The following is a 140,843-nucleotide window of genomic DNA, read 5'->3' as shown; positions in this document are numbered from 1 at the left end:
GAGCCCCTCTGTCACTGGGGCCCATTGTGACACCATGGAGACCCCCGCTTGTCCTCAGGGTCCATTGTGACATCCTGGGCACCCCCCATTTTCCCCAGGACCCATTGTGACATCCTGGCCACCCCATTGCTCGCAGGGCCCGTTGTGGCACCATGGGGACACCCCCTTTGTCCCCAGGACCCATTGTGACATCCCAGGAACCCCCTTTGTCCCCAGGGCCATTGTAGCACCATTGGGACCGCCTTTGACCCCAGGGCCCATTGTGGCACCATGGCAACCCCTTTTGTCCCCAGGGCCCATGGTGACATTCTTGGACCCCACTTTGTCCCCAGGGCCTATTGTGACACCATGGGGACCCCTCCTTGTCACTGGGGACCAATTGTGACACCATGGGGACCCCCCCTTGTCCTCAGGACTCATTCTCACATCCTGGACACCCCCATTGTCCCCAGGGCCCATTGTGACATCCACTGCACCCCCTTGTCCCCAGGGCCCATTGTGACATTCAGGGGACCCCTCTTTGTCCCCAGGGCCCATTGTGACATCCTGGGGACCCCCCCTTGTCCCCAGGGCTCATTGAGACATCCCACGACCCCCCACTGTCCCCAGGGCCCATTGTGACATTCAGGGGACCCCCTTTGTCCCCAGGGCCCATTCTGATACCGTGGGGACCCCCTTTGTCCCCAGGGCCCATTGTGACATGCTGGGGACGCTCTTTGTCCACAGGGCCCATTGTGACATCCTGGGGACCCTCCTTGTCCCCAGAGCCCATTGTGACATCCAGGGGACCCCCTTTGTCCCCAGGGCCCATTGTGGCACCATGAGGACCCTCTTTGTCACGGGGGCCCATTGTGACATCCCAGGACCCCCCTTTGTCCCCAGGGCCCATTGTGACATCCTGTGGACCCTCCTTGTCCCCAGAGCCCATTGTGACATCCCAGGACCCCACTTTGTCCCCAGCGCTTATTGTGACACCATGGGGATCTCCCTTGTCCCCAGGGCCCATTGTGACATCCCATGACCCCCCTTTGTCCCCAGTGCTATTGTGAAATCCTGAGGACCCCTTTTGTCCCCAGGGCCCATTTGGACACCGTGGGGAACCCCTTTGTCACTGGGGGCCATTGTGACATTCCAGGATTTCACTTTGTCCCCAGGGCTCGTTCTGACACCTTGGGGACTCCCATTGTCCCCAGGGGCCATTGTGACATCCTGGGGATCCCTCCTTGTCCCCAGGGCCCATTGTGACATTCAGGGGACCCCTCTTTGTCCCTAGGGCCCATTGTGACATCCTGGGGATCCCTTCTTGTCCCCAGGACCCATTGTGACGTCCCAGGATCCCCATTGTCCCCAGGACCTATTGTGACATTCAGGGGACCCCCTTTGTCACTGGGGCCCATTGTGACACCATGGAGACCCCCGCTTGTCCCCAGGGCCCATTGTGACATCCCAGGACCCCCCTTTGTCCCCAGGGCCATTGTAGCACCATGGGGACCCCCTTTGACCCCAGGGCCCATTGTGGCACCATGGCAACCCCTTTTGTCCCCAGGGCCCATTGTGACATTCTTGGACCCCACTTTGTCCCCAGGGCCTATTGTGACACCATGGGGACCCCTCCTTGTCACTGGGGACCCATTGTGACACCATGGGGACCCCCCCTTGTCCTCAGGACTCATTCTCACATCCGGGGCACCCCCCATTGTCCCCAGGGCCCATTGTGACATTCCAGGACCCCCCATTGTCCCCAGGGCCCATTGTGACATCCTCGGCACCCCCTTGTCCCCAGGGCCCATTGTGACATCCTGGGCACCCCCCCGTGTCCCCAGGGCCCATTGTGACATTCAGGGGACCCCTCTTTGTCCCCAGGGCCCATTGTGACATCCTGGGGAACCCCCCCTTATCCCCAGGGCCCATTGTGACATCCCAGGACCCCCCATTGTCCCCAGGGCCCATTGTGACATCCTGGGGATCGCTCCTTGTCCCCAGGGCCCATTTTGACGTCCCAGGACCCCCCATTGTCCCCAGGAGCCATTGTGACATTCAGGGGGACCCCCTTTGTCTCTGGGGCCCATTGTGACATCCCAGGACCCCACATTGTCCCCAGGGCCCATTGTGACATCCTGGGGACCCCACTTGTCCCCAGGACCCATTGTGACACTATGGGGACATCCACTTGTGCCCAGGGCCCATTGTGGCACTGTGGGTACCACCCTTGTCCGCAGGGCCCATTGTGACATCCCAGGACCCCCCATTGTCCCCAGGGCCCATTGTGACATTCAGGGGACCCCCCTTTCTCGCCAGGGCCCATTCTGATACCGTGGGGACCCCGTTTGTCCCCAGGGCCCATTGTGACATCCTGGGGACCCTCCGTGTCTCCACAGCCCATTGTGACATCCAGGGGACCCCCTTTGTCCCCAGGGCCCATTGTGGCACCATAGGGACCCACTTTGTCACTAGGGCCCATTGTGACATCCCAGGACCCCCCCTGGTCCCCAGGGCCCATTGTGACATCCAGGGGACCCCCATTGTCCCAAGACTTCATTGTGACATCCTGGGGACGCCCCTTGTCCTCAGGGTCCATTGTCACAGCCCAGGACCTTACTTTGTCCCCAGGGCCCATTGTGATATCTGGGGGACCCCCTTGTTCCCAGGGCCCATTGTGACATCCTGGAGACACCCCCTTGTCCCCAGGGCCCATTGTGACGTCCCAGGTCCCCCCATTGTCTCCAGGGCCCATTGTGACATCCTGGGGATCTCTCTTTGTCCCCAGGGCCCATTGTGACATCCGGCGGACCCCCCTTTGTCCCTAGGGCCCATTGTGACATCCTGGGGACCCGTTTCTCCCCACGGCGTATTGTGGCACCATGGGGACTCCCCCTTGTCACTGGGGGCCCATTGTGACACCATGGAGACCCCTGCTTGTCCTCAGGGTCCATTGTGACATCCTGGGCACCCCCTTGCTCCCAGGGCCCATTGTGGCACCATGGGGATACCCCCTTGTCCCCAGGGCCCATTGTGACATTCTAGGACCCCACTTTGTCCCCAGGGCCTATTGTGACACCATGGGGACCCCTCCTTGTCACTGGGGACCCATTGTGACACCATGGGGACCCCTCCTTGTCCTCAGGACTCATTCTCACATCCTGGGTACCCCCCATTGTCCCCAGGGCCCATTGTGACATCCTGGGGACCCCACTTGTCCCCAGGACCCATTGTGACACTATGGGGACCCCCCCTTGTCCCCAGGGCCCATTGTGACATTCAGGGGACCCCACATTGTCCCCAGGGCCCATTGTGACATCCTGGGGACCCCACTTGTCTCCAGGACCCATTGTGGCACTATGGGGACCCCACCTTGTGCCCAGGGCCCATTGTGACACCGTGGGTACCACCCTTGTCTGCAGGGCTCATTGTGACATCCCAGGACCCCCCATTGTCCCCAGGGCCCATTGTGACATTCAGGGGACCCCTTTTGTCCCCAGGGCCCATTGTGACATCCTGGGGACCCCACTTGTCCTCAGGGTCCATTGTGACAGCCCAGGACCTTACATTGTCCCCAGGGCCCATTGTGTTATCTGGGGGAACCCCTTGTTCCCAAGGCCCATTGTGACATCCTGGGGACCCCCCCTTGTCCCCAGGGCCCATTGTGACATCCCAGGACCCCCCATTGTCCCCAGGGCCCATTGTGACATCCTCGGCACCCCCTTGTCCCCAGGGCCCATTGTGACATTCAGGGGACCCCTCTTTGTCCCCAGGGCCCATTGTGACATCCTGGGGATCCCTCCCTTGTCCCCAGGGCCCATTGTGACATCCTGGGGACCCTCCCTTGTCCCCAGGGCCCATTGTGACATCCTGGGGATCCCTCCTTGTCCCCAGGGCCCATTGTGACTTCCCAGGACCCCCCACTGTCCTCAGGACCCATTGTAACATTCAGGGGACCCCCTTTGTCACTGGGGCCCATTGTGACATCCCAGGACCCCACATTGTCCCCAGGGCCCATTGTGACATCCTGGGGACCCCATTTTCCCCAGGACCCATTGTGACACTATGGGTACCCCCCTTTGTCCCCAGGGCCCATTGTGACATCCTGGGGACGCCCTTTGTCCCCAGGGCCCATTTTGACACCGTCGACACCTCCCTTTGTCACTGGGGCCCATTGTGACATCCTGGGGACCCCCTTTGTCCCCAGGGCCCATTGAAATGTCCCAGGACCACCATGGCCCATTGTGGCACCATGGGGACCCCGTTTGTCACTGGGGCCCATTGTGACATCCCAGGACCCCACTTTGTCCCCAGGGCTTATTGTGACACCATGGGGATCTCCCTTGTCCCCAGGGCCCATTGTGACATCCCATGATCCCCCCTTTATCCCCAGTGCTATTGTGAAATCCTGGGGAACCCCTTTGTCACTGGGGACCATTGTGACATCCCAGGATTCCACTTTGTCCCCAGGGCTCGTTCTGACACCTTGGGGACTCCCATTGTCCCCAGGGCCCATTGTGACATCCTGGGCAACCCCATTGTCCCCAGGGCCCATTGTGACATCTGGGGAACGCCCTTGTCCCCAGGACCAATTGTGGCACTGTGGGGACCCTCCTTGTCACTTGGGCCCATTGTGACACCATGGGGACCCCCCCATTGTCCCCAGTGCCCATTGTGACATCCTGTGCACCCCCCTTTGTCCCCAGGGCCCATTGTGAAATCCCAGGACCCCACATTGTCCCCAGGGCCCATTGTGACATCCTGGGGACCCCACTTGTCCCCAGGACCCATTGTGACACTATGGGGACCCCCCCTTGTGCCCAGAGCCCATTGTGACACTGTGGGTACCACCCTTGTCCGCAGGGCTCATTGTGACATCCCAGGACCCCCCTTTGTCCCCAGGGCCCATTGTGACATTCTAGGACCCCACTTTGTCCCCAGGGCCTATTGTGACACCATGGGGAACCCTCCTTGTCACTGGGGACCCATTGTGACACCATGGGGACCCCCCCTTTGTCCCCAGTGCCCGTTGTGACATCCTGCGCACCCCCCTTTGTCCCCAGGGTCCATTGTGACATCCTGGGCAACCCCATTGTCCCCAGGGCCCATTGTGACATCTAGGGGGACGCCCTTGTCCCCAGGACCCATCATGGCACCGTGGGGACCCCCATTGTCCCCAGGGCCCATTGTGACGTTTCAGGACCCCCATTCTCCCCAGGGCCCATTGTGACATCCAAGGACCCCACTTTGTCCCCAGGGCTTGTTGTGACACCATGGGGATCTCCCTTGTCCAAAGGGCCCATTGTGACATCCTCGGCACCCCCTTGTCCCCAGGGCCCATTGTGACATTCAGGGGACGCCTCTTTGTCCCCAGGGCCCATTGTGACATCCTGGGGATCCTTCCTTGTCCCCGGGGCCCATTGTGACGTCCCAGGACCCCCCATTGTCCCCAGGGCCCATTGTGACATTCAGGGGCCCCCGTTTGTCACCAGGGCCCATTGTGACATCCCAGGACCCCACATTGTCCCCAGGGCCCATTGTGACTTTCAGGGGACCCCTCTTGTCCCCAGGACCCAGTGTGACACTATAGGGACCCCCCCTTGTGCCCAGCGCCCATTGTGACACCGTGGGTACCACCCTTGTCCGCAGGGCCCATTGTGACATCCTGGGGACACCCCCGTGTCCCCAGGGCCCATTGTGACATCCTGGGAATCCCTCCTTGTCCCCAGGGCCCATTGTGACATCCAGGGGACCCCCCATTGTCCCCAGGGCCCATTGTGACGTCCCAGGACCCGCCATTGTCCCCAGGGCCCATTGTGACATCCTGGGGATCCCTCCTTGTCCCCAGGGCCCATTGTGACATCCCAGGACCCCCCATTGTCCCCAGGGCCCATTGTGACATTCAGGGGCCCCCGTTTGTCACTGGGGCCCATTGTGACATCCCAGGACCCCACACTGTCCCCAGGGCCCATTGTGACTTTCAGGGGACCCCACTTGTCTCCAGGACCCATTGTGACACTATAGGGACCCCCCCTTGCGCCCAGTGCCCATTGTGACACCGTGGGTACCACCCTTGTCCGCAGGGCCCATTGTGACATCCTGGGGACACCCCCTTGTCCCCAGGGCCCATTGTGAAATCCCAGGACCCCACATTGTCCCCAGGGCCCATTGTGACATTCTGGGGACACCTCCCATTTTCCCCAGTGCCCATTGTGACATCCTGCGGACCCGCCTTTGTCCCCAGGGCCCATTTTGACATTCAGGGGACCCCTCATTGTCCCCAGGGCCCATTGTGATATCCTGGGGACCCCACTTGTCCCCAGGACCCATTGTGACACTATGGGGACCCCCCTTTGTCCCCAGGGCCCATTGTGACACCGTGGGTACCACCCTTGTCCTCAGGGCCCATTGCGAGGTCCCAGGACCCCCCATTGTCCCCAGGGCCCATTGTGACATCCTCGGCACCCACTTGTGCCCAGGGCCCATTGTGACATTCAGGGGTTCCCCTCTTTGTCCCCAGAGCCCATTGTGACATCCTGGGGACCCCCCCTTGTCCCCAGGGCCCATTGTGACGTCCCAGGACCCGCCATTGTCCCCAGGGCCCATTGTGACATCCTGGGGACCCCTCCTTGTCCCCAGGGCCCATTGTGACGTCCCAGGACCCCCCATTGTCCCCAGGGCCCATTGTGACATTCAGGGGCCCCCGTTTGTCACTGGGGCCCATTGTGACATCCCAGGACCCCACATTGTCCCCAGGTCCCATTGTGACTTTCAGGGGACCCCACTTGTCCCCAGGACCCATTGTGACGTCCCAGGACCCGCCATTGTCCCCAGGGCCCATTGTGACATCCTGGGGACCCCTCCTTGTCCCCAGGGCCCATTGTGACGTCCCAGGACCCCCCATTTTCCCCAGGACCTATTGTGACATTCAGAGGACCCCCTTTGTCACTGGGGCCCATTGTGACACCATGGAGACCCCCGCTTGTCCTCAGGGTCCATTGTGACATCCTGGGCACCCCCCATTTTCCCCAGGACCCATTGTGACTTTCAGGGGACCCCACTTGTCCCCAGGGCCCATTGTGACATCCTGGGGATCCCTCCTTGTCCCCAGGGCCCATTGTGACATCCCAGGACCCCCCATTGTCCCCAGGGCCCATTGTGACATTCAGGGGCCCCCGTTTGTCACTGGGGCCCATTGTGACATCCCAGGACCCCACACTGTCCCCAGGGCCCATTGTGACTTTCAGGGGACCCCACTTGTCTCCAGGACCCATTGTGACACTATAGGGACCCCCCCTTGCGCCCAGTGCCCATTGTGACACCGTGGGTACCACCCTTGTCCGCAGGGCCCATTGTGACATCCTGGGGACACCCCCTTGTCCCCAGGGCCCATTGTGAAATCCCAGGACCCCACATTGTCCCCAGGGCCCATTGTGACATTCTGGGGACACCTCCCATTTTCCCCAGTGCCCATTGTGACATCCTGCGGACCCGCCTTTGTCCCCAGGGCCCATTTTGACATTCAGGGGACCCCTCATTGTCCCCAGGGCCCATTGTGATATCCTGGGGACCCCACTTGTCCCCAGGACCCATTGTGACACTATGGGGACCCCCCTTTGTCCCCAGGGCCCATTGTGACACCGTGGGTACCACCCTTGTCCTCAGGGCCCATTGCGAGGTCCCAGGACCCCCCATTGTCCCCAGGGCCCATTGTGACATCCTCGGCACCCACTTGTGCCCAGGGCCCATTGTGACATTCAGGGGTTCCCCTCTTTGTCCCCAGAGCCCATTGTGACATCCTGGGGACCCCCCCTTGTCCCCAGGGCCCATTGTGACGTCCCAGGACCCGCCATTGTCCCCAGGGCCCATTGTGACATCCTGGGGACCCCTCCTTGTCCCCAGGGCCCATTGTGACGTCCCAGGACCCCCCATTGTCCCCAGGGCCCATTGTGACATTCAGGGGCCCCCGTTTGTCACTGGGGCCCATTGTGACATCCCAGGACCCCACATTGTCCCCAGGTCCCATTGTGACTTTCAGGGGACCCCACTTGTCCCCAGGACCCATTGTGACGTCCCAGGACCCGCCATTGTCCCCAGGGCCCATTGTGACATCCTGGGGACCCCTCCTTGTCCCCAGGGCCCATTGTGACGTCCCAGGACCCCCCATTTTCCCCAGGACCTATTGTGACATTCAGAGGACCCCCTTTGTCACTGGGGCCCATTGTGACACCATGGAGACCCCCGCTTGTCCTCAGGGTCCATTGTGACATCCTGGGCACCCCCCATTTTCCCCAGGACCCATTGTGACTTTCAGGGGACCCCACTTGTCCCCAGGGCCCATTGTGACATCCTGGGGATCCCTCCTTGTCCCCAGGGCCCATTGTGACATCCCAGGACCCCCCATTGTCCCCAGGGCCCATTGTGACATTCAGGGGCCCCCGTTTGTCACTGGGGCCCATTGTGACATCCCAGGACCCCACACTGTCCCCAGGGCCCATTGTGACTTTCAGGGGACCCCACTTGTCTCCAGGACCCATTGTGACACTATAGGGACCCCCCCTTGCGCCCAGTGCCCATTGTGACACCGTGGGTACCACCCTTGTCCTCAGAGCCCATTGCGAGGTCCCAGGACCCCCCATTGTCCCCAGGGCCCATTGTGACATCCTCGGCACCCACTTGTGCCCAGGGCCCATTGTGACACCGTGGGTACCACCCATGTCTGCAGGGCTCATTGTGACATCCCAGGACCCCCCATTGTCCCCAGGGCCCATTGTGACATTCAGGGGACCCCCCTTTGTCCCCAGGGCCCATTCTGATACCGTGGGGACCCCCTTTGTCCCCAGGGCCCATTGTGACATGCTGGGGACGCTCTTTGTCCCCAGGGCCCATTGTGACATCCCAAAACCCCCCATTGTCCCCAGGGCCCATTGTGACATTCAGGGGACCCCTCTTTGTCCCCAGGGCCCATTGTGAGATCCTGGGGACCCCCCCTTGTCCCCAGGGCCCATTGTGACGTCCCAGGATCCCCCATTGTCCCCAGGGCCCATTGTGACATCCTCGGCACCCCCTTGTCCCCAGGGCCCATTGTGATATCCTGGGGATCCCTCCTTGTCCTCAGGGCCCATTGTGATGTCCCAGGACCCCCCATTGTCCCCAGGGCCCATTGTGACATCCTCTGTACCCCCTTGTCCCCAGGGCCCATTGTGACGTCCCAGGACCTGACATTGTCCCCAGGGCCCATTGTGACATCCTCTGCACCCCCTTGTCCCCAGGGCCCATTGTGACGTCCCAGGACCCCCCATTGTCCCCAGGGCCCATTGTGACATTCAGGGGACCCCCCTTTGTCCCCAGGGCCCATTCTGATACCGTGGGGACCCCCTTTGTCCCCAGGGCCCATTGTGACATGCTGGGGACGCTCTTTGTCCCCAGGGCCCATTGTGACATCCTGGGGACCCTCCTTGTCCCCAGAGCCCATTGTGACATCCAGGGGACTCCCATTGTCCCCAGGGCCCCTTGTGGCACCATAGGGACCCCCTTTGTCACTGGGGCCCATTGTGACATCCCAGGATCCCCCCTAGTCCCCAGGGCCCATTGTGACATCCTGGGGACGCTCTTTGTCCCCAGGGCCCATTGTGACATCCTGGGGACCCTCCTTGTCCTGAGAGCCCATTGTGACATCCAGGGGACCCCCTTTGTCCCCAGGGCCCATTGTGGCACCATAGGGACCCCCTTTGTCACTGGGGCCCATTGTGACATCCCAGGACCCCCCCTGGTCCCCAGGGCCCATTGTGACATCCTGGGGACCCCCCTTGTCCTCAGGGTCCATTGTGACAGCCCAGGACCTTACTTTGTCCCCAGGGCCCATTGCGATATCTGGGGGACCCCCTTGTCCCCAGGGCCCATTGTGATACCATGGGGACCCCCCTTTGTCCCCAGGGCCCATTGTGACATCCTGGGGTCCCCCCTTTGTCCCCAGGGCCCATTGAAATGTCCCAGGACCACCCTTTGTCCCCAGGGTTCATTGTGACATCCTGGGGACCCCATTTGTCCCCACGGCCCATTGTGGCACCATGGGGACCCCGTTTGTCACTGGGGCCCATTGTGACATCCCAGGACCCCACTTTGTCCCCAGGGCTTATTGTGACACCATGGGGATCTCCCTTGTCCCCAGGGCCCATTGTGACATCCCACGACCCCCCTTTGTCCCCAGTGCTATTGTGAAATCCTGGGGACCCCTTTTGTCCCCAGGGCCCATTGTGGCACCATGGGGAACCCCTTTGTCACTGGGGGCCATTGTGACATTCCAGGATTCCACTTTGTCCCCAGGGCTCGTCCTGGACATCCTGGGGCCTCCCATTGTCCCCAGGGCCCATTGTGACATTCCAGGATTCCACTTTGTCCCCAGGGCTCGTTCTGAACACCTTGGGGCCTCCCATTGTCCCCAGGGCCCATTGTGACATCCTGGGCAACCCCATTATCCCCAGGGCCCATTGTGACATCTGGGGGACGCCCTTGTCCCCAGGACCCATCATGGCATCGTGGGGACCCTCCTTGTCACTTGGGCCCATTGTGACACCATGGGGACCCCCCCTTTATCCCCAGTGCCCATTGTGACATCCTGCGGACCCCCCTTTGTCCCCAGGGCCCATTTTGACATTCAGGGGACCCACCATTGTCCTCAGGACCCATTGTGACACTATGGGGACCCCCCCTTGTGCCCAGGGCCCATTGTGACACCATGGGTACCACCCTTGTCCCCAGGGCTCATTGTGACATCCCAGGACCCCCCATTGTCCCCAGGACCCATTCTGACACCGTGGGGACCCCCTTTGTCCCAAGACTTCATTGTGACATCCTGGGGTCCCCCCTTGTCCTCAGGGTCCATTGTGACAGCCCAAACCTTACATTGTCCCCAGGGCCCATTGTGATGTCTGGGGGACCCCCTTCTTCCCAAGGCCCATTGTGACATCCTGGGGACCCCCCCTTGTCCCCAGGGCCCATTGTGATATCTGGGGGACCCACCCTTGTCCCCAGGGCCCATTGTGACATCCCAGGACCCCCCATTGTCCCCAGGGCCCATTGTGACATCCTCGGTACCCCCTTGTCCCCAGGGCCCATTGTGACATCCTGGGGATCCCTCCTTGTCCCCAGGGCCCATTGTGACGTCCCAGGACCCCCCACTGTCCCCAGGACCTATTGTGACATTCAGGGGACCCCCTTTGTCACTGGGGCCCATTGTGACACCATGGAGACCCCCGCTTGTTCTCAGGGTCCATTGTGACACCCTGGGCACCCCCCATTTTCCCCAGGACCCATTGTGACATCCTGGCCACCCCCTTGCTCCCAGGGCCCGTTGTGGCACCATGGGGACACCCCCTTTGTCCCCAGGGCCCATTGTGACATCCCAGGACCCCCCTTTGTCCCCAGGGCCCATTGTAGCACCATGGGGACCCCTTTTGTCCCCAGGGCCCATCGTGACATTCTTGGACCCCACTTTGTCCCCAGGGCCTATTGTGACACCATGGGGACCCCACCTTGTCACTGGGGAACCATTGTGACACCATGGGGACCCCCCCTTGTCCTCAGGACTCATTCTCACATCCTGGACACCCCCCATTGTCCCCAGGGCCCATTGTGACATCCACTGCACCCCTTTGTCCCCAGGGCCCATTGTGACATTCAGGGGACCCCTCTTTGTCCCCAGGGCCCCTTGTGAGATCCTGGGGACCCCCCCTTGTCCCCAGGGCCCATTGTGACGTCCCAGGATCCCCCATTGTCCCCAGGGCCCATTGTGACATCCTCGGCACCCCCTTGTCCCCAGGGCCCATTGTGACATCCTGGGGATCCCTCCTTGTCCTCAGGGCCCATTGTGATGTCCCAGGACCCCCCATTGTCCCCAGGGCCCATTGTGACATCCTCTGTACCCCCTTGTCCCCAGGGCCCATTGTGACGTCCCAGGACCTGACATTGTCCCCAGGGCCCATTGTGACATCCTCTGCACCCCCTTGTCCCCAGGGCCCATTGTGACGTCCCAGGACCCCCCATTGTCCCCAGGGCCCATTGTGACATTCAGGGGACCCCCCTTTGTCCCCAGGGCCCATTCTGATACCGTGGGGACCCCCTTTGTCCCCAGGGCCCATTGTGACATGCTGGGGACGCTCTTTGTCCCCAGGGCCCATTGTGACATCCTGGGGACCCTCCTTGTCCCCAGAGCCCATTGTGACATCCAGGGGACTCCCATTGTCCCCAGAGCCCCTTGTGGCACCATAGGGACCCCCTTTGTCACTGGGGCCCATTGTGACATCCCAGGATCCCCCCTAGTCCCCAGGGCCCATTGTGACATCCTGGGGACGCTCTTTGTCCCCAGGGCCCATTGTGACATCCTGGGGACCCTCCTTGTCCCGAGAGCCCATTGTGACATCCAGGGGACCCCCTTTGTCCCCAGGGCCCATTGTGGCACCATAGGGACCCCCTTTGTCACTGGGGCCCATTGTGACATCCCAGGACCCCCCCTTTGTCCCCAGGGCCCATTGTGGCACCATAGGGACCCCCTTTGTCACTGGGGCCCATTGTGACATCCCAGGACCCCCCCTGGTCCCCAGGGCCCATTGTGACATCCTGGGGACCGCCTTTGTCCCAAGACTTCATTGTGACATCCTGGGGACGCCCCTTGTCCTCAGAGTCCATTGTGACAGCCCAGGACCTTACATTGTCCCCAGGGCCCATTGTGATATCTGGGGGACCCCCTTGTTCCCAAGGCCCATTGTGACATCCTGGGGACCCACCCTTGTCCCCAGGGCCCATTGTGACATCCCAAAACCCCCCATTGTCCCCAGGGCCCTTTGTGACATCCTCGGCACCCCCTTGTCCCCAGGGCCCATTGTGACATCCTGGGGACCCCCCCTTGTCCCCAGGGCCCATTGTGACGTCCCAGGACCCCCCATTGTCCCCAGGGCCCATTGTAACATCCTGGGGATCCCTCCTTGTCCCCAGGGCCCATTGTGACGTCCCAGGACCCCCCATTGTCCCCAGGGCCCATTGTGACATCCTGGGCAACCCCATTGTCCCCAGGGCCCATTGTGACATCTGGGGGATGCCCTTGTCCCCAGGACCCTTCCTGGCACCGTGGGGACCCTCCTTGTCACTTGGGCCCATTGTGACACCATGGGGACCCCCCCTTTGTCCCCAGTGCCCATTGTGACATTCTGCGGACCCCCCTTTGTCCCCAGGGCCCATTGTGACATTCAGGGGACCCACCATTGTCCCCAGGGCCCATTGTGACATCCTCGGCACCCCCTTGTCCCCAGGGCCCATTGTGACATTCAGGGGACCCCTCTTTGTCCCCAGGGCCCATTGTGACATGCTGGGGATCCCTCCTTGTCCCCAGGGCCCATTGTGACGTCCCAGGACCCCCCATTATCCCCAGGACCTATTGTGACATTCAGGGGTTCCCCTTTGTCACTGGGGCCCATTGTGACACCATGGAGACCCCCGCTTGTCCTCAGGGTCCATTGTGACATCCTGGGCACCCCCCATTTTCCCCAGGACCCATTGTGACATCCTGGCCAACCCCTTGCTCCCAGGGCCCGTTGTGGCACCATGGGGACACCCCCTTTGTCCCCAGGGCCCATTGTGACATCCCAGGACCCCCCTTTGTCCCCAGGGCCCATTGTGACATTCTTGGACCCCACTTTGTCCCCAGGGCCTATTGTGACACCATGGGGACCCCTCCTTGTCACTGGGGACCCATTGTGACACCATGGGGAACCCCCTTGGCCTTCAGGACTCATTCTGACATCCTGGACACCCCCCATTGTCCCCAGGGCCCATTGTGACATCCAATACACCCCCTTGTCCCCAGGGCCCATTGTGACATTCAGGGGACCCCTCTTTGTCCCCAGGGCCCATTGTGAGATGCTGGGGACCCCCCCTTGTCCCCAGGGCCCATTGTGACGTCCCAGGACCCGACATTGTCCCCAGGGCCCATTGTGACATCCTCTGCACCCCCTTGTCCCCAGGGCCCATTGTGACGTCCCAGGACCCCACATTGTCCCCAGGGCCCATTGTGACATTCAGGGGACCCCCCTTTGTCCCCAGGGCCCATTCTGATACCGTGGGGACCCCCTTTGTCCCCAGGGCCCATTGTGACATGCTGGGGACGCTCTTTGTCCCCAAGGCCCATTGTGACATCCTGGGGACCCTCCTTGTCCCCAGAGCCCATTGTGACATCCAGGGGACCCCCTTTGTCCCCAGGGCCCATTGTGGCACCATGAGGCCCCTCTTTGTCACTGGGGGCCATTGTGACATCCCATGACCCCCCTTTGTCCCCAGTGCTATTGTGAAATCCTGGGGACCCCTTTCGTCCCCACGGCCCATTATGACACCATGGGGAACCCCTTTGTCACTGGGGGCCATTGTGACATTCCAGGATTCCACTTTGACCCCAGGGCTCGTTCTGACACCTTGGGGACTCCCATTGTCCCCAGGGCCCATTGTGACATCCTGGGCAACCCCATTGTCCCCAGGGCCCATTGTGACATCTGGGGGACGCCCTTGTCCCCAGGACCCATCGTGGCACCGTGGGGACCCTCCTTGTCACTTGGGCCGATTGTGACACCATGGGGACGCCCCCCTTTGTCCCCAGTGCCCATTGTGACATCCTGCGGACCCCCCTTTGTCCCCAGGGCCCATTGTGACATTCAGGGGACCCACCATTATCCTCAGGGCCCATTGTGAGGTCCCAGGACCCCCCATTGTCCCCAGAGCCAATTGTGACATCCTCGGCACCCCCTTGTCCCCAGGGTCCATTGTGACACTATGGGAACCCCCCTTGTGCCCAGGGCCCATTGTGACACCGTGGGTACCACCCTTGTCCCCAGGGCTCATTGTGACATCCCAGGACCCCCCATTGTCCCCAGGACCCATTGTGACGTTCAGGGGACCCCCCTTGTCCCCAGGGCCCATTCTGACACCGTGGGGACCCCCTTTGTCCCCAGGGCCCATTATGACATCCTGGGGACCCCCTTTGTCCCAAGACTTCATTGTGACATCCTGGGGTCCCCCCTTGTCCTCAGGGTCCATTGTGACAGCCCAGGACCTTACATTGTCCCCAGGGCCCATTGTGACATCCTGGGGATCCCTCCTTGTCCCCAGGGCCCATTGTGATGTCCCAGGACCCCCCATTGTCCCCAGGGCCCATTGTGACATCCTCTGCACCCCCTTGTCCCCAGGGCCCATTGTGACATTCAGGGGACCCCTCTTTGTCCCCAGGGCCCATTGTGACATCCTGGGGACCCCCCCTTGTCCCCAGGGCCCATTGTGACGTCCCAGGACCCCCCATTGTCCCCAGGGCCCATTGTGACATCCTGGGGATCCCTCCTTGTCCTCAGGGCCCATTGTGATGTCCCAGGACCCCCCATTGTCCCCAGGGCCCATTGTGACATCCTCGGCACCCCCTTGTCCCAAGGGGCCCATTGTGACATTCAGGGGACCCCTCTTTGTCCCCAGGGCCCATTGTGACATCCTGGGGACCCCCCCTTGTCCCCAGGGCCCATTGTGACATCCCAGGACCCGCCATTGTCCCCAGGGCCCATTGTGACATTCAGGGGACCCCCCTTTGTCCCCAGGGCCCATTCTGATACCGTGGGGACCCCCTTTGTCCCCAGGGCCCATTGTGACATGCTGGGGACCCTCCTTGTCCCTAGAGCCCATTGTGACATCCAGGGGACCCCCTTTGTCCCCAGGGCCCATTGTGGCACCATGAGGCCCCTCTTTGTCACTGGAGGCCATTGTGACATCCCATGACCCCCCTTTGTCCCCAGTGCTATTGTGAAATCCTGGGGACCCCTTTCGTCCCCAGGACCCATTATGACACCATGGGGAACCCCTTTGTCACTGGGGGCCATTGTGACATTCCAGGACCCCCCATTGTCCCCAGGGCCCATTGTGACATCCTGGGGATCCCTCCTTGTCTTCAGGGCCCATTGTGATGTCCAAGGACCCCCATTGTCCCCAGGGCCCATTGTGACATCCTCTGCACCCCCTTGTCCCCAGGGCCCATTGTGACATCCCAGGACCCGCCATTGTCCCCAGGGCCCATTGTGACATTCAGGGGACCCCCCTTTGTCCCCAGGGCCCATTCTGATACCGTGGGGACCCCCTTTGTCCCCAGGGCCCATTGTGACATGCTGGGGACCCTCCTTGTCCCTAGAGCCCATTGTGACATCCAGGGGACCCCCTTTGTCCCCAGGGCCCATTGTGGCACCATGAGGCCCCTCTTTGTCACTGGAGGCCATTGTGACATCCCATGACCCCCCTTTGTCCCCAGTGCTATTGTGAAATCCTGGGGACCCCTTTCGTCCCCAGGACCCATTATGACACCATGGGGAACCCCTTTGTCACTGGGGGACATTGTGACATTCCAGGACCCCCCATTGTCCCCAGGGCCCATTGTGACATCCTGGGGATCCCTCCTTGTCTTCAGGGCCCATTGTGATGTCCGAGGACCCCCATTGTCCCCAGGGCCCATTGTGACATCCTCTGCACCCCCTTGTCCCCAGGGCCCATTGTGACATCCTGGGGATCCCTCCTTGTCTTCAGGACCCATTGTGTCGTCCCAGGACCCCCCATTGTCCCCAGGACCTATTGTGACATTCAGGGGACCCCCTTTGTCACTGGGGCCCATTGTGACACCATGGAGACCCCCGCTTGTCCTCAGGGTCCATTGTGACATCCTGGGCACCCCCCATTTTCCCCAGGACCCATTGTGACATCCTGGCCACCCCCTTGCTCCCAGGGCCCGTTGTGGCACCATGGGGACACCCCCTTTGTCCCCAGGGCCCATTGTGACATCCCAGGACCCCCCTTTGTCCCCAGGGCCCATTGTAGCACCATGGGGACCCCTTTTGACCCCAGGGCCCATTGTGGCACCATGGCAACCCCTTTTGTCCCCAGGGCCCATTGTGACATTCTTGGACCCCACTTTGTCCCCAGGGCCTATTGTGACACCATGGGGAGCCCTCCTTGTCACTGGGGACCCATTGTGACACCATGGGGACCCCCCCTTGTCCTCAGGACTCATTCTCACATCCTGGACACCCCGCATTGTCCCCAGGGCCCATTGTGACATCCACTGCACCCCCTTGTCCCCAGGGCCCATTGTGACATTCAGGGGACCCCTCTTTGTCCCCAGGGCCCATTGTGACATCCTGGGGACCCCCCCTTGTCCCCAGGGCCCATTGTGACGTCCCAGGACCCCCCATTGTCCACAGGGCCCATTGTGACACTATGGGGACCCCCCCTTGTGCCCAGGGCCCATTGTGACACCGTGGGTACCACTCTTGTCCGCAGGGCTCATTGAGACATCCCAGGACCCCCCATTGTCCCCAGGGCCCATTGTGACATTCAGGGGACCCCTCTTTGTCCCCAGGGCCCATTCTGATACCATGGGGACCCCCTTTGTCCCCAGGGCCTATTGTGACATGCTGGGGACCCTCCTTGTCCCCAGCGCCCATTGTGACATCCTGGGGACCCTCCTTGTCCCCAGAGCCCATTGTGACATCCTGGGGACCCCCCCTTGTCCCCAGGGCCCATTGTGATGTCCCAGGACCCCCCATTGTCCCCAGGGCCCATTGTGATATGCTGGGGAGCCCTCTTTGTCCCCAGGGCCCATTGTGAAATTCAGGGGACCCCAACTTGTCCCCAGGGCCCGTTGTGACATCCTGGGGACCCCATTGTCACCAGAGCCCATTGTGATATCCTGGCGACCACCCTTTGTCCCCAGGGCCCATTGTGATATCCTGAGGACCGCCCTTTGTCCCCAGGGCCCATTGTGACATCCCAGGACCCTCTTTGTCCCTGTCGAGGGTTAGGATTGCGGGGTGACAATCAAACCCTGGCAGATGTGTTGTCAACCTCCTCTCCCCCCCCAATTCCCGCTTTTGCCCCTCCCTCTCCCCCCTTCCCACTCAGCAGAGGCGATTGGGAGGGGAAGAAGCACAGAGGGAAGAGAGCTGGAAAAGTTCAAGATGTTTTACTGATGCTACTGATAAGAACAGAGAAAATGATACAAATATACAAAACCCATCTTGTAACTCTGAGCAACTGCAGAGCCAGCACCCAAAGTCCTGGATCAGACTCTGCAGCCAACCGGAGCTGGATTCAGTCTCTCACTGGCCTCCGTTCACAGGGACGACCAGCAAGGTCCTCTCCTGATGTCGGCCATGAGGAGAAAAGGGCCGAGATCCTCGTGATCTCCCGCTTTTATATGAAGTATTCACGTGAACGGAATGTTATACACAGTTGGTCACCGGTTTCTCGTTGCCCCTCTCGCGAGATGTGCATCCGTGCTTATCAATAAGTTTTCATTCCCTTGCTGGGTTTAACCAAAACATGTGTCCGGTTCTCCAGGAAAATGCAGCTGATATGAAGCTTGAGCTGACAGGTAAATTCACTAAAAGAGAAACTTGTTTTTACCAAAACCAGGACATTCCACCCCTTATAATATGACATTCACTGAATACTTAAACCTTATCAATACAATCTATCAATACAATCTAATTAATCACTACTACTATATATATATATATACATATGTACATATATACACAGGAGTAATTAATCAGTGGACCATCCTTTGAAAAGTTCATTAAGTTCATTTTGTCACCACAGTCTCCCAGGGCAGGGAAAATGGTCCAAGTGCATCTCATGACCCCTGTTGGTGGGTTAAGGACACCAACTTCCAAGAAGGTGTCGGGCGCCACTCGAAGAAGCCAGCGCTGGTTTCATCACCATTGTCTTGATCTGAAAGACACTTATTAAACATTGTTAGTGCGGCAATTCACATCGTACAGTTCAGCATTGCATATTTTCACCTAAAATCAAATCCCCTTGAGGTGCACACCGAACTTCTCCATCCTTGAGCATCACCCACCAGGTGCTGCCAGGTCCCTGGGCAAAAACAATCCCACGAATAGGTTTGCCTGTGCCTGAGGCAGGAGGAACCCAGACTGCCTTTCCTAAGATATTTTCCATGTGTACTACAGGGACTTTATCTCCTTCTACAGTCCATAGAATTTCTGATTGGGCAGGCCCGGCTCCATTGGTTGATCCCCTGGTGTTGACCAACCAAGTGGCTTTTGCTAAATGTGAATCCCAGTTTTTAAAGGCTCCACCACCCAGTGCCTTTAGTGTAGTTTTTAACAAACCATTGTACCTTTCAATTTTCCCAGAGGCTGGTGCATGATATGGAATATGATATACCCACTCAATACCATGTTCTTTGGCCCAATTGTCTATAATACTGGTTTTGAAATGAGTACCATAGTCTGATTCAATTCTTTCTGGCGTACCCGGCCACCAAAGGACTTGCTTCTCAAGGCCCAAGATGGTATTTCGGGCTGTAGCATGAGGTACGGCAGATGTTTCCAACCATCCAGTGGTTGCTTCCACCATTGTAAGTACATAACGCTTACCTTGGCGTGTTTGTGGAAGTGTAATATAATCAATCTGCCAAGCTTCTCCATACTTATACTTTAACCATCGCCCCCCACATAAGGACCCCCCATCTAAGGACCCCCCAGTTGTGCCCAGGGCTCATTGTAACATATCAGGACGCCCCATTGTCCCCAGGGCCCATTGTGACGTCCCAGGACCCCCCGTCATCCCCAGGGCCCATTGTGACATCCTGGGGACCTCCCTTTGTCCCCAGGGCCCATTTTGACACCGTGGGTATCCCCCTTGTCCCCAGGGCCCATTGTGACATCCTGGGGACCCCCAGTTGTCCCCAGGACCCATTGTGACAACCTGGGGACCAACCTTTGTCCCTAGGGCCCATTGTGACATTCCAGGACCCCCCATTGTCCCCAGAGCCCATTGTGACATCCTGGGGACCATCCTTGATCCTCAGGGCCCATTGTGACATCCCAGGACCCCACTTTATACTGAAGGCCCATTGTGACATCCTGGGGACCCCCATTGTCCCCAGGGCCCATTGTGACATTCAGGGGACAGCCTTTTTCCCAAGGGCCCATTGTGACATCCCAGGACCCCCCTTTATCCCCAGGGCCCATTGTGGCATCCTGGGGACTCCCCTTGTCACTGGGGACCCATTGTGGCACCGTGGGGACCCCCCATTGTCCCCAGGGCCCATTGCGACATCTCAGGACCCCCCAGTTGTCCCGAGGGCCCATTGTGGCATCCGAGGACCCCCCTTTGTCCCCATGGCCCATTGTGACACCATGGGGACCCCCTTTGTCACTGGGGCCCATTGTGACATCCCAGGACCCCCTTTGTCCCCAGCTCCCATTGTGACAGTCAGGGGACCCCACTTTGTCCCCAGGGCCCACTGTGACATCCTAGGACCTCCCTTTGTCCCCAGGGCCCATTGTGACATCCGGTGGACCCCGTTGTCCGCAGGGCCCATCGTGGAACCATGGGGACCCTCCTTGTCACTTGGGCCTATTGTGACACCATGGGGACCACCCCTTTCTCCCCAGAGCCCATTGTGACATCCTGGGGACCCCCATTGTCCCCAGGGCCCATTGTGACATTCAGGGGACAGCCTTTTTCCCAAGGGCCCATTGTGACACCGTCGGAACCCTCGTTGTCCCCAGGGCCCATTGTGATATCCTGGGGACCCTCTTGTCCCCAGGGCCCATAGTGGCACCCTGGGGACCCCCTCTTTCTTCCCAGTGCCCATTGTGACATCCCAGGACACCCCATTGTCCTCAGGGCCCATTGTGACACCATGGGGACACCCCTTTGACTCCAGGGCCCATTGTCACATCCTAGGAGCCCCCTTTGCCCCCAGGGCCCATTGTGACCTCCTGGGGACCCGCCCTTGTACGCAGGGCCCATTGTGAAGTCCCAGGACCCCCTTTGTCCCCAGGGCCCATTGTGACATCCTGGGGACCCTCTTTGTCACTGGGGACCCATTGTATACACCATGGGGACCCCCACTGTCCCCAGGGCCCATTGTGCCATCCTGGGGACCCCCCTTTGTCCCAAGGACCCATTGTGACATCTCAGGACCCCACTTGTCACTGGGGACCCATTGTGACACCATAGGGACCCCCGTTTGTCCCCAGGGTCCATTGTGACACCATGGGGACCCCCCCTTGTCCTCAGGGCCCATTGTGACATCCTGGGCACACCTCATTGTCCCCAGGGCCCATTGTGACATCATGGGGACCGCCTCGTCCCTCTGGCCCATTGTGGCACCATGGGGACCCCCCTTATCACTCGGGACCCATTGTGACACCATGGGGACCCCCCTTGTCCCCAGAGCCCATTGTGACATCCTGGGGTCGCCCTTTTTCTCCAGGACCCATTGTGGCACGATTGGGACCCCCTTTGTCACTGGGGCCCATTGTGACGTCCCAGGACCCCCCTTTGTCCCCAGGGCCCATTGTGACGTTCCCGGACCCCCCATGGTCCCCAGAGCCCATTGTGACATCCTGGGGACCCCCATTGTCCCCAGGGCCCATTTTGACATTCAGGGGACAGCCTTTGGCCCAAGGGCCCATTGTGACACCGTCGGGACCCCCGTTGTCCCCAGGGCCCATTGTGAAATCCTGGGGACCCCCATTGTCCCCAGGGCCCATTGTGACATCCTGGGGAACCCTTTGTCCCCAGGGCCCATTGTGACGTCCCAGGACCCCCCATTGTCCCCAGGGCCCATTGTGACATCCTGGGGATCCCTCCTTGTCCCCAGGGCCCATTGTGACATCCCAGGACCCCCCACTGTCCCCAGGGCCCATTGTGACATCCTCTGCACCCCCTTGTCCCCAGAGCTCATTGTGACATTCAGGGAACCCCTCTTTGTCCCCAGGGCCCATTGTGACATCCTGGGGACCCCCCCTTGTCCCCAGGGCCCATTGTGACGTCCCAGGAACCCCCATTGTCCCCAGGGCCCATTGTGACATCCTGGGGATCCCTCCTTGTCCTGAGGGCCCATTGTGACATCCCAGGACCCCCCATTGTCCCCAGGACCTATTGTGACATTCAGGGGACCCCCTTTGTCACTGGGGCCCATTGTGACACCATGGAGACCCCCGCTTGTCCTCAGGGTCCATTGTGACATCCTGGGCACCCCCCATTTTCCCCAGGACCCATTGTGACATCCTGGGGACCCCCATTGTCCCCAGGGCCCATTTTGACATTCACGGGACAGCCTTTGGCCCAAGGGCCCATTGTGACACCGTCGGGACCCCCGTTGTCCCCAGGGCCCATTGTGAAATCCTGGGGACACCCATTGTCCCCAGGGCCCATTGTGACATCCTGGGGAACCCTTTGTCCCCAGGGCCCATTGTGACGTCCCAGGACCCCCCATTGTCCCCAGGGTCCATTGTGACATCCTGGGGACCCCTCTTTGTCCCCACAGCCCATTGTGAGATCCTGGGGGCCCCCTTGTCCCCAGGGCCCATTGCAACATCTCCGGACCCCCCAATTGTCCCCAGAGCCCATTGTGGCACCATGGGGACCCCCATTGTCCCCAGGGGCCATTGTGACATCTCAGAACCCCCCAATTGTCCCCAGGGCCCATCAAGACATCATGGGGAACCCCTTGTCACTAGGGAGCCATTGTGACACCATGGGGACCCCCCCTTGTCCTGAGGGTCCATTGTGACATTGCAGGATTCCACTTTTTCCCCAGGGCCCGTTCTGACACTGTGGGTACCCCCATTGTCCCCAGGGCCCATTGTGTCACCCTGGGGATCCCCCATTATCCCCAGGGGCCATTGTGACGTCCCAGGACACCCCGTTATCCCCAGGGCCCATTGTGACATCCTGGGGACCCCCTTAGTCCCCAGAACCTATTGTGACATTGCAGGTCCCCCCTTGTCCCCAGGGCCGATTTTGAGATCCTGGGGACCCTCCTTTGTCGCCAGGGGCCATTGTGACACCATGGGGACCGCCTTTGTCCCCAGGGCCTATTGTGACGTCCCAGGACCCCCTTTGTCCCCACGGCCCATTGTGACATCCTGGGTACCCCTATGTCCCCAGGGCCCATTGTGACGTCCCAGGACCCCCCATTGTCTCCAGGGCGCATTGTGACATTCAGGGGACCCCTCTTTGTCCCCAGGGCCCATTGTGACATCCTGGGGACCCCTTTGTCTCCAGAGCCCATTGTGACATCCTGGGGAGCCCCCTTTGTCTCCAGGGCCTATTGTGACATCCCAGGACCCCCCTTTTTCCCTAGGGCCCATTGTGCCGTCCCAGAACCCCTCATTGTCCCCAGGGCCCATTGTGACATCCTGGCAACCTCTCTTTGTCCCCAGGGCCCATAGTGACATCCCAGGACCCCCAATTGTCCCCAAGGCCCATTGTGACACCATGGGGAACCCCCTTGTCACTGGCGATGCATTGTGACACAATGGGGACCCCCCCTTTGTCTCAGGTGCCCATTGTGACATCCTGGGGACCCCCCTTGTCCCCAGGGTCTATTGTGACATCCTGGGGACCCCCTTTATCCCCAGGACCAATTGTGACGTCCCAGGACCCCTCATAGTCCCCAGAGGCCATTGTGACATCCTGGGGACCCCTCTTTCCCCCAGGGCCTAATGTGACATCCTGGGGACTCCTCTTTGTCCCCTGGGCCCATTATGACATCCTGGGCCCCCCGTTTGTCCCCAGGGCCCATTGTGACATCCCAGGGCCCCACTTTGTCCCCAGGGCCCATTGTGACATCCTGGTGACTCCCTTTGTCCCCAGGGCCCATTGTGGCACCATGGGGACCCTCTTTGTCACTGGGGCCCATTGTGACATCCCAGGACCCCACTTTGTCTTAGAAGGTCACTGATCGGACTACTGGTGCATCCTGACTCTGCTTTCTCAATAAACATTGAAGAACACCTGGGGTTTGTTTGCTCCAAGGGAAAACTTCCCTGCCACGGTTCCTGGTTCCCGGTCCTGTTTCCCGGTCCGGTTTGGCTTCGCTATCAGAACAGCTGCTGCCTCCACAGCCGCGCTCAAAGTCCCCGTTGTGACACCGGGATGGCGGGAGAAGGGGGGTGGCGGGGGCGGCAGCGGCGGCGATTGGGGGGGGGCAGTCGGGGCTGGGCGGACAAGCGGCGGCTGCTGCGGCTCCTCAGGCAGCGACAGCAGCAGCGATCGGGGGGACGTGGGGGGCGGACAAGCGGCGGCTGCTGCGGCTCCTCAGGCAGCGACAGCAGCAGCGATCGGGGGGACGTGGGGGGCGGACAAGCGGCGGCTGCTGCGGCTCCTCAGGCAGCGACAGCAGCAGCGATCGGGGGGACGTGGGGGGCGGACAAGCGGCGGCTCCTGCGGCTCCTCAGGCAGCGACAGCAGCAGCGATCGGGGGGACGTGGGGGGCGGACAAGCGGCGGCTCCTCCGGCCGCGGCCAGGACTTGGCTTCGCCGGCACCGGGGCCCGAGACCGCGCGCTGTGGGGCTGCGGGGCGGGTGTGGGGCCGGGGGTCTCCGGGGGTCCCGCAGCGGCCGCTGTGGGGCGGGATGGGGCGGCTGTGGAATTACCTGTGGGGCACTCATGGGGCTGCTGTAGGGGCTCTAAAGAGGCATGTCTGGAGCACTTATGGGGCGACTATGGGGCAGGTGCTGGGCTGCTACAGCGGGACCTGTGGGGCACCCACGTATGTGCACCCAGCACCGCGTGCACGCACACGCAGCTACACACTGATGTGTAAGCAAACACGTGGCCACACACACGCACACTTCAACAAGCGTGCCCAGTCCCATCTATTGACAGAAAGACGTACGTGAAATGTACTGACACGCTTGAGGGTAAACACGTGCGTGGATGTTTGGCACACTGCACACACGCACACGTCTGAACGATGATGCTCCAGCTTTAGCATAAATGGAGCTGACATCAAGGCACTCACATGTGGACAGACCAACGTTTATAGGCACTAAGGCTTTCGCGCACAGGTTCGTCCAAGAACAGGCACATACCTGCAGGCACCTCCGAATGTGTGTTCTGTGCATTCTCTTAAGGGACGCTAGATGGCAGCAAAGACCATGAAATTATTAACCTCAGTCTAACCCTAGGTTTATGACATTTTTTCTTACTATAGATGCGTTTGATGCTAAAAATTCCCCCAAATTGTAATGAATATGCGATAATTGTGTGAATACAAGCATCGCAAGAGCATCCAGTTTTTGGAGCACTTATGGAACATGATAAAGCCATGCAGAGCCTGACAAAGCGCGACAGAGCCCAACAGGGCTTGACAGAGCCTGATAGAACTCAACAGGGGCCGACAAATCCCGACAGCGCCTGACAGCGAACAGTGGAGTCTGGCAGGGCCTGACAGAGGCTGTCAAAGCACGACAGAGCCAGAGGAGCCTGACAGAGCCCAGCAAACCCGACAGGAATAGACAAGGCCTGGGTGCACAGACCTGGGTGCGTGTGGAAAGGTTTCTGCCTGTTTTCCAGTGAGGAATGGTGTGTGTGCACGTGGACAAACAGAAGGCGAAGCAGCTCGGTTCCGACACTGAAGAAGGCTGTACAGTCACGTAGACACGGGGGCTGCTCCACTCCTGCTCTCCTGCTCTCTTGCAGGACACAGAGGCCTCAGAGCCCTGTTCAGTTCAGTTCAGTTCCATACAATGTTCACTGACTGCAAGAAAATCCCTCAAATCCCCCACAATGTGGGGCTCAAAAGGGAGTCCCCCTGAAAAGAGGGGGTCACAGTCCAAAAATGCCTGAAAATTCCTGGGGGAGGATAAAACTTATTAAACCCTGTAAATATGAGCGTGAGAATTTCAAACAGAGAGAAGTCTGTCGTTTGTATTTATATATTGCAGAATGGTATTCATGTAGATATAAAATGATTTTAAAATAAAACCCCTTTTCTACTCTGTTATATAAAGGATTTGAGAATGTAAAAAATTTCTGTTGATGGTTTTAAGAATACAAACATCTTATCTATTTGTAGATTAAAAAGTGAAGGACTTGAAAAAGAAAAAAATATCTAGATAGGAACTTAAAATAGAAAAAAGTGTGAGTAGGCAGAGCTATGTATAATTACTACGTGTTACATAGTCTAAATAGGTAATAAATATCATCTATATATATCCACTCACACCCGTATACATACCTTTAATTTATTAATAAATGTAAATCGATATCCCAGTCTAAATATATATAATTGTAAATATGTCAAAATCTGTAAATTTGAAAAGATACCTGAGTGTTAAAATGGAAGTTTAAATGTATTTAAGTGTAAATAGACACTGGATCAGAGCGCAGCGCGGGGCAAACGGGGACGGGTGATGATAGGCGGAGAGAATGGAAATTGACGTGCTTAGCTGGCCAATCAGATTGCGGAGAGGGAAGAGAAGGGGCGGGCCGCGGGGGAAGGGTTGTCTCGAGGGCTTCCCAATGCGCATGCGCAGAAATGGGCGCTGCGAGGTGCACGGGGCGCTCTCGGCGGCCACGTGCGCGCACCGTTGGAGCCCGGAGCGGACTCGCTGCGCCGCTGTTTCTGCGAGGCCCCGGGGAGTGCCCGGCCCGGCCCCGCCCGGCCCGCTCCGCTCCGTCTCAGAGCCGCCTGGAGAGCCGGGTCGGGCAGCCCCTTCTCGGCTCCACCTCTTCCCGAGCTAAGCCACGCCCCCTTGGGGCCGTGCCATGTTGACCGCACCCTCTCCCTACCCCAAGAGGCTCCTCCCATGGGGGCGTGCCCCAGAGAATGCCCGCCCCCAGACCACCTCCCATGGGGCGTGACACAGAGGCTCCGCCCCCCCGAGGGGCTCCCCGTGGGCGTGCCCTCTCAGTACCCGCCCCTCGGCACTGACCCCACCCCATGTAGGCGGGGCCACACCCAGCTGCCCCCTCCCATCTGTGACCCATAACCAACCCCATAGCAGCCCTATGGCTGCCCCACAGGTCCCGCTGTAGCAGCCCAGCACCTGCCCCATAGTCGCCCCATAAGTGCTCCAGACATGCCTCTTAAGACCCCTACAGCAGCCCCATGAGTGCCCCACAGGTAATTCCACAGCCGCCCCATCCCGCCCCACAGCGGCCGCTGCGGGACCCCCGGAGACCCCCGGCCCCACACCCGCCCCGCAGCCCCACAGCGCGCGGTCTCGGGCCCCGGTGCCGGCGAAGCCACGTCCTGGCCGCGGCCGGAGGAGCCGCCGCTTGTCCGCCCCCCACGTCCCCCCGATCGCTGCTGCTGTCGCTGCCTGAGGAGCCGCACCAGCCGCCGCTTTTCCGCCCCCCCACGTCCCCCCGATCGCTGCTGCTGTCGCTGCCTGAGGAGCCGCAGCAGCCGCCGCTTGTCCGCCCCCCACGTCCCCCCGATCGCTGCTGCTGTCGCTGCCTGAGGAGCCGCAGCAGCCGCCGCTTGTCCGCCCCCCCACGTCCCCCCGATCGCTGCTGCTGTCGCTGCCTGAGGAGCCGCAGCAGCCGCCGCTTGTCCGCCCAGCCCCGACTGCCCCCCCCCAATCGCCGCCGCTGCCGCCCCCGCCACCCCCCTTCTCCCGCCATCCCGGTGTCACAACGGGGACTTTGAGCGCGGCTGTGGAGGCAGCAGCTGTTCTGATAGCGAAGCCAAACCGGACCGGGAAACAGGACCGGGAACCAGGAACCGTGGCAGGGAAGTTTTCCCTTGGAGCAAACAAACCCCAGGTGTTCTTCAATGTTTATTGAGAAAGCAGAGTCAGGATGCACCAGTAGTCCGATTAGTGACCTTCTAAGACAAAGTGGGGTCCTGGGATGTCACAATGGGCCCCAGTGACAAAGAGGGTCCCCATGGTGCCACAATGGGCCCTGGGGACAAAGGGAGTCACCAGGATGTCACAATGGGCTCTGGGGACAATGGGGGGTCCGGGGATGTCACAATGGGCCCTGGGGACAAAGAGGGGTCCTGGGACGTCACAATGGGCCCTGGTGACAAAGGGGGGTCCTGGGATGTCACAATGGGCCCTGGGGACAAAGGGGGCTCACCAGGATGTCACAATGGGCTCTGGGGACAAAGGGGTCCCCAGGATGTCACAATGGGCACTGGGGAGAAAGGGGTGGTCCCCATGGTGTCACAATGGGTCCCCAGTGACAAGGGGAGTCCCCAGGATGTCACAATGGGCCCCGGGGATAAAAGGAGTACCCAGGATGCCACAATGGGCCCTGGGGACAACTGGGCGGTCCCCAGGATGTCACAATGGGCCCTGGAAACAATTGGGGTGTCCTGAGATGTCACAATGGGCCCTGGGGACAAAGGGGGATCCTGGGACATCACAATGGCCCCTGGGGACAAAGGGAGTCCCCACCCTGTCACAATGGGCCCTGGGGACAAAGGGGGGTCCTGGGACGTCACAATGGGCCCTGGGGACAAAGGAGGTCCCCAGGATTTCACAATGGGCCATGGGGACAAGGGGTGTCCTGGAATGTCACAATGGGCCCTGGGGACAAAGGGGGTGCCCAGGATTTCACAATGGGCCCTGGGGATGACGGGGGGTCCTGGGACGTCACAATGGGCCCTGGGGACAATGGGGGGTCTTGGGATGTCACAATGAGCCCTGGGCACAACTGGGAGGTCCCTAAATGTCACAATGGGCCCTGGGGACAAAGGGGGTCCCCACGGTGTCACAATGGGCCCAGGGGACAGAGGGGAGTCCCCAGGATGTCACAACGGGCTCTGGGGACCAGGGGCGTCCCGAGGATGTCACAATGGGCCCTGGGGACAAAGTGGGGTCCTGGGAGGTCACAATGGGCCCTGGGGACAAAGGGGGTTTCCAGGATGTCACAATGGGCCTTCAGTATAAAGTGGGGTCCTGGGATGTCACAATGGGCCCTGGGGATCAAGGATGGTGCCCTGGATATCACAATGGGCTCTGGGGACAATGGGGGGTCCTGGAATGTCACAATGGTCCCTAGGGACAAAGGGGGGTCCCTTGGATGTCACAATGGGGCTGGGGACAAAGGGGGTCCTGGGATGTCACAATGGGCCCTGGGGACAAAGGGGGTCCCCAGGTTGTCACAATGGGCCCTGGGGACAAAGGGGGTCCCCACGGTGTCACAATGGGCCCTGAGGACAAAGGGGGTCCCCAGGTTGTCACAATGGGCCCTGGGGACAAAGGGGGTCCCCACGGTGTCACAATGGGCCCTGGGGACAAGGGGGTCCTCAGGATGTCACATTGGGCCGTGGGGACAAAGAGGGGTCCCCAGGATTTCACAATGGACCCTGGGGACAAAGGGGGGTCCTGGGACGTCACAATGGGCCCTGGGGACAAAGGGTTCCCCAGGATGTCACAATGGGCTCTGGGGACAAAGGAGGTCCCCAGGATGACACAATGGGCCCTGGGGACAATGGGACGTCCTGATATGTTACAATGAACCCTGGGCACAATTGGGGGGTCCTTAGATACCACAATGGGCCCTGTGGACAAAGGGGGTCCCCACGGTGTCACAATGGGCTCTGGGGACAAAGGGGAGTCCCCAGTATGTCACAATGGGCCCTGGAGACAATGGGGGGTCCTGGGATGTCACAATGGGCCCTGGGGACAACGGGGGTCCCGACGGTGTCACAATGGGCCCTAGGGACAAAGGCTGTCCCCTGAATGTCACAATGGGCCCTGTGGACAATGGGGGTCCCCAGGATGTCACAATGGGCTCTGGGGACAATGGGGGATCCGGGGACGTCACAATGGGCCCTGGGGACAAAGGGGGTCCCCAGGACGTCACAATGGGCCCCAGTGACAAAGGGGGTCCCAATGGTGCCACAATGGGTCCTGGGGAAAAAGGGGGTCCCCAGGATGTCACAATGGGCTCTGGGGACAAGGGGGGGTCCCCATAGTGTTACAATGGGTCCCCAGTGACAAGGGTGGTCCCCAGGATGTCACAATGGGCCCTGGGGACAAAGGGGGTCCTGGGACTTCACTATGGGCCCTGGGGACAAGGGGGTCCCCAGGATGTCACAATGGGCCCTTAGGACAAGCGGGGTCCCCAAGGTGTCACAATGGGCCCTGGGGACAATGGGGAGTCCTGGGACATCACAACAGGCCTGGGGACAAGGGGGATCTCCACCCTGTCACAATGGGCCCTGGGGACAAAGGGGGGTCCTGGGATGTCACAATTGGCCCTGGGGACAAAGGGGGTCCCCATGGTGCCACAATGGGCCCTGGGGACAAAGGGGAGTCCCCAGGATGTCACAATGGGCCCTGAGGACAAGGGGAGGTCCCCATGGTGTCACAATGGGTCCTCAGTGAGAAGGGGGTCCCCCATGGTGTCACAATGGGCCCTGGGGACAAGGGGGATCCCCAGGGTGTCACAATGGACCCTGGGGACAAGGGGTTAGGGGGTTGTGTTAGGGGGTTGGAGGATTAGGTGGTGCAGGATTTGCGGGTGCAAGGATTTTGCGGGGCCTGATTTGTGGCTGCAGAGTCTGGGGTTGCAGGTTCCAGGGGTGCAGGATTTGGGGGTTCAGGGTTTAGGGCAGTAGGATATTTGGGTGCAGGAGTTTGGGGTGCCAGGTTTGGGGGCCAGGATTTGGGGTTGCAGGATTTAGGGGTGCAGTGGTTTGGAGTGCAGTGTTTTGGGGTGCAGGGTTTGGGGAAGGAGGATATGGGGGTGCAGGGTATAGGAGAGCAGGATCTTGGGGTGCAGGGGTTTGGGGTGGGGGGCTTGGTAGGGCAGGATTTGGGGGTGGAAAGTTTAAGCGGTAGGGCTGGGGGTGCAGGATTTGGGGGTGAAGGGGTTGTGGGGTGCAGGGTTGTGGGGTGCAGGGTTTGGGAGATCGGTACGTGGGGCTGGAGGATTTGGGGGTGCAGGGTTTGGAGCAGCAGGATCTGGGGGTGCAAGATTGGGGGTAGCAGGGTTTTGGGGAGCAGGGTTTCGGGGTCAGGCTTTACGGGGACAGGGTTTGGGGGCAGGGTTGGGAGGGATGATTTTGGGGTGCAGGGTTTAGGGCAGCAGGATCTTGGGGTGAAGGGGTTTGGTGTGAAGGGTTGGGTAGGACAGGATTTGGGGTGCAGGTTTTTAGGGTGCAACTTGTGGGGGTCAGGATTTGGGGTACAGGGTTTGGGGGTGCAGGGTTTAGTGGTGCAGGGTTTGGGGGTGCAGGTCTTGGGGAGGCAGAATTAGGGTGCAAGACTTGAGGGTGCAGGGTTTGGGGGTTTGGGACATGGGGCTGGAGGATTTGGGGGTGCAGGATTTGGGGTGCAGTGTGTGGGGGTGTGTCCTGGTTTTGTTAAAAACAAGTTTCTCTTTTAGTGAGTTTGCCTGTCAGCTCAAGCCTTCATGTCAGCTGCATTTTCCTGGAGAACCCAACACATGTTTTGGCAAACCCAGCAAGGGAATGCAAACTTATTGATAAGCACGGATGGACATCTCGCGAGAGGGGCAATGAGAAAACTGATGACTGAGAGACTGACCAACTGTGTATAACATTCCGTTCACGTGAATACTTCATATAAAAGTGGGAGATCACGAGGATCTCGTCCCCTTTGCCTTTTCCCTTTTCTCCTCATGGCTGACATTAGGAGAGGACCTTGCTGGTCGTCCCTGCGAACTGAGGCCAGTGAGAGACTGAATCCAGCTCCGGTTGGCTGCAGAGTCTGATCCAGGACTTTGGGTGCTGGCTCTGCAGTTGCTGAGACTTACAAGATGGGTATTGTATATTTGTATTATTTTCTCTGTTCTCATCAGTAGCATCAGTAAAACATCTTGAACTTTTCCAGCTCTCTCCCCTCTGTGCTTCTTCCCCTCCCGATCGCCTGTGCTGAGTGGGAAGGGGGGAGAGGGAGGGGCAAAAGGGGAAAGTGGGGGGGAGAGGAGGTTGACAACACATCTGCCAGGGTTTGATTGTCACCCCGCAATCCTAACCCTCGACAGATAATTGGCACCCAACGTGGGGCCAGAGAACGGGGTAAATTTGGAGATTTTTGGCTTTTCTACTGCTCTGACGTACCTTTCAATTTTCTTGGCACGGTGCTAGCTCATAGAGTTGTGATACTCGCGCGTCTGTTTGATTCGGATATTATTTAGTCGTGATGATGATCCTGTGTGGTTTGGCACTGGTTTATTTCATTATACTGCAGCTGCTAATGAATTTCTACTCGCTTCTGCTTTACCTTGAAAAACCTCCAGGAGAGATTAAAGAGCAGAATGGCTCTATATTTGCTAATTGGTCAAGCGAATCTTTAGAAAGGCTGACTAACAATACTTTTGTGATTTCGCTGGGACAGTTTGCAAATGTGTTAGAGAACTTTGAATACCCTTGGAGCTTTGATAGAACTGTGATGGTGTTATCTGGTTTGCTGAATGTGTGTCAGTTTGTGTTACTGTTAAGAGAAATGAGGTTCAATAGGAGGTTTGCGTCTCTTCTTAGTCCTGAGATTTGCGGTGCGCCTTCGGAAGCTTTAGCAAAAAGCACTCCTGGCCGCTCGAGAAAAGGCAAAACAGCCAAAGCTGCTGCTGCAGCCACTGCCCCCCAACCGCGGCTTCGCAGGCTGAAGCTCCAGCTCCTCCGCATTGCTCCTCTGCCAAGGGCGCTGCAGATAACGTTACTTCTCCAGCCTCAAAGGCTGACAAGGCAGCCCCCCCGCCTTCACACACTGGGCACTGTTGCTGCTGTAACCACAGCAATCACTGGGACAGTCATTCAGACTCTGGAAATGAATCAGATGATGGTGAACCCATATCAGCATCAGTTGCTGGTTGTAAGAAAGTCACTAGAAAGACCACCCGTGCAGCAGGTGATGGCACAGGGCCAACATCAACCCAAGAGGCATCATCATCAGGACAGGGTGGAGATGAAGTGACCACCACTCGGTCCTTTTCTCCAGGTGAGCTGAGAGACCTGCGAAAAGACTTCAGTCGTCGTGAAGGTGAGAATATTTTAACCTGGCTGCTGCGATGCTGGGACAACGGGGCAGAAACAATTGAATTGGAAGGTGGTGAATCCAGGCAGCTGGGATCTCTGTCAAAAGATTCCACCATTGACAGGGCAATTTCAAGAGAGTCTAATGCCACTACTCTCTGGACCCGACTCCTGCAGCTATGAAAGTCAGATTTCCCTACAAGGAAGATTGTATATCCACGTTAGGGAAATGGAATACTATGGAGAGAGGTATCCAGTTCCTGAGAGAATGAGCTGTGCGAGAGATCATCTATCTAGGACCAAACAGCCAAGAGGGGACAGACCCAGATAGAATCAATTGTACAAAATCTATGTGGCGCAGATTTGTACAAAGTGCACCACCTGCATATGCTAAGTCATTGGCAGGAATGGTCTGGTCAGCTAGAGGTGCACAAGAAATTAATGAAGTGATTGAGCAGCTCCGGAACTTTGAGGACAGCCTTGCTGGTTCTCTACGGGCTTGTGTCTCCGCTGTGGAGAAACTGTGTGAAAAATCTGATGACCGGTTTGAAAAGCTGTTGCAAGAAATCCAAGAGCTCAGAGCAGACTCGTACCGTTCACGACCTGCACAAACCTATGTTTCAGCTGTTAGGAGAAGGCGTTTCCAATCTCGAGAGAGAGGGCAGAGACAGCCCACAAAAAGAGGTTCACTGTGGTTCTTCCTACATGAGCAGGGAGAAAACATGAACAAGTGGCATGGAAGGCCGACCTCAGAACTTCAGGAACGAGTACGTGAGATAAAAGGAAAAACTCCTAGGAAGGTGGTTGCTCCAGTTTACAAAAGGAGCAGAAGAGATTCTGATGCTCTTGAAGGAACCTCTAATTCACACCCAGAGACTGTGCAAAACAGGAATTAGAGGTGCCCTGCCTCCAACCAGGTGGAGGAAAGGGATAACAGAGTTTATTGGACTGTACAAATACTATGGCCTGGTACAACACAACCCCAGGAGTACAAAGCTTTAGTGGACACTGGTGCTCAGTGCACAATAATTCCTTCTAATTATAAAGGAACACAATCCATCAATATTGTTGGAGTGACTGCGGGATCCCAGGAACTGACTGTTGTAGAGGCTGAAATGAGCCTAACTGGAAAAAACTGGCAAAAGCATCCCATTGTGACTGGTCCAGATGCTCCGTGCATCCTTGGTATAGACCACCTCAGGAGAGGGTATTTTAAGGACCCAAAAGGGTATAGGTGGGCATTTGGTATAGCAGCTGTGGACACTGAGAAAATTGAACAGCTGTCCGATTTACCTGGTCTTTCAGATGACCCTTCTGTTGTAGGACTGCTGATGGTTGACGATCAGCAGGTGCCAATTGCTACCACGACGGTGCATCGCCGGCAATATCGCACCAGTCGAGACTCTTTGATTCCTATCCAGAAGCCGATCCGTCAATTGGAAAGCCAGGGTGTGATCAGTAAGACTCGCTCACCTTTTAACAGCCCAGTCTGGCCAGTGCGTTAGCCTAGTGATGAGTGGAGACCAACTGTAGGCTATCGTGGCCTGAATGAAGTTACAGCACACTGAATGCTGCTGTGCCTGACATGCTAGAGCTGCAATTTGAACTGGAGTCAAAGGCAGTGAAGTGCGATGCTACAATTGACATTGCTCATGCATTTTTCTCTATTCCTGTAGCAGCAGAGTGCAGGTCGCAGTTTGCTTTCACCTGGAGGGGCATCCAGTATACATGGAATCGCTTGCCCCAGGGGTGGAAACACAGTCCTACCATCTGCCATGGGCTGATCCAGACCACGCTGGAGCAAGGTGAAGCTCCAGAACACTTGCAATACATTGATGACATCATCGTATGGGGCGACACAGCGAAAGAAGTCTTCGAGAAAGGTGAGAGAATAATTCATATTCTTTTGGATGCTGGTTTTGCCATAAAACGGAGCAAGGTCAAGGGACCTGCACGAGAGATCCAGTTTTTAGGAATAAAATGGCAAGATGGCCGTCGTCAGATCCCAATGGATGTGATCAACAAAATTGCAGCAATGTCTCCACCTACTAATAAGAAGGAGACACAGACTTTCTTGGCCGTTGTAGGTTTTTGGAGAATGCATATTCCTGACTACAGCCACATTGTGAGCCCTCTCTATCGAGTGACTCGTAAAAAAGAACCAATTTGAGTGGGGCCCTGAACAACGACAAGCCTTTGAACAAATTAAGCGTGAGATAACTCATGCGGTGGCCCTTGGACCAGTCCGAACTGGAGTAGATGTTAAAAATGTGCTCTACACCGCAGCCGGAGATAATGGACTTACCTGGAGCCTCTGGCAGAAAGCACCAGGAGAAACCCGAGGTCGACCCTTAGGTTTTTGGAGTCGAGGATACAAAGGATATGAGGCCAACTGTACTGCAACTGAAAAGGAGATACTGGCAGCATATGAAGGAGTTCGAGCTGCTTCAGAAGTGATGGGCACTGAAGCACAGCTCCTCCTGGCACCTCGACTGCCGGTGCTGAGCTGGATGTTCAAAGGGACGGTTCCCTCTCCACATCATGGCACCGAAGTTACATGGAGTAAATGGATTGCACTGATCACGCAACGAGCTCGAATTGGAAGTCCCAACCGTCCAGGGATATTAGAAGTGATTACAGACTGGCCAGAAAGCAAAGACTTTGGGATGTCTCCAGATGAGGAGGAAGTAAAACGTGCTGAAGAAGCACCACCATATAATCCGCTTTCAGAGACTGATAAGCAGTGTGCACTGTTCACAGGTGGATCCTGTCGTCTGTAGGAAAACATCGACGGTGAAAGCTGCTGTGTGGAGTCCCACACGACAAGTTACAGAAGCCACTGAAGGACAAGGTGAATCCAGTCAGTTTGCAGCAGTGAAAGCCATCCAGCTGGCTTTGGACATTGCCGAACGAGAGAAGTGGCCAATGCTTTGTCTCTATACTGACTCATGGATGGGAGCAAATGCCTTGTGGGGGTGGCTACGGCAATGGAAGAAAAGCAACTGGCAGCGCAGAGGTGAAACCATTGGGAACCACGCTGTGGGAAGACATTGCTGCTCGGCTGGAGAGCCTGCCTGGGGAAGTTGGTCATGTAGATGCTCATGTGCCTAAAAGTCAAGCCACCGAGGAACATCGAAACAACCAACAAGCAGATCAAGCTGCTAAGATTAAAGTAGCTGAGGTGGACTTGGACTGGCAACATAAAGGTGAACTTTTCCTAGCTCGGTGGGCCCATGGTGCTTCAGGGCATCAAGGTAGAGATGCAACATGAAAATGGGCTCGTGATCGAGGGGTGGATTTAACTATGGACACTGTTTCACAGGTTATTCATGAATGTGAAACTTGCGCCGAAATCAAACAAGCAAAACGGTTAAAGCGTGTATGGTATGGGGGGCGATGGTTAAAGTATAAGTATGGAGAAGCTTGGCAGATTGATTATATTACACTTCCACAAACACGTCAAGGTAAGCGTTATGTACTTACAATGGTGGAAGCAACCACTGGATGGTTGGAAACATCTGCCGTACCTCATGCTACAGCCCGAAATACCATCTTGGGCCTTGAGAAGCAAGTCCTTTGGAGGCCGGGTACGCCAGAAAGAATTGAATCAGACTATGGTACTCATTTCAAAACCAGTATTATAGACAATTGGGCCAAAGAACATGGTATTGAGTGGGTGTATCATATTCCATATCATGCACCAGCCTCTGGGAAAACTGAAAGGTGCAATGGTTTGTTAAAAACTACACTAAAGGCACTGGGTGGTGGAGCCTTTAAAAACTGGGATTCACATTTAGCAAAAGCCACTTGGTTGGTCAACACCAGGGGATCAACCAATCGAGCCGGGCCTGCCCAATCAGAAATTCTATGGACTGTAGAAGGAGATAAAGTCCCTGTAGTACACATGGAAAATATGTTAGGAAAGGCAGTCTGGGTTCCTCCTGCATCGGGCACAGGCAAACCTATTCGTGGGATTGTTTTTGCCCAGGGACCTGGCAGCACCTGGTGGGTGATGCTTAAGGATGGAGAAGTTCGGTGTGCACCTCAAGGGGATTGGATTTTAGGTGAAAATATGCAATGCTGAACTGTACGATGTGAATTGCCGCACTAACAATGTTTAATAAGTGTCTTTCAGATCAAGACAATGGTGATGAAACCAGCGCTGGCTTCTTCGAGTGGCGCCCGACACCTTCTTGGAAGTTGGTGTCCTTAACCCACCAACAGGGGTCATGAGATGCACTTGGACCATTTTCCCTGCCCTGGGAGACTGTGGTGACAAAATGAACTTAATGAACTTTTCAAAGGATGGTCCACTGATTAATTACTCCTGTGTATATATGTACATATGTGTATATATATATATATATATATAGTAGTAGTGATTAATTAGATTGTATTGATAGATTGTATTGATAAGGTTTAAGTATTCAGTGAATGTCATATGATAAGGGGTGGAATGTCCTGGTTTTGTTAAAAACAAGTTTCTCTTTTAGTGAATTTGCCTGTCAGCTCAAGCCTTCATGTCAGCTGCATTTTCCTGGAGAACCGGACACATGTTTTGGTTAAACCCAGCAAGGGAATGCAAACTTATTGATAAGCACGGATGGACATCTCGCGAGGGGGGCAATGAGAAACTGGTGATCGAGAGACTGACCAACGGTGAATAACATTCCATTCACGTGAATACTTCATATAAAAGTGGGAGATCACGAGGATCTCAGCCCTTTGCCCTTTTTCCCTTTTTTCCTCATGGCCGACATCAGGAGAGGACCTTGCTGGTCGTCCCTGCGAACGGAGGCCAGTGAGAGACTGAATCCAGCTCCGGTTGGCTACAGAGTCTAATCCAGGACTTTGGGTGCTGGCTCTGCAGTTGCTGATCCTTACAAGATTGGTTTTGTATATTTTGTATTATTTTCTCTATTCTTATCAGTAGCATTAGTAAAACATCTTTAACTTTTCCAACTCTCTTCTCTCTGTGCTTCTTTCCCTCCCAATCGCCTGTCCTGAGTGGGAAGGGGGGAGAGGGAGGGGCAAAAGGGGGAAGTGGGGGGCAGAGGAGGTTGACAACACATCTGCCAGGGTTTGATTGTCACCCCGCAATCCTAACCCTCGACAGATAATTGGCGCCCAACGTGGGGCAAGAGAAGGGGGTAAATTTGGAGATTTTTGGCTTTTCTACTGCTCTGACGTACCTTCCAATTTTCTTGGCACGGTGCGAACTCATAGAGTTGTGATACTCGCACGTGGGTTTGCTTTGGATATTATTTAGTGGTATTACGGCAAAGTGAATTACATTGATTTAAAGATGTTATGGCAAAAGTTGTATCACAGTATCACAGTATCACAGTATGTTTGGGATTGGAAGGGACCTCAAAAGATCATCTAGTCCAATCCCCCTGCTGGAGCAGGAACGCCTAGGTGAGGTCGCACAGGAAGGTGTCCAGGCGGGTTTGAATGTCTGCAGGGAAGGAGACTCCACAACCTCCCTGGGCAGCCTGGGCCAGGCTCTGTCACCCTCACTGAGAAGAAGTTCTTTCTCAAATTTAAGTGGAACCTCTTGTGTTCCAGCTTGATCCCATTGCCCCTTGTCCTATCATTGTTTGCCACTGAGAAGAGCCTGACTCCGTCCTCGTGGCACTCACCCTTTATATATTTATAAACATTAATAAGGTCACCCCTCAGTCTCCTCTTCTCCAAACTAAAGAGCCCCAGCTCCCTCAGCCTTTCTTCATAAGGGAGATGCTCCACTCCCTTAATCATCTTTGTTGCCCTACGCTGGACCCTCTCCAGCAGTTCCCTGTCCTTCTTGAACTGAGGGGCCCAGAACTGGACACAATATTCCAGATGGGGTCTCACCAGGGCGGAGTAGAGGGGAAGGAGGACCTCTCTCGATCTACTGACCACCCCCCTTGTAATACACCCCAGGATGCCATTGGCCTTCCTGGCCACAAGGGCACAGTGCTGGCTCATGGTCATCCTGTTGTCCACCAGGACCCCCAGGTCCCTTTCCCCTACACTGCTCTCTAATAGGTCATGCCCCAACCTATACTGGAACTTGGGGTTGTTCCTGCCCAGATGCAGGACTCTACACTTTCCCTTGTTAAATTCCATCAGGTTATCCCCCGCCCAACTCTCCAGCCTGTCCAGGTCTCTGGATGGCAGCACAGCCTTCTGGCGTGTCAGCCACTCCTCCCACCTTAGTGTCATCAGCAAACTTGCCGATAGTACACTCAATTCCCTCGTCTAAATCATTAATGAATATATTGAATAATATTGGCCCCAGTACTGACCCCTGAGGCACTCCACTAGATACTGGCCTCCAACTGGACTCCGCACCATTGACCACCACTCTCTGGCTTCTCTCTTTAAGCCAGTTTGCAACCCACCTCACTACTCTGTTGTCGAGACCACACCTCCTCAATTTAGCTGTGAGGATGCTGTGAGGGACTGTGTCAAAGGCTTTACTGAAGTCAAAGTAGACCACATCCACCGCTCTGCCATCATCCATCCACCTTGGTACATTCTCATAAAAGGCTATGAGGTTGGTCAAGCATGACTTCCCCTTGGTAAAGCCGTGCTGACTGCCCCTAATGACCCTCTTATCCCTGATGTGCCTTGAGATGGCACCAAGGATAAGCTGTTCCATTACTTTCCCAGGGACAGAGGTGAGGCTGACCGGTCTATAATTACCCGGGTCCTCCTTCTTGCCCTTTTTGAAGAGTGGAGTGACATTTGCTTTCCTCCAATCCTCGGGCACCTCTCCCGTTTCCCAAGACTTGGCAAAAATGATGGAGAGCGGTCCAGCAATGACTTCAGCCAGCTCCCTCAGCACCCGCGGATGCATCCCATCTGGACCCATGGATTTATGGATGTCCAGACTACTTTATTGTTCCCTAACCCAGTCCTCATCGACTAAAGCAAACTCCTCCATTGACCTGGCTTCATCCGGGGTCTCAGGGGTACAGGGTTCCCCAGGACAGCCTCCAGCGGAGTAGACAGAGACAAAGAAGGCATTCAGCAATTCTGCCTTCTCTGTGTCTTCTGCCACCAGGGCACCCACCTCATTCATCAGTGGGCCTACATTGCCTCTGGTATTAGTTTTATCTGCTATGTATTTGAAAAGGTTCTTCTTGCTGTCCTTGACCCCTCTCGCCAGCTGTAATTCTAAGGAGGCCTTGGCTACCCTAGCTGCCCTCCTGCATCCTCTATCAGCAGCCTTATATTCCTCCCAAGTGGTCAGCCCCTGCTTCCATGACCTGTAAACTCGCCTCTTCTGCTTCAGCATACCCAACAGATCCCTATTGAACCACGCAGGCCTCCTGGCTCCCTTCCTCGACTTCCTACGTGTGGGGATGCTCTGATCCTGAGCATGGAAGAAGCAATCTCTGAATGCAATCCAGCTCTCTTGGGCCCCTTTTCCTTCAAGCAGTCTTGCCCATGGGATTTCCCCCAGCAATTGCTTGAAAAGGCCGAAATTAGCCCTGCCAAAGTCCAGGGTTGCAATTCTACTTGCTATTCTGTTCCTGCCACACGAGATGCTGAACTCCACCATCTCGTGGTCACTGCAACCCAGGCAGCCCTCGACCTTTACTGCTTCGACCAGACCCTCTTTGTTAGTGAGGATGAGATCCAGCAGTGCACCTCTCCTGGTCGGCTCCTCCACCATCTGCATGAGGAAGTTATCATCAATGCACTGGAGGAACCTCCTGGGCTGTGCTGGCTGGCTGAATGGTCCTTCCAGCAAACATCAGGGGAGTTAAAATCACCCACAACAACCAGGGCCTGTGACTGCGAGGCCACTCTCAGCTGCGCATAGAAGGCCTCATCAACTTCCTCAGCCTGATCTGGTGGCCTGTAATAGACACCTACAACAGTATCACCCCTGCCAGCCTGTCCCTTGATCCTGACCCATACACTCTCAACTCGTTCCTCGTCCGCTCCTGGGCAGAATTTAGTACATTGCAGTTGCTCTCTCACATAGAGAGCAGCTCCACCACCACTCCTGGTTGACCTGTGTTTCCTGCTGGCAGAATGTCTCACAGCCCCACTGAGGAGGGCAGGGGGTGGGAGATGGGAGCGCGTTTCAGTTTCCAGATCCCAGCACAGAGCCCAAACCATCCTGCCATTGAACTCTGGCATCCCACTTCCTGAGATGCAAAGCTGGTGGGCCTTCTGTGGACAATCATGTTAAAAGGCATCCTTCAAGTGTTTGTGTATTTGTCTAGGAATGTCAGTTTTTAAAGAAAAATGAAAGTTTACCAGGCTAATATTTAAATATCTGTAAAATAGCACTCTGCATCAGTGGTAGTCCCTCTGGCAATGATACCTAAATAGGTATTTGCACTATAAGGCTTCGTACCTCATCCACAAGCACACATCTAAGGGGTTCAGATGCAGGGTGGTCTGGCAAACGTCACCTTTGTGTCCCCAGGTGCACGGACACTGCTCATGTGCCTCTGCAGAGAGTGGCAGGAGCTGGGTCCCCTTCTCGGGACAGACTCCTTCCAGGAGAGACACAGACACAGGGGGAACTCATCAGGGCTTTACGGCATTTCACTCGGCATCAGTTTTGACACATTGGGTGCTGTCCTGTGACTGCCCTTTCTGCACAAATGGTCATACAAAGACAACCATTTAGTAAGACATGGCCATAAAGGGGCTGTTATGGACAAGAAAGCTCACCATGAACTCTGGAGAGAGAGAGGAGGTTCATAACAAGCACCATGAAGAACCAAGAAGCTCGAGGCCTCTTCTGAAGAGCGGGAGGCCTGAGCAGCCGTGCTTGGCCATGTGTAGGTGTGGGAGAGGGTCAGGGCCTGTCAGGGAGAAGCAATGAGATGGCTGATGGCTTTAGTGAACCCTTCCAGCCATGTCTGAGCCCAGAAAGGGAAAGCAGTTGATGTCTGCAGGTGGAGGAGGAATGGGAGGAAGATTTTCCTGGGAATGTGGAAGGAAGAAAGGCCTCTCTTGGGCTAATTATGTATGGCAGTGCCATTTGCATGCTGTGGGCATGGCTGTGCCTGGGAGATGGGGAATGGCTGCTGCTGGGGTGTTTGTGCTCAGCCATGGCCCATGAGCTGACCCTGCTCTGCTCCTCTCTTACACTGCCCACACTTGGATGGGCCTCAGGAATCATCCATGAGCCTGGTGGATCCATGAACCTCCTGGAGTGATGGGTATGGATCCAAATAGAGGATTCAAGCAAGTTTGGGACTGGGACATTGAGGTGATTGGTGACCATTGCCAGGTGTATGAAAGAAGCTGGATGAGTTGTGAGGAACTCACAGGCATTTGCAGCTCCACAGAAAACCAGAGCCTTGCACTTAAAACAACAGCACAGAAAACCCACCCCAAAACACAAAACACTCACACTGACCACAGGAAAAGCCTTGGAAAACACTGGAGAAAAATCTACCAGGTCCCAGGGGTCAGGGCTCAGCCATTCTGGTGATGAACCAGCATCAAGGGCTCACATGGCATCAGAGCCACCTCCACACGGCCCTCACCACCTGTAACCAGTGTCTCCAAGTCTTTCCTTCACCGGTCTCCAGGGACAGGGACCTGCACTGGTTGTTTCCTTCACAGCTGTGTCAGTGATGGCCCTTCGTGGGGTCCCAAACACCCTCAGAAACCTGGGGTTTGCTTCTGCCTTTCACTTCATGAGAGGTTTGTTCATTGTTTCAGTAGCTGCAGTTCAGGATCATGGCAGCAGAGGGCTCATTAACATCTGAAATGCTCTTACAAGGCAAGGCTCTGTGCATCTTTTTCCTAAAGGCTTCAAGTCTGTTGTTGATGATTAGGGAGATTTCAGAAATAGTAAAACAGAGAGCATTTCCATAATAAATAGCAATAAAGCTAAATTTCTTCTATTTCCTTCCATGCTCAGTTTTCATTTTCTGTAATGGTGTCTGAGTATCTGAGTTGCCTCAGGTCACCCTGACTTGAGCCCCATCCATTGCTGGGTTTTCTCCAGACTCCTGAGTTTAGGAATGAACTCCCAGGAGACCTTGCTGGTGAAGATGGGGGCAAAGAAGCCGTGAAGAACCTCAGTCCTGTCTGATTGTACTCTTACAAAGTTCAGCAGGAGGCCCACGTCTCTTATTTTAAGGAAACTGTGTAAGCTCGTCTTGCTGCCTTCATTCTCCCCTGCAGCTATGAAGTTCAGATCAGCTTTGGCATCATCTTTACATCGATGGACAAGGTTTCTGAATTCCTCCTCTGCAGCTTCCCCTGCTTCCACCTCCTGTGTGCTGCCTTTTTGTCCTGGAGCTCCATCAGTTCAGATGAGCAGCCTCACAAGATAAATGCTTCTTTTCATGGGTTCTCAAAGAAATCATTCTTGTGCTTGGAGCAGCCTGTCCTGTAAGGCTGCTCTGGTTTCCTGAGCTTCTTCACCTTTCAGGCCTGCTTCCACGTAACCACCTCATCTGCCATCCTCCAGTACGTCAAAGCCTTCTCTGGAGCCCACCAGCCTGTGCTCTGCTGCTGGCCTTCCTCCCTCCCCTCTGGTGACTGGGACCCCACTGTTTCCTGGTCACAACAGCCAAGGTGGACACTGACGTTCACATCCCTCACCAGCTCTTCCTTCTTGATCAGGAATAGATCCAGGTGAACATCACCCCTATTGGCCCACCAGGCAGACATGTTAAGAAGTCGGCCCAAGATCACCTCCTGGCCAGTGAGTGTCAGGGTCATTACAGTTCTCCATAGGAACCTGCTCATTGACTGGAGACATCCTAAGGTTGCTGACAGAAGATGTTTTCCATTTCTTCTCCACGGTCAAGTAATTTGTAACATCCAACTGGATGTACATGGCTAAGTCTTGGAACTGGGAGTGAGAGTGGCTGGGCACCTCACCTCACTGACTCCTGAGTCACCCATGTCAGGAAGACGTTGTCAATGAGCTCCAAAACCCTCCTTGTCCCCAGCCAGGAACCTGGGAGGTGTGGGACCATAGTCCTGCCCTTGGCCTTGCACAGCCCCACATCACACTGGCCAGGAAGGGCCCTGGGCAACGTGGGAGGGACAGGATCTGCCTTCCCAGGGCTGGGGGTCAGGGCTTGACCTTTGGTTAATGAAACACATCCAGGTTTACTCAGCATCAGAGAGACCTTTACTTTGCTTTTCCCGAACTGTCATCACTGCCTCCGGTTTTCTACTCTAACCAGATCCTGGAGACCGTTGCTCAGTAGTGTCCCTCAGTGAGACCCATTAACAATACCAGAAACTATGGAGTTTGAATCTGACTTTGATTTCTTGAGAAGTTTCTTCTTCTTCCCCTCAAGGTCTGATGTTCATGGACTCTACACCAAACCCACCAGAGGGGTCATTAAAGCGCCTTGGGCTGCTCCTGTGCTGCTGATCTGGGCTGGGCTCCTGGGACAGAGGGAGCTCCTGGCAAGCGGCAGCGCTGCAGAGAGACAGCTCTGCCCAGGAGCAGCTCCTCTGCACACGCAGCAGGGCTGAGGGCTCTGCCTGGGGATCTCAGGGAGATGAGCAAGGCAGAGAGAGATTAAAGGTGGTCAGGACTGGGAGGATGACTGAGAGCTCACTGGAGGAGAAACCTTTGCAGCCCTTGCCATGGTAAGTCTCTGGGTGCAGGGCAATGCAGCTGTAGCTCCTGGAGGCATCTCCTAAAACTGGTACAGGCACAGCTGGTGGGATCTGTAAGGAGGGGGCTCTTGTCAGGCAGTGTTGAACAGCTGTGAAGCCGGGTGAGCACCCAGGGGTGCCCAGGGCTGTCCTGCAGAGCAGGGTCCCTGCACCCCAGGGCTGTGCCAGGGCAGGGACTCCGCCGCCTGCCAGGGTCAGCGCTCAGCCTGCCCGGGAGATCCCATGGCAGCAGCTGTGGGGGGAAGGAGCGACACCAGGCAGGGCAGGCAGGGACCTTGTGGGGTTGGAGGGTGCTGTGTGGGTCAAGGCTGCTCAGAGCTCCAGATCAACCCCACGGACATGGCAGAGAGTCCTTCTGAACAAGGACATCAAGACAGCAACAGCTGCAAGGGAAGGAGTCTGTGCTTTCAGTTTTCCACTCTTGGTTGTCTGGGTGTGCAGTGGGAGATGGGGATTTATTTCTCTCTTTGGAGAAGACACTGAGACCCCAGTTCTCGTTAGGACTTGTCTGAGCTGCTCCTGAGCCCCTGCACACACAGAGCTGCCCCTGGGCAGTGCCAGGAGGTGTGAGCAGGGCAGAGCTGAGCACACAGCGGATGGGACGGGGTCTGTGACACGGACAGGGAGCAGACCCAGGGACAGAGACACAGCTGCAGGCAGCACAGCCATGGGCAGGAAGAGTTAACTGCTACCAGAAATGCTGGGGACAGGATTTAGGAACCTCTCTCACATCCCCTGCAGTGCAGACACATTTCCCAGTGCAACCCCTGATCTCCTCTCCTCTCCATCAGAGCCTCTGCCCCGAAGCCATGGGGTCCAGGTCCTGAGTCTCCACCTCAGCAGCTGGACCTCCAGGGGAAGGGTTCCTGGAACGTGAAACACAAAAAAGGTGCTAAAAGTACTTGCTCTACAGTGTCATTTCATGAGTGGCAGCAGCACAGTCGGGTAAGGAGAAGGTTCCACAGCATGCCCGTCTGCCTTTCTGTCCTTGCTTTATTTCTCAGAAGCACTGCAGTGTTCTTCCCTGTTTCTCCACCTGTTCCTGGAGCTCTTGCTCTCTGGGGTTGGGGTGGGACATGCAGCTGAAATATTCCCATGGTATGCATGGTCTTAGGAGCAAAGCACCGTGACTCAGCCTAAGTAGATCTGCCGCTTATTCTTTTGTACTGCCAGCAGATTGTGGAAGTAGAGTATAAAACCCATCCTTATGGAGAGATCTTTGCATTTTAGGCTTAGTCTAAGTAAGTGGGACCGGCGGGCAAGGACTGAACCGAACGGCGGGGCGGTTGGTCCTACGCAGGGACAGGATCTGGACGCGACCGAGCGAGCCTCTCGCGGGTGGCTGCGGGACAGCGTACGCGACTCTACGAGTCGAGATTTTCGACCCTCGCGATCCGTGCACACGCTCGGCGAGTCCGTGTCTGGAGTTTCGGGGCTCGCGCGTGGCGTGGGGATGCGGGTTTCGTGGCGGTGTTTTTTTTTTTTTTGGTGGGGGTTTATTTCGGCAGGGGCGGCGGGGTCGTGGTGGTGTCGTCGTGCCCCCCACCCGCACCTGCCGCCGCCGCCGCCGTATAATTTCACTTCGTCTTCCGGCTCAGACTGCACGGCGAGCACAAACACCCCCCGCCCCGCCCGCACCCCAAAGCGCGGTCTCTCCCGCCCTCGCCTTGCCCCCCGCCCCCTCCGGCCCACCCGCGGGAAGGGCCGGAGGGGGTCGGCAACTGCGCGCGCCGCGCATGCGCGCTCTCCCCGCCGCCCGGCAACCGGCCCCCTGCCCCCCGCCAGGTGCCCAACGGTCAGTCGCTCGGAGTCAAGCCCGTCGGGCGGGCGGTCGCGGGGAGGCCAGCGCGGGAGCGTCTTGCCGATCGGCCGAGGAACCCCGCGCGCGGGTAGGCAGGGAGGCAGGCGGGCCGGGACGGGGAGACGGGGACGGGGACGCGGTGTCTCTGTGCCTCCCCGGGGGGAGGCAAAGCCGCTGGCGGGGTCGGTTTCTTCTTCAGCCCGCGGCCGGGGCGGGCAGCGGGCCGAGGGACCGAGCGAGCGAGCCACCGAGGAAGAAGCGCGGGAGGCGGCAGCACGGGCAGGTGAGGGGGTTAGGCCTCCGACAGCGGGGCTGAGAAACCGCGGGACGCCCGCGTGCCCCCCCCCCCGCCCCGTCCACCCCCCCCCGCCCTCCGTCCACCCCCCCCCGCCGTCCACCCCCGTCCACCCCGGGCACGGAGCCGGCAGGGACGCCCCGGCTTCCCGGGGGGGAGGCGAACTCGCTGGCGAAAGGCCGGGGCGGGGGGTGGGGAGGAACTCTGGGCGGGGATGGGCGGCCGGGCTCGCTGCGGCGGACTGGGGCGGGCAGGCGGTGGTTGGGGCCGGGGAAGGCCGCCGCCTGTGCTCTCATTGCCCCTCCTGGTACAGTGTTATTTGGAGCACAGAGTTTAGGGGATGGACAGTGAGCAATGAACGGTTATAGAGTTGAAAAGAAAAATGACCCTATCTAAAGGACAGTCTCTCCCAGGATGTGAGTCTCTGCAGTGCAGCCCTTTGCTAATTGCAAGGCAGAGAGCAGATGATTCAGTAAGTGGGGTTTATGGATCACAAATAGACATTAGTAGAAAAGATGCCCTGGGAAGGTTCAACATATATGGAGGTACAAATGCCTGGGTAGAATGGATCAAATATATGGTGCAAAGCCTAAACGAGCAATTGCTATGCCTGTGCAGCAGGAAGGCCTGTGGCCCAAGTGGTACCCTTCCCTCTGGGGTGGAGCGAAGATTGACAGGGGATGGAGTGCGTCTTAGCCTTATGCCAAGACTCTACGGCATGGAGAAATAAGTCGTGTCATACTCTCTCCCTACTGTTTCCAGCTTTGCAGGGAAAAATATCAAAATCCCCCTGGCATTTTCAGGAATAATTGGAAATCATACTGCCTGTCTCTCACGACGCGGCAGGAATGATACCAAGTTCCTAGGAACATGAGTAGGTGTGCAGAGACACGGGAAGTTGGTCCTCATATGTCCTCAAATGCTTCTTGAGTGGATCTTTGGTGGTACTGTGGGAAGATGACACTTCATTCCATTTTATCCCCCACTGGGAAGGTACCTGTGACGTCGTACAATTGGAAATTCCTTTTACCCTGGCATTTGAACACTGTGATCCATCAGGGCAACAGAAAAAGGAGTTGAGGGCTTTCCTCTGATGACAGGGTTTATTTCAATTAGATTGGGGTCCCCAGAGGAGTCCCCAAGGAACACAAAGCAAGAAGTCAAGTTAGCTGCGGGTTCTGAGTCCTTTTTGTTTTGGTAGGTAACTACAAACAAGAATGTAGACGGGATAAATAACATTTATTTATAAGTTATACTAGACAAGCAGTTAAATGAATCACCAAGCAATTAGATGCTACTAGTAGAATGGCATGGGAAAATAACATGGTCCCAGATAGGATGTTGGCAGAAAAAGGTGATATATGTCTAACCACAGCTTCAGCAGAAGAATTGGCTGAGAATTCAGGTGTAGATAGTCCACTCATGGGATTGTTAGAATCTTGGTTTGGAATATTGAGAGAAATTACTTCTTTAATCGAAGTAACAGAAGCACTGATTTCTATAGCGTGCTACATCATTGCGTGTCTGCGAGGACTTGTTCAACACCTTATTGGACAGCTCTATCAAAGCAAGTGCCTTTAGGGCCACTGCCATGCTCAGATAAAATGATCCTGCTAAAAGAAGGGGGGTGGTGCTGGCAGTGTGGGACAACAGCCTGTGTGCTTCAGGGTGGGGGCAGCGGCTGGTTCTGTAGTTAACAAAACAAGAAAAAGGCCCCTCCCGTCATGGGGTTGAAGTTTCTTCTGTCCAGGTTTTCATTAGTGTTGCCCCCATATCTACCAAAAATTCTACTTGTTTGTTCTTTTGGGTTTCTTCTTCCCAATGCGGGAAGCACCACCCAGGCTGGTCCCCCAGAAGGACCAAAAGGTGACTGTGAAAAACAGAGTTTTCCAGGTTGCGCCCGGGTTACCCTCCGTGGTGTTTCGCAGGCTTTCTTCACTCTAGAATGGCGAATCCAGGCATTCTGTTCTCTGATATTGGTAGCAGTCAGGGGGTCTTGAAATGGACCTTCCTGTTATGGTTTCAAAGTTTTCTGCAAAAGACTTCACATACTCGTCAGTAAAATGTGGCCCTCAATCAGAGGATCTAACAGCTGGGCCTCCAAGCCTTGGTATTATTTTGTGTATCAGTGTTGTAGTCACCTCCTAAGCTTTTGCTGTCCTGGTAGGGAACGCTTCTGGCCAACCTGAAAAAACATCAGTTAATACCAACAAATATCGGTACCCCCCTTTTCCTGGGAGTTCTGAACAATCAGTTTGCCATTGTGGTCCAGGCCCATTCCCTTTCCCCATTTGACCCATTTCTAGCTTGGGCATATTTTTGGGATTAGTCTGGAGGCAAAGATCACACCGCTGTCACCTCTTCCACAGTGACAGACAAATCTCTAGCTCCTGTCTCCCTAATCAAATGTTTGCGTAGTGGTTCTAGTCCCCAAGGCCCCTTCTTCTGCTCTTCCCTTCCTAAAGGCCAAACCAGGTGGGAGAAAGCCCCACTGTGTTTGCTTTTTCAGGAGAAAAATAAGTGCTAAAAAGCCACTTTGGGGGTGCCCAGGTGGATCCAGTGGTATCCAGACCCCCCCCAGAGGGAGCATCCCCCAGCACCCCCAAGTCCTTCGCAGGGCTGCTCTCAGGCCCTCCATCCCCAGCTTGTGTTGATAGCCGTGGTTGCCCGGGGCAGCTGCGTCTCCCAGGCGAGCTGGGTCCCGCCCCGGCCCGCCCCCGGCTCCTCGCAGTGTCCCTTCCCCCGGGCAACGCGGCTCTTCCCCGCCAACACCCGCCGGTGCCGGCCGGATGGAGCAGGCGGTGGAGCCGGTGCCCGGCGCCGAGCGGCTGTGCCGGTGCGCGGCGCGGGGGCTGGGGGTGCCGGCGGAGCGCTGGGAGCGCTGGGCAGGCGGGGAGGCGGCGGGGCCGCTGCTGCGGAGCTTCCTGGCGGGGCCGGCGGGGCCGGCGCTGCTGCTCTGGCGGGGCCCGGCCGGGGAGCTGGAGCTGGGGCCGCCCCCGCCGCCCCCCGCCGCCCGCCGCAAGGGGCTGTTCTTCCTGCGGGCCCCCGGCGCCGGCCCCGGGGAGCTGCTCTGCGGGGACCTGCCCGCCGATGCCCTGCGGCACTTTGCCGCCCTCGTGGAGGAGGTGAGGATGAGGGGCCACGGGGGCAGGCTCAACATGAGGAGAAATTTGTTTGCTGGGAGATGGCAGAGCCTGGCCCAGGCTGCCCAGGGCGGGTGTGGAGTCTCCTTCTCTGAGACATTGAAACCCGCCTGGACCCACCTGTGTGATCTGCTCTGTGACCCTGCGTGAGCAGGGCTTGGACTGGGGGATCTGCAGAGATCCCTTCAACCTAACCAGGCTGGGATCCTGTGAGGCCTGGGCAGCCCCGGAGGTGCAGAGGGAGCCCTGGCACCCATGAGTACCGGGTGCCCCTCGCACATGGCAGCGGGGAAGGTGTCCCCTCCTACAGACAGGCTCCTTGGCCTCCCTCCCTTCTCTGCTGATGCACTTGTACCCTTAACTCTGCCCTTTGCAGTACCGTGGACGGCTTTAGAACTCATATAAACCACCTGAATGCTGATCCACATCAGCTCTGTCTATCAGTGGGGTCCTTGTGGGACTGATGTACCCACAGGTGCTGGAGGGGACATCTGCAGGTCACCTACTCCAAACCCCTGCTCAAGCAGGGCCATCCAGAGCCAGTTGCCCAGGGCCATGTCCAGGTAGCTCTTCATTATCTCTAAGGATGGAGACTTCACAACCTCTTTGAGCAACCTGGGCCAGTGCTCGATTACTCTCATAGTGAAAAAGTGTTTTGTGATGTTCAGGAGCCTCCTGTAGCTCAGTGTCGGGTTATCTCAGGTGGGCTGATGTTTTCTTAAAGAGATCGTCAAGAGGTTCGAGTGCTTTTGCTTTGCTGTGTTATTAGCCTGAACTAGACAATGTTGTTTCGGTTTATTCCTGATGGCTCCTCACCTGGAGAAGTCTCAGGAATGAGGCTGTAATGGGAAAGCAGAGGAGCTGCTGGATTTGAGAAGCTCTGATCATGATGTTTGGTATATTAAGATGGTGACTGATAGATTGGATTCCCAAGAGCAGGCTGCCAGACTGGTTATCCTGGTTTTGTGAGAAAACACATTATTTATACGGGGAGCTTTTGTTTTGATGAGCCCCGTGGTCTTGCGAAGTCTGCACAAACAGTGGTTTTGCATCACGGCTGGCCAATAGCATTGCAAGCACCGTCTGCTATGGGTAGATGGTGGGGTAGGAACACTTTGGCAGATCCTGTTAAATCCTGTTTTCTGAATGCCTTTGGGAGCCGGGATTGTGCGTCCCAGCTGCGTGTTTGCAGGCTTTGCTCTCCCCTGTGCAGACATGCAGTATTTCTGCAGGGAGCAGATTGTGCCTGGTTTTCATCCTATTTTCCTCTCAAGCTTCACTTGAAGGCAAAAGCAGCGGTGGTGCTGGGTCAGGCAGATGGGGTGGGTCTGCGTGAAGGTGAAAAAGGTCTTGAATTTCCTGGGGTTGGGGTCGTGTGTTCCTCTGCCCACACTTTGTCTTTATTCAGTGAGGGGTCACAGCTGGTGACCTTGTCCACTTGTTGCTTCACTCCTGCGGTGCCGAAGGGAACACACCTGCTCTGTGGGCTGGGGCTTCATCCTGAGTCCAGTTATCATTGTAACAGTCAGAAAGAAAATGAACGGCTATCATTTGCCTGGTTACAACATCACTGGCATTAGCAGTCCACATGCTTTAAGTAATAGAGACACATCTTGCTAATAATGCAGCTAAAACTGCTGAAGGTGAACTCGTCAGCACCTGCCCGTGTGTTCCCTGGGGTTGTGCTCCCCCTTCCCACAGCTCCCTGGGCACGAAGGTGGCTGGTCGGGTCTTCTTCGGGTCTACAGAGCCAGCCACAGTTCCAAAGAGTCTTCAGCATCCTGGGACAGCACCATGGAGGTGCTGAGCTGCTTTATTCCGTTTCAATTTTATGTCCATTTGCAGCTATTTTTATGCCTTTAGTCACCTCCCCCCCCTCCCCTACCCCCACCCTGAGTCCAGTAACACAAAGGGCTGTTGTTTGTCACTAGGGACAACCTGGCTTTGTTAGGCTGTTGCCACAGGCTGGTCCCAGTGCAGAGCCAGCCAGGATAGGTGACAGACACGGTGTTGCTGTCACAGCTCAAACAAGCCAAAAGCAGCTCAAATCTGGGCAAACCCCGACCAGCCCCACAACCCCATGCTGCCGGGTCAGTAAAAGTGCTGATAAAGGCAAAGCTCCTGTTTGGTGGGCTGCAGCTGGGACCTGGGGGACCCTCACCACCAGTGTATCCCAGGGGGTACCAGCAGACCTTCCCTTGCAGCACACTGAGCTCAGCCCAGCCCTGGCAGGCTCAAAGGGCAGCCTGACGGCTGTGCCCATGGGCAGGGACATGGGGACCAAGCACCGGGGACAGTTGTGAGGGCAAGGGACAGCAGCCCATGGGGCCATCTCCAGTTGCGGGCTTGAAAGGCTGGGAGAGCCTGGGGATGGGGCTGCTCACTTTGCCTACTGGCTTCCACCCTCCTTGGCTGCTTGGATTTGGGGAAAAGGGTGTTCTGCTGTATAAAGTGGGCCTGTAGAGATGCCCATTCATCATCAGCTGCCTCTATTTCACATGGGAACTGCTTGAGACAGCAATGAATATGGGTCTCCAGGCTTGGCCAAGCACAGACCTCAGAGCCTGGTGGCCCGTCCGTCTCCTGCTGCACTTTTTTCTCCATTGGTCTTCCGTGACTCCCACTGTAGGTGATCGTGCCCATCCTAACGAACAAGAAGAACCATCAGGGCTGGCCACAAGTGGTGTCACAAGACATCGTGCGTCATGTCCACAACCTCAAAAGTACCATTTTCACAGTTGTTGGCCAAGTAGACGGCAAGACCTTGCTGCCTCTCCCAGCTGGCTCAGAGGGAATTGAGGACATTGATCTGGAAAATGAGAAATCGTGAGTACCACCCCAAAATAACAGGTTCTGGAAGGTCCAGAGAAGCAGATGCGTTTGTACATCAAGTTGTCATCGTGTCTGGGCTGCGTGCGTGCCCCTGTGGAACCCCAGGAGATGTGTGGGTGCAGTGGAATGAATCACTCCTCAGACAGGACGTGGTGCGGGTGGGATTTTGTGAGAAGTTACTGCTTCCAAGGCAGTGGGGTGACCTGTCCTCAGCTTCCCAGCCCACTTGGTGGTGTTTCTTGCTGAATTAAGTGAGTTAATGACTGCAGGGATGTAGAATATTTTGAGGGAGAATGGTATGGGGAGAGAGAATCTTGCTGGATGTGTGAGTCTCCAGGTCAGATCCTGAACCTGAATGGATCTGATGTGACAATGACTGGCTGTGCAGAGAGGTGGCGACTGGCTCTTCATTTCCACCATTCACTTTATGAACAGTGTTGTTGCCCACACTGCTGCAGACATTCAGCCATTTTCTCCAGAGTGTAATTCCTATATTAAACCAGTGACAAAATCTTATGGGGTTTGATTGTTTTGTGGTTTTGAAATGTGAAACCCTGTAAAATCCAGCTGCCCACACGGCCATTGGAAGGAGATCCAACTGAGCAATGCACATCAACAAAGTTAATCACGTACTCTGTTTACTACAGCATGGAACGGATAGATAAATCTCTGGTGTATGCCATGGAGTCGGCCATCATAGACTGGAGCCACCAGATCCAGGAGGCACTGAAGAAAGAGTCTTCAGAGCCTCTCCTGCAAGGCAGCAATCCGAACCCGAAGGTGGAGCTGGAGTTCTGGAAGAACAGGTACCCAGAGCAGCCTGGCCAGTGCATGGTGCCCTGTGGTGCTGGTTTTGTGTAGAGGGAGAGTGCTGGTGGTGGGGCTGCTAATTCCATGAGTTGAGAAGAACAGGCCACTTGGGGTTCATGTAGGCTTCAACTAAGGAAAGTTGCTCCCGCACAGAAAATCATCATGATCTGCAAAGTGCCTGGGAGGTCACTGGGCAGCTGGCTGTGTTTTAACTTAGCCCCACCACAGGGGCTACACCTCAAGGGACTTTTTTCAGAAATGCCCTTTACAGGATCCCAGGCTGGTTGGGCTGAAGGGCCCTCTGCAGATCCCCCAGTCCAAGCCCTGCTCACGCAGGGTCACAGAGCAGATCACACAGGTGGGTCCACGCGGGTTCGAATGTCTCAGAGAAGGAGACTCCACACCCGCTCTGGGCACTCTTTCGTCACTGTTCACTAGGAGCCATCCACAGGAGTAATTGCTGATGGACACCTGCTGGGGGCTGTCTGGAAATGGTGCATCTCAGCTGGCTGCTGTTCATCTGTCAGGGCCAGAGGGGCTTTAGATGCTCAGGAGCCTGGGAGTGGTATTTCCTCCTGCCCTTTGAAAACCTTTGTGCTGTACTGGTTCAGGCTGACTCGGGGCAAAGCCCTGCTGGCTGGAGAGCTGTTGCTAATGCCTGCAGAAACACGATGGCTTTTTTTCAGCGATGTTCTGTCAGTAGCAGAGCTGCTGTCATGCTGAACTCAGCACTTTCTGTCCTGTAGGGTTTGTCTGTGCCTCATGCAGCTTTCTCCCATTTCCACAGTCCATGTGTAGCTGGAGGAAGCCCTGAATCAGGCCCAGGGGAAACAGATGATGTTGGGGGACAGCTGATGGCCCAGTGTAGGTGGGTAACATGGCCACCAGCATCCTGGTGTGCATCAAGAACAGTGTGGCCAGCAGGCCCAGGGCAATGACTGTCCCACTGTACTCAGCGCTGGGGAAGCCAAACCTCAAATCAGTTTTGGGCCCCTCAGGCCAAGAAAGACCTTGAGGTAGTGGAGTGAGTTGAGAGAAGGGAATAGAGCTGGTGAGGGGCTGGAGCACAAGTGTGATGGGAGCGGCTGAGGGACCTGGGGGGTTCAGCTGGAGAACAGGAGCTGAGGGGAGACCTTCTGATCTCTGAACTGCCTGAAAGGAGCTTGGAGCCAGGGGGGGTCGGGCTCTGCTCCCCAGGAACAAGCGCCAGGATGAGAGGAAACGGCCTCAAGTTGCGCCAGGGGTGGCTGAGGTTGGATATTAGGAAACATTTCTTCCCAGAAGGGGTTGTGAAGCATTGGAACAGGCTGCCCAGGGCAGTGGTGGAGTCACCATTCCTGGAGGGGTTGAACAGTCACAGAGATGACATTCTCAGGGACATGGGGCAGTGCCAGGGGTTAGGTTATGGTTGGACTCGATGATCTTGAGGGTCTCTTCCAACCAACTGATTCTGTGATTCTGTGTCTCGGTTGCTGTAGGTGTGATGACCTGGAATGCATTTACAACCAGCTGACAACGAGGAAGGTCAGGAACATGATGGAGCTGCTGGAGAGAGTTGAGAGCAGCTACATCCCAGCCTTCAAAACCATGCTAATGGATGTTGAGGCAGGTGAGATGCTGGGGCAACTTTACCACAGTGCTGGCTTCTGGCCTTTCTTCATGGCCTGGTGTGACTGATTTCAAGCCAAATCTTTCTAGTTTGTGAATTGAGACTGGGCTGCTTGTGCTTGAGTCTAGGCTTTTGTTTCCAGGCTGGGACAAGCTCCATCGCTGGTCTGTTGAGCCAGACTCTTGCCCAAGTTCAGGGTGAATGGGTTTGGGAATTTATTCTGCTGTAATAAAGTGTTTGCATTACTCTAACAGGACTCACCTCAACTTCCACCAGCTCCTCTGGTGTTATTATGCAGGAATGGGAGTTCAGACTAAGAGGACAGATCTTGTACCTAAGACTGCTTTGTTAGAGCGCTGCTTCTCAGGCTTTGGCCACTGCAGCCCGAATTTCCTTGCTTTGCTTTGCTTAGGGGAGTTGAGCGCAGCCCAAGGAAATATTGCAAATCCCTGTCTGTAGTGAAAAACAGTGTAGTCCTGCTGGTCTGTCCCTGCAGAGCAACACAGCTGGACATCCATGTCCAACCCAGCTGCTCTCTGGCACAATGAAACCATCTAGACTGTGTTAGCTGTGCACGTGCTGGCAGAAAACACTGTTCTTCACCACTTCACGTGCAAACATTGAATCTCTTAAGGATCTGTGTCACACTCTGCATTGTGCAGTTTAAATGGGCTGGAGAAACACCCCTTATATAAGGAGCCAAGGGTTCATTGTTAAACTAATTAATACTTTAAGGGTTTAATCAAAATACAACAAATATTTGGTTTTAATCCGGCTACAGCGATACTAACCCTAATTGGATAATTTGGACTATAATTGTTAATTTCCATTACAGCGCAGTTCAGATTTGTGTGCACCTGCTTTTAAGTCTCTGTCCCTTTCCCTGGCATTGTACTGGTGTGGCTGCTGTTGGTGGATTTGCTGGGAGGGTGATGCTGATAGTGGGAGTCTCTTCTTCCTTGGTCTTGGGCCTTAGGGGTTATTTTTGCATGCATTCAAGCACTTCTGTCACTTCTTGTTGGTCCACAGGTTTAATTGCACAACGATCTGGTTTTATTAATGCTTGCGCTCTGGGGTAATTCTTCAGGGTAAAACCACACAGCTGTACAGAGCTAAGCTAAAGCTTTCGACGAGTCAGACATCAGTTGCTTTACTGTTGACAGGTTTTCTATTACAGTCAGGACTAGTGGGGCCGTCGTCATCTGCCCACTGGACAAGGAGTTGCTTGAGCCAAAACTGAGCTAAAAAGGGCTCAGGCCAAGGCTGTACAGCCTGTCGTGCTGTACAGCAAGGCCATGGCTCACAGCCATGGCAGCACTGTATTTTTGGTGCTGTTGGGCAAATTCCGTGTGACTTTTTAGCAGTTGTGGACTCAGGCTCTCCACGAAGCCCTGTCCCAGCTCCCTGTCCCCTGCCATCACATCAGCTTATTTCTGTTCTGGTTACTGCCGCAGGTGAGTGATGTTCACGAGTGAGTGACCTGCAGCACACAGGTGGCTGAGGGTGCTCAGTGCTTGTCAGGACAGTTTCTTTTCCCAGGCACTTTTCCATGTGGTGAGGCCAGCACCTAGCTGGGAACCCAGCACACCGCAGCTGGGTGGTTCTTACCGCTTCTCACGTCTCTCAACACAGCTTTGACTGAAGCTCAGGACGTTCACCTGCACCTGACACCCCTCAAGCGCCGCTTGGAAGACGTAGAGAGGGTTGAGTTCAGCGAGGTGAAGCCTTTCCTGCTCCCCCTGCTCCACGTGGTGTGTTTGATCTGGGTCACCTCCAAGCACTACAACATGCCCGTGCGGATAGTGGTGCTGCTCCAGGAGATCTGCAACCTTCTCATTGAGCAGGTCTGTGGCTGTGATGCCTGTGTTTGCAGTCCCCTGTGTCCCCTCTCCCCTTCTTCCTATTGTCCTTCCCTGGAAAAGTGATTCTTTAGGCAACATTTAACTTAATAAACAGGTTCAAATGTGTTCAACACAAGAAGTCCTTGTTTTCCATGATGGCAGAAGTGACCTCTCAGGTGTGATTTTGCTCTTCCAGGCCCTGGTGTACCTGTCTCCAGAAGACCTTCTGAAAGGGGACATGGAGGAGAGCCTGGGCAAGGTGCGAATGGTGCTCGGTATCCTGAACATGTTCAAAGAGGCATTTGAGGAGAGAAGGGAAAAACTGCACATGTATTATGAACCAGGCCAAGAAGTGAGGGAGTGGGACTTCAGCTCCACGATGGTGTTTGCGAGGCTGGACACCTTCCTGAAGAGACTGGAGATGGTGGAGGTGAGACTCTGGTCTTGAAAAACATTGCAAACCGTCAGGAGAACTCTGTAGCCAGGAGATCACTTGCTGGCATCTTTCCTTTCTATAGCTTCACCTGATACCAGGGAATGGGGCCACTCTTTTGCTGTTAGGTCTCCTGTTACAGCGAGTCTAAGACTGTGTTTTACTATGTCCTGCTCAGTGCATATGTAAGCTGGTCAGGTTGATAGGTGTGTTTTTTGCTCTCAGGAGTCCCGTTGGACTCCTTGCTCCTGTTGGGGCAAGAAAAGGAGGATTACTGGAGGTGTGGTTTGCACAGCTGTAAATAAAGCAATGTAATCTCCCAGGTCTCCTGGTGCCATCAGAGACAGATTTAGGTTATGGTTGGACTCAATGATCTTAAGGGTCTCTTGCAACTGAAATGGTTCTATGATTCTATGACACCCTAGAGCTGGGTCCTGCCTGTCTTGGAGAGGCCAGATGGCAGGATCCCCTTGGCTGTGCCACGTGGGCCTGGGGAGGAGCAGGGACACGTTCCTCACCAGGTTGTCCCTTCGCATCCTCATAGTCCATCAAACTGGGGTGCTGTGGCTCAGGGGTGTCCCTGTTTGCCAGATCTGTCACCTGAGGCAGGGACATTGGGGTGTCATCCCTGAGCTCCCAGTGTGGCCAAGGGCTCCTTGAGCCACAGGAGATGTTCTGCAGAGAGCAGGTCTGAGTGTGAATGTGGGAGCTCCCTATGCTCTCCTTACCACATGGCTGTGTCTGGAGACCACAGACATACAGACACCATATGTACCTGTTATACAGACACTGTATATACCTCTTATACAGATACTGTATGTACCTCTTGTACAGACATTGCATGTACCTGTTATCTCTCACGTGGCTAACCACACACATTCATCTGCTCTCCACACACATCCCAAATGAATTTCTTTGTTGATTGTTGCTGCGTTCTCAGTGTGTAGGGTTGGATGGCCAGTGTACAGGTTGCTGGTGTTTGCAGTTTTACTGCTTTAAATGTGCCATATACTTTTATGTGTTCCTTAATTAACTATGTTGAAAACTGTCATGACTGGTGCCTATTTTAAAAGTATTCATAATGATGGTTTCCAGTAGGGTTTGATGTGAAATAAACCAAATTATGCTGGTCAGTGTAGAGAGGAATATAAATAGACACAGGAATAACTGCAGGTTATCATGAGGACAGTGTTGGTGACAGGTTTACTGGGACCCTGTAAAGGCTCTGGGGCACTGACTGCTGGGATTCCATGGATGCCATGGGCACACTGTGGATATGGGCTGCAGACAAAAGCCAGTGGGGAGGTTTTGAGCTGGGGCACTGTGCGTTTTGACCAGTGTCTGTTTCCTCCTTCCGTGGCTGTCCCACACTCCAGGGACAGTAGAAGCTGCAGTATCTGGAGTCAGAGGGAGAGCCTGCGGAGTGAGCTGTAAAACAATAATTAAAAGCATAGTGCACACCAGCCTGTTAATGAGGAAAACTGCTGCATCTCTCTCCGTCTCAATTTCCCCTCATCACTTCATTTCAAGCAACCTTGCAAGACAAAGCAAGGGACAACTGGTATTTCCACATTATTTTTTTGCCTTACTAGGTATTTGTTCAAGCGGATGTGCTGGTGTGTCGAAGTGAATATGAATGCATATGTGCATTTGTTTTCGAATTTTCATAAAAGCTGCAGTTACACTGGTGCATGGGTAGCCCATGAGCACGTGAAGAGGGAAGGATCCCTTTCCTTCGGTTCGTTGCACTGTTTCATATTACGTGTCTGTGGTAAAACCTGCTGCCCTGCTCGGGTGGCCCCAGGACAAGTGCAAGCAGAGAGTGGCCACCAGTACATTCCTGTGCACATTTCTCCTGGTCCTCTGAGACAATGGATGTTCAACCAGCCCTTACTTGGCCCTACCTAGGGAGACAGATGAGGTGGGATGGCAGCAGAGCTGCCCAGTGCTGCCACCACCACTGGGGGAGCGGGACATTTTCCCAAGAGGTGACACTGCCAGGCTGCAGAGGATGGGAAGGGAAGGGAAGGGAAGGACCCGTGTGCCACCTCAGCAGAGAGGGCCAGCGGGGCAGGTGCTGCAACACCCACTTGGACACGTGGAGGTTTGACTGCGCAGGAGCTTTGGACAGTTTGGGTACCTGTAAATATTAGAAATCTGTCCTTGGTTAATACCTATAAAATTGGGATTCTTAGCTATGCTGGATGACATATAAGAGTCTCATATCCTGCTTTGGATCTGTCCTTTAAATACACTTAAAAGCGATTTTACAGTTGTCATGGTATTTCTAGTGGCTGCAGCAGGTCTCACTGGGCAGGGACGTGTTATGAGCAGCCACTGATGCTCAGGACAGGCAGATCAGGCTCCCCCCTTCCCATCCCTGCCACCCAGCCTGAGCACCAGCGCTGTGCTTGGGAAGGTCCCTCAGCAAGTGCAACTCTGTCGTGACAACTGTTGTCATCTTCTTTTGTCAACATCATGACCTGTGTCTCCCTCCGTTGACTTTGAAGGATCTCCTGGCAACTTCCTTGGACTTGATGAAGCTGGAGAAATTTGAATTCAGTGGGATTAAAGGGAAGACCCTGGGCCAGCAGGTCCTGGACATGTATGAGGAATTCCAGGAGGCATACAAGGTGTTTTCAGAGCGAACCTATGACTGTCTTGACCTGACCAACACGGTAGGTGGGACCAGTTTGCGGGAACATCAGGAACATGTGCATGTTTCCAAAGCAGCAGTTTCCTGCTATCTTCTTCCCAGCTCTTTCCTCCTTTCGTTATGATCTGATCTGGTACTGGAGGGAACAGGGAGCCGCTGGCCTTTCCTGCAGAGATTTGGGACTTCTTGCACGTCTATATCTAACATATCTTGCTAGATCAGCACCTTAGATCAGTGCAGCTGGGAAACTGGGATTTCCATGAGTTATGCACAAGCTTTTGCTGTACATGGTGCTTGCTGAGGTATAAGAGCTATACCAACACCCACATCTCTTTGCTTTCCTGCTCTTGGTATTTACCATGTTTCCCCAAAAATAAGACCTACCCCAAAAACAAGCTATAGCATGATTTTTCAGGATGCTTGAAATATGAACCCTATTCAAAAAATTAGCCCTAGTTACAGTTCATAAAAAAGTCAATTTAAATAGGGTCCAGGCAGCTATACATGTAAAAAAGTAAGCATCTTTTGCAGCAAAAATTAATATAAGACTCTGTCTTAGTTTTGGAAAAACAAGGTAGTTTGCCTGATGAGGGCCAACTCAGATCATCTCTGGGATGTGTTCGCTCCTGCCTAGATGAACACATGGCATCTGGGGCTCTCAGAATTCAAGGATGCTCTATTTTATTATCAGTAGTGCTTTAATTAAAGGAATATTCCCAGCCCTCTGGGACCTGCCTGGTGTGGGGATGGGTGGCTCGTGCTTTGCTTCCTGCAGCTCCCAGTACATCTCTGCAGGGGGTGGCACGTCCCCAGTGTTTCTTGCTGGAAAGCTGCTTGCTCCATAGCACCCCTCCTTCAGCAGGGCAGGCACAGAGGAGAGGTGACAGTGGCTCTGCAGGAGGTGGCTTGGGTTTGGTGACCCCATGGCCATTTGTGTGACTCTGAGTCATGTTTGTTCTTTCAGTGCTCTAGTTTTGCACCCTCTGCCACTGCTGGAGCCGTTTTTTTTAGCTAAAACATGGCATCTGGATCTGCTGGAGCTCAGCAGTAGCAATAGTAAAAGCTATTTCCTTGCACTTTGTCCTTTGGAAAAGAGACACATGACCTCATTTTTAGTGGTTTTGTCCAAGCTAGAACAGAAGGACTGTCACGGACTGTCAAGTTCAGTCTTTGATTTGGACTCTTTTACGTGTAGGAAAACAAATATAGATGTTACTCTTGAAGTTCAAAGGATTTATTACAATTGAAGCAAGAAAAGCAGTGCAAGAAGATGATGGAAATTACAGAAACCCAGTACTGTTGAGTTTGAAAAGGACCTCTGGAGATCACCCAGTCCACCTTCCCTGCTCAAAGCAGGCTCAGCCAGAGCAGGACTGTGACTGGTCAGGTGAAATATCTCCAAGATGACCTATGTCCAAGTGTGGAGACTCCACAGCCTCTCTGGGCAACCTGTGCGAGTGTTTTGAAACTGCCTCACTCACAACCAGCTCACCATGGAACCACAGGCTTGTTTTGACTTGAAAGTAGGTTGGATTTGGGACTCAGCAGGTGCATCCGTGGGTTTTCTGGATGATGGTGTGGTCTTCAGGCCAAGTGGTGGGGGAGAGGGTGTGGAAATAGTCCATCTTGCCTGTAGGCTGAAGATAGTGCCATGTGGGCTGTGGAAAGCCCTCAGGACCAAAGGGTCCCTCCCAGAGAAAGGGCCAACATCTCAGCCATGGGACAGCACAGAAATGTTCTCAAGCTTCGTGAGGACTTTGCCACGTTGCGATGGCTGAAGATTGGCCAGAGGAGTGGCTTAGTTCACGGTGAATAAGAGAGGGCATCTCTGGATCGAGGAGTTACAGGTACCTTCCTAGTGCCATCTTGCAGCCTCACAGCTTGTGTTTTGCCTTTGTGCAGGACTTTGAGCAGGATGCCTTTGGTTTCCAGCAGAAAGTAGAAGACATGGACCGTCGGCTGGGCACCATTTTCATCCAGGCTTTTGATGACGCCTCCAACTTGGACCACGCCTTCAAGGTTTGTTTATCGCTCCCTTGCTCTTCCCTAGAAGGGAAATCAGGGCACCCGGCTCGGTGAGAATCACGCTGAGGAGACCAGGCAGTGCTGGAGCCACAGGCACATGGGGCTGGTGTTTGCTGGTGGGACAGTGGGACTTGTAGCTTTTGGGCTGCTCTTGGTTTGGGATGCTCAGGCTGGTGGGTCCCTCACAAAGCTTTTGGATGCCAGGAGATATATTTGTGTCTCTCTCTGCAAGTTGGGGGAAATCATGCTTTTTCTAGGATTTCCTGGTGAGAATTGATATTGTTAGTATCAATTTGTTAATATTATTAATACATGGATCTGTTTCAGTTTTGGAAACAGGTTTTCTAGAAACAAAGCTGGTTTATTTATCAATTAATCTATCTTGCAGAAATAATAAATGGTATTTTTTTAAAAAAATCAATATAAGCATTTGTAGAAAAGCCTTTAGCAAGTGACAGTGTTTATCTTTGTAAGTTTTTTGAAAAAAATAGAAAATCTTGAAGCATTTGAAGAACAACAGTTGGAATGTGGTCCAACCCCAGAGAAAGTCTGAGAGGCCCCGTAACAAAGGGAGCAAATTTCCTTTTTCCAAAGTGCCCATCGGTGCGGACAGTATTGAAGCCTCTGGGCTGGGGAGGAAGGTCCCAGCTGATCTCTCTGCAGGAGTCGGGGTTGTAAATTTTTCCCCTCTTCTTTTCCTGCGTGTTCACCCCAACAGCTGCTGGACATGTTCGGGAGCCTTTTGGAGCGACCGGCAGTCGCTGCAGATGCTGCTGGCAAATACTCCGTCCTCATCAGCATGTTCAGCAGGGCCCTGGACCACGCCAGGCTGATCTACTCCCGGCACATCCAGGCAGAGCTGAAGCTCGGTAGGTAGAACGTGCTGAGTAACATGGGTTTTACAGGGAGTTTGATTGAGATTAATTTGGGGGGGAAATGATTTATTTTTCTAAGGAACCCAAAACTTTACAAATTGCAGATGTTTTCAGCCTCTGTAGCTCCTAGTGGCAATGGAAATGCCTGGGAAAGCTCTGTTCTTAGTATTAAAGCAAATAATTGGTTAGGAGTAAAAATACCCTTTTTCAAATGTGTATGCATGATATGTGACTGGGAATGGAGACACATGCTGAGCTTTTCTCCCAGCGAGGCTGTGACAGGAGGTTTCTCTCCACATTTGTGTGCTGCCTCCAACACCCCATGGGACCTGCAAACCCACTCATGTGCTCCTCAGAATGAATTTATTTTGTTTCCCTTACAATGCTTAAAATGCAAAGTATGCGAGTGGGACTTTGTAACCAAGGGTTTAATCAGCCTTTTCCAAGTTTATTATTCCCCGTGACTGTTGGCACAGGGGGGAATGGGTGGATTTCTATCAGATTATGAGGATTCAAGTGTGTCATTTTGAACAATAACCTATTTACTTGCCTCAGAAAGATCATACTGGAACGAGACAAGTCCTGGACTGGAGAGAATCATGGAGAGAATCATTTGCTGTGAATTTGTGGTTATTGTTCTGTGGCTGTTAGATAAGGCGGACAGAAGTAACTCCTGGTCAGAAATCCCTATGTCAGTGTTTGTGAGGGGCGGGGAATGTGTCCCAGGCAAGGGACACCTCACATCAGCTCAGGTTTGGACATAGTCTGGGCTTCTCGTTCGATCTCAGCTCCTTATTCAAGATCCAGAGGCACTTGCCTTGGTCACAGACCTACATCAGTGTGGCAGATGTTGGATTTAAGGAAGGAAGCTGGGAAATCAGAGCAGTTTTCTGCAAATGAGGTTCTGTTGTTGCATCTTTGGGGTTACAAGTGCAGTGTTCAGTCAAATGCTGTTCCAATGTGCCCTCCCCAGGATCCCCCCTGTGCACAAGAACATGCCGCCGGTGGCTGGAGCGCTGCGCTGGGCGCAGGAGCTGCGAGCGCGAATCCAGGTGCCGTTTGATCACTTCAGGCACATCCCACATCTGTGCGTGTCTGTTCCAGCTAAGTTGCTTTATGACCACCTTGCTATCTTCTCTGTAATCAATCTGATTTTCTTTCTGTGGTGAACATTATCCCATGGTTATAGCTGAAATAATTCTTAGTCGAAGAGGTGTGAAGTGGTTGCACTGGTGCTTTTCAGCTTCCTTGTGATCATTATTTTTTTTAAGAAACTCATTAACTGGATTTGTTTTGAAGCGATTAAGAGGCACAGTGGGCTATTCAGCTTTCAGACATAGTTCCCGGGTTGCAATTGAAAGAGGTATCAGAACCTTTCCTGCTGCAATCCCACTCAGCATGTTCTCCAGGACCTCCTCAGCTGCAAGTCCTGGTTCTGGCATCATCCAAACTGTGAATAGCAGAGAAGTGCTGGGCTGGACTCAGCTGAGATGGGTCGATGGAGCTGGGTTTGCATGTTGGGGAGCAGACGAGCATTTTGTTGGGCAGAAGAAAACTTTCTCAGCGTTAAACAAAGGAGCCATCTCCCAAGATCAAGGAAAGAAACCAATGCTGGTATATTTATCACCCAAATGCTTGTTATAACGGATGGTGTCAGGGAAGTATGGCCTCATACTCACAGCTGGCACCACCTGAGACAACATTTAAGAGCTCTGTAAGCAAGGCAGTGTTGGACTTATGACAACTGAGGATGTTCTAGGGACTGCACCTGGTAGCTCACAGGAATGGCTTCACGTGTGCTGGTCAGGATTCTGTGTAAATGGATCCACTTTTTTAATGTACTTGACCAAAATAACTTGACCGTCACTGTACCATGTTTGTAACCTTCTCTCACTGTATCTTGCCATTAAGTGTCTTTAAGTGCACAGTTATTCTGCAGCAGCAAAGACATTGGTGCAATGAAACAAACTCTTTGGCTGTTCCCAGCACAGAGCCCAAGTTATCATGTCTGATTTGAACCTAAATGGCAAATTTTTGTCCACCATGAAGGACCCAGATCTGCATTTCACACTGATTTTCTGTCCTCTGTTTAGAGTAGTTAATAACATGCTCTGCAACGGTGGTGACATGATGCTGTTGAAAGGGAAAAAGGATTAAAAAGGAGAAACAAAAGTGGTTTTGCTGGGATTTACTTGGATTTGCTCAGAGGACTTGTTTACTTCCAGCAGGTTTCTCAGCACTTGCCCAGCGGTGACTGCTCAGGCGCTCCTTTTTTCCAGCTTTTGGTTAAGTTAATTCAAGTTTTGTCAATATGTCCTCCAAAATCAACAACCATCTTGAGGAAAACTTGGATATTGTAGATGAAACAGTGGGGAAAAGACAGCATGATAAGAATTCCTCTGGCCTGCTGTTCCCTGGGCTGTACAGCCCTGGCAGCGTGGCCAGGGCTCTGCCTCCCGCACTCTGGGACACCTTTGCTCTTCGGTTTGAGGGGCATGAATTGGGCACCGCCAAGAGCTTCATCTGCCGGGAGCCACACTCTGCTTCTTTCTGTGCCTCTTTGACCTCAGAAAGTGGTGGCTGGTGAGCAGAGGTTGCCCTGCTCTGTGCAAACACCGGAGCATTGAGTATGTTACGGAGACCAGTGTTCCTCCAGCAGCTCTGGGCCCTTGTTCTTCCCCCAGGACGTGGTTCTCATTTGCCAGTTGCCATGCAAACACCCGCAAAAGGGCGCACTGGGGCTTGGAGAGCTTTTGTGCAGTGAAATGGTTTTGGGCGATATGGTGGGGTTGGAATGTAAGATCCCCAGCCAGGCTCTGCCTGCAAGGTGGTGGGTGGTTTTGGGAAGGGGTAAATAGAGACTGCAGCCTCACAGGGCTAAATGTAACGCTGAGCTTGTCTGTTGTGCCACCAGCTGCTTGGACTCTGCTGAAGGAAGAAGGGTGATAGAGAAGTATGAAGAAATGATCCAGCTGCTCGACAGGTAAGTGGTGGCTCAGGCATGACTGTAACTATATGAAAAAAAGCCAAACCTTATAGAATCATAGAATTGTTTTGGTTGGAAGAGACCCTCATGTCCATCCATTAACACAACCCTGGCACTGCCCCGTGTCCCTGAGAACCTCGTCTCCACGTCTGTCCACCCCTCCAGGGATGATGACTCCACCACTGCCCTCGCAGCCTGTTCCAATGCCCGACAGCCCTTTGGGGAAGAAATGTTTCCTAATATCCAGTCTGAACCTCCCCTGGTGCAACTTGAGGCCATTTCCTTCTCCTTCTCTAAACCACCTTTCAGCACATTTGCAAGCCCAGGGCCTGAGAATGTCTCTTTCTAAGCCAGAAGGAATTTTGTGATGAGAGAGGAGGAGGAATCCTTTGCTACACACCACAGTCTTTCTGTGATATCTTGAAATGAGAAGTTTGCATGGGAGGGACAGGGGCTGTGCAGCCCAGCAGAAATGTTGGAACGAGATTCTTTTGGATGTAGGAGATGCTGTGGTAGAAAACCTGAGCTGACCAGAAGTCTCAATCCACTTGTGCCCATTCACAGTGTACTTACCGTGGCTGTAATGTGTGTATTCCACAAGTGGGAGTGGGATTCGTTGCACCTCACTTAATGTCTTAATGTTTGATGCTAAAACTGAACTGATTGCTCTGAGCTTTTGAATGTTTGTCCCCAAATTTGAATCCTCTGCTAAGAATGGTACTTGGGGGATCTTTGTTTTCCTGACTTGATGCTGTCACTGGTTTTCAGGTGTTTGTCTTTGAAGCCAAGATCTTTATGGAGGTGGTGTGGGTGGGTTTTAAATATTCCTTGATGTTCTTCAGCCCGCAGAAGTGGACTTGGCTTTTATTTGGTTCTATGTCTTGGTGTGCGGGCTTGGCAGCTACGTGGTGGATGTTTTAATTTGTTTGTTTGTTTTTCGGCAGGTATCAGGAGAAGCTCTATGCAGACTGGTCCCAGACAGTCTCTGAAAAATCACAGTACAACCTTACTCAACCGCTTATCCGGCGAGATCCAGAAACCAAACTGATCACAGTTAATTTTGATCCCCAGGTAAGAACTAGCTTTCCTGTCTGCTGGAGGGCACGTCTCCAAGCTGTGCCCCACCGTGCATGGCAAGTCTGGTGGGATCGCTACTAGATCTGTTCTGCTGAGGTCCCTGGAGCATCTGTTATGGGTGACATGAATTAACCATCCCCTTTGTGGGCTCTGTCTCCTGGTAAAATATCAGGATTACAGGTTAAGCAGCGCAGATTGTAATTAAAGCCAGAAAGTCTGTGAGTAGCCAGATGTTAACTGGTGTCAACATCTCCAGAGCAGGTTGGTTTGACGCTGGTGTGGGGAGCGTAGGAGCATCATCCTACAGACGTGGGTTCGTGTTATGTTTACCTGAAATCTGAGCTTCCTGAAAGGGTATAAAAATCCCAGGAAAGGTTTGTTTTGTTACTTCAGTGTTGTGGCTGTTGGATTTCCTTAATTGTGGTGCAGGAGGCTTCCAGTAGGTCTCTGTTCCCTAGGGCTGCCCTCTCCAGCACAGGGAGGCCTGACCATCCCCCTGCCCAAAGCAGAGGCAGGGTCCAAGCCAGCAGAGTGCAGAGGTGGATTCAAAGGTGCTGGGGCCTGATGAGAGCTGGGGCCTCTCAAATGTGAAATGCCATTTGCTGCGGAGGTGCTGAATCTCAGGGGCCTGGGAAAACATCAAACACTTCCCCCTTTCCCTGGGACTTGCTGCTGTTAGAGAAAAGTGTTGAGGTTCCAGAGCTCATTCCAGCTTGGCTCTCAGACAAAGGATTTGTCCAGCTCCTTGGAATCTCCTTGCTAAGGTGGGAAGCAAATGGCCCCAGGGGATGTTTTCCACCCTTCACCCTGGTGCCAGGGTTTGGAGCCTGTGACGTGCTGAGCATGTTCTCAGCTCCAGTCTCTGAGTGCTTCTGCGCTGCTCTCAGCTTTCCGTACTGAGGACTGCCTCATGTCCTCAGGTGCCTGCTTAGCAGCCCCTTCATGCCCTTCAGAGCAGATAGGAGCACCTCATTTTGCCTAAAGGGAGGATGTATTTGCAACCCTTCAACATTAAAGAATCTTCCAGAGCTCACCTTCCATGGAGGAGAGGGAGAGAGGGTAAGACATCCTTGACACCATGGTGGGGATGTCTCAGACATTCCAGTGCATAAAAGGGAGGGGAGTTTGGTTCTATCTCACTTGGCCTCCTGCTCCCTCAATCCCCTGCTTTTCCCTTCCTCCCATCCCATCCTCTTCCATCCACCTCCTCAAACTGCTCCCTTCACCCTTCTGCGCTCCGTCTTTCTTTCCTCTTCTTGTCATTGTGGACATAGTCACTTTAGTATTGTAGATACTCCTCACCCCTGCCATTGCCCATACAATATACTGAATTTCTGTCACCCAGCCAAAATGTGCCGTTTCAGGAGCATTTTCCCTCTCACAAGCCACTAAACTGAGCAAAGATTTTTTTTTTTTTTGTCTTAGAAGTGATATATTGCGTTGGAAGACCTTGCTGCTCCGTTTGTTGCAGGGACTCACTTCTACTTGGGTTTATAGTTTAATAACCCACTCAATCCCGTTCCATCACAACTCAAAGATGCTTTTGGTTGTGCCTCCTCCTGCAGGCACAGTATTGCTGAAAGACTGTATTGATGAGGATAGCTGAGAAGACCAGAGATCATCATGGCTTTTAGAGGCTGCACAGGGTTTGCTGGCTGGGTAGTTAACAGAGCTATATGTCTTTGATTGGGAAGCAAATCGGAGGCAAAGATCAGTGGGAGGGAGATGGTCTGGACTAGGAGGTGTCCAGGCCCTTCTCAGAGCGTACTGCTTTGTGAATAAAACAGCAGGAACCCCCTAAGATCCCCAGAATTGACGGGAGGGTGTCTACCAGGTGAATGGGGAGGATTGTCTCACATTCAGCTCTCTGCCTTGTTTCTGCAGCTGGTGTCGGTGCTGAGGGAGCTGAGCTACCTGTCTGGCAGCCGGCTGGGAGCCATCCCACCCACGGCAGCAGAAATCTATTCCTCCAAGGAGTCATACCGGCAGCTGGCGGCCAACTTGGAGCTGGTGGTGAACAGATACAACAAGGTCCTGAAGACAGTCCTGGAGGTCGAATACCCTCTCATACAGGAGCAGCTGTGGGATATTAACTTGAAGCTGAAGAAGGCAGAAGAAACACTCAACTGGAAGATGGAGGGTGAGCTAGCTCTGTGTTAGGGCAAAAGAGGCCGTACAGGATTTCACAGAATCCCAGACTGGTGAGGGCTGAAGAGACCTCTGGAGATCTCCCAGTCCAACCCCCCTGCTCACGCAGGGTCACAGAGCAGATCACACAGGTGGGTCCAGGCGGGTTTCAATGTCTCAGAGAAGGAGACTCCACACCCGCTCTGGGCAGCCTGGGCCAGGCTCTGGCACCTCCCAGCAAACAAGTTTCTGCTCATGTTCAGATGGAGCCTCCTGTGTTTCAGTCTGTGCCCGCTGCCCCTCACCCTGGTGCTGGGCACCACTGAACAGAGTCTGGTCCATCCTCTGACACCCACCCTGAGATATTGATCCCATTGATCAGATCCCTCTCAGCTTCTCTTCTCCAGCTCAACAGCCCCAGCTCTCTCAGCCTTTCCTCAGAAGAAAAATGCTCTAGACCCCTCAGCATCTTGGTAGCCACCGCTGGGCTCTCCCCAGTAATTCCTTGTCCTTCTTAAACTGGGGTGCCCAGAACTGGACACACCACTCAGATGGGGCCTCACGAGTGCAGAGCAGAGGGGGAGGATTCACCTCCCTCGACCTGCTGGCCACACTCCTACTCACACAGCCCAGGTACCATCAACCTTCTTGGCCACAGGGCACATTGCTCATGGTTAACCTGCTCACTTGGGTCTCATCAGATTCCTCCCATGTCCCCAGCCTCCATCACCTGGTTCCCAGTGACAGTTCACAGCAGGGCAGGGGACTCTCCAGCAGAGCCAGCACTGGGGAGACAAAGGGCAGCCCCCAGCCTGCCTGCTCCTTCCCATCTTACCTTGATCTGCTTGGGCTGGGGACAGGATCCTGATCCCTTCAGCTTCCCTCTGGGCTTTTGGGGAAGAGAGGCTGCCCTGTAAGCAGTGATGCTGAGGAAACGGCAAGATTGGGGTTTGTGAGAGCTGGCAAGGCTGGGGTTGAAGAGTCTGCTCCCTGCCCGTGCCAGCCCAAGTGACCCACTGTGTGGTCATGTCCCTGTGTCCCCAAGGCACTGCTTTCTCCCTGAGTTGTGCAGGGACTGGGACCCCTTGGCCCAGCCATCTGGCTTGGGACAGACTTCTCCCGGTGGGGGCCAGGGCCACCTCGTTATCCTTTCCAGCCAGATGAAATACTGTGGTTAGTGGTGAGGTTTGTGCACCGTGACTTTGGGATGATTTAACCAGTGTTCTTGCTTGATCAGTTTTAACTGCAAAGCAGAATGGAGGAAGACAATTTGTTTCCTCTTGGTGAAAGCAAACTGCTCGCTGTTGGAATATATATTTCTGTCATCAGGCTTGTGGTATGAACAGGAACAAGTGTCCTCCCTTGGGAACTTGCAAAGCAGAATTCCTCATGCTGAAAAACTCTTTCTCCATTGCACAACAAAGATGAAGGGACTTTCCTGCAGATGAAGTTCCCTGAATCTAAATGCAGCCCTCGCTGGTACCTTGGGCTGTCACAGCCTGTGTTTGTGGGGCTGTGGGTCCCTGCTCTAGTGACAGTGGCAGGAACACTCAGCCTGTTGTCCTTGTTCTCTCTCTGGTAGCAGATTAAATCTGGGTACGGGAAAGGGGGAAGTGTCAGACGTCCCCACGGTGCTGGTGCTCCTGGCAGAAAACAGAGGCTGCAGCTGTACCATGGATTGTTGGGGTAGGAGGGAGCTAGAAGTGACTCTTTTGGTTGAGGTGGTAAGTCTCTTGTGTTAATGATGGGTGAGAAATACATGAAACCGTGGGGGAAAAGTCTTATGGAGAGTGCACAAGAGCTTGGCCATGCAGCTCTGAAAAAAAGTAGTCAATCATCTCATTTTTTACCAGGTGTCTGGGATCACATCTCCATGGTGATGGATGATGTCCATGACCTCGAGCAGAGGATACAGAAAGCCAAAAACAATGTTGAGGAGATCCAGACCATCGTGGGATCGTGGGCGTCGCCCATATTTGTGAGAAGAGATTGTAAAAGAGAATCGCTGCTGAGCCTGGAGGACTGTCAGGACCGCCTGGAACGGCGTTACAGCCTTGTCCGAGAGTCAGGGCAGAGGATTCATCTGCTGGTGAAGGTGAGGGGGGACCTTCTCCAGGGGTTTGTTGACTCTTCATAGGCTCTGGGTGTCTCTCCGCTCTGGTGAAAATGTCCAGAGCTGCTTCACCTTAAAATTAACTCCCTTAACTCATTTGAAAAACTTACCTGTTGTTGATTAAGGAATACTTTGATGGGTGAGCTGGTACAGCTGAGTGTGCGGGGCTGCTGACCAGGCACCGAGTTTGGAGCAGGAGTGGGAGCCGATGCAGCCCAGTCTGGCTCCCAGTCCTGGTTCTTGTGAAGCCACTAGAGGGGAGTCGTGCATCAGGCTTTGGGATCCTGCTCAGAGGAAAAACTCCTCCGAAATATTCACCTTAAAATGGAGAGGCAGCTGGCTGTGGCTGACCTTTCTGCTTTAGGCTTGTTGTTCCTCTGTGGGAGCAGGAGGTGACGCTGTCAGTCCAGGGAGAAGCTGAGTAACAAGAAAAAAGCTGCTGTCTGAACCCTGGGTTTTTTCCAGTGGCTTTGCCAGAGCTGAGAGTCCTCTTTGCAGAGCAGGAGAAAGCCCAAATCTCTGCGCCTCACCTGCCCAGAGGTTTTAGCGTGTCAGGGACAGCACCTTGGCTGGAAGGCAGATGGATTTTAGGTCCAGCCCACTCCTGAGGGTCACCATCTGGCCTTGGACTCTGGAGAGACTGGGCTGACCCTCTCTGGGACACTGAGCCCTTGTTGCTCACCTTACTTCACTGTCTGCACTCAGCCTTGGGCTTCTGACCCACTTCTGTACCCTCTGAACCCACGGCGAGGATTTTACTATGCCCACGTTGTCCTGCTGCTACAGCTGTGACAGGCTCAACCACCTCCAGCTACACCCAAAAGATGGGAACACTTCCTAAATTGACCGGAGAGAACATGGGGCTGTGGCCAAGGCAGAAGGGCTGGCACCGCTGCTCTGGTGGCTCACAGGGCAGGACCAACTGCAAAGCAGCATGAAGGTCCTGGGGAGGGAAAGGCACCGTGGCCCAAAATAGGATGTCCCCATGCCTCTGTCCTGCTGTGCTGGTCAAACCTGGAGGAACAGCAGCAAAGGGGCCAAGAGCTGGTCTGCTGTGTTTCCCTTGGGTGTTCAGGTCTTCTTTTGAGCAGGTGAGTCTTGAGGCTGCTGAGAGAAGAGCACAGAGAGTTTGGGTACGTGCACCCACAAGCACAGGCAGGACAGTGAGATGCTGGCTTGCATTGCCCTTTTGCACCAGGATGAGGCCTCTGGAGTAAAGGTTCAGTAGAACACCAGTGACAAGGGGGCATTGTCAAATACAAGGGCATGGGACGGTGAAGAGGGGGTGGTGCTTTCAAATGGGCATTCCCATAGTGTTCAGTCCTGTGAAGTTCCCCTTTCTCTTGTGTCAGCAAAATGTGGAGGTGAGTCTGCAAGGCACCAGAGCCCTGGCTTGCTCTGTTAACAGTTTAATCACTCAGCGTTGATGTGTAAAGTTGGGGAGCAGCAACTCTGGGTTGACTCAAGCCCAGTTGGCAATGCCACTCTATCTTGAGGAGGCTGAGGCCAGACCTTCTTGCTCTCTGCAACTGTCTGAAAGGAGGTTGGAGCATGGAGGGGGTTGGTCTCTTCTCCCAAGTAGTAAGAGATAGGATGAGAGGAAGTGGCCTCAAGTTGCACCAAGGAAAGTTCAGATTGGATATTAGGAAAAAATAATTCACAGAGAGGATTGTGAAGCTTTGGAATAGGCTGCCCAGAGCAGTGGTGGAGTCACATCCCTGGAGGTGTTAACAAATGTACAGATGGGGTTCTTAGGGACATGGGTTAGTGGTGGAGTTAGGTTATGGTTGGATTCGATGATCTTGAGGGTCTCTTCCAACCAGAATGATTCTATGATCTCATGTGTGCCAAGCTGCCATGCCACTGGGAATGGCACCCTCTCCTGTGTCCCCAGAGATGAAATACAGCCAGCTTTGAACCCCTGGCAGCAGACTGCAAGCTGGACCTTACGTTTTTTTTGAGCCCGTGCCTGTGTTGAGAGCCCCTGGCAGGCTTAGGAGAAAGAGCCCTCAGAGGGCATAGCAAGGCCGGAACAGGATCACGGCAGAGCCTGGGAGGTGCAGGGGATGGATACCCAGGCTGGTCTTGTGGGTGTGGAAGAGGAGACGCAAGAAGGATGGGGCCATTCTGTGGCCTAGAAAACCGTGAATTTCCTGACTGTGAACTTGCCTGGAGGTAAGGAACGCAATAAGCTGAGAAGGGAGGCTGTAAGCCAACCCTTTGTCTTCTGATCCCAATCTTTAACTATTTTCACTTGGTTTATTTAAAAACCCTTTTCTGAATTTTAAAGTTCTCTTGTTTTGAGATGACCATTTGTAGGGCAGAGGTGTAAGCAGTCCACTTGGAAGGACTCATCCACCCAAGGTAACATTATACAGGCCACAAGGACTGAGGCTTCATGCATTGGGATGAGCCTTTGGCCCAGGTCTGCAAAGCACCCTTGAGCCCTTTGGCCTCAGAGAAGAGGGAGGAGAAGGTTGCAGGGCTGCTAAGTCTCTCACGCACTCCATTTTTACCTTGTGATTATTTTGAGTTGCTTCAGATGACAAAGCAGCCCTTGACAGAAGGAGAAAATTGTGGCCATGCTACCAGCAGCAACATCCGTCTGTCTGGTTTCTCACCCCCCGCAGGGCTGGTACCTGTGTGCTCATTGCCATGAGTCCTCAGCTGTGGGCAGCTCTTGTAGGACAGACTCAGCCCCGCTGTATTTCAAAGTGTCGTCTTTTTCTTCCAGGAAAACCAGAGCCTCTTACTTGCAGACCCAGCATCTGACATCTGGAAGGCCTATGTGGATTACGTGGATGAGATAGTTCTGGATGGATTCTTCACTGCCATTGAGTGCTCACTCAAGTAGCTCCTCGAAAACACAGGTAACTGCTGGTTCCTCAGCTCTGGCCGTGATACCATCTTCAGTCTCACCAAAAGGAAGTTTCTGTTTTGTGCTTTGACTTGTGGTGGTCTTTCTACTCTGCCTCTTGCATTGTCTACAGCAAGTGCTGGAGGAGCCTCCAGACTCAGAGGGTAACTCTGTCCCCTGGTCACTGGAGCAAAGCCTTGCTCAAGGGAAGGGACAGAGATGACTGTGCACCATTTGCTGGGATTTGTGAACAGACAAAATTGAGGCATCATTCCAAGTCTGTTCTTGGGCATCAGCCATCTCCTGACCTCCCATGCACAAAGCATCAAGGTGACACAACCTTTCGTTTGTGGAGAGTCTCAAGAGTTGGTTCTGTGGATGAAAGACACGAAAGAAAAACCTCCATCACTGAGGAGTGAGGAGAGGGGTCACCAAACCAGAGCTCCTGCCTAAGGCTGCCACGGAGGGTCACTCTGCTGAGAGCAGCTGTGTCCAGCTAAAGCACATCTTCAGAACGCTTCCCTCCTGGATGTGGAGGCACACTGAGCTGGAGAATTGCATCCAGTTCCTCACCATCTTGTTAAAAACAAGCACAGAATTTCACATTTGTGAAACCAGTTGGTGTTTTATTTTTTCATGCCTTTCTCCACTAAATTAAAGAGCCTCTTGGTTCCTGTTGTTTTTCTCCTCTTTAAGTACTTATGCGCTGTAATTGTTCAGCTCTCAGACTCCCTTTTGATTAGCTGAAGAGCCTGGTCTCTTTAAGGCTTCCCTCCACAGCATTTTTCCGGTCCTTAAATCACTTGTGTCTCATCTGTTCTCCAGTATCTCCTGTGGGTACCAGAACACCAGCTGGTTTGGCAGCCTCCCCTCTGCGTTGTATGCAGACACAATGTCACTGGACCCAGCGAGTGGGTGTCCCACCTGCCTGGTGTCCCTGTGGGGCATGTGTGTGTCTTGTGGTGGGATGTTAGTGGTGGCTCTAGATCACTTTTCTCCCCTTCAAAAATAACCTGGCACCTCTGTTCTTCCCTACCAGATCCCAAGGCAGGGCTTCCTCCCCTGTTTGAGGTGCAGCTGGATTTGGTGATCCCAGATTTGATATTTCAACCCTCCTTGGACCCTGGCACAAACGACGGCTTCTACGACGTGGTGGAAGGTCTTCTCAACGACATCTACCGGATCTCATCGCTGGTGCCCAGGCTGGCTGAGCACAGCGGCTTCCTCCACTACCAGGTCCGTGGCTGTGGAGCTCCCTCACGCTGTGTGGCAGTGAGGAGGTGCCACGCTGCCCCCGCATCACTGCGAGCTCCTCTCCTCTTCTCTCCAGGCTGACATGGAGGACACGGCTGACCTGGCCGACATGCGCCATGAGCTGATGGGGCGTGTGCAGGCCGTGATGGCGGCCTGCTGTGATTACCGCAGTGCCTTCGACCACTACTCCTACCTGTACGGGGAGGACAGAAAGGAGTTCTTCCGCCAGTTCCTCCTCTACGGGCACATTCTCACTGCGGCAGAAATCGAGGCCCATGCAGAGAACGGGGTCCCTGAGTCACCTCCCACGCTGCAGCAGTTCCGAGAGCAGATTGACTCCTACGAGAAGATCTATGAGGAGGTGAATCGCATCGAGCCCATCAGCATTTTCCAGAGTTGGATGAAAGTTGATGCTCGGCCTTTCAAAGCGTCTCTGCTGAATGTGATTAAACGGTGGAGCTTGGTGTTCAAGCAGCATCTCATGGACCACGTCATGCACAGGTAGGAACCGTTCTACCTCTTCTTCCCAGAACCAAAGTGGGTTTCTCTTGTGTTGGCTGGGCTTTATCATTTCACACTGATAAGCAAAAGGCTAATACAGGAGCAAGAGGAGGGGGCACACACCCCCTGCCAGCTCCATCGCATCTCTGCTAACTTTCATCCCCTCGTCTCTGCTGGGAGCAGCTGGTCCAGCTGAGTGTGTAAAGTGCAAACAGTTCCACGAACTCGGTACCATCGACATCCTGCGAGCTGATGCTCCTACGACCTACTGTGTGGTGTTGGACAGGATGTCTGTTTGTCTGTTCATCCTGGTCCAACTAATCTAATCTCTTCTAGGGCTCTATGCTTATTTTGTTGAATTTGCCATCAGTAAAGCTGCATTAATGCCATGAGATACTTGCTCCGTTTCTAAATGCAGTGCTCTTTTGAGTGCACTCTTTGTAAAAAAAGTAATTTGGGTTGCCTGGCATGAGCAGTCATGGGGAGGCAGTTTCAAGGTTACAAAAAGGAGGAGCTTTGGATGTAAGTTTTGAATTAACATGTGTTCCCTGCTCTGAATAGCTGCTCAGCCGCCTGGTCTCTGCAGGATGATGTGTTAGGTGATTTATTTGAGTAGTAGCAGCTGAAGGATGCCACAGGGCTTGGATGCTTACGAAGAAATATTTACAGACATATGTACTAGTGAAGGCTGCTGCGTGTGGTGGCTGCTGTGATCTCTTGTGTTCTTTTCAGCACGATAATTCCTGTGCAAAGAGGTTTTTGCATAGGTTAGAACAGGCATTTAGGAGTTCTTATTAAGAGCTCCTGACTCAGCAGTTTAGTCTTTAATAGGTGAAGTGTTTAGGGCTATGTTTTGGTCCAGCAGCATCCACAGAATTTAAGCGGGCACTTCAAAAGTAAGCGTTTTGAGAAGGGAAGAATGGAAAGGACCAAAGATCCAGGAGCCCATCAAGCTCTGCTAACAGTGTCCAGCAGCTGGTGAGATCAAGAAGCAGGTAGGGAAACTTCCCCCAAATAGTCTCCTTGTCTCTAACCATTCATACCTGAGGACTTTGAGAGTCATGGGTTGTACCTTTGTATCTAAAGACCTGGATGGATTTTTTTTTCTCCCACAAATGTTCGGTTGCTTTTCTGAACCGCTGTGAATTTTTAACATCTGCATCCTTCTGCAGCAGAGACTTACCCTCTGAAATAAGGCAGCGTGCGAAGAAGAATCCCTGTTTGTTGTAGCTTTACAACCTACCAGGTTCATTTGTTGAATTCTTGTATTGGAAGAGATGACATGAAAACTGTCCTTTCAAATTCACTCTCTTCAGACCACAGACCCGAGCTCACAGGTCTCCCTTATAGAATCATAGGATAGAGTCATAGAATCTGTTTGGTTGGAAGAGACCATCAAGATCACAGAGTCCAACCATAACCTAACTCTGGCACTACCCCATGTCCCTGAGAACCTCATCTATATGTCTATCCAACCCCTCCAGGGATGGTGACTCCACCACTGCCCAGGGCAGCCTGTTCCAAGGCCCGACAGCCATTTCTGTGAATAGTTTTTTTCCTAATACCCAATCTGAACCTCCCCTGGAGAAATTTGAGGCCATTTTATCTTATCACTTGCTACCTGAGAGAAGAGACCAACCCCCTCCATGCTCCAACCTCCTTTCAGACAGTTGCAGAGATCAGGTCTCCCCTCATCTCCTGTTCTCCAGGCTGAACAGCCCCAGCTCCCTCAGCTGCTCCTCGTAAGACTTGTGCTCCTCAAATGCCTTTTCTCCAACCTGTGAAGTCCCAACCCATTTATCCGTTCCTCACAGGAAGCTGTACCACATCTATGGATCCCTGTGAGCATGAACTGTGGTTCTGATGCCCTCAGCATGTTGCCATGTGATGGGCAGAGTTAGCCAGGCCTTTCCCTCTCCGTGCCAGTCCAGCTGCCTGGATGGTTCCGGTAGGAACTGCTCTCATTTGGTGCTTTCCTGTTTTGTGTTCTACAGCTTGTCTGACCTGGACGAGTTCATAAAAACTGCTGACAAAGGTTTGAGCAAAAAGGTTGAAAAAGGCGATTATGATGGTTTGGTGGAGATCATGGGGCATCTCCTGGCCGTTAAGGAAAGGCACAGTGTCACCGATGCCATGTTCGAGCCCCTGAAGCAAACCGTCGAACTGCTGAAGACGTATGAGCAAGAGCTGCCGGAGGAAGTCTATAAGCAACTGGAGGTGGGTGAAAAGCTGCGGTGGACACGGCGGTTTGCCAAGTAGCCAGCGTCAAAGAGTATGAGCTTAAGAGCATTGCAGGAATATTTAAAGCCCCACTCCCTGTCATTAGAGGGCCTCAGTGGATAGTATTTTACTATTGTGGGATGTGCCTTAATAGCTCTAAATTTTGGAGTTATATTGAGGTTTTTCTTTTAAAGCAGAGATTAAGCCTTTTGTTATGTATGAAAAACATAGAATTGCCTGCTCCAACTCTCAGCGATTACTCTTGAAAAAAATTAATGCATTTTCAAATACATCTGTTAATTAGTTTGAATTATAATTATTTTTAAATAAGCCAGTTCTTGGCAACTGTGGAGATGGGAAGGATAATGTTGGCAGAGGAGTCGCCTTCTCATAGGACTTCAGTCCTCCACTAGGTCTATAACACCCAATCTGCTTGACCCAAAGGACATCACTGGGAGCACGTTATGAAAGTATTTCAGCACCTTTCCACATCTGGCCCTGATGAATCAATTTTTCTTTGGGGAATTCTTCTCATTTCTGGACAGGGGACCATGAGGTGAAGGTTGGAAAAGCCTGTGGGATGCCCAGCCAGCCTTGGGGAACTGGCAGCAGTCACCATGTTACGGTGGAGGAGCGTGTGGCTACGTACTGATGGATACCCCTTAGTCACGGGGCGTTGTGTGCAGAGGGCTCTGTGTAGGACACCAGGTTTAAGGCAGAGCTTTTTGGGGAGAAGTTCCTCCCTCTGCTGCAGGCTTGGATGGGACCTGAGCGGGGTTTAGCAATCCCCCAGTTTTCTGCTGGTGCAGCCGTGATCCACGGATGGTTGTATCACCAAATCTGACACGGGTAAGGGTCCTAAAGATAACTGGATTCCTACAGACACCCTGAAAAACAGAAGAGCTGCATTAAATGAATGTTTTGGCTGCTACAGCAGCTTCAGTTCAGCATAAAAAATGGTGCTATGGGGAACCCAGCTCTGCTGATTCCTCTGCCCAAGAGCTGCTTGCTTGGTGCCTGTTTGTGCGTGTAGATTTGAACAACTGATTTATTTTTCTGACAGAAGAAATGAGGTATGCAGGGCAGCCATTCAGATGTAGGAGATCACAAAACAGTTTCGTTCTTTCTGGCAAGTGACAGCAACACATAGTTGAATAATTCATTCACTGCTGTACACAGTAGGAAAACCAAAGTAAGTTCCTCCAGGTACCGCTCCCTCCATGGCCATGAAGATGGATGGGCTGGAGCTGATAGTTTGTATGAGAAGGACAAGGAAGCAGCTCCATGTGTGCCCTGCTATGGTCATGGATAGTGATTTCTACAGAGACTGGAACATGAAGTGCCAGAAAGAGACCCCTCAGGAGGGACTGGCCCTGCTCTGGCCGCCTCTGCTGCCTCCAGGTTATTTCGCTTCTTTGCATAGTGTTGGTGCATCTCCATTAGTCTTCTCAACTATGTGCACTGGGATGAAAAGAAGCCCAAAGTCTTTCCTGTAGGCTGGCACAGTACCTGGGGAAGTGGGAGAGCAAAGCTGTGGGACTTGAGGACAGCAGAGCCCTGGCTGGTGTCACTGTCTGGGGTGAGGATTTGGCTCGAGAAGTCTAGTGAGAAGAGAAGAAATCAAATCTCTTTCTAAATAAAATCCCAGGTGCAAAGGGTGGATTGTTAGCAGTGCTGTGCACCAGCAGCTTGGATGCAGTCCTGAGAAAGAAACTGTCTTATTTAGTACTAATATTATACAGGCAGGCTGGAGGGATTTGCCCCAGAAAGCTCTGTAGAAGTCCTTCTGGCATAATATCTTCTGCTCTAAGAGCTGGCTGGAAATTTCCCAGGCTCTGTTTCTTAATTAGCTCTGGGAAGCCGGACGATCTGATGAACTTGCATCCTCAGCCCACCCTCCTGCCTCCAGCCAGCTCTGGGTCCCGCTGGGCTCGGTGTCAGGAGAGCTGTGCTCTCTCAACCACCGAGCCATCCTGGGAGCCCAGGATCTGGTCTGGGACCCTTCTTCTGAAGTTATTTAACATGTTTTTGCAATCAGAGCAGTCAGTTTTAAAGTCTCAGTCTTCATTCGTCTTCAAAATTGTGGATAACTGATAAGTTTTATCCCAAATTGTGTTTAGCTTTTGCATCACAACAAAACTTCCTTGCAGTTTTAGGCATGGAATCTGTTGCTTTTCCTGTTCTGTGATTGTCCATAAACAGATCAGTCACATCTTATATCAAATAGCAAATACTGCCTACCGTCATTTAAATTTTGCTTGCAGGAGCTGCCAGAAAAATGGAACAATATAAAGAAGCTGGCGATAGCTGTGAAGCAGCATGTGGCTCCTCTGCAGGCGAACGAAATGACAGTTGTGCGCAAGAGCTGTGCGGCGTTTGATGTTGAGCAACACAGATTCAGAGAGCGATTTCGGAAAGAAGCACCATTCAGGTACAGTGAAATTATAACATCAGAGAAGCCCTGAGGAAGAAAAGCTTCATGGGATCATCTCGGAGTGTCCTGAGGATGTGTTCTTGAACCCTTGCATACATTTCCTACCTGCTCACGGTGTTGTATCTGTTATGCCCTGGGTGTTTTGTCCCTGCAAACACTGTAAGGTGTTAGCAAGAGATTCAATCTGGATGCTGAGTGCACAATATTGCTTAAAGGGGTTGTCAGCAGTGCCATGTGGCTGCACCATCAATGGGTACTATAGATGTATCATGTCTGCTTTGTGTCTCAGAGGCACCATTTGTTTTATGTTTTCTTTAGAAGTTGTTACAATATCACTTATGAAGAATAAACGTTTCTTTCTAGGTTTGACACCAAAAAGCCTTATCAACTGCTGGATACAAAGCACATTGAGATTAAACAAATGGAGTCAGCCATGACCTCGATTTATGAATCAGCTGGTCTGTTTGAAGTCATAGTGCCAGACTATAAACAACTGAAGCAGTGCCGAAAGGAGCTGTGTCTTCTCAAAGAGCTCTGGGATATGATCTCCCTTGTGGGCACTTGCCTTGATGACTGGCAGACCACCAAATGGGCGGATATTAACGTGGAAAACATGGATCTGGAGTGTAAAAAGTTTGCAAGAGAGATTCGGAATTTGGATAAGGAGGTGAGGGCGTGGGATGCTTTCACTGGGCTGGACAGCAAGGTGAAGAACATGCTGACGGCCCTGAAAGCTGTGGCAGAACTTCAAAATCCCGCCATTAGGGAAAGGCACTGGAATCAGCTGATGCAGGTGACGGGTGTGAGGTTTGTGATGGACTCGGACACCACGCTGGCTGACCTCCTGAAGCTCAACCTCCATAACTTTGAGGATGAGGTTCGTGGCATTGTGGACAAAGCGGTACGAGAAATGAGTATGGAGAAAGTCCTGAAGGAGCTAAAAATGACTTGGAGCACCATGGAGTTTCAGTATGAGCCTCACCCCCGGACGAACATCCCGTTGCTGAAGTCAGACGAGGAACTCATAGAAACTTTAGAAGACAACCAGGTGCAGCTGCAGAATTTAATGACATCCAAATGTATTGCTTTCTTCTTGGAGGAAGTGTCCATATGGCAGAGGAAGCTGTCCACAACAGATTCCGTCATTTCTCTCTGGTTCGAAGTGCAGCGTACGTGGTCTCACTTGGAGAGCATATTCATAGGCTCAGAAGATATACGGGCACAGCTTCCTAAGGTATGAAATCCCAAATCCTATTTTTCCTGTGTGGAAAGCGTTGAAGAAGAGCCTCCATTACACAGAAGAAGGTTGTCTATATTGCCGTGTTCCCCCAAGCAGGACTGTTCTCTTGCTGCATTGCTTTCTTGGAGGCTCCCTTAATGCTACAGCAGTTTCCCCAGTGTTGCCCCAGGCTGTTTTTGTACTGTTGGTTGTGCCTGAACCCTGCTGAGAAACTGTTTTTCCTCCCCTCCACCATTGCACAGCAGATGCAGAGTTCCTGGAGGCTGAGCAGGAGGCTGCTGGCTTCCTTCAGTGATACAGGCATGTTCCCTCTTTCCTTGGAGGGGAGAAGACGGAGATAATTACTCAGATGGTGCAAATTGTCAAATCAGAGCTGGACCAGGCAGCTTTGCAGTATCCGCTTCCCTGCCTCCAGTGCTGGTGCAGCAGGAGAGCAGCTCTTCTCCCACTTCAGCTTCAGAAAATTGAGCAGAGTTGTCACTGATGCCCTCCTCAGGGTTGTGACCTCCTCAGGGCTGTCTTTGAGTCCAGCTTCCAGTCTTATTCCCTATTCTCTTGATTATTTAGAAAATCTTCCAAGCTTGTTCCTGGCCCCGCTGGACCACTCGCAGCCCTGTGGAGGAACCTGCCTTTCACTCACGAGTGACCCACAGTTGGCTGTGTGACCCCCGTCCCTGTTCACGAGCAGCATCGCTGACAGCACCACTGTGGGACGAACACCCACGAGGGGATGTGCGCAGCCCATTGACCCCTGGACAACACACTGTTCTGTCTCCAACCCTGCACTCTGCTCTGCTTGGACTGTTCCTCCATCTGCTTCAGAGAGCACGCTGTGCTGAGTGTCCTGGGGGCAGTTTTTGGCCCCTCACACCAAGAAAGCCCTTGTGGTGCTGGAGCAAGTTGAGAGAAGGGAATGGAGCTGGTGAGGGGCTGGAGCACAAGTGTGATGGGAGCGGCTGAGGGACCTGGGGGATTCAGCTGGAGAACAGGAGGTGAGGGGAGACCTTCTGATCTCTGAACTGCCTGAAAGGAGCTTGGAGCCAGGGGGGTCGGGCTCTGCTCCCCAGGAACAAGCGCCAGGAGCAGAGGAAACGGCCTCAAGTTGCGCCAGGGGAGGCTGAGGTTGGATCTGGGGAACAATTTCTTCCCCAAAGGGCTGTGGGGCATTGGAACAGGCTGCCCAGGGCAGTGCTGGAGTCACCATCCTTGGAAGATGTATAGATGAGGAACATGGTTTAGTACTAGATTTAGGTTATGGTTGGACTCAGTGATCTCAATGGTCTCCTCCAGCTAAATGATTCTATGATTCTGGGCACACCTCGCTCACTGGGCAATATATACAGGTGCTGATAACCAGTGCCCTGAGGCTGTACCATGTGCCAGCAAGCTCTTAATATCCAGGAGCTATCTAATGTCATGTATGAAATTGCATCATGATTTACATTTGCATCCTGCTGGGCAGCTGTCTGCATCTCAGTAGCTGTCTGGCAGTGGTATGAACCATAGAACCATAGGATGTCCTGACTTGGAAGGACCCATCAGGATTGTCAAGTCCAACTCCTGTCCCTGCACAGGACACCCCACAATTCACCCCATGTGTCTGAGGACGGTGTCCAGTCTCTCCTTGAACACTGTCAGGTTGGGGCTGTGACCCCTCCCTGGGAGCCTGTTCAGTGTGCAGCACCTCTGGGTGCAGAACCTTTTCCTCATGTCCCACTGCCCTCCCTGGCACATCTTCTGCCATTCCCTGGGTTCTGTCACTGTCACAGAGAAGAGCTCAGCCCTGCCCCTCCTGCTCCTGCTGAGGAACCTGCAGCCCCATGAGCTCTGCCCTCAGTCTGCTCTGCTCCAGCTGAGCAAACCCAGGGACTTCAGCCGCTCCTCATACGGTTTCCCCTCCGAACCCTTCACCAAGTTCATGTCCCTCCTCTGGACACTCTCCAGTAGCTTTATCTCCTTTTCTCCTGTGTCCCCAGCCCTGCACACAGTGAATGCTCCAGGTGAGGCCGCCCCAGCACAGAGCAGAGCGGGACAATCCCCTCCCTGCCCGGCTGGCCGTGCTGTGCTGGATGCACCAGGACACGGGGCCCTCTTGGCTCCAGGGACACAGGTGGCTCAGTCAGCAGCTTCTCTTCCGTAAAAGAAAGACTGAAGCTCAAAGTCTCTGTAGCTGAGCACCCTCAGGATGCATCCAGGGCTGGGGGGATGTGCTGACAGGCTGTGGGATGCTCACCTGGAGCTGGATCTGTGGCGTGAGTGTAGGGAGGGCTCAACCTTCCAGATGGAGCCTTGCTCCTGGGGCTGAACACAGGGTAGCGTGGAAGTGTTACCTGGACTGCTTGGAACACTTGTTCAGTGTCCCGCCTCACTTAGGAGGCCTGACCTGGGAAGAAGGGAGGAGCAGAGATGTTTTGAACATAGCTTGCTTTATTCTTCAGTGTTTAGCTCCAGAAATTCAGAGTCCCTGTTAGATATGGAGCATAATTGTTGATGTGGGCCTCCGGTGCTGACATGGGGTTTCCATACCCTCATTGAAGGCAAGGAAGGGCTCTCCTCTACAAGAGTCATCATACCCGTTTTGTGGATGGGTGTTGGGATTCCTGTGCTGTAGCAGGAGGGGAGGAGTGCACTCACATGAGGCTGGTAGCCTTTCCACGGTGTGGGAGCATCTCCTGCTGCTGCAGCCAGGGAAACTTGGTACTTCACCTGGACATGGGAGAGAGAGATTTATGAGGTTTTCCAAGGGGAATTAAATCCCATGAAAATGGTTGGTCCTAGACATTGCCTCCTGCATGGAGCACTTTATCCACAACCCCTTTGGGATACAGTGACAAGAAGGCAAGTGCCTGTTTGCAGACTAGTTTCAGGCAAGTCAGTGGAAGAGCCATTCTGGAATGGTGGAGGGGTCCCTGTCTGCACTGGACAGAAGGTTTTCCCCTCAACCCAAAGACAGCACCCAGAGGATGGAGACCTTTAGCACAAAATCCATGTTTTACCATGAACATGTTTGTGTTGCTTTTTAGGACTCCAAACGCTTTGAAGGGATTGATGCGGACTTTAAAGAACTGGCCTATGAAACTCAGAAAACCCCAAATGTGGTTGAGGCCACCAATAAACCAGGTCTGTCCCAACAACTGGAGGACATTCAGAGTAGGTAGGTACAACTTCAGTCCCAGGATTTTGTCAGAGACTGGGATCAGCTCTAATAAGTTGGTTTAACCTGTGCTCCAAGGCTTTCCTTCTGGACTGTGCGTTCTTTGCATTCACACATTGAGTCTTTTTATTCATGATCCATCACCCTGAAGCCCCCAAGGTGGATTCTGGCTTTGCGTATGTGCAAACTCTTATCTTGAATATTGATTTGCACACATACAAAGCTAGGCACTCAGTTGGTTTTAATAACATGTGGCCTCACTGCCACCCCAAATTTGGTGTCTTAAATATCTATTTAGCAGTCCAAGCAGGGATATCTGCAGCAGAGCTGATCCCATGTGCTTTAATTAACAAAATTATCTTTGTGTGTGTACCCTTCACAGATGGTATAACTAAACTCCCTGAGAAAGACCTTAATGTCCAGAGATGGATACAGTTCTCACCTAACATATGAGCTACTCTACCTGGAACACACCTAACAAGTTAACGTGATAGCTGTTGTGTCAGTAATAACTATCCATTTAAAATAGAGATCTAATTTTACTTCCTAAACAGATAAGGCCCGTGTTCCCCACAGAGGACTAACTGCATGTTATTTATGAACTTTGAAAGCTCAGCAGCAGTTTAACATGTAAACACTGAGAGATTCATTTTAGAACGGAGCAAACAAGTTTCTTTTCAGGCTTCACAAGCACAAAAAGCTGAGTAGGTTTGAATCAGACTTTAAAATGTGCTCATTAGAATAAAAGCAGTTTTGGAAACTTTCATCCTAGTGTGAAATCACCTGTGGCAGTTGAGAGCTTGTCTAAAACAGTAAGTCAGACTGCAAAGCCTTTCTAGCCTCTTCTTCCACCTGTGTTTCTGCTTTTTGGTGAGGATTCTCTGACTCTTTGTCTGTTTGACCCTTGGGAGTGGAGAGAGATCTATGAGTTACTATGTGCTTTGTTATCTATTTGGAAAATGCTGTAAAGGAGCAGCCTGCAGGCTCAGCTCATGTCTGGCATTTCCCCATGGGAGGGGAGAATCTGCTCGATAACCCAAACTGTAGCACGACACATTAAAGGATATTCACCCGCCTGTCCTGGGCTCTATTTTTCTGCTCTTCTCCCCAGGTTGTCCCTGTGTGAGAAGGCTTTGGCTGAATATTTGGACATGAAAAGATTGGCCTTTCCCAGATTTTACTTTGTTTCTTCAGCAGATTTATTGGATATTCTTTCCAATGGCACCAACCCACAGCTGGTAAGCCTTGCACTATGTCACCTTCACATTTTCCAGCTGTCAGTAATGTCAGGGTGGAAGATGCTGTCTAGGGACTCAGCTGTAGCTTATCCTTTCTTGAGTGCCTTTTCTCCCACCCTCACTTGGATTAACAATAACTCTTTCACTGCTGGCCTTCATCTGTCGTCTCTGAAAGGCAATGCGCACACTGTATGTTGTCCCATCTGTCCCTGGTGATGCTTGCAGATGGTTCTGAAAGCACTGCACAGAGCAGAGCTATGTTCTTGATACCATAAAAACAGTGGGTTTGTTTCTGCTGGGATACAGTGAGGTTGGGGGAAACCATTTCTTGAGGATCTCAGCCAAAACTTGTTGCTGAGCTTGGTTCCCCAAGCTGGGATGCCAGCAAACAGCATCTGTTGTTGAAAGAGCCACAGACCGGTCATTCAAATGTGACAGTGTTGACAACCGAGGGCTTGGAGACGTCTCTGTTTTTAGGCAGAGGAGACATCTGCTAGTCAGCCACTTCTTCCTTCCCCCATGCAAAGGTCTTTGGGATGGCCTGTTCACAGGGGAAGAGCAGAACACAGCCTGGAAGAGGTAAGACAGCTGGTGGTCAGACAGTGGCTGTGGCCAAGGCAGGACTTCCTTGGGTTGCCACCCACCCCTGCACAGCTCTGCTTGGCCTTGTTTGGGACGCATCTTTTATTCAGAGGTTGGTGCATAAAACCAGTCAAAACGTTCACAGCAAAAGGCGAGTGTTGGATGATGAACAAAGTCCTAATTCTGTCTTTTGGTAGCGAGTATTTTCACTTTCTTCAGGCTTTCCACCATTTTCAGTATTGATGTGAGCACAGGAATGGAGCAGGTTTGCATGTGTATTTGGAAATGCTGTTGTTTACCTCTAACCTTTAACGCTGCTTCTATCTGTGTCTGCTGCTGGGTGATTTCAGCCCACAGAGTATCATAAATACATAGTTGATTGATATTTAAAATGAAGAGGAAAAAAAAAAACACAGGAAGCAAAGATACTGTGTTGAAATGCTCTATTGAGTAAGAAGAAATTCCTGGTGTTTTCTGTTATTCAAAAGTATTTGCAGTAAAATCAAAGTAAATGTCAAGCAGTATCATACATAGATACACTCTCAGCCTTCCCAATGTAGTTTCAAAGTCTGATGATTCCTAAAGGAGGATTAAATACACAATGACATTATCCTCGTGAACTGGGTGCTGAACTTGTGCAGATTCAGGTGCGTTCGGGCTCTGGCAGCAGGATCGCAGCAAGTGCTGGGGTTGTGTCCGAACCCTCCAGACTGGACAGGGTCTGGGAAGGGGCAGCTGGGGATTTGTGACCAGAAGCTTCTACATGTAAGAAAAAGTTTCTACGGTTTACTTACGGTTTGAAAAGAGATAAGCTTATGGCCTCAAGATACGCTTAATGGCCTCAAGTTGTGCCAGGGGAGGTTCAGATTGGATATTGTAAAAAAATTCTTCCCAGAAAGGGCTGTGGGGCATGGGAACAGGCTGCCCAGGGCAGTGCTGGAGTCACCATCCCTGGAGGGGTTTAAAAGACATTTAGACGAGGTTCTTAGGGACATGGATTAGTGCCAGAGCTAGGGTATGGCTGGACTTGATCCTGAGGGTTTCTTCCACCCAAAATGATTCTGTGGTCTGGGGGGATGCTGAGTGCCCTGTGCTTCTCAGAGTCACTTAGCACCGCCCAGGGTTTGGCCCTGCTTGTATGTGTGTGAGAAGCTGCGTCCACTTGCAGCACAGCTCATGAGAGGGAGGGTTGTAGTTCTTTGTGAGTCAGTGAGTCAGAATTAGATGGACAAATCCACCTCCACCCTTCCTTCTCTGAAAGCATCAGAGCATTGGGCATCTCACGCAGAATCCCAGAATGTCAGGGTTGGAAGGGACCTGGAAAGCTCATCCAGTGCAATCCCCCCATGGAGCAGGAACACCCAGCTGAGGTTCCACAGGAAGGGGTCCAGGGGGTTTGAATGGCTGCAGAGAAGGAGACTCCACAACCTCCCTGGGCAGCCTGGGCCAGGCTCTGCCACCCTCACTGAGAAGAAGTTTCTTCTCAAATTTAAGTGAAACCTCCTGTGTTCCAGTTTGAACCCATTGCCCCTTGTCCTGTCACTGGTTGTCACCGAGGAGAGCCTGGCTCCATTCTCCTGACACTCCCCCTTTATATATCTGTAAACATGAATGAGTCCCCCCTCTGTCTCCTCTTGTCCAGCTCCAGAGCCCCAGCTCCCTCAGCCTTTCCTCACACGGGAGATGCTCCACTCCCTTCAGCATCTTGGTGGCTGCGCTGGACTCTCTGCAGCAGTTCCCTGTCCTTCTGGAGCTGAGGGGCCACAACTGGACACAAGATTCCAGGTGTGGTCTCCCCAGGGCAGAGCAGAGGGGCAGGAGAACCTCTCTGACCTACTGACCACCCCCTTCTAACCCACCCCAGGTACCATTGGCCTTCCTGGCCACAAGGGCCCAGTGCTGGCTCATGGTCACCCTGCTGTCCCCAGGACCCCCAGGTCCCTTTCCCTCATTTCTCATCTCCCCTATGGGAGTTTTTCTACCTCTCTGCTGTAATTGAGAGAGGCAGCTCCTGTCTGGGACTGCTTTGGGAGCTTCCCCTTTCTGTGGGGACGTCAATCCTAGGAGAATCTCACCTTCATTGGCGTGGGGCGCGCAGTGATGCAGTTGTGTGTTACGCAGTGGTCTGGAAGAAGTGCTGGTGACCTGCTCAGCTCCCAGCAGGCAGATGCTGATGTTGAGAGCCCACAGCATCTCCCTGTTGGCTTTGCAGACTCAGATGGAGGTGAACAGGAAAGAACTGAATTATTCTTTTCCTTCTGGAAGAGTGCTTTTGGTGAACATGGTTGTTCTATAGGAGGTCTGGGCTGTTTATCATAGGTCTTAGGCAGAAATAAAGATCTTTCTTCTCCATGAAAGAGAATTTAGGATATTTCACTAGCACAAAATCAGTTTCTAGTAGTGGAAAAACAGGAAAGTTCATAGTGAAGAAAACTCCACGTTGTGCTGAGAATAGGATGAGGTGGAGAAATGGCTACAGACTTCTCATCACTACATGTAGGGAAATTTGGGGTAGGAGTCATGAGGTGTTTCAATGTTTTCTATGCTTTTGCTCTGTATGGAAGATTTCCCAATGGAGAAACATGATTTATTAAGGCATGTCTGTTTTCTAAATTACGTAGAAATAGGTGGAAGTATTACAAGAGACAGCAAGAGGCTTTTGTTGGCAGTATGTTGGCCACATTTGAGAAGATGTGGTGCTACCTAAATATCCAAGATATTTTGTTAACATGATTTTGCTTGTGACATGTATAGTGATCTTCATTCCGCTCGTCCTATCTCGGTTGCTTTATTTATACAACCCGTTTTGCAGGTGCAACGTCATCTTTCCAAACTCTTTGACAGCTTGGCCAGGATGAAATTCCAGCTGGACTCTGAGCAAAAGCCAACCAAGGTTGGCCTGGGAACGTACAGTAGAGAGGAGGAGTACGTCAGCTTCAGCGAGCCCTGTGACTGCAGTGGGCAGGTGAGAGGGAAGTCCTTGTCTATCAAAACTGTCCGGTGGAGTCTGCTCCCCTGCCCCTCGTGTGAGATCCCTTGCCAAGACGTCATAGAGCTTCACTGCTCTCCCTTGGTGCATGAGAAAAGCTGGAAGAGGTGGTGATTTAGTACCTCCTTACACCACAACCTTTCGTGTCACTCTGGATAGGTCCTCACTAAGGGGGGACGTGGATGTCGCAGTCCACTGTGAGAGAAAGAGCTGTGCCATTTTTCTGACTAGGTTTTTAATTTGATTTTTTCTAAGACCTTTTGAAGGTTGGTCTTAAAGCTTGCTACAAATATCCTCGGTGAGGGAGGGGATGCAGACTGAAAAGAGACTAAGCTATTCCATAGTACCTCTGCACGGGTGTGTTTGGCAGGAGAAGGCCTTTTACCTGTTTCTCAAGTCTTCATTATTTCATACCACGAGTGAAAGTATGAAATGTAAGAATCAAGCTACTGCTCAGCTTATCTATCCTGGTAGTTTCACCTTTCTGCATGGTCTATTACAGGAAGCTAAAGTACGTACTACCGGCTACTGAGCTCCCCAGCAATGGAGCTTGCTGCGTTCAGTCTGTCTTCTTGTTGAGGGCTTTGCCTGTGAAATATGAAATTCAGCAGGAATTGTGTTCCCAAGTTTGGCAGCATCTTTCTTCTGCTGCTGGCAGACTGCCCACATCCCACCAGGGATTCTGTCATGGCCTGGAGGTGGAACACACCTGACCAAATTATTCATTGACGGAGTTCATTTTGGTTCCTCCTGTAGCTAGAGTTCAAGAAAAAAATCTGTCTTCTGTTCTTGGTGTCTGGAAGTAGATGCTAATCCTACAGTACCAGAATTAGCCAAATCTACCCAGTCTGAAGGAGGCTGTGAGGTTTGGTTAACTCATAGAATGTCCTGAGCTGGAAGGGACCCACCAGGATCATGGAGTCCAAGTCCTGTCCCTGCAGTGACAACCCCACAGGTCACCCCGTGTGTCTGAGGACATTGTCCAGTCTCTCCTTGAACACTGTCAGGTTGGGGCTGTGACACCTCCCTGGGAGCCTGTTCAGTGTCCAGCACCTCTGGGGGAAGAACCTTTCCCTCATGTCCAGTCTAAAGAGAACTGAGATGCTTGCCTCATTTCCTATCTTCACTAATTACCAAAGGCACTTAAGAAGAGCAAATGTGTTACTGGGATTTAATCTCTTTTCCAGGTTGAAGTCTGGCTCAGTCATGTACTAGACAGCATGAGGGCTACTGTGAGAGATGAGATGACAGAAGCCGTCATGGCTTATGAGGAAAAACCAAGGGAACAATGGCTCTTTGACTATCCTGCCCAGGTATCTGCCACTGCTTCTTATCACCACTCAGGCTGGCTCGTGGAAAGGTAGCTCTTGGGTTCCCCATCAGTCCTGCCCTTCCCTTCTTTCAGCAGCTGTGGACAGGCATGTTTCTGGCCTCCACCTTGCTATCCAGGAGAGAGGGAGGATGAGTTGTCCTTTATCCTGGCGGTCTCCTGATGGAGTTTTCAGGCTGAGCTCCATGCTCTGGTTGGGGCTCTTGGTTGGGTGACAGAGCCCAGGGGCTTGGGCAGTGCAGTCTGTACAGCCAGAGCAGTGAGAGGTGCAGCAGGAAGGCAAAGTGGTGAGGCCTGATAAGAGTGAAGAGCCCCTCAGATGCACCTCTGACAACCTCGTGGTCTCCAACTCTTCCTCCTCTGCTGTGTCAGGCATGTGAAAGGTGCTGATTTACTTATAACTAGCTGCTAAATGTGTCTATCACTGATATGGTGTTTTAAATGAATGTCATGGAGCAGATCCTTGTTGTACTGTCTGCTGTGACTACTGTATGAAAAAATACTTAATTTCATGTCACGGATGTTTCATCCTTGATCTCCCTGTGGATCCGACACTCTTGAACATAAGGAAGCTTTGGTATTTTCCCTGATACTGAACCAGCCTATTTCCCTAGGTGGCGCTTTGCTGCACCCAGATCTGGTGGACAACCGAGGTTGGGATTGCCTTTGCCAGGGTGGAGGAAGGCTACGAGAATGCGATGAAGGAATAGCACAAGAAGCAAGTGACCCAGCTGAACACCCTCGTTACCATGCTGATCGGGCAGCTCTCCAAGGGCGACAGACAGAAAATCATGACCATTTGCACCATCGACGTGCATGCTCGGGATGTGGTGGCAAAGATGATAGCACAGAAGGTTGGTGTTGGCAGTTCAGCACAGTTCTGTGGGTGCTGGAGAGGGGGCTTCAGGGGGCCCAACCACTGGCCATTCAGATCACTGCCGGTCTCAGTGGGAGACGTATGACTAAATTTATTTCTACAATGTTTGTAGTAAGTGTGCAGAAAGCCCCTGTAAGCCTGCAGAGCTGTGCTGTGTCATGGCCCTGCAACACCAACTTGTAGTTGCTGCAGATTCACACCAGGAGTGAGAGCGCGGCACTGCGTCCTGGTGCCGAGACATGTGCTGGTGGATGATGGTGGTGTGTTGGGAGGCTGCTGGACTCAGTCTCAGTTTTGACTTTAGAAAGTAAGAAAAAGCATTCAAGCTTTGTTCTTTGTAGCGTCCTTTGTCTGGTGTGGGGCCACAGGGACTTATGTGGGACTCCCTTCTCCTGCAACACCTCTCCCACACTACTCCCCTGTCCCTGACACCATGCCAAGTGTTTAGCCTTGCAGGTGGGTGGGAAGATGCCCTGAATGTATTGGGTTGTGGCTCTTCCCTCATCTGTGTCATCTCAGAGGCAGCCAGGCTGCTCACAGGGTTTCTGTCTTCAAGGCTCAGCTGGGCTCAGTGGTGCCTCGGTCCAGCCTGGGGTGAAGTGATGCATCTGGACCTGCCTGCTGGTTGTGCAGAGAGCGCTGGCCATGCCTGTCTTTGTCCACCTGTCCCCAGTCTGTTTCCTTGGTGCTGTCTGCAACCTCTTCCTTGTCTAGATGGCCTCTGCTCCTTCTCTCACTCTGGTTGCGTTATGAGACCTTCTTCATGACTTGCTGCTTCTTAAATCTATTCAGGAGTCTTTTTGTAAGGCTCTTTCTCTTGGCCATTAATTTTTTCCTCTCCCACCAATGTGGTCACTAATTTGGTTCCCCCCCTTTACTGATGGGAGATGGGGAGGTGACATTTCTCACCGCATTGCAAGGAGGCGGCCTTCCTCACCACACCTGCCTTGCAGTGAGGACCAGTCATCCCCCATGAAAATTTTATAGCAGTCGCTATTTTGGCCCCCGAGCTGCATGTGTCTGGCATCCCCGGCCTTCCTGTGATGGTGTTTGTGGGTGTGTTGCAGGTGGACAATGCCCAGGCCTTCATTTGGCTGTCACAGCTCCGGCACAGATGGTCAGATGAGGAACGGCACTGCTTTGCCAACATCTGTGACGCCCAGTTCCTGTACTCCTATGAATACCTTGGCAATACCCCTCGGCTTGTGATCACTCCGCTGACCGACAGGTAAGTCCCTGGGACACAATGTCATAGCTGGGCTTTGCCACACAGGTAGAGAGAGAGATGCCAACCAAAGATGGATTTAGTTCAGACACCTGTATCCCTCTTGTTCTGTCTCCATGTCCCAGCACTCCAGTGGTCGAGCTCTAACTCTTATCTGGTTTTTGGTGGTACCCTCTGGGGAATTTGTACATCAGATCCCTGGGTGGGATTCAGCTCACACATTAAAACACTTGTGGGTGTCTTCCTGTGCACAAGATGTCCACAGTCCATAAAGCTGGTGAGTCTAGAGAGCTTTCATCCCATCTTGAAGCAGACATCTACCTGGTTGCCTCAGTGGGGACACCTAGGGTTACTTGAGATACTCTGTGTTGTCCCACCTGGCTTCCAGCTGCCAATCCAGAAGTGTAAAAGTCTCCTATGGACCCCTTGTCATATCTCTCCACCCTATGTGACATTTCAGCAACCAAGAGCATCTCAGGTGGCTCTAGTCACCTGTGTTAGTCAGCTGCGTCAAGCCCCCAGGTATCATCAGGTTTTGTTGGCTATATTGACTACACCTCTGTGGCTTATACAGGTAGTATAGATACTCACATGTGGACACCACCCCAGTGTCCATCATCAACATGATGGAGAAACTTTGGGACTTGCTGCAGCTTTGAGTTGGGTTCACTCATAGGCCACCTGAGCAGGTTTCTGTCAGTGACAGGTCTTCCAGAAAAGCTGTCCTTTTCTCATACTGCCTGAGATGTGCCCAATATCCATGAGTTGTATGAGGATCCAGAGAGAACACAAGCTGGACATGAAGAGGTTTGGGCAGACCTTGGTGGAAGATGAGTATCTCTTGGAGAAAACAGAGCTGAGCAGAGGTGGTAATTAATGCCAAGAAGGCTTTCAGCTCAGACATGACCCCTGCTCACGTACAGCTTTTCAGAGGAGAGGCTCTGCTGAGTGCAATGCTCTAGTGCTATTGCCCTGCAGCCCACAGTTGACCTATTGGACATATTTCCTTTTTTCATTCATCATTCACTGTGAAAGATGTTACATCACCCTGACCCAGTCACTGCACCTGACCATGAGCGGAGCACCTGCAGGCCCTGCGGGCACTGGCAAGACGGAGACTACGAAAGATTTGGGGCGAGCCCTGGGCATCATGGTGTACGTGTTTAACTGCTCCGAGCAGATGGACTACAAGGTATGGCTCCCACCTCGGCTGCAGTGCGGTCACATGGGGCTGGGGATGCTCAGGGCCCGAGCAAACCTGAAGGATGAGAGTAATCCAATGGTACCTGGGGTGCATTAGGAGAGGTATGACCAGCAGGTCAAGGGAGGTTGTTCCTTCCGCTCTGCTCTGCCCTGGTGATGCCACATCTGGAGTTGTGTCCAGTTCTGGGCTCCCCAGTTTAAGAAGGAATAACTGCACAGAGTCCAGCAGTGGGCTACAAAGATGCTGAGGGGTCTGGAGCTTCTTTCTTGTGAGGAGAGACTGAGAGAGCTGGAGCTGTTGAGCTGGAGAAGAGAAGCTGAGAGGGATCTGATCAATGGGATCAATATCTCAGGTGGGTGTCAGAGGATGGACCAGACTCTGTTCAGTGGTGCCCAACGCCAGGGTGAGGGGCAACGGGCACAGACTGAAACACAGGAGGCTCCAGGTGAACATGAGCAGAAACTTGTTTGCTGGGAGGTGCCAGAGCCTGGCCCAGGCTGCCCAGAGCGGGTGTGGAGTCTCCTTCTCTGAGCCATTGAAACCCGCCTGGACCCACCTGTGTGATCTGCTCTGTGACCCTGCGTGAGCAGGGCTTGGACTGGGGGATCTGCAGAGGTCCCTTCAGCCCCACCAGGCTGGGATTCTGTGATCACCTCTCTCCAAATCCCTGCTACACTCCTTTAAGCTGAATGCCTTTTCCTTCTCCTCCCGTTCCTTCTCTAAGATTTGCACAAGGTTCTTCAGGAGGCAGAGACCCGAACTATCTTCTCTGCCTCATTATGCATTTCCCTTCCTTTCTGGAGTTAGATTTCATGTGTAATTCTTCAAAAATGTTGGTCTGTTCAGTTGAGACCAAGGCTGTGCTGATAGTTGGACCCTGGTCGTTTCTTCTCGGCGTGCTCGCGACCTGGCAGCCCCTGGCACGGGGAGGGACCTGTCCTGGTTTTCTCAGGATCCTCTCCCAGAATAAACCCAAAACATAGTGAACCTTCAGCCGCTACAGAGCACTGAATCATTAGGCTGAGTCTTGCTCTCTGCCAGTCTGGCACGGTACAGTGATTTTGGTAGCCTCGGATCATATTTCATTTAGCTTACGGGCTCTCCCAGGAAACGGGACCATCAGTAATTCAGCACAAGTGACCTTTAAATGAAACTGGTGCACAGATATATCGAGAAAGTGCAATTAGCAGATAAAGTGGCAAGCTGCGCAGAGCTATAAATATTATAATTGAGTTGTGCCTGCTGTTTCCATGCACTTTTCTAAATACCCACAATAGACTGTAAATTGCTATAAATAAACAGGCTGGGAAATAAAATCAATTTTTTGCTGGAGTTGATTCCATTTATGATTTCACTCTTGTAATCTTTGTTTTTGTTTTGTTTTTCCAGTCTTGTGGGAATATTTACAAAGGCCTTTCCCAGACGGGAGCCTGGGGCTGTTTTGATGAATTTAACAGGATCTCAGTTGAGGTCCTTTCTGTGGTTGCTGTACAGGTGAGTGGAGAAACACTCATCAATAAATACAAACAGAGCAGAGCCATTCTGCAGTCTTTGGAGCAAGGGTAAAAATGGCAATTGCATATTGCCGGTTTCAGTTCTGTGTATAGGCAGGTGTGGGATTAGATCTCAAGATTAATCACATGAATATCACAGCACTGCCAAGATGTCGCAGTTACGTGCTGCAAAGATATTTGTCACTTTTCTTGCCCCAGTTACAGCATTTGTGCCAAGACAATTCTTTGTAGCATCTTTTCCCAGACCACTACGCACCATGGCTCTGTACCTGTTCCTCCTCAGGAAAGCACTCGTGTCATTAATCTGCTGTGAGATAATTGCAGCACATCGTTTCAAGACAGAGAAGCTGCCTTGACTTGCGGCTGCTCAGTCTGCAATGTAGGGAATAATTTTCACAGAGGGGGAAGAGGGGTGTTTGGGGCAGATCCGCTGGACTTCTGGGGGTTCCTTATCACCCCTGGTCAGGCACAGGTTGTGTGTCATACTCAGGAAATGGGAATACATTCAGGATTAATTTTCTTAACCTGTCTCCAAAACTATATGGCTGTGGATTTAGTTCTGGTGTCTGTAACGACAGCTCTGCCAAGTGGCTTTGGAAGGTATTCCTGGCCAACTGGCACCATTCCTTGGAGGAATGTGTGCAGCCCCGTGGTGCTCCCAAAAGCCAGTGTCAGCTGGTGACACTCGGGAGCTGGAATCTGGGGCAGATCTGCGGCCCTTGCTGACGCGCTTGCCCAGGGTACCCTGACACCGTGGGATTAAACCTGGGACAGAGCTATTGGAGCGGTGCCCAGCTGGGCATGGGTGTTTCCCCTGGCGAATGGTTTCTCATCTCCTCTGTAGTTTAGCTGCTCAGTGCATTGTGTTGGTGAGTCTCGTGTGAAGCGCAGCAGCATCCCTGGAGAAGGGCTGGAAGGGAGACTGGCCTCCCCATCGTGCCAGAAAGTCCTGTGCTCTCGTGCTTATATATATAATCTGTCACTTCGCGTCCTCCTTCCCCTCCTCTTACCAGCCCATGAGGAAACCTGGCATTATTTTATACAGGGGAAGCCTTGGGGGGCTTCAGTGCAGAAAACTGAGGTGCCAAAGTGCCCAAGTTCTTCAGGATCCAACTGTCAGCTGAGTGCGTGTTTTAGGATCCTAATATCTGATTGAGGTGCTGAATTGTTCCTGGACTCCCTTTTGGGCTCAGTGTTATAGAAAGATATAAAGCTCAGAAGTTTCTACACTTCTGTAAATGTTTCGGTCAAAGACATTGTTCTGAACCCCTCCATGAACTCCTCATTCTTCTCATCTGTTTCACTCATAATTGGTACCTTATGTGGCATCCCAGAGAAGCCCCAGGCAGGTACAAGAGTTTATGTATCATTCCCTCTCAATTTCTCTTCCGTCAGGTCCTAGTTTAAAGTTGTCATTGAAAAAAAGTCTTTGAGGATCTTGAAATAAAAAGGGAAGCTGAACAAAAGAAGCCCAGGAATGACTCAACTGCTGATGGTTCCCTCGCTCCTGGCTGGAGCGTGGCAGCTGAAGAAAGCGGCACGGCCGTCATTCCGTCATGGTGTCTCCTGGCTGCTGTTAGGAGTGTTACCATGGCGATGTTTAATTGGCTGTCTTACTCATGCAGCTGATGTCGATATGGTTCCTTACAGGGAAAAATTCGATTAATTGCTTTACTTTGAGATGGCAAACAGTAGTGAGGTTAGAGCGGTGAATAGAGAGAGATTTGCCCCTCGCTGAGGTGCTGTTTGCAGAGAGGTGAACTCTTCGGAAGGAGAGGAATGAGCAGAACAAAGCTGCAATCAGGCAAATATAAAAAACAATATAATATTAGTGAGTGAAGGTGTTAGGAGAGGTTTTACAGCTTCTGCCTTCTGGTTTTGGTTTTAAATCAAACATCTGATGTCCCAAAATCTTTAAAAGTGATATCAAGTGGTCAGTTTACAACTGAGCTGAGGCCAAGCTTATTGGGAGGTGCTACCCCTTCTCTGGGCCTGGTCAGGGAACGGAGCAGGCACAGGAGGGTTTTGGGATGTCCTGAAGAGCAACGCTGTGTGGGGAGAGGTGAGATGGGTAAAGGGAATAATGGGCCCATATTGTGATAGACTTTGGGGAGTGCGTTTGGGTGTTGGCTGTGTTGTGGATACCTGTACTGCCCTGTGTCTCTCTCACACATCAGACCTCTGCTGGGCTGGCTGGTTCAGAGATGGTGGAGCCTTTGGTGGTGTTTTTGCTGTGAGATGTGCTGAGCAGTGTCCCACAGGTGATGTCAAAAGCCAAGGTGAATGCAGGCAGTGCTGGGGACATTTCCCGCTCCTGAGTTGCTCTTCCTGACCCACGTTCATCATTGTCTCATGGAGCAAAGGTGTGAAGTCTTGCAACTCCTTTGCATTTTGACTTTCCACTCTCTTCAGCTCTTTTTTCTGCTTTGCCAGAGTTTGACTGAGATGGGAAATTGATATTGCCATGCTGATGTACTCCAAACAGTGTATAAAGCTTTATGCTGCCGGTAAAAAATAAAACAGTGATTAGCCCCATTTGTCACGAGGCCAAGAGTAACGAAGGAAGCACCGTTGTCTGATGTGTTTTTCATCAGTGAACGCTGATACTATAGTACTGTCTTGATTTCTAGGTGAAGAGCGTGCAGGATGCAATACGGGAGAAGAAGAAATCCTTCCATTTTCTTGGAGAAGACATCAACTTAGTACCATCAGTAGGCATTTTCATCACCATGAACCCTGGTTACGCAGGGCGAACAGAGCTACCTGAGAATTTAAAAGCTCTCTTCAGGTGAGTCCAGGTCAGGGTTTGTGACCTGGCAGAAACTGTCTTTTGGAACATCCAGGCTCGACCTCACGTCCTTGGGGAATTCACTTGCATAGGGCATTCGCAGGTAGTTTAAGCCTTGCACAACAGGCCTGGGTCTGGGCACGCACAGGCAGGGCAAAGGAGCTCTGTCCCTTGTCGTGGGGAAGGCAGAGGGTGACCTGGCTCATAAAAGAAGGCCTAGAAGATGAAGCTGCAAATGCGCTGCCTGTAAGACCTGTAGTCAAGAAATACTTGTTCTGCAATGCCTCCTCACCTGTCATTTTAGGCCGTGTGCGATGGTTGTGCCAGACTTTGAGCTGATCTGTGAAATTATGTTGGTGGCTGAGGGATTCATCGAGGCCCGGGTGTTAGCCAGGAAGTTCATTACTCTCTACCAACTCTGCAAAGAGCTCCTGTCCAAGCAGGTGAGCCTGGTTCTGTGGCTGAGTGGTATGATGAATCTCCAAAATCAGCAGAAACATGGCACTGTGCTGCTCAGCTCCATGGCTAACGTTTCACAGCTTTTATTTAATGACTGCATTTGCACTGGCTGCTGGGGGAGGAGAGGGTTGGTGATCATCGGAGCAATAAAATTTTCAGACTGCTTTACTGGAGCATCTGCAGGGACAAAAGCATTTGACCAGCTGCATTAATGGGAGACCTTTCAGTGAGTTTAAATGACACCATGTTTGGGGTAGTATTCAGTGACCTTTTGCTTTCCAGTCTCTTCCTATTGATTCTCCTGCCTGCAAAGGGTTTATGGTGTCCCTCTCTGAGTTCAGCCTTAGGCTGGTTCCAGGTCTTGTTAGAGTTACTGTCAGTGCAAAGCAAATCAGATTTTTCCTTGTCATTATTTGTGTAGATCGAAGCTGGGTCCAGAGGAGACCTGAATCAGGATTCCTGATGATACAAACCTGATCTTGGCTGTGCCAGCATGAGGCTGGGTGGGATATGCTCTGTCGCAGAAACTTGGTGCTGTGCCTTGAGGGGCCTGGTGGAAGCCATGGCCTCCCACACAGAGCAGTCAGCTGTCGAGCTGTGCTCTGGAGGGTGTTAACAGGACAGAAATATGAACAGTTGTTTGTTGGCTTGAGAGTTCTTCTCATGCCGTTTTGTGGTACTTTTTCAGCAATGTCTTTACTGACCCCTTATTCCTGGACCTCCTCTGAGACCAAACAGGCTTGTCATCTTGTGATGGGCAGGGTGGAGAAACTTGGGTCTTTGGGGCCTCATAATGGACTAACAAGCCTTTCACCTTGGTGGCTCCTGCAGATGCAGGGGGCTGGCTGGCCTTGCTATAGGTGCTTTATGATTTAGGTGAAACAAATTGCTTTGGTCTCTGGAGTGCAAATCCTGCTGCTGTCTTACTGCCAACTGTGAGCCCATGTGATGGTCTGAACAGCTGAATTATTTGACTCTTTAATACTGTCCCTGACGGGAATCTCACCTACTGAGATGGAAACCAGGTCACTCAGGCTGGAGAAGGTCTCTGGCCACAATGCAAGTAACAGATTTAGATGTATTTTCATTGCTTACTAGTCTGGCAGTTTGGGAATGGTGGTTCTTCACCCTACATGGTACTGTCTAAGCATAAACTCATGCCTCTTTTTTTTTCTTCCTCTGGTGTAGGATCACTACGACTGGGGCTTGCGTGCCATTAAGTCAGTGCTAGTTGTTGCTGGCTCCCTCAAGCGAGATGACCCAGAGCGACCCGAAGACCAGGTTCTGATGCGCTCTCTTCGTGACTTCAACATCCCCAAGATTGTGACGGATGATGTGCCGGTGTTTATGGGGCTGATTGGGGATCTATTCCCTGCACTGGATGTGCCTCGGAAGCGTGACCTGAATTTTGAGTCGTTTGTGAGGCAGGCTGTGCTGGACCTCCGGCTGCAGGCTGAGGACAACTTTGTGCTCAAAGTAAGACCAAGAGATCTTCTGCTACACCCACATCGCCATCAAATCATTTGGGTTTTCTCAAACAGCTTTGCTTCTACAAAGAGAGCTCTGCACAGCATTGTCCTTGCAGGCAGATCTCGCTGGAGGGCAGTCAGCTGTGCTGGGTCTGAGGCAGTTGCACCTGCTCCTGAAGTCAGCACTGGATCAGTCTCTGGGCTTCCAAAGGGGCCAACTTTTGTAGGCTCATGAAAGTGTAGCCCCTGGAGAGCAGGGCCTCATCAGGTGGTGGTTGTCAAGTATAAACAGCGCTGAAAGTTTATCTGCAGGCTGAGGATTTCACCCATTGTGATTAGAGTGGCTGGACCAAACTCAATTGTCAAATCTGCTTGTGTCTCAGGGTCACGTCTTTCTAAAGAGGTGGCCCAGTGGGACCTATTTTATAGACCTGAACTTCAGTTTGGCATCTTTGTCTAAAATTTGGGAGTGTTTTTCTCAGGTGGTGCAGCTGGAGGAGTTGCTGACGGTCCGGCACTCTGTCTTCGTGGTGGGTAACGCGGGCACGGGCAAGTCTCAGGTGATGAGATCCCTGAACAGGACTTACCAGATAATGAAGCGACGTCCTGTCTGGACAGACCTCAACCCCAAGGCAGTCACCAATGATGAGCTCTTTGGCATCATTAACCCAGCAACAAGAGAATGGAAAGACGGTAAATGTCATTTCATGTCTGAAATATGTAGATAAAGACGGGTGTTTTTAATGAATTTCCCGAGCAGCAGCAGGGTGACTGGTTCTTCATGTGCAGGTCTGAGAGCCCAGGTGCTTGTCTGCTGCCTACAGCCACATGACAGTTTGTTGTTGAAAGGATACACAGGATGTTTTAGCTCTTTGATCTTCAAATGGGAAATATAGCATAAGCCTACTTGATCCTATTGCCCTAAGAATAATTTTAATGCCCATTAATACCAACACTTACCAGTTCCTAAGTGGGGCAGGCAGTTTTTGGGAGTTGGCTGGACCAGTGATGGAAGAGATGTCCCTCCTGCACTGTGGTGTGCACTGGGACCCCAAAAAATGTCCCATCCCCAGGTTTTCATTGCTGATAGCACGCACAGCAGCCTTAACGTCAGTTTTTCCACTCAGTATGGCTGCCCGATCTCTGTAGCACACCAGCGTTTGCCAAGCTGTTGATCCTGCTTACTCCTGAGGAACATTTCAAACTTGCTGGAAGATTACAGAAAATCTGGAGTGGAAATGTTGGGTTGTGACTGATACATAAAGGCAGCTTCGATTTACGTGTGCGGCGGGTTTGGGAGGTGTGGGGGAGGTGAGGGAAGACATTACCATGAATCATCCACAGCAGCAGATGAGCTGCCACCCACCTCCCCTGGCCCCGCCATGGACCCTTCCCGACCCCCTGCTTTGCTCCAATGCCAGGTTAATTTCTTTCTAATTGTAATTAGGGAGCCTAAATCAAAGTGGCAGAGGGACGTGCAGGGTACAGCCTGAACTGTGCAGACTGGCTGCAGCAGTGGCTGCAGATCGAGGGCAGCGGTGACACCGAACAGCAGGAGGGACATTTTACAGGTGACTGTCCAGTGGTTTCTGGCCTGCGATGGTTTAAATGAAATAGTGGCACTCCTCCCTGAGCTTTCAAGGCAGATATTTTCTGCAGTAACCATTCCTGAAAATGTTGTTTCATGTTGTCAAAGACCAGCAAGGCAATCTTCACCACAGCCTAGCAAGAGGTGACCTGTTCCCTTACAGATCAGCCCCTGCTTTTCCGCTCCCCAGTTTTATCCTGTCACATTATCAGAAGTTGAAAAGGTCCTACATGTTAGGTGGTAAAAGGTCCCATATGGGAATCCCAAAAGTGTTCTTTGCAGAACAAAACTCTTCTTTTAAACCCCAAGAGAGCCGTGTGCTGTGGATGCACAAGGTCGGGACAGAGGCGCTTTCCTCTCCCCGCTGCCGCGGTGTATCCGAGGGAAGCCCTGATGCCCTGAGACAGCAACTGTTTCTGATGCTAATAATGTCGGAGTGGTTCCCAAGGCGTGTGTCCAACACGTAAGGAACTGGCTGGAGGCAGAGGCGCTGAAGCGTTATTTTTGTTGACCCAGTCTCGGGATCGCACACCTGTTCCAGGTGAGCCGTTCTGCATTTGCTGAGCACAAGCTTTGTCTTCAGTCAGATGGTGCCACTAGCTGTTCCTGATCTGGATCACAAAGAAATAGCTTGTCCTGGAGAAAAAAAGAAAAAAAAAAAGAGTCCTTGTCACAATTCACTGGAAGAGAGGCTTTTTTTTAATGTTTGCCTGATGTTTTCTCATGAAGACCAGCATCTCCCGAGGTATTTTCACATGTAGAGGAGAGCAATAGTTTTGTGGAGTTTTCATTTGCTCTGCAGTGCTGCTGCTCTATTCCCAGCCTTCGTGGTCTTCTTAACATTCATTATTTACTCCCCTTGAGACTCTGTATCCTCTCTCTCCTTGATTTTACCAACATTTTGTTCTGTCATTCAATGTCATTCTGTGCTTGTTCTCCCCTCAGTCTCACTAAAGCCATGACCCAGCGTTTAATGCATCTTGATTGCCCTGATATACTTTGAGCCACAAAAAAATATTTATAAGGATTTCCTAGGCATATTCAGGTGGTTTTCTCTGCATTGTATAACTCATGCCGCCTTTTGCCTTTGAGTAGCTACTCTACATTTTTCTTATCCCTTATGATTCTCGGTGGGAATGAAGCTCGTGCGTAGGTCTGCAATCATTTTCAGTAGTGATAACTGATAACCCTTTTTTCGCTTTAAAGCAAACTAGAACCGTATTGTGATATAGTAATATTTACGTATAGGCACATAGAGTTTTGCATGTTTGAGAGGAAAGCATTAATTAGAGTAATTTTTACTGTGTTGCTGGAGAAAACCGTTAGAGCAGGTGTCAAGTTCAGTGTTCATCACCATCTTCCTGTCACCCTCCCAGGCCTGTTTTCATCAATCATGCGAGAGCTGGCCAACATCACGCATGACGGTCCCAAGTGGATGGTACTAGATGGAGATATTGATCCAATGTGGATTGAGTCTCTTAATACTGTGATGGATGATAATAAGGTAATGAATATAAGTTAAAGAAGGAGATATTCTTTGACTGCATGGCATGGTTCAGCCTAAAAAAGCAGATGCTGAAATAACACCTCCTAGAATAATGCGGTTGTGTTTCTTCAGATACACCAAACAATATCACATATAGAAAATGGTGCATGAGGGGAAATAGCTCAAATCATGGTTTCATTGTAATTTCCCTTCCTGGAACTGGGCTCATGGATAATCACAGATGTCCTGATTGTAACTCCAGGCCCTTCAAAAATAGGGTGGGGTCATAATTCCACACCTTTTTCCGCCGCTCGAAGGGAGCGCTGTTCCTTTGAGTCATGGAAGACAGTTCTACTACCTGCTGGAAATCAGCTGCATTCCCTCAAGGAACTGTGCTGGCAGCAACCAAGCTTTTTAGTGCAAAGTGCTGAATGCTTTTCATTCCTGTTCCTGGGGAAGATGTCATTCTGTCTGTCTGTCTGCCCAATGCAGGTGCTGACCCTGGCGAGCAATGAGAGAATCCCTCTGAACCCAACGATGCGGTTGGTGTTTGAGATCAGCCACCTGCGCACAGCCACCCCAGCAACCGTGTCCCGAGCGGGTGAGTCCTGGCCTGAGCTCCGCACTGGGATTTGCCGTGAACCCAGGAGGATCTAGTGCCATTAACCAGTCTGCTGTTGGCCAACTTGACTCCTGTTGCAAGTACCCAACCTGAGATCACAGCGGCCGTGGGTGGACAGGGCAGGTTTCTGACAGACAAACTGAGGATCCTGACCCCAAATGCACATGTGGAGCTGTCATCATCCTGGAGATTTACCCAGAGCACTCTGACTGTTGGTGGGTGATCATGGCTTCAGCGTTGCTGAGTGCTCCTGTTGTGCAAAGCCCTTTGGATGGACTTTATGAGGAGAAGGACAGTATCTGTCTCAAAGAGTTCTTGATCTTCTGAAGAAGTGCATGAAGTATGGGAGAAGGGAATGGAGGTGTCCCCTAGTTTTACACATGGGGAAATGGGGCCCAGAGCAATGAAACTGCTCAGACAAGACAATGTTCTGAATTTAGGGCAAGGTCATGAAAAGCGCCGTGGTTTCAAGGGTGAAGTTTCTTCACTGTTCATGTTTCTACTCTGCAGTGGGGCAGGAAAAGGGGGCAGGTAATGGGACGTCCCGTCATATTTGATAGGGTTTTAGTTGTGTGAAAGTACCTGGTAAACTCTGCTGGAAGAAAGGAACAGTTTCTGCTATGTCTTTACTATATGTTCTCTCTTACCCTGGGCCTAAAGGGATCCTGTACATCAACCCGTCGGATCTGGGCTGGAATCCTCCAGTGAGCAGCTGGATCGACAGGCGAGAGATCCAGTCCGAAAGAGCCAACCTGACCGTTTTGTTTGATAAGTACCTGCCCATTTGCCTGGACACCCTCAGAACAAGGTACCATCTGATGAGTGATTGTGTCACCCGTGGTGAGGGCATGGGGACACCTGCCACTGTCCAGCCCAGCTGTGCTGCGCTGGGTTGTGCTGCACATGATCCTCCTTGCCCCTGGAAGCCCTGAGCATCATTGGCTTAAGCTCAGAGAACCAGCAGGGCGAGGTGGGCAAAGTGACGCTCCTGCCTGTATCGTGTTGGTCAGATCTGGTTTTCATCTGATTTTGATTTGATTTTTATTGTATTTCCTGTATCAACTCTCTATCTCTTGGAAAATAATTCCGGCAGATCCCAAAGAGAAAGCTTTTCAGCCTCCTGATGTGTCAGGCTAGACCTGAGCCCACTCCACAAGTTATTTTTCATTAAGAACTTGGGTATTTGGAAGGGTCCTAGTGCTTCTTGGCTTGATTTGGCTTTAAAGCAGTGTCCACAGGGAAGTCATGTGGTTCTTGCTTATCATCATGTGAAACCATTCTCTTTCTCATACTGTGGTGAGGACTGGCCAAGGTAGAGTCCCAGAAAACTTAAGGGAGCATCTCCCATCCTCTACTTGCTTCCTATAGTTGCACTTTCCTTTAAAAACAAAAGAAAAATCAGTGAGCATGGGAGATGTCAGCCAAAAGGGGGATGTGTCAGAAGGGTCTGGAATCAGGACTTAAACATTGTGCTAGGGAACTTCTCTCTGTGGGACCAAGTTGGTTTTGACTGTTGGTAGCAAAGTCAATCGGACGTTTCCCATTCTGTTTGCTGAACATTGTCTCAGAGCGTGAAATCCACGGGATTAGCTGCAGGCAACCCTGAGCTGAGTGTTTTGGTAGCTTGCTTAATTCAGAAATCGTAGAACCAACCTTTCAAATAGCTATAATTACTTTATGGAGGACTTCAGTGCAGCTACAATATGAGTTTGGAATTCTGTAAGTGTAGCTTAAATGAATGTAAAATGGCAAGATGAAAGGGTTTATTTTATTACTCCTCTATTTGACCGCTTTTGAACTCATCGTGCTCGCAGGAAATCATTGCCTTTAGCAAGTCTTCCATTCTGCTTCTTTCAAGAAGATCAAAGTTTTAAAATGCTTGAAACTTCTGATTATTGTTATTACTTGTATATGTGCCGGTGCCAGCGGGTCTGAGTGTGAGAATGGGTGTTCTCTTTATTGTACCTGGGAATAGGACACGTACCGCTGACAAGCAGAATGCCAGTGTTCTGAAAGAGCATTTCTAGTCTTCCTGGGTTGTGATGGACGTATTGCTTTCTAATTTCCATCCCTTAGATTTAAGAAGATTATTCCCATTCCTGAACAGAGTATGGTTCAGATGTTGTGCTACCTCCTTGAATGTCTCCTGGCAGAGGAGAACACACCTCCTGACTGTCCCAAGGAGCTTTATGAACTTTACTTTGTCTTTGCTGCCGTCTGGGCCTTTGGTGGATCAATGTTTCGAGATCAGGTAAGACGGAAGATGCCTCTTCAGCATCTTTCACACAGTTTGTTTGTGTGGTTTTGTGTTGTTTTGATTTCTTCATACTTTCTGAAACATAGTGCTATGCCAGTAATGCTGTTTTCCTGGGGCTCTCATATAGGTGATAATAAACTAGAAACACAACAATTCCTTTTACGAAAGGCCTCGTTATCCAGGGTGTAACACCACCGGAGAACAGCTGAGGGGTCAGTGGTAAAGGTGGAGGGATGTTTGCTTATGCAGATGCATCTCACTGGGGAGAAACATAAGGTTAACTTATAGAAGCCTGTGGATGTGCATAATGTGATCAAATTAAGACTGATTTATCAGATGGATGTATCAGTGGAGCAGTCTTTCAGCCTTCTGACTGCACAGGTAGACGTGCTACATAACACAAACCAGCCGGTGTTTTGTCACCAGGGCAGAGCAGAGCCGGAGGAACAACCTCCCTTGACCTGCTGGTCATACTTTTCCTAAGGCACCCCAGGTGCCATTGACTTTCGTGGCCACAGGGGCACACCTACTCTTGGGTGGTTGCATCCCCTAGTCAGAGGACGCCTTATCCTCAGATCTAAAGTGTGTAGTCCTGATGTCTGGGTCTGCCCACACTGCACTGCTGTCAAGGGCTTGGAGATCCACGTCTGATCTCCGCTGGGCTTGTGTCAAACTCTGTGTTGTCTGGACTATGCGGGAGGTCTCTCCACGAATGTAACACCAGACACCCCTCCCCAGCTCGGGTGGAGGCACTGCCGTTCTTGATGGCTGCTCAAGTGCTCCCAGGGGTCTCTCTGTGTGTTTTCATGTACCTTAACGCCAGACCTAGAGTGTCTGCTGGTCTCTTCAGATTTGCTCCATGCCAAGGATCAGATGCTTCAGGAAGTGCTGAACAACACAGCTCAAGCTCAGCTGGGTGCTCACTTGGTGCCATCACACCTTGTGACCATTGAATGACCTGTGCGAGACCAGCTTCCTTGGTCCTTGTGGAGCCTCCATTTCCCATGTGCCAGCTGGGAAATACTCAGCCTTAGTGTTGCCAGTCTAGGATGACTTAAAGAAACAAAACAAAGCACAATAAAGCCTGGGAAGCACTACTTGTCTTTGCTTCAGCAGTACAAGCGCAAGTATGCTGGTGTGCGGTGCTGTGGCAGCTGGCCGCTGTGTTCCCCGTGCCGCACAGTCAGTCTCGGGTGCATCAGGCCGGGCTCCTGCCTGCGGTAGTGGCTCTGGGTGGGCTGCAGGAGCAGCTGCAGGCACAGCGACCCTCCGGGAGGCTCCGCCGGGAGCCTGGCTGTGCGTTACTGCCCGCGGTGCTCTGTAAATGTCAGAGCTGAGAGTGCGAGGATACAGCAGTCCGAGCAATGGGGAGCCTGATGAAAAATGATCCAATATAAAATCTGTTTATTGCTTTCCACCGAAGGTGCCCTTCGCGCTGACCTTTCGCGGCCGAAATGTCAGGAGAAACAGTCTGGGAGGCTTCCCACTACTCGGTGCTTGTTGGTGGGTAGCGGGGCCCCTGTATAAAAACAGATGATAGATTTGCCATTTCCTGGCTCTGAAATTAGCGGTAATCCATATGGGGTTTTTATTAAGGAAGTGGTTTGAATTCCACACCGTTCTGGCAATAGAGCTGGGGCTGGAGTGGCTCCATTTAACCGCGGGGTCAGGGAGGGCGGGCAGCGCGGCACAGCGCGCTTGCAGGCGGTCTGGCTGTGCGGGGTAAGGGCACCCTTGTGGGAAAGCTTTTAGCAGCACGCACGTCCCGCTCCACTGCGGGCGACTCTGCTGCCGCTGCTGAGGAGTTATAACAACAGGAGAACGGAGAATTACAGGGATTCTGCCTCTCTGAATAGCATGAGTCTGCAAAATCGTGGATACTATTAATGTGTTTTTCAAATCCCCTGGCCTTTTGAGGGACTGTGGCTCAGGAGGCTTTATGGAGGACACTTGGTTCAGTTCAGCAACAAACCCAGGTTTCCTTATGGAGGCCGAGCAGCCTATGGACAATGTGTTGGTGACCCCACATTGTATGGCTATGGGGAGGAGAGACCCGCAGACACCCCAGGAACAAACTGTGCTGTTAAAACGGGCTAAATGATGCGTCCGGTATTTCACAAACATCTTTCTCACAGCAATTTTCCTCTCCTCCTCCCCTCCACCTCTCTCCAGTTCCCATTGTCCACATGGGAAGGTGTTTGGGCAGAATGGCTGGCCCAATGTCATACAGGAGACCTAGGGCAGAGGAGGGGACTAAGCACATTTTGTGAGTCCTGACCCAGCATCTAAAGCAAAACTGTCACCCCAGTTGAAAAAATTCAGATGCTCCAAAATCTCCATGTGTAGAAAGATACAATGGGGAAAAGCAAGGAAACGGGTGCTTTGAGGGGAATGTGGCAGCGCAGAATCACGGCGGGGTCAAAGGGGCAGACCCTCGCTGCTGCTTTGGTACGCTGGTGTCTGCAGTCCTGCTTGTCTGAAACGTTGTGGCTTGAAAAGAAGCCAGAAGACAACAACTCACTCTGAATAGAGTGGTGTGATTGGTGAGGAAAGGCTTTGGTATGCATGCTGTGACTGACCATGAGCACAGATGTAGACGGATGTTGTGTCCTTGTCTGTTGGAAGAAGTAGGCACCAAGAATCAATCAAGTGGTCTGTTTAGTCATAGGCACGTATTTCTCGTTTTCAAATTGATCCATCTATCTAGTCTCAGACATACCAAGAGTGATCAACACAGAGGATGAATTATTTAGATGAATAAATAGGACTGATGAGCAGAAATGAAGAAAATGAAAAATTAGGCTTAATAGCAGGAAAAATGATAAGAACTTTATGCTGTGGAATATATTTTAAGGACTAATCCCGCTCTGGTGGACTGGGATAGATAACATTCTCCATTACTAATTAATTGATCCAGATTAGTGTATTTTCTCCACTTTTTGTCTTATAGCTTGTGGACTACAGAGTGGAGTTCAGCAAGTGGTGGGTGGCAGAATTCAAGACTATCAAGTTTCCCTCTCAGGGCACAGTCTTTGACTTCTACATTGATCCAGAAACGAAGAAGTTTGAACCTTGGTCTAAACTTATTCCTCAGTTTGAATTTGATCCAGAAATGCCCTTACAGGTATGTGAACCTTGCACGTGTTTTGTCTGGGAAGAGCACATGCATTTTAGTGACTGTATGCAGGCATTTCAATTGAAGTCTCATTCGAGGTCAAGCACTTCAGAATAAGAATGGCATTCCGTCCTGGTTTTGTTAAAAACAAGTTTCTCTTTTAGTGAATTTGCCTGTCAGGTAAAACCTTCATATCAGCTGCGTTTTCCTGGAGAACCAGATCCATGTTTTGGTAAACATAGCAATGGAATGTGAGGTTATTGATAAGGACAGATTCGCATCTCGCGAGAGGGGCAATGAGAAACAGGTGACCAAGAAACTGACAAACAGAGTATAACATCCCATTCACGTGAATACTTCATATAAAAGTGGGAGATCACGAGGATCTCGTCCATTTTGCTTATGGCCGAGATTAGGAGAGGACCTTGCTGGTCGTCCCTGCGAACTGAGGCCTCATGACAGACTGAATCCAGCTCCGGTTGGCTGCACAGTCCAGTCCAGGACTTCAGGTGCCAGCTCTGCAGTTGCTGGGGCTTTCAAGATTGGTTTTGTATATTTTGTATTATTTTCTCTATTCTTATTAGTAGCATTAGTAAAACATTTTTAATTTTTCCAATTCTCTTCTATCTATCCTTCTTTCCCTCCCAATCACCTGTCCTGAGTGGGAATGGGGGAGAGAGAGGGGCTGAAGGTGGGGGAGAGGGGGCTAACAACACATCTGCCATGGTTGTATTGTCACCCCACAATCAAAACCCTTGACACATTCTTTATGAAGTACAACTCAATTACCCATCTTTCTTTACTGTACTTTGACTGTGAAGACTCATCCTCCATCCATCTTCCAGAGCTGAGTGATGTACATGAGGCGCAGGCTCAGAGACACCTATGAGCCAGGGCTGGTGTGCCCAGGGTGCGGGATGGAGGTGCGTTTGGCCTGCAGAGAGAAGCAGGATGTGGGACAACGTAGTGACAAAGTCCCTGAGACACCATCTCGTCATTCTGCGTGGCTGAAAATAGGGTTGTTTATATGATTTGGACGAAAAATGAGAGTTGCTGCAGGTAGTGAATTGCGTTTGCCAGCTATGCCTTTCTTTCCTTTTAGAGGTGCCACAGTGAGCAGATGACTTGTAAAAATTGTTACCATTTTAGCAAAATGTGTGTTTGCGGGGAGATCCAGATGTTGCTCTCAGCATCCCGCTGTCATTGTTTCGTCTGTACAGATAGTTTGACTTGAATGGTTGGTAGCAGTGTATTGTTCCCTTCCTAGCGCCATCTAGAAACTCAGGTCACCGCACTCATTCCTGGCTCTCCCAGTTTGACGTCTCCTCAGAACATGGCAGTGGGGTGGTGCCACAGATGGGTACACTTACCTGCTCGTTTTGCCCCTCTCAGGCTTGCCTGGTGCCCACCACCGAGACGGTCCGTGTGCGGTACTTCATGGACAGGCTCCTGGAGCGCCGGCGCCCCGTGATGCTGGTGGGCAACGCCGGCACGGGGAAGTCTGTGCTGGTGGGGGACAAGCTCTGCTCACTGGATACAGACGCCTATGTGGTGAAGAAGGTCCCGTTTAACTACTACACCACCTCTGCCATGCTGCAAGGTAAGACAATGGCTGAGATGTGGGACTTCTGCCTGGCAGGTCACCAAATTCCTGGGGTGTCCGTCGGGGTTTGGAGCTGGGTGTGCACTGTGGGCACTGCACTGGCACCCACTGACTCTTAAATCCCACTGTGAAACTCACTGGTCCGCAGACTCCTGGTTTTATGGAAAATGGCATTTCCCAACATGAGGGATTGAATTCTGAACACCACGACTCTGGTTCAGGGCTGTGCAAAGCACACACTTAAATCTGCTGCTGTTCTCTACAGCACACAGCTCGTACTTGACTTGAGGTGTGTCTTTAATACGCTTGAATTTAAGCCCGTGCTGAATAGAATGGGTTGCTTGGCTGGGATCTAAGCTGTCCTCAGAGGGCAATGATGGGAATTGCATCCCAGTTGTCAGTGAGGACAGTGCTAATGGGGATGTGCAGGTGCTGCTGGTTCCTGGGCTGTCCCCCGCATCCTGATGCAGCCCCGTGTGCTCCCACGGAGCGGGTGCCACATCCCACCGCCCCAGGGGACACGGCTGCTGACCCTGGGAGGCTCTGACCTGGGGAAGCCCATGAGAATATCTTTGATGAGGATTTTGGCACATCAGTGAAAGATGAAGTTTGAGACCAGGATAAGGTCAGTTCTGCTGTGTAGTCTTTTCACAGATGAAGAGAAAGAGGGAATTGTTGAAAAGTGACTCATTTTGGAATGGTATTTTCACTTTCAGTTGACCTAAAGAGAGAGGATAATTTTCTACATGTATTTATTAATCAGGAATGAAACAACCTTGCTTGTTTTGAGTTGAACAACAGCTGTGGGTCACTGTAAACCAAAATAACTTCCTTTATGGAGTTTGGTCTGACCCAAGTGTCCTGAAATCCCTTTACTCCCTCTACAGGACCAGCACCAGTGAGACCAAGGTTTTAACCTTCACCATGTGGGTTTTTCCTGGCCAGGTGGCCCTGGGGCGAACACGCTCACGGCCATGAGCATCACAGCCCCTGTCTGTGCTCTGCTGGGCTCCCGACACTGCAGATGTTTTAAGGAAGGTGTCAGAGTTTAAAGTTGCCCTGTGGGACTGATCCACTCGCAGAGGTGACAGCAGAGGCTCAGCCCACGCTGTGTCACCTGGGGCTGTGTCGTGGAGTCACGGCAGCTTTCTGGGGCAGGTCTGAAGGGTTTTGGGTCTTGCTAGTGTGTGATGGCTGCAGTCTCCCTCCTCCCTCCCAGGTGCCCCTTTGCTTTTTTCCCTGTGTTGGGGTCTCTGCAAAATGCCCTTGAGCTGCTAAATGGGCTGAGCTGTCTGGCAGTCTGTCTGTCTGTCTGTCTGTCTGTCTGTCTCTCTGTCCAGCTGCCTGGGTGGGGGACAAAGATGCTGAGGGACCTAGAGATTCTTTCTTATGGGGAGAGACTGAGAGCTCTGGGGCTGTTGAGCTGGAGAAGAGAAGCTGAGAGGGATCTGATCAATGGGATCAATATCTCAGGGTGGCTGTCAGAGGATGGACCAGACTCTGTTCAGTGGTGCCCAACGCCAGGGTGAGGGGCAGCGGGCACAGACTGAAACACAGGAGGCTCCATCTGAACATGAGCAGAGTCTGGTCCATCCTCTGACACCCACCCTGAGATATTGATCCCATTGATCAGATCCCTCTCAGCTTCTCTTCTCCAGCTCAACAGCCCCAGCTCTCTCAGTTTCTTGTCACAAGAAAGGTGCTCCAGATCCCTTAGCATCTTTGTAGCCACCGCTGGACTCTCTCCAGTAATTCCTTGTCCTTCTTAAACCAGGGAGCCCAGGACTCCCTGTCCTCCCCCGGCAGCAGCAGCCTGCTGACCCTTGTCATGTCCCACCTGGCGCTATGGTTGGGGGAAGTGTGACTGAGATTTGTCAGTCCCCTGGGTTGGAAAAAAGTACATACAATCCTGAAGGTCCACAAACAAAAGACCTTTATTTTTTGTAGCTTGGTCCAATTGGCAAATGACTCAGTGGCAGAAGGATTTATGTTACTTAAGCTCAATCGATAAACAGTTTAGCAGCGAAAAGATTCACATGAAAGAGTTTTGTGGCACAAGTGGGGCTCTAAACCTTATGTTACTGTATTACTCACAAAAAGGAAGGCAAAGAAATAGGAATATAGGAAGGAAAGAGAGAGGAAGAAAAGAAGGGGAAAGGAAGGGGGAAGGAAATGGGAAGGGAAGGAAAAGGAAAGGGAAAGGAAAGGTCTCACCACCCTTAGGGCTCCGTGGTGTGTTTGAGGGGTTTGTAGTCTCAGGTCCAGTTCCTGTGCAGGAATGCTTGGGTCTGTAGTCAGGGTTCAGCACCCTGTGGTGTGTGGTTCGGTTCCCGTGGTCAGCCCGGTGGGTGGAAGGGTCCCCAGGGTGGCACCCTGCCCGTGCTGGCACAGGTTTTATAGGGTTTATAGCCCTCGGGATCACCTGGGCTTTTGTGCAGGCGTCACTGGGGGTGATTGTGGAAGATGGGGGAGGCCCGGAGGGTCTCTCAGCCTGGGCCTTGACACCGTGTCGGGCCTGTCAGCGCACAGGCTGCGTGTCCTTCAACACAGCACTGCCTGTGTCACCCAGCCTTTGTCTGTGGCTGTCACCTCGGCCTTGACATGTAAATCACCATTCACCTGCTCACGATGGCCCGTCTCCCATGACTGGGTGTTGCAGGGCTGGGTTTGCCACAGTGTTTGAGAGTCACCCTTGTAGTCTCTCACACCCTGTCCCGGGTTGGGATCAAACCAGAGACACTCCTGCTGTTTTCTGCCATTTCCATGCAAGTGAAGAGTATGGCCCAGGGGCTTTGCTCAGTGCTTATTACTGATAGAAATATTAGCTACAGGTTGTTGAAGCTGAAGGATTTCCACCAGGAGCAGGACTCGCGTGTGCCAGGCCGTGTACAGATAGGCCGGCAACCTGGGCCTGGGCCTCATCTTGGCAAGACGCAGAATTTGACCCCCTGAAGACAAGCGGCCTCTGGCAGCCCAGGGACACGTACTGAGAGAGGCAGTGGCCGTGGTCACTGTGCTGCTGCTTGTGTTTTGCCCGAAGGTACGACCGGACCAAGCTGTCGCTGAAGGAGATCACGAACGTGCAGTGTGTGTCGTGCATGAACCCGACGGCGGGGAGCTTCACCATCAACCCTCGGCTGCAGGTAAAGCCCTGCACAACGGCAGGTGCATCGCTGGGTTTATTTTGGGGTGGATCATTTAAACGTGAGGTTAGAGGACAACCACTGGCAGATCCTGCTGTTGTTTTATCAGTACAAATGGCACGAATCTGTCGAGTGACTGTGATTCCTAATAGTGAAGCACCGAACTGGGTCCCTTATTCCCTTGTTTGTTTTTCCTCGCATTCTGCAGCTCCGTCAGAGGAGGAAGTCAAAAGTTGCCAGCCAGCTTAACACCTACTTTCAGGACAACCTTCTGGTCCATACAGGCAGATTTTGCCTTCATTTAGCTCGTATTTAGCTCTGAAGCATGGTGCATTAACGCCGCCTGCTTTCCAGAATTGTCTGATGCAGCTGTCAGTAAAAAGAGGTGTGGGGGAGAAACCCAAACGAAGAAAACAGACAAAACTAAAAAAAAACCCAAGCCACACCAAAACGCAACAACAACAAAAACCCCAACAAACCCCAAACCAAGCAACCAAACAAAACCAACAAAACAAAGAACACCAAAACCAACCAACCAACCAAATCCCCCCAAAAACCTAACCGAACAAAAAAACCCCAAGCCAAACAAAAAGCAGTTCAAGCGCTGCTGATAACAGAAGATTTGGGAAGAGATCTTAAACATTAGACTTTGACTTTTGGGAGCTGCCAACCGATGGAGGGACTGGGTAGCAGTGAGCAAAATTCATTTCATCATGGAGAAACCTAATGACCAGAGTCAGCTTGGACCCTGGCTCCTCTTCAGCAAGGTGTGGAGTTAAAATGAAGTGTCCCATGGGCAACTTTGCAAGTTCCAAATTAGTAAAGAGGTCCTCTGGGAGATGGCACCTTCCAGGGGCTGCTCTTAATAGAGACAGTGACTGGGCTTTGTCAGAGGTCGGTGGGACCTTCAGAGCCCTTTGGCTCTTCAATGGACTGCACTTCCAGTGTAGCATTGGTGAGATGCAGTTGAAAATCCCTGGTTTAGTGAGCAGAGTGATGTCACTTCCCACCTGAGCTCTGCTGGCAAACTGGGAGAGGGAAATAACCTTGTTCAGGTGGACTGCAAATCAGAGAATCATAGAACAACCCAGGTTGGAAGGGACCTCAAAAGATCATCTGGTCCAGCATTTCATGGGAAAGGGAGCCTAGATGAGATTATCACAGCAAATCCCCAAGGGCATTTTGCTTGAAAGGTGTTTTTCTACCTCTCTGACCTTTCCATGCCTTCCTTTCTCTCCCTCAGCGTCACTTCTGTGTCTTCGCGCTGTCCATCCCTGGGCAGGATGCCTTGTCCAGGATCTATAGCACCATTTTAACGCAGCACCTGACAAGTGGAAATTTCTCGGGGGCTGTGCAAAAATCAGCTCAGCAGCTGATTGCCCTTGCCCTGGGACTGCACCAGAAAGTAGCCGCTACATTCCTTCCAACAGCCATCAAGTTCCACTACATTTTCAACTTGAGAGACTTCTCCAATATCTTCCAAGTAAGTGCAGTTGCTGTCCTGTGGGACTTGAAGCTTGTCCCGATGCTACAAGAGGCTGCGGAGCTGTGTTCCTCTAGCTCTGGTGGGCAGAATGCAGTCTCCTACCTAAAAATGACACAGCACATGTGTGCCCTGAGTAAAGTGGGTGACCTTAGGCCATTCCTTAATTCCTTGTTAGTTTTGGATGGATTCCAGAACCATTGCCCATGGCTTTGAGAAGCTTAGTTACTTTCCAGCCTCTTGTGGTCAGCGGGGAGGGATGAGTAGTTCCAGATGGATGTGCAGGTTTGGGGTGGGTTGAAACGCCCTCTGGCTGTAGAAGGGACCAGCTGAAGGGAGCTTTGGGCTTCCGACTTCAGCACTTAAATGACTGATGGTGAGTGCGATGGAGCTGCGCTCATCTTTGGGAGCCTCAGTTCCACACGTGTAAATGTGGGGATTAATGGCACTGTTCCACCACACAGGCAAATTATTTTATTGTACTGAAGCAGGTGGTGGATAGTTAGTGGGTTACTGGCCCTGAAGTTAGATCCAGCTTAGCTTGTTGGCCTGTACTGGCATGTCCTCTTAGCTTCTTGATGGTCAGATGCTCAGTATGTGCATGAAGGGTGGCATTTAAAAAGGTGATAATTGAATCAAACCCAGCTTTGACTTAATTGCTAAACCTGAATTTCCACCAGAGCCAGTTCTGTACCAAGGGGAAGTTGTTCAGATTTAGAAATATTTTCTTCCAACAACGGAGAGACTTTTTTTTCCCCTGAAATCTCATACTTTGAAGCAGTAGATATTACTGCTCAAAGAGCCTTTCAGAGTTTAAGGCTGATTAGTAAAATTTGAGAAGGTTCTCAGCAGCCGAATCGAGAGGTTTGGAACACCATAAACTCTTGTAGAACCCCGGTTTGTAACTTGTTGCTGTCCTTCTTAACACCTGTTCTCCTAAGTACGTACTGAAAGTTTGGTGCCTTGTGGTCTGGTCCATCACACAAGAACTGAAGTAATGACGTAGTGGGAAATGCAAAAACAGGGCCTTGAAAAAGTTAATAACTCTTTTGTGCCAAGAAAGAATCAGACCTGTCACTTATGCTCAGCTAAACATCAGCAGCTTTTGATGTTAGATGTGGGTCGTGTTAACTCCTGACTTCTAGTTAATCTGTGCTTTGAAAGGCAGAGAGAGAAAAGCAGCATTTCCATGGGAAGCTTTAATTTTAACTGTAACCTGCTTGAAAGGTGCTCAGGTTGTGGGATATTAGGAAATGTCCTGCCAGGTCTGGATGCTGGGGCAGGAGCAGCGACTGAGCTCAGGTGTTGTTTTGTTTATCACGTGGCTTCAGGAGTGGGGGAGTCTGGCTCCTGGGCTTCATAATGTTTATTGAAATAGTGGTCCAATTTTTCTTGAAATCCTTCCTTACCTTTTGGATTCATTCTTGATTATTCCTTCACATTAAATATTCTTGAGTTTTTGAGATCTCCTGATATCCTGTTTGTCCCTACGGGAACACAATTTTCTTCCTGAAATTGAGTGTGAAAGAAGCTCTGGACTCCGGGAATGCATTTCCATGTGTTACTTTCATTCAATCTTCATAAACTCATAATTGAGCTCACACTCTCTTGTCCAAACCCTTCTTGTGCAGTGCTAGCTTCAAAGTCAGGTCAGGCTGATCAGCCAAGTTTTGAATGTTTCCATGACTGGAGTTCCCATAACCTCTCCGACCCTTGTCACACCACTAGACCCACTCCACGGTGAAGCTGATATATTTTTATTTCAGTTGGAATTTCCCTTCCTGCAGTTTGTTACCTCTTGTCCTTTTGCTATACACCTCCAAAAAAAATTGGCTCAGTCTTCTCTATAACTCCCTATTAGGTAGTTGTAGACAGAGTGTCGAGGGTTAGGATTGCGGGGTGACAATCAAACCCTGGCAGATGTATTGTTAACCTCTTCTCCCCCCCACTTCCCCCTTTTGCCCCTCCCTCTCCCCCCTTCCCACTCAGGACAGGCGATCGGGAGGGAAAGAAGGACAGAGAGAAGAGAGTTGGAAAAGTTAAAGATGTTTTACTGATGCTACTGATAAGAACAGAGAAAATAATACAAATATACAAAACCCATCTTGTAAGTCTGAGCAACTGCAGAGCCAGCACCCAAAGTCCTGGATCAGACTCTGCAGCCAACCGGAGCTGGATTCAGTCTCTCACTGGCCTCAGTTCGCAGGGACGACCAGCAAGGTCCTCTCCTAATGTCGGCCATGAGCAGAAGGGAAGGAAAAAGGCAAAAGGGAAGGAAAAGGGACGAGATTCTCGTGATCTCCCGCTTTTATATGAAGTATTCACGTGAACGGAATGTTATTCACCGTTGGTCAGTCTCTCGATCACCAGTTTCTCGTTGCCCCTCTCGCGAGATGTCCATCCGTGCTTGTCAATAAGTTTCCATTCCCTTGCTGGGTTTAACCAAAACATGTGTCGGGTTCTCCAGGAAAATGCAGCTGACATGAAGGCTTTAGCTGACAGGCAAAAATTCGCTAAAAGAGAAACTTGTTTTTAACAAAACCAGGACATTCCACCCCTTATCATATGACATTCACTGAATACTTAAACCTTATCAATACAATCTATCAATACAATCTAATTAATCACTACTACTATATATATATATATATATATATATATATATATATATATACATATGTACATATATACACAGGAGTAATTAATCAGTGGACCATCCTTTGAAAAGTTCATTAAGTTCATTTTGTCACCACAGTCTCCCAGGGCAGGGAAAATGGTCCAAGTGCATCTCATGACCCCTGTTGGTGGGTTAAGGACACCAACTTCGAAGAAGGTGTCGGGCGCCACTCGAAGAAGCCAGCGCTGGTTTCATCACCATTGTCTTGATCTGAAAGACACTTATTAAACATTGTTAGTGCGGCAATTCACATCGTACAGTTCAGCATTGCACATTTTCACCTAAAATCAAATCCCCTTGAGGTGCACACCGAACTTCTCCATCCTTAAGCATCACCCACCAGGTGCTGCCAGGTCCCTGGGCAAAAACAATCCCACGAATAGGTTTGCCTGTGCCTGAGGCAGGAGGAACCCAGACTGCCTTTCCTAACATATTTTCCATGTGTACTACAGGGACTTTATCTCCTTCCACAGTCCATAGAATTTCTGATTGGGCAGGCCCGGCTCCATTGGTTGATCCCCTGGTGTTGACCAACCAAGTGGCTTTTGCTAAATGTGAATCCCAGTTTTTAAAGGCTCCACCACCCAGTGCCTTTAGTGTAGTTTTTAACAAACCATTGTACCTTTCAGTTTTCCCAGAGGCTGGTGCATGATATGGAATATGATATACCCACTCAATACCATGTTCTTTGGCCCAGTTGTCTATAATACTGTTTTTGAAATGAGTACCATAGTCTGATTCAATTCTTTCTGGCGTACCCGGCCACCAAAGGACTTGCTTCTCAAGGCCCAAGATGGTATTTCGGGCTGTAGCATGAGGTACGGCAGATGTTTCCAACCATCCAGTGGTTGCTTCCACCATTGTAAGTACATAATGCTTACCTTGGCGTGTTTGTGGAAGTGTAATATAATCAATCTGCCAAGCTTCTCCATACTTACACTTTAACCATCACCCCCCACATAAGGACCCCCCATCTAAGGACCCCCCAGTTGTGCCCAGGGCTCATTGTAACATATCAGGACGCCCCATTGTCCCCAGGGCCCATTGTGACGTCCCAGGACCCCCCGTCATCCCCAGGGCCCATTGTGACATCCTGGGGACCTCCCTTTGTCCCCAGGGCCCATTTTGACACCGTGGGTATCCCCCTTGTCCCCAGGGCCCATTGTGACATCCTGGGGACCCCCAGTTGTCCCCAGGACCCATTGTGACAACCTGGGGACCAACCTTTGTCCCTAGGGCCCATTGTGACATTCCAGGACCCCCCATTGTCCCCAGAGCCCATTGTGACATCCTGGGCACCATCCTTGATCCCCAGGGCCCATTGTGACATCCCAGGACCCCACTTTATACTGAAGACCCATTGTGACATCCTGGGGACCCCCATTGTCCCCAGGGCCCATTGTGACATTCAGGGGACAGCCTTTTTCCCAAGGGCCCATTGTGACATCCCAGGACCCCCCTTTTTCCCCAGGGCCCATTGTGGCATCCTGGGGACCCCCTTTATCCCCAGGGCCCATTGTGACATCCTGGGGACTCCCCTTGTCACTGGGGACCCATTGTGGCACCGTGGGGACCCCCCATTGTCCCCAGGGCCCATTGCGACATCTCAGGACCCCCCAGTTGTCCCGAGGGCCCGTTGTGGCATCCGAGGACCCCCCTTTGTCCCCATGGCCCATTGTGACACCATGGGGACCCCCTTTGTCACTGGGGCCCATTGTGACATCCCAGGACCCCCTTTGTCCCCAGCTCCCATTGTGACAGTCAGGGGACCCCACTTTGTCCCCAGGGCCCACTGTGACATCCTAGGACCTCCCTTTGTCCCCAGGGCCCATTGTGACATCCGGTGGACCCCGTTGTCCGCAGGGCCCACCGTGGAACCATGGGGACCCTCCTTGTCACTTGGGCCCATTGTGACACCATGGGGACCACCCCTTTCTCCCCAGAGCCCATTGTGACATCCTGGGGACCCCCATTGTCCCCAGGGCCCATTGTGACATTCAGGGGACAGCCTTTTTCCCAAGGGCCCATTGTGACACCGTCGGAACCCTCGTTGTCCCCAGGGCCCATTGTGATATCCTGGGGACCCTCTTGTCCCCAGGGCCCATAGTGGCACCCTGGGGACCCCCTCTTTCTTCCCAGTGCCCATTGTGACATCCCAGGACCCCCATTGTCCTCAGGGCCCATTGTGACACCATGGGGACACCCCTTTGACTCCAGGGCCCATTGTCACATCCCAGGAGCCCCCTTTGCCCCCAGGGCCCATTGTGACCTCCTGGGGACCCGCCCTTGTACGCAGGGCCCATTGTGAAGTCCCAGGACCCCCTTTGTCCCCAGGGCCCATTGTGACATCCTGGGGACCCTCTTTGTCACTGGGGACCCATTGTATACACCATGGGGACCCCCAGTGTCCCCAGGGCCCATTGTGACATCCTGGGGACCTTCCTTTGTCCCAAGGACCCATTGTGACATCTCAGGACCCCACTTGTCAGTGGGGACCCATTGTGACACCATAGGGACCCCCGTTTGTCCCCAGGGCCCATCGTGACACCATGTGGACCCCCCTTGTCACTGGTAACGCATTCTGACAGCATGGGGACCCCCCCTTGTCCTCAGGGCCCATTGTGACATCCTGGGCACACCTCATTGTCCCCAGGGCCCATTGTGACATCATGGGGACCGCCTCGTCCCTCTGGCCCATTGTGGCACCGTGGGGACCCCCCTTATCACTCGGGACCCATTGTGACACCATGGGGACCCCCTCTTTCTCCCCAGGGCCCATTGTGACATCCTGGGGACCCCCTTTGTCCCCAGGGCCCATTGTGGCACCATGGGGCCCCCTTTTGTCACTGTGGCCCAGTGTGACACCCCAGGACCCCAGTTTGTACCCAAGGCCCATTATGACACCGTGGGGACCCCCTTTGTCACTGGGGCCCACTGTGGCACCATGGGGACCTCCTTTGTCCCCAGGGCCCATTGGGGCACCATGGGGACCCCTTTTGTCACTGTGGCCCAATGTGACATCCCAGGACCCCACTTTGTACCCAAGACCCATTGTGACACCGTGGGGACCCCCCTTGTCCCCAGAGCCCATTGTGACATCCTGGGGACGCCATTTTTCCCCAGGACCCATTGTGGCACCATTGGGACCCCCTTTGTCACTGGGGCCCATTGTGACGTCCCAGGACCCCCTTTGTCCCCAGGGCCCATTGTGACGTTCCCGGACCCCCCATGGTACCCAGAGCCCATTGTGACATCCTGGGGACCCCCATTGTCCCCAGGGCCCATTTTGACATTCAGGGGACAGCCTTTGGCCCAAGGGCCCATTGTGACACCGTCGGGACCCCCGTTGTCCCCAGGGCCCATTGTGAAATCCTGGGGACCCCCATTGTCCCCAGGGCCCATTGTGACATCCTGGGGAACCCTTTGTCCCCAGGGCCCATTGTGACGTCCCAGGACCCCCCATTGTCCCCAGGGTCCATTGTGACATCCTGGGGACCCCTCTTTGTCCCCACGGCCCATTGTGAGATCCTGGGGGCCCCCTTGTCCCCAGGGCCCATTGTGACATCCTGGGGACCCCCTTTGTCCCCAGGGCCCATTGCAACATCTCCCGTTGTGACACCGGGATGGCGGGAGAAGGGGGGTGGCGGGGGCGGCAGCGGCGGCGATTGGGGGGGGGCAGTCGGGGCTGGGCGGACAAGCGGCAGGTGCTGGGCTGCTACAGCGGGACCTGTGGGGCAGCCATAGGGCTGCTATGGGCTTGGTTATGGGTCACAGATGGGAGGGGGCAGCTGGGTGTGGCCCCGCCTACATGGGGTGGGGTCAGTGCCGAGGGGCGGGTACTGAGAGGGCACGCCCACGGGGAGCCCCTCGGGGGGGCGGAGCCTCTGTGTCACGCCCCATGGGAGGTGGTCTGGGGGCGGGCATTCTCTGGGGCACGCCCCCATGGGAGGAGCCTCTTGGGGTAGGGAGAGGGTGCGGTCAACATGGCACGGCCCCAAGGGGGCGTGGCTTAGCTCGGGAAGAGGTGGAGCCGAGAAGGGGCTGCCCGACCCGGCTCTCCAGGCGGCTCTGAGACGGAGCGGAGCGGGCCGGGCGGGGCCGGGCCGGGCACTCCCCGGGGCCTCGCAGAAACAGCGGCGCAGCGAGTCCGCTCCGGGCTCCAACGGTGCGCGCACGTGGCCGCCGAGAGCGCCCCGTGCACCTCGCAGCGCCCATTTCTGCGCATGCGCATTGGGAAGCCCTCGAGACAACCCTTCCCCCGCGGCCCGCCCCTTCTCTTCCCTCTCCGCAATCTGATTGGCCAGCTAAGCACGTCAATTTCCATTCTCTCCGCCTATGATCACCCGTCCCCGTTTGCCCCGCGCTGCGCTCTGATCCAGTGTCTATTTACACTTAAATACATTTAAACTTCCATTTTAACACTCAGGTATCTTTTCAAATTTACAGATTTTGACATATTTACAATTATATATATTTAGACTGGGATATCGATTTACATTTATTAATAAATTAAAGGTATGTATACGGGTGTGAGTGGATATATATAGATGATATTTATTACCTATTTAGACTATGTAACACGTAGTAATTATACATAGCTCTGCCTACTCACACTTTTTTCTATTTTAAGTTCCTATCTAGATATTTTTTTCTTTTTCAAGTCCTTCACTTTTTAATCTACAAATAGATAAGATGTTTGTATTCTTAAAACCATCAACAGAAATTCTTTACATTCTAAAATCCTTTATATAACAGAGTAGAAAAGGGGTTTTATTTTAAAATCATTTTATATCTACATGAATACCATTCTGCAATATATAAATACAAACGACAGACTTCTCTCTGTTTGAAATTCTCACGCTCATATTTACAGGGTTTAATAAGTTTTATCCTCCCCCAGGAATTTTCAGGCATTTTTGGACTGTGACCCCCTCTTTTCAGGGGGACTCCCTTTTGAGCCCCACATTGTGGGGGATTTGAGGGATTTTCTTGCAGTCAGTGAACATTGTATGGAACTGAACTGAACTGAACAGGGCTCTGAGGCCTCTGTGTCCTGCAAGAGAGCAGGAGCGGAGCAGCCCCCGTGTCTACGTGACTGTACAGCCTTCTTCAGTGTCGGAACCGAGCTGCTTCGCCTTCTGTTTGTCCACATGCACACACACCATTCCTCACTGGAAAACAGGCAGAAACCTTTCCACACGCACCCAGGTCTGTGCACCCAGGCCTTGTCTATTCCTGTCGGGTTTGCTGGGCTCTGTCAGGCTCCTCTGGCTCTGTCGTGCTGTGACAGCCTCTGTCAGGCCCTGCCAGACTCCACTGTTCGCTGTCAGGCGCTGTCGGGATTTGTCGGCCCCTGTTGAGTTCTATCAGGCTCTGTCAAGCCCTGTTGGGCTCTGTCGCACTTTGTCAGGCTCTGCCTGGCTTTATCATGTTCCATAAGTGCTCCAAAAACTGGATGCTCTTGCGATGCTTGTATTCACACAATTATCGCATATTCATTACAATTTGGGGGAATTTTTAGCATCAAACGCATCTATAGTAAGAAAAAATGTCATAAACCTAGGGTTAGACTGAGGTTAATAATTTCATGGTCTTTGCTGCCATCTAGCGTCCCTTAAGAGAATGCACAGAACACGCATTCGGAGGGTGCCTGCAGGTATGTGCCTGTTCTTGGACGAACCTGTGCGCGAAAGCCTTGGTGCCTATAAACGTTGGTCTGTCCACATGTGAGTGCCTTGATGTCAGCTCCATTTATGCTAAAGCTGGAGCATCATCGTTCAGACGTGTGCGTGTGTGCAGTGTGCCAAACATCCACGCACGTGTTTACCCTCAAGCACGTCAGTACATTTCACGTACGCCTTTCTGTCAATAGATGGGACTGGGCACGCTTGTGGAAGTGTGCGTGTGTGTGGCCACGTGTTTGCTTACACATCAGTGTGTAGCTGCGTGTGCGTGCACGCGGTGATGGGTGCACATACCTGGGTGCCCCACAGGTCCCGCTGTAGCAGCCCAGCACCTGCCCCATAGTCGCCCCATAAGTGCTCCAGACATGCCTCTTAAGACCCCTACAGCAGCCCCATGAGTGCCCCACAGGTAATTCCACAGCCGCCCCATCCCGCCCCACAGCAGCCGCTGCGGGACCCCCGGAGCCCCCCGGCCCCACAGCCGCCCCATCCCGCCCCACAGCGGCCTCTGCGGGACCCCCGGAGCCCCCCGGCCCCACAGCCGCCCCGCAGCCCCACAGCGCGCGGTCTCGGGCCCCGGTGCCGGCGAAGCCACGTCCTGGCCGCGGCCGGAGGAGCCGCCGCTTGTCCGCCCCCCACGTCCCCCCGATCGCTGCTGCTGTCGCTGCCTGAGGAGCCGCAGGAGCCGCCGCTTCTCCGCCCCCCCACGTCCCCCCGATCGCTGCTGCTGTCGCTGCCTGAGGAGCCGCAGCAGCCGCCGCTTGTCCGCCCCCCACGTCCCCCCGATCGCTGCTGCTGTCGCTGCCTGAGGAGCCGCAGCAGCCGCCGCTTGTCCGCCCCCCACGTCCCCCCGATCGCTGCTGCTGTCGCTGCGTGAGGAGCCGCAGCAGCCGCCGCTTGTCCGCCCCCCACGTCCCCCCGATCGCTGCTGCTGTCGCTGCCTGAGGAGCCGCAGCAGCCGCCGCTTGTCCGCCCAGCCCCGACTGCCCCCCTCCAATCGCCGCCGCTGCCGCCCCCGCCACCCCCCTTCTCCCGCCATCCCGGTGTCACAACGGGGACTTCGAGCGCGGCTGTGGAGGCAGCAGCTGTTCTGATAGCGAAGCCAAACCGGACCGGGAAACAGGACCGGGAACCAGGAACCGTGGCAGGGAAGTTTTCCCTTGGAGCAAACAAACCCCAGGTGTTCTTCAATGTTTATTGAGAAAGCAGAGTCAGGATGTACCAGTAGTCCGATTAGTGACCTTCTAAGACAAAGTGGGGTCCTGGGATGTCACAATGGGCCCCAGTGACAAAGAGGGTCCCCATGGTGCCACAATGGGCCCTGGGGACAAAGGGAGTCACCAGGATGTCACAATGGGCCCTGGGGACAAGGGGGGTCCCACCCTGTAACAATGGGCCCTGGGGACAAAGTGGGGCCCTGGGATGTCACAATGGGCCCTGGGGACAAATGGGGTCCTGGGACGTCACAATGGGTCCTGGGGATAAAGGGGGTCCCCAGGATGTCACAATGGGCACTTGAGACAAAGGTGGGGTCCCCATTGTGTCACAATGCGTCCCCAGTGACAAGAGGGTTCCCCATGGTGTCACAATGGGCCCTGGGGACAATTGGGGGTCCTGGGATGTCACAATGGGCCGTGAGGACAACAGGGGGTCCCCACGGTGTCAAAATGGGCCCTGGTGACATACGGGGCAGCCCAGGATGTCACAATGGGCCCTGGGGACAAAGAGGGGTCCCCAGGATGTTCACAATGGGCCCTGGAGACAGTGGGGGGTCCAGAAATGTCACAATGGGCCCTGAGGACAAAGGGGGCTCCCCAGGATGTCACAATGGGCTCTGGGGACAAAGGGGGTCCCCACGGTGTCACAATGCACCCTGGGGACAATGGGGGGTCCTGGGACGTCACAATGGGCCCTGGGGACACAGGGGTCCCAAGGATGTGATAATGGGCTCTGGGGACAAGTGGGGTCCCCAGGATGTCACAATGGGCACTGGGGAGAAAGGGGTGGTCCCCATGGTGTCACAATGGGCCCTAGTGACAAGGAGGGTCCCCACGGTTCCACGATGGGCCCTGGGGACAAGGGGGTCCACCAGATGTCACAATGGGCCCTGGGGAAAACAGGGGGTCCCCACGGTGTCACAATGGGCCCTGGGGACAAAGGGAGGTCCTAGGACGTCACAGTGGGCCCTGGGGACAAAGTGGGGTCCCCTGAATGTCACATTGGGGCCTGCAGACAAAGGGGGGTCCTGGGATGTCACAATGGGCCCCAGTGACAAAGGGGGTCCCCAGGATGTCACAACAGGCCCTGGGGACAAAGAGGGCTCTCCTGAATGTCAAAATGGGCCCTGGGGACAAGGGGGGACCCCAGGATGCAACAACGGGCCCTGGGGACAAAGAGGGGTCCCCTGAATGTCACAAAGGGCCCTGGAGACAAGGGGTGTCCTGGGATGTCACAATGGGCCCCAGTGACAAAGGGCGTCCCTGTGGTGCCAAAATGGGCCCTGGGGACAAAGGGGGTCCCCAGGATGTCACAATGGGTCCTGGGGACAAAGGGCATCCCCATGGTGCCACAATGGACCCTAGTGACAAACGAGGTCCCCAGGATGTCACAACGGGCCCTGGGGACAAAGGGGGGTCCTGGGATGTCACAGTGGGCCCTGGGGACAAAGATGAGTCCCCTAAATGTCACAATGGGCCCTGGAGACAGAGGGGCTCCCCATGGTGCCACAATGGGCCCTGAGGAAAAAGCGGGGTCGCCAGGATGTCACAATGGGCTCTTGGAAAAATGGAGGGTCCAGGGACGTCACAATGGGCCCTGGGGACAAAGGAGGTCCCCAGTATGTCACAATGACCCCTTGGGACAACGGGGCCATTGTGGACATCACAATGGGTCCTGGGAACAAAGTGGGGTCCCCAGGATGTCACAATGGGCCCTGGGGACAAAGGGGGTCCCCAGAATTTCACAATGGACCCTGGGGACAAAGGGAGTCCCCACACTGTCACAATAGGCCCTGGGGACAAAGGGTGTGCCCAGGATGTCACAATGGGTCCTGGGGACAAAGGGGGTCCCCAGGATTTCACAATGGGCCCTGGGGACAAAGGGGGTCCCCATGGTGCCACAATGGACCCTGGGGACAAACGAGGTCCCCAGGATGTCACAATGGGCCCTAGGGACAAAGGGAGTCCCCACCCTGTCACAATAGGCCCTGGGGACAAAGGGGGTGCCCAGGATGTCACAATGGGTCCTGGGGACAAAGGGCATCCCCATGGTGCCACAATGGACCCTAGTGACAAACGAGGTCCCCAGGATGTCACAACGGGCCCTAGGGACAAAGGGGGGTCCCCAGGATGTCAAAATAGGCCCTGGGGACAAAGGGGGGGCCTAGGACATCACAATGGGCCTTGGGGACAATGGGGGGTCCTGGGATGTCACAATGAGCCCTGGGCACAATTGGGGGGTCCTTAGATGTCACAACGGGCTCTGGGGACAAAGGGCGTCTCCAGGATGTCACAATGGGCCCTGGGGACAAAGTGGGGTCCTGAAATGTCACAATGGGCCCTGGGCACAAAGGGGGTTCCCAGGATGTCACAATGGGCTCTGAGGACAACGGGGATTCCAACGGTGTCACAATGGGCCCTTGGGACAAAGGCTGTCCCCTGAATGTCACAATGGGCCCTGGGGACAAAGCGGGTCCCCAAGATGTCACAATGGGTCTGGGGACAATGGGGGGTCCGGGGACGTCACAATGGGCCCTGGTGACAAAGGGGGTCCCCCGGAAGTCACAATGGGCCCTGGGGACAAAGTGAGGTCCTGGGAAGTCACAATGGGCCCCAGTGACAAAGGGGGTCCCAATGGTGCCACAATGGGTCCTGGGGAAAAAGGGCGTCCCCAGGATGTCACAATGGGCTCTGGGGACAAGGGGGGGGTCCTGGGACATCACAGTGGGCCATGGGGAACAAGGGGGTCCCCAGGATGTCACAATGGGCTCTGGGGACAAGGGGGGATCCCCATAGTTTTACAATGGGTCCCAGTGACAAGGGTGGTCCCCACGGTGCCACGGTGGGTCCTGGAGACAAGGGGGGTCCCCACGGTGTCACAATGGGCCTTGGGTACGAAGTGGGGTCCTGGGATGTCACATTGGACCACAGTGACAAAAGGGGTCCCCATGGTGTCACAATGGGCCCTGGGGACAAAGGAGGTCCCCACGGTGCCACAACGGGCCAGAGGGACAAGGCGGTCCCCATGATGTCACAATGGGCCCTGGGGACAATGGGAGGTCCTGGGATGTCACAATGAGCCCTGGGGACAAACGGGGGTCCCCATGGTGTCACAATGGGTCACCAGTGACAAGGGGGGTCCCCAGGATGTCACAATGGGCCCTGGGGACAATGGGGGTCCCCATGGTGTATACAATGGGTCCCCAGTGACAAGGGGGGTCCCCAGGATGTCACAATGGGCCCTGGGGACAAAGGGGGTCCTGGGACTTCACAATGGGCCCTGCGGACAAGGGCGGGTCCCCAGGATGTCACAATGGGCCCTGGGGACAATTGGGAGGTCCTGGGATGTGACAATGGGCCCTGGAGTCAAAGGGGTGTCCCCATGGTGTCACAATGGGCCCTGGGGACATAGGGGGGTCCTGGGATGTCACAATGGGCACTGGGAATAAAGAGGGGGTCCCCAGGGTGCAACTATGGGCCCTGGGGACAAGAGGGTCCCCAGGATGTCACAACGGGCCCTGAGGACGAGGGCAGGTCCCCATGGTGTCACAATGGGTCCGCAGTGACGAGGAGGGTCCCCATGGTGTCACAATTGGCCCTGGGGACAACGGGGGTCCCGATGGTGTCACAATGGGCCCTTGGGAAAAAGGCTGTCCCCTGAATGTCACAATGGGCCCTGGGGACAATGGGGGTCCCAAGGATGTCACAATGGGCTCTGGGGACAATGGGGGGTCCGGGGATGTCACAATGGGCCCTGGGGACAAAGAGGGGTCCTGGGACGTCACAATGGGCCCTGGGGAGAAAGGGGTGGTCCCCATGGTGTCACAATGGGTCCCCAGTGACAAGGGGAGTCCCCAGGATGTCACAATGGGCCCCGGGGATAAAAGGGGTACCCAGGATGCCACAATGGGCCCTGGAGACAACTGGGCGGTCCCCAGGATGTCACAATGGGCCCTGGAAACAATTGGGGTGTCCTGAGATGTCACAATGGGCCCTGGGGACAAAGGGGGATCCTGAGATGTCACAATGGGCCCTGGGGACAAAGGGAGTCCCCACCCTGTCACAATGGGCCCTGGGGACAAAGAGGGTCCCCAGGATGTCACAATGGACCCTGGGGACAAAGGGGGGTCCTGGGACGTCACAATGGGCCCTGGGGACAAAGGAGGTCCCCAGGATTTCACAATGGGCCATGGGGACAAGGGGTGTCCTGGAATGTCACAATGGGCCCTGGGGATAAAGGGGGTGCCCAGGATTTCACAATAGGGACTGGGGACAAGGGGGTCCCCAGGATGTCACAATGGGCCCTGGGGACAAAGAGCATCCCCAGCATGTCACAATGGGCCCTGGAGACAAAGAGGGGTCCCCTGAATGTCACAATGGGCCCTGGGGACAAGGGGGTGCAGTGGATGTCACAATGGGCCCTGGGGACAATGGGGGGTGTCCAGGATGTGAGAATGAGTCCTGAGGACAAGGGGGGGTCCCCATGGTGTCACAATGGGTCCCCAGTGACAAGGAGGTGTCCCCATGGTGTCACAATAGGCCCTGGGGACAAAGTGGGGTCCAAGAATGTCACAATGGGCCCTGGGGACAAAAGGGCTTGCCATGGTGCCACAATGGGCCCTGGGGTCAAAGGGGGTGTCCCCATGGTGCCACAACGGGCCCTGGGAGCAAGGGGGTGGCCAGGATGTCACAATGGGTCCTGGGGAAAATGGGGGGTGCCCAGGATGTCACAATGGACCCTGAGGACAATGAGGGTCCCCAGGATGTCACAATGGGCCCTGGGGACAATGGCGTGTGCCCAGGATGTGAGAATGAGTCCTGAGGACAAGGAGGGGTCCCCATGGTGTCACAATAGGCCCTGGGGACAAAGTGGGGTCCTAGAATGTCACAATGGGCCCTGGGGACAAAAGTGGTCCCCATGGTGCTACAATGGCTCCTGGGGACAAAGGGGGGTCCTGGGATGTCACAATGGGCACCGGGGACAAGGGGGTGTCCCCATGGTGCCACAATGGGCCCTGGGAGCAAGGGGGTGGCCAGGATGTCACAATAGGTCCTGGGGACAATGGGGGGTCCTGGGATGTCACAATGGGCCTTGGGGTCAAGGAGGGATCCCCAGGATGTCACAATGGGCCCTGGGGACAAAGAGGGGTCCCCTGAATGTCACAATGGGCCCTGGGGACAAGGGGGTGCCGAGGATGTCACAATGGGCCCTGGGGACAATGGGGGTCCTGGGATGTCACAATGGGCCCTGGGGACAAGGGTGGGTCCCCAGGATGTCACAATGAAGTCCTGGGACAAAGGGGGTCCCCAGGATGTCACAATGGGGCCTCGGGACCAGGGGGGGTCCTGGGATGTCACAATGGGCCCCAGTGACAAAGGGGGTCCCTATGGTGCCACAATGGGCCCTGGGGACAAAGGGGGTCCCCAGGATGTCACAATGGGCCCTGGGGACAAAGAGCGTCCCCAGCATGTCACAATGGGCTCTGGGGACAAAGGGGGTCCCCTGAATGTCACAATGGGCCCTGGGGACAATGGGGGGTCCTGGGATGTCACAATGAGCCCTGCAGACAAGGGTGGTACCCACGGTGTCACAATGGGCCCTGGGCACAAGGGGGGGTCCCATAGTGTCACAATGGACCCTGGGGACAAGTGGGGTCCCCACGATGTCACAATGGGCCCTGGGGACAATGGGGGGTACCCAGGATGTGAGAATGAGTCCTGAGGACAAGGAGGGGTCCCCATGGTGTCACAATAGGCCCTGGGGACAAAGTGGGGTCCTAGAATGTCACAATGGGCCCTGGGGACAAGGGGGTATCCCCATGGTGCCACAATGGGCCCTGGGAGCAAGGGGGTACCCAGGATGTCACAATGGACCCTGAGGACAAGCAGGGGTCTCCATGGTGTCACAATGGGCCCCCAGTGACAAGGGGGAGTCCCCATGGTGCCACAATACGCCGTGGGGAGAAACGGGTCCCCAGGATGTCACAATGGGCCCTAGGGACAAAGGGGGGTCCGCCGGATGTCACAATGGGCCCTGGGGACCAGGGGGGGTCCTGGGATGTCACAATGGGCCCCAGTGACAAAGTGGGTCCCTATGGTGCCACAATGGGCCCTGGGGACAAAGGGGGTCCCCTGGATGTCACAATGGGCTCTGGAGACACGGAGGATCCCCAGGATGTCACAATGGGCCCTGGAGACAAAGAGGGGTCCCTAAAGTGTCACAATGGGCCCTGGGGACACAGAGGGGCCCTGGGACATCACAATCAGCCCTGGGGACAAAGTGGGGTCCTGGGATGTCACAATGGGCCCCAGTGACAAAGGGGGTCCCCATGGTGCCACAATGGGCCGTGGGGACAAAAGGGGTGCCCAGGATGTCACAATGGGCCCTGGGGACCAGGGTGGGTCCTGCGATGTCACAATGGGCCCTGGGGACAAAGGGGGTCCCCTGTATGTCACAATGGGCTCTGGGGACAAAGGGGGGTCCTGCGATGTCACAATGAGCCCTGCGGTCAAGGGTGGTACCCACGGTGTCACAATGGGCCCTGGGAACAAGGGGGGGTCCCCATAGGGTCACAATGGGTCCTGGGGAAAATGGGGTCCCCAGGATGTCACAATGGGCCCTGGGGACAATGGGCGGTCCTGGGATGTCACAATGGGCCCCAGTGACAAAGGGGTTCCCTGAATGTTACAATGGGTCCGGAGGACAATGGGGGGTCCTGGGACGTCACAATAGGCCCTGGGGACAAGGAGGGATCCCCAGGATGTCACAATGGGCCCTGGGGACAAAGGGGGATCCTGGGACATCACAATGGCCCCTGGGGACAAAGGGAGTCCCCACCCTGTCACAATGGGCCCTGGGGACAAAGAGGGTCCCCAGGATGTCACAATGGACCCTGGGGACAAAGGGGGGTCCTGGGACGTCACAATGGGCCCTGGGGACAAAGGGGGTGCCCAGGATTTCACAATAGGCACTGGGGACAAGGGGGTCCCCAGGATGTCACAATGGGCCCTGGGGACAAAGAGCGTCCCCAGCATGTCACAATGGGCCCTGGGGACAAAGAGGGGTCCCCTGAATGTCACAATGGGCCCTGGGGACAAGGGGGTGCAGTGGATGTCACAATGGGCCCTGGGGACAATGGGGGGTGTCCAGGATGTGAGAATGAGTCCTGAGGACAAGGGGGGGTCCCCATGGTGTCACAATGGGTCCCCAGTGACAAGGAGGTGTCCCCATGGTGTCACAATAGGCCCTGGGGACAAAGTGGGGTCCAAGAATGTCACAATGGGCCCTGGGGACAAAAGGGCTTGCCATGGTGCCACAATGGACCCTGGGGTCAAAGGGGGTGTCCCCATGGTGCCACAATGGGCCCTGGGAGCAAGGGGGTGGCCAGGATGTCACAATGGGTCCTGGGGAAAATGGGGGGTGCCCAGGATGTCACAATGGACCCTGAGGACAATGAGGGTCCCCAGGATGTCACAATATGCCCTGGGGACAAAGTGGGGTCCTGGAATGTCACAATGGGCCCTGGGGACAAAAGTGGTCCCCATGGTGCTACAATGGCTCCTGGGGACAAAGGGGGGTCCTGGGATGTCACAATGGGCACCGGGGACAAGGGGGTGTCCCCATGGTGCCACAATGGGCCCTGGGAGCAAGGGGGTGGCCAGGATGTCACAATAGGTCCTGGGGACAATGGGGGGTCCTGGGACGTCACAATAGGCCCTGGGGTCAAGGAGGGATCCCCAGGATGTCACAATGGGCCCTGGGGACAAAAAGGGGTCCCCTGAATGTCACAATGGGCCCTGGGGACAAGGGGGTGCCGAGGATGTCACAATGGGCCCTGGGGACAATGGGGGGTCCTGGGATGTCACAATGGGCCCTGGGGACAAGGGTGGGTCCCCAGGATGTCACAATGGGCCTTGGGAACAAGGGGTTCCCCCAGATAACACAATGGGCCCTGGGGACAATGTAAGGTCCTGGGCTGTCACAATGGACCCTGAGGACAAGGGGGGTCCCCAGGATGTCACAATGAAGTCCTGGGACAAAGGGGGTCCCCAGGATGTCACAATGGGGCCTGGGGACCAGGGGGGGTCCTGGGATGTCACAATGGGCCCCAGTGACAAAGGGGGTCCCTATGGTGCCACAATGGGCCCTGGGGACAAAGGGGGCCCCAGGATGTCACAATGGGCCCTGGGGACAAAGAGGGGTCCCCTGAATGTCACAATGGGCCCTGGGGACAAGGGGGTGCCGAGGATGTCACAATGGGCCCTGGGGACAATGGGGGGTCCTGGGATGTCACAATGGGCCCTGGGGACAAGGGTGGGTCCCCAGGATGTCACAATGGGCCTTGGGAACAAGGGGTTCCCCCAGATAACACAATGGGCCCTGGGGACAATGTAAGGTCCTGGGCTGTCACAATGGACCCTGAGGACAAGGGGGGTCCCCAGGATGTCACAATGAAGTCCTGGGACAAAGGGGGTCCCCAGGATGTCACAATGGGGCCTGGGGACCAGGGAGGGTCCTGGGATGTCACAATGGGCCCCAGTGACAAAGGGGGTCCCTATGGTGCCACAATGGGCCCTGGGGACAAAGGGGGTCCCCAGGATGTCACAATGGGCCCTGCGGACAAAGAGCGTCCCCAGCATGTCACAATGGGCTCTGGGGACAAAGGGGGTCCCCTGAATGTCACAATGGGCCCTGGGGACAATGGGGGGTCCTGGGATGTCACAATGAGCCCTGCAGACAAGGGTGGTACCCACGGTGTCACTATGGGCCCTGGGCACAAGGGGGGGTCCCCATAGTGTCACAATGGACCCTGGGGACACGTGGGGTCCCCACGATGTCACAATGGGCCCTGGGGACAATGGGGGGTACCCAGGATGTGAGAATGAGTCCTGAGGACAAGGAGGGGTCCCCATGGTGTCACAATATGCCCTGGGGACAAAGTTGGGTCCTAGAATGTCACAATGGGCCCTGGGGACAAGGGGGTATCCCCATGGTGCCACAATGGGCCCTGGGAGCAAGGGGGTGCCCAGTATGTCACAATGGACCCTGAGGACAAGCAGGGGTCTCCATGGTGTCACAATGCGCCCCCAGTGACAAGGGGGAGTCCCCATGGTGCCACAATACGCCGTGGGGAGAAACGGGTCCCCAGGATGTCACAATGGGCCCTAGGGACAAAGGGGGGTCCGCCGGATGTCACAATGGGCCCTGGGGACCAGGGGGGGTCCTGGGATGTCACAATGGGCCCCAGTGACAAAGTGGGTCCCTATGGTGCCACAATGGGCCCTGGGGACAAAGGGGGTCCCCTGGATGTCACAATGGGCTCTGGAGACACGGAGGATCCCCAGGATGTCACAATGGGCCCTGGGGACAAACGGGGTCCCCACGGTATCAGAATGGGCCCTGGCGACAAAGGGGGGTCCCCTGAATGTCACAATGGGCCCTGGGGACAATGGGGGGTCCTGGGATGTCACAATGAGCCCTGCAGACAAGGGTGGTACCCACGGTGTCACTATGGGCCCTGGGCACAAGGGGGGGTCCCCATAGTGTCACAATGGACCCTGGGGACAAGTGGGGTCCCCACGATGTCACAATGGTCCCTGGGGACAATGGGGGGTACCCAGGATGTGAGAATGAGTCCTGAGGACAAGGAGGGGTCCCCATGGTGTCACAATAGGCCCTGGGGACAAGTGGGGTCCCCAGGATGTCACAATGGGCCCTGGGGACAATGTGGGGTCCTGGGATGTCACAATGGGCCCCAGAGACAAAGGGGGTCCCCCTGAATGTCACAATGGGTCCTGGGGACAATGGGGGGTCCTAGGACGTCAAAATGGGCCCTGGGGACAAGGAGGGATCCCCAGGATGTCACAATGGGCCCTGGGGACTATGGGGGGTCCTGGGATGTCACAATGGGCCCTGGGGATAAGGGGGGGTCCCCAGGATGTCACAATGGGCCCTGGGGACAATGGGGGTCCTGGGATGTCACAATGGGCCCTGGGGACAAGGGTGGGTCCCCAGGATGTCACAATGAAGTCCTGGGACAAAGGGGGTCTCCAGGATGTCACAATGGGGCCTGGGGACCAGGGGGGGTCCTGGGATGTCACAATGGGCCCCAGTGACAAAGGGGGTCCCTATGGTGCCACAATGGGCCCTGGGGACAAAGGGGGTCCCCAGGATGTCACAATGGGCCCTGGGGACAAAGAGCGTCCCCAGCATGTCACAATGGGCTCTGGGGACAAAGGGGGTCCCCTGAATGTCACAATGGGCCCTGGGGACAATGGGGGGTCCTGGGATGTCACAATGAGCCCTGAAGACAAGGGTGGTACCCACGGTGTCACAATGGGCCCTGGGCACAAGGGGGGGTCCCATAGTGTCACAATGGACCCTGGGGACAAGTGGGGTCCCCACGATGTCACAATGGGCCCTGGGGACAATGGGGGGTACCCAGGATGTGAGAATGAGTCCTGAGGACAAGGAGGGGTCCCCATGGTGTCACAATAGGCCCTGGGGACAAAGTGGGGTCCTAGAATGTCACAATGGGCCCTGGGGACAAGGGGGTATCCCCATGGTGCCACAATGGGCCCTGGGAGCAAGGGGGTACCCAGGATGTCACAATGGACCCTGAGGACAAGCAGGGGTCTCCATGGTGTCACAATGGGCCCCCAGTGACAAGGGGGAGTCCCCATGGTGCCACAATACGCCGTGGGGAGAAACGGGTCCCCATGGTGTCACAATAGGCCCTGGGGACAAGTGGGGTCCCCAGGATGTCACAATGGGCCCTGGGGACAATGTGGGGTCCTGGGATGTCACAATGGGCCCCAGAGACAAAGGGGGTCCCCCTGAATGTCACAATGGGTCCTGGGGACAATGGGGGGTCCTAGGACGTCAAAATGGGCCCTGGGGACAAGGAGGGATCCCCAGGATGTCACAATGGGCCCTGGGGACTATGGGGGGTCCTGGGATGTCACAATGGGCCCTGGGGATAAGGGGGGGTCCCCAGGATGTCACAATGGGCCCTGGGGACAATGGGGGTCCTGGGATGTCACAATGGGCCCTGGGGACAAGGGTGGGTCCCCAGGATGTCACAATGAAGTCCTGGGACAAAGGGGGTCTCCAGGATGTCACAATGGGGCCTGGGGACCAGGGGGGGTCCTGGGATGTCACAATGGGCCCCAGTGACAAAGGGGGTCCCTATGGTGCCACAATGGGCCCTGGGGACAAAGGGGGTCCCCAGGATGTCACAATGGGCCCTGGGGACAAAGAGCGTCCCCAGCATGTCACAATGGGCTCTGGGGACAAAGGGGGTCCCCTGAATGTCACAATGGGCCCTGGGGACAATGGGGGGTCCTGGGATGTCACAATGAGCCCTGAAGACAAGGGTGGTACCCACGGTGTCACAATGGGCCCTGGGCACAAGGGGGGGTCCCATAGTGTCACAATGGACCCTGGGGACAAGTGGGGTCCCCACGATGTCACAATGGGCCCTGGGGACAATGGGGGGTACCCAGGATGTGAGAATGAGTCCTGAGGACAAGGAGGGGTCCCCATGGTGTCACAATAGGCCCTGGGGACAAAGTGGGGTCCTAGAATGTCACAATGGGCCCTGGGGACAAGGGGGTATCCCCATGGTGCCACAATGGGCCCTGGGAGCAAGGGGGTACCCAGGATGTCACAATGGACCCTGAGGACAAGCAGGGGTCTCCATGGTGTCACAATGGGCCCCCAGTGACAAGGGGGAGTCCCCATGGTGCCACAATACGCCGTGGGGAGAAACGGGTCCCCATGGTGTCACAATAGGCCCTGGGGACAAGTGGGGTCCCCAGGATGTCACAATGGGCCCTGGGGACAATGTGGGGTCCTGGGATGTCACAATGGGCCCCAGAGACAAAGGGGGTCCCCCTGAATGTCACAATGGGTCCTGGGGACAATGGGGGGTCCTAGGACGTCAAAATGGGCCCTGGGGACAAGGAGGGATCCCCAGGATGTCACAATGGGCCCTGGGGACTATGGGGGGTCCTGGGATGTCACAATGGGCCCTGGGGATAAGGGGGGGTCCCCAGGATGTCACAATGGGCCCTGGGGACAATGGGGGTCCTGGGATGTCACAATGGGCCCTGGGGACAAGGGGGTGCCCTGAATGTCACAATGGGCCCTGGGGACAATGGGGGGTCCTGGGACATCACAATGGGCCCGAGTGACAAGGGGGGGTCCCCAGGATGTCACAATGGGCCCTGGGGACAAAGAGGGGTCCCCTGAATGTCAGAATGGGCCCTGGGGACAAGGGGGTGCCCTGAATGTCACAATGGGCCCTGGGGACAATGGGGGGTCCTGGGACGTCACAATGGGCCCGAGTGACAAGGGGGGGTCCCCAGGATGTCACAATGGGCCCTGGGGACAATGGCGGGTCCCCTGAATATCACAATGGGCCCTGGGGACAAGGGGGTGCAGTGGATGTCACAATGGGCCCTGGGGACAATGGGGGGTCCTGGAATGTCACAATGGGCCCTAGGGACAATGGGGGTCCCCAGGATGTCACAATGGGCCCTGGGGACAAAGGGGGGTCCTGGGATGTCACAATGGGCCCCAGTGACAAAGGGGGTCCCCATGGTGCCACAATGGGCCCTGGGGACAAGGGGGTTCCCCTGGATGTCACAATGGGCTCTGGGGACAAGGAGGGTCCCCAGGATGTCACAATGGGCCCTGGAGACAAAGGCGGTCCCCACCATATCAGAATGGGCCCTGGGGACAATGGGGGGTCCCGTGAATGTCACAATGGGCCCTAGGGACAAGGGGGTGCCGAGGAGGTCACAATGGGCCCTGGGGACAATAAGGGGTCCTGGGACGTCACAATGGGCCCTGGGGACAAGAGGGGATCCCTAGGATGTCACAATGGGCCCTGGGGACTAATGAGGTCCCCACGGTCTCACAATATGTCCTGGAGACAAAGGGGGGTCCCCTGAATGTCACAATGGGCCCTGGTGACAAGGGGGGATCCCCAGGATGTCACAATGGGCCCTGGGGACAATGGGGGGTCCTGGGACGTCACAATGGGCCCTGGGGACAAGAGGGGGTCCCCAGGATGTCACAATGGGCCCTGGGGACAAAGAGGGGTCCCCTGAATGTCACAATGGGCCCTGGGGACAAGGGGGTGCCGAGGATGTCACAATGGGCCCTGGGGACAATGGGGGTCCTGGGACGTCACAATGGGCCTTGGGGACACAGAGGGGTCCTAGGACGTCACAATCAGCCCTGGGGACAAGGGGGGATCCCCTAAAAGTCACAATGAACCCTGGGAACAGAGGGGGGTCCTGGGACGTCACAATGGGCCCTGGGGACAAGGGGGGGTCTCCAGGATGTCACAATGGGCCCTGGGGACAAAGAGGGGTCCCTAAAGTGTCACAATGGTCCCTGGGGACACAGAGGGGCCCTGGGACGTCACAATCAGCCCTGGGGACAAAGTGGGGTCCTGGGATGTCACAATGGGCCCCAGTGACAAAGGGGGTCCCCATGTGCCACAATGGGCCGTGGGGACAAAAGGGGTGCCCAGGATGTCATAATGGGCCCTGGGGACCAGGTTGGGTCCTGCGATGTCACAATGGGCCCTGGGGACAAAGGGGGTCCCCTGTATGTCACAATGGGCTCTGGGGACAAAGGGGGGTCCTGCGATGTCACAATGAGCCCTGCGGTCAAGGGTGGTACCCACGGTGTCACAATGGGCCCTGGGAACAAGGGGGGGTCCCCATAGGGTCACAATGGGTCCTGGGGAAAATGGGGTCCCCAGGATGTCACAATGGGCCCTGGGGACAATGGGCGGTCCTGGGATGTCACAATGGGCCCCAGTGACAAAGGGGTTCCCTGAATGTTACAATGGGTCCGGAGGACAATGGGGGGTCCTGGGACGTCACAATAGGCCCTGGGGACAAGGAGGGATCCCCAGGATGTCACAATAGGCCCTGGGGACAAGGGGGGGTCCCCAGGATGTCACAATGTGCCCTGGGTACAAGGAGGGATCCCCTGAATGTCGCAATGGGCCCTGGGGACAATGGGGGGTCCTAAGACGTCACAATGGGCCCTGGGGACAAGGAGGGATCCCCAGGATGTCACAATGGGCCCTGGGGACAATGGGGGGTCCTGGGACGTCACAATGGGCCCCCGTGACAACGGGGGTCCCCAGGATGTCACAATGGGTCCTGGGGACAAAGAGGGGTCCCCTGAATGTCACAATGGTCCCTGGGGACAAGGGGGTGCAGTGGATGTCACAATGGGCCCTGGGGACAATGGGGGGTCCTGGAATGTCACAATGGGCCTTGGGGACAATGGGGGTCCCCAGGATGTCACAATGGGCCCTGGGGACAATGGGGTTGCCCAGGATGTCACAATGGGCCCTGGGGACAATGGGAGTCCCCAAGGTGTCAGAACGAGCCCTGGGGACAAAGTGAAATCCTGGAATGTCACAATGGCCCCCAGTGACAAAGGGGTTCCCCACGGTGTCACAATGGGCCCTGGGGACAAGGGAGATCCCCATGGTGTCACAATAAGCCCTGGGGACAAAGTGGGGTCCTGGGATGTCACAATGGGCTCTGGGGACAAGGAGGGTCCCCAGGATGTCACAATGGGCCCTGTGGACAAAGAGCGTCCCCTGAATGTCACAATGGGCCCTGGGGACAAAGGGGGTCCCCACGGTATCAGAATGGGCCCTGGGGACAAAGGGGGTCCCCTGAATGTCACAATGGGCCCTGGGGACAGTGGGGGGTCCTGGGACGTCTCAATGGGCCCTGGGGACAAGGGGGGGTCCCCAGGATGTCACAATGGGCCCTGGGGACAAAGAGGGGTCCCCTGAATGTCACAATGGGCCCTGGGGACAAGGGGGTGCAGTGGATGTCACAATGGGCCCTGGGGACAATGGGGGGTGTCCAGGATGTGAGAATGAGTCCTGAGGACCAGACTGGGTCCCCATGGTGTCACAATGGGTCCCCAGTGACAAGGAGGGGTCCCCATGGTGTCACAATAGGCCCTGGGGACAAAGTGGGGTCCAAGAATGTCACAATGGGCCCTGGGGACAAAAGGGGTTGCCATGGTGCCACAATGGGCCCTGGGGTCAAAGGGGGTCCCCATGGTGCTACAATGGCCCTGGGGACAAAGGGGGGTCCTGGGATGTCACAATGGGTCCTGGGGACAAAGGGGGTGTCCCCATGGTGCCACAACGGGTCCTGGGAGCAAGGGGGTGGCCAGGATGTCACAATGGGTCCTGCGGAAAATGGGGGGTGCCCAGGATGTCACAATGGACCCTGAGGACAAGCGGGGGTCTCCATGGTGTCACAATGGGCCCCAGTGACAAAGGGGGTCCCCTGAATGTCACAATAGGTCCTGGGGACAATGGGGGGTCCTGGGACGTCACAATGGGCCCTGGGGACAAGGAGGGATCCCCAGGATGTCACAATGGGCCCTGGGGACAAAGAGGGGTCCCCTGAATGTCACAATGGGCCCTGGGGACAATGGGGGGTCCCCTGAATTTCAAAATGGGCCCTGGGGACAAGGAGGGATTCCCAGGATGTCACAATGGTCCCTGGAGACAAGGGGGTGTCCCTAGGATGTCACAATGGGCCGTGCGGACAAGGGT

The 140,843-nt window shown here is 53.7% G+C and overlaps 4 protein-coding genes across 11 annotated transcripts; all 4 read left to right on the top strand.

Annotated features, from left to right (window-relative positions):
• The first annotated feature begins 46,070 nt into the window (after positions 1–46,070).
• Positions 46,071–66,734, top strand: LOC136111502 (dynein axonemal heavy chain 9-like). 4 transcript variants are annotated; one of them, XM_071798651.1, is made up of 12 exons: positions 46,071–46,477; positions 52,262–52,458; positions 53,112–53,270; positions 54,753–54,883; positions 56,516–56,727; positions 56,921–57,154; positions 59,668–59,835; positions 61,716–61,832; positions 62,557–62,707; positions 63,687–63,800; positions 65,628–65,696; positions 66,644–66,734. In XM_071798651.1, the coding sequence occupies exons 1-11, from the start codon at positions 46,130–46,132 to the stop codon at positions 65,657–65,659; spliced, it is 1,863 nt and encodes a 620-aa protein (XP_071654752.1). In that variant the 5' UTR covers positions 46,071–46,129; the 3' UTR covers positions 65,660–65,696; positions 66,644–66,734. The 4 variants fall into 4 exon arrangements, with proteins under 4 accessions (XP_071654752.1, XP_071654753.1, XP_071654751.1 ...); XM_071798652.1 differs by lacking the exon at positions 63,687–63,800; XM_071798650.1 differs by lacking the exons at positions 65,628–65,696; positions 66,644–66,734 and having other exon boundaries at positions 63,687–64,989.
• Positions 66,735–68,452: 1,718 nt separating this feature from the next.
• Positions 68,453–91,542, top strand: LOC136111404 (dynein axonemal heavy chain 9-like). Its single transcript, XM_071798639.1, has 11 exons — positions 68,453–68,480; positions 74,913–75,109; positions 75,204–75,628; positions 77,623–77,845; positions 80,113–80,279; positions 80,646–81,516; positions 84,546–84,676; positions 85,788–85,914; positions 89,309–89,461; positions 90,673–90,798; positions 91,430–91,542. Exons 1-11 carry the CDS (start codon positions 68,453–68,455, stop codon positions 91,523–91,525), a joined length of 2,544 nt encoding a protein of 847 aa, XP_071654740.1. The 3' UTR covers positions 91,526–91,542.
• On the top strand, positions 91,539–105,136 carry LOC136111406 (dynein axonemal heavy chain 9-like). 3 transcript variants are annotated; one of them, XM_071798654.1, is made up of 11 exons: positions 91,539–91,669; positions 92,760–92,920; positions 93,953–94,109; positions 95,511–95,615; positions 98,266–98,423; positions 98,728–98,866; positions 100,071–100,358; positions 100,834–101,044; positions 103,316–103,443; positions 103,918–104,026; positions 104,708–105,136. In XM_071798654.1, the coding sequence occupies exons 1-11, from the start codon at positions 91,565–91,567 to the stop codon at positions 104,977–104,979; spliced, it is 1,833 nt and encodes a 610-aa protein (XP_071654755.1). In that variant the 5' UTR covers positions 91,539–91,564; the 3' UTR covers positions 104,980–105,136. The 3 variants fall into 3 exon arrangements, with proteins under 3 accessions (XP_071654755.1, XP_071654757.1, XP_071654756.1); XM_071798656.1 differs by having other exon boundaries at positions 104,695–104,791; XM_071798655.1 differs by lacking the exon at positions 95,511–95,615.
• Positions 105,137–105,299: 163 nt separating this feature from the next.
• Positions 105,300–117,781, top strand: LOC136111405 (dynein axonemal heavy chain 9-like). 3 transcript variants are annotated; one of them, XM_065855557.2, is made up of 6 exons: positions 105,300–106,298; positions 109,255–109,428; positions 110,812–111,019; positions 114,063–114,165; positions 115,409–115,648; positions 117,638–117,781. In XM_065855557.2, the coding sequence occupies exons 1-4, from the start codon at positions 106,158–106,160 to the stop codon at positions 114,086–114,088; spliced, it is 549 nt and encodes a 182-aa protein (XP_065711629.2). In that variant the 5' UTR covers positions 105,300–106,157; the 3' UTR covers positions 114,089–114,165; positions 115,409–115,648; positions 117,638–117,781. The 3 variants fall into 3 exon arrangements, with proteins under 3 accessions (XP_065711629.2, XP_071654758.1, XP_071654759.1); XM_071798657.1 differs by lacking the exon at positions 117,638–117,781 and having other exon boundaries at positions 115,409–117,111; XM_071798658.1 differs by lacking the exons at positions 114,063–114,165; positions 115,409–115,648; positions 117,638–117,781 and having other exon boundaries at positions 110,687–110,954.
• Positions 117,782–140,843: the final 23,062 nt, after the last annotated feature.

This window comes from Patagioenas fasciata, chromosome 24 (assembly GCF_037038585.1).
Source record: "Patagioenas fasciata isolate bPatFas1 chromosome 24, bPatFas1.hap1, whole genome shotgun sequence".
NCBI lineage: Eukaryota > Metazoa > Chordata > Aves > Columbiformes > Columbidae > Patagioenas > Patagioenas fasciata.
Note: the sequence above shows the minus strand (reverse complement) of the source record. Positions and strands in the feature narration are given on the sequence as shown.

What these genes read in the sequence shown, in the direction of transcription:
- LOC136111502 (XM_071798650.1), top strand. Translation starts at nt 46,130, where the DNA reads ATGCGCGCTCTCCCCGCCGCCCGGCAACCGGCCCCCTGCCCCCCGCCA. An exon ending in GGAGGCGGCAGCACGGGCAG is followed by an intron (nt 46,478 to 52,261) that starts GTGAGGGGGTTA and finishes CTCCCACTGTAG; the next exon opens with GTGATCGTGCCCATCCTAAC. An exon ending in AGAGACTGGAGATGGTGGAG is followed by an intron (nt 57,155 to 59,667) that starts GTGAGACTCTGG and finishes TTGACTTTGAAG; the next exon opens with GATCTCCTGGCAACTTCCTT.
- LOC136111404 (XM_071798639.1), top strand. Translation starts at nt 68,453, where the DNA reads ATGTCTTTGATTGGGAAGCAAATCGGAG. An exon ending in GATTGGGAAGCAAATCGGAG is followed by an intron (nt 68,481 to 74,912) that starts GCAAAGATCAGT and finishes CTTCCCTACCAG; the next exon opens with ATCCCAAGGCAGGGCTTCCT. An exon ending in AAGTCTATAAGCAACTGGAG is followed by an intron (nt 77,846 to 80,112) that starts GTGGGTGAAAAG and finishes TTTTGCTTGCAG; the next exon opens with GAGCTGCCAGAAAAATGGAA.
- LOC136111406 (XM_071798654.1), top strand. Translation starts at nt 91,565, where the DNA reads ATGCTGATCGGGCAGCTCTCCAAGGGCGACAGACAGAAAATCATGACC. An exon ending in AGGACAACTTTGTGCTCAAA is followed by an intron (nt 100,359 to 100,833) that starts GTAAGACCAAGA and finishes TGTTTTTCTCAG; the next exon opens with GTGGTGCAGCTGGAGGAGTT. An exon ending in AACAAGAGAATGGAAAGACG is followed by an intron (nt 101,045 to 103,315) that starts GTAAATGTCATT and finishes TCACCCTCCCAG; the next exon opens with GCCTGTTTTCATCAATCATG.
- LOC136111405 (XM_065855557.2), top strand. Translation starts at nt 106,158, where the DNA reads ATGGTTCAGATGTTGTGCTACCTCCTTGAATGTCTCCTGGCAGAGGAG. An exon ending in ATCCAGAAATGCCCTTACAG is followed by an intron (nt 109,429 to 110,811) that starts GTATGTGAACCT and finishes TGCCCCTCTCAG; the next exon opens with GCTTGCCTGGTGCCCACCAC. An exon ending in CACCTCTGCCATGCTGCAAG is followed by an intron (nt 111,020 to 114,062) that starts GTAAGACAATGG and finishes TTTTGCCCGAAG; the next exon opens with GTACGACCGGACCAAGCTGT.